Source organism: Sebastes umbrosus, chromosome 15 (genome assembly GCF_015220745.1).
Source record: "Sebastes umbrosus isolate fSebUmb1 chromosome 15, fSebUmb1.pri, whole genome shotgun sequence".
In the NCBI taxonomy this organism is placed as follows: Eukaryota; Metazoa; Chordata; class Actinopteri; order Perciformes; family Sebastidae; genus Sebastes; species Sebastes umbrosus.
The window spans coordinates 22,364,705-22,478,545 of NC_051283.1; the positions used below are offsets into that span (position 1 = coordinate 22,364,705).

Here is a 113,841-nt window from a genome sequence, read left to right on the forward strand (position 1 = left end):
GATAAAATAAAGTAAAATAAATATAAATAGGTAGATAGATAGAAGTAAAGGGAATGATGGCTAAAAGGATGGTGTTTAATAGGGTGATGGATAAAAAGATGATGTTTTAAAAGAGAATGATGGATAAAAAAGGATGATGTGGTATGTGGACTGTAACTGGTGTTAAATGTAATCATGGGTTTGTTCTCCACATTTTCATATATATATATATTTTTTCATTTTGCATGTGTTGTAGGGGGCGTGGCAGCAGCAGCAGAGAGAGATGGACATGTGAGCGCATCTCGGCCATCGGAGGGCGGGTTTGTAGCGTTGTGTGTCTGTGTGTGTGTGCGCAGCGTGCTGCTGCTGCTGCTGCTGCTGCTGATGAAGAGAGGAGAGGAGCGCACAACGTACACAAGCCTTTCCTTTCCACGGACATCCAGCGGCTCCAAAGCTGCTGTGCAAAGACCAATAAACACCGAGCTCAGCTGTCAGTAAGTGAACGTGGTAGCATTTGCCTCCTCATTACCTTCGTGTTGCTCTCCTCCCTCTCTCTCTTAATGAGAGCACACAACTGCCAAACAAAAGGAGTGAGGAGTGACTTGGAAAAAGTGCGCAGAGAAAAAAAACCGACAAGTCTAAATAGATTTTTTTTTTTTGCACAAGTGAAGATGTCCAAATGGCTCTCGTCGTCGCAATGGGATTTGAGTTGAAGAACCACTCAGAAGTCACCCTGACCTGATTCAACCCGTTTGTTAAGGTAACTTGATTTTTATTGTGGGGATGTTGTGAAGGACGCGTCGCCTGTTCTGGGACAGAAGGAAGGAAGGAAGGAAGGAAGGAAGAAAGAGAGGAAGAGGAAGGAACCAGGACGAGCACCGGAGAGGAGAGGAGGAGGATTATGGCTCTCGCAACGTTTTCTCTCAGCCTCATCACGCTGGCGCTTACAAACTTGCACCTGTCGAGAGCCAGCGACCGGCATGCGGTGTACTGGAACAGCTCCAACCTACAGTAAGTGTCCGTGAACGCAGCACTGCATTAACTTGTGTTCCTCTCTGATGCTGATGCTGATGCGCACCTGTGCTGCTGAGAACTTGTTTACAACGACAGTGACACTGGTCACATCCTCTGCAGCGACTTGATTCTTTTGTTTACAGCATTGAGACCTTGAAAACACTCCAGAAAGACATTAAATACCAATAATAAAGCCAAATATGTCCCCCAGTTTTAAGATAAGACAACTGTCTCATTAAATATTTGCTTATTTTAATCTCTAAAACAATTCCAAGCATCAAATTTCTCTTTCTTTTCCATTTAATCAGGGTACAGTAATGCATTGAGACCTTGAAAACACCACAGAAAGACATTAAATACCAATAATAAAGACAATTATTTCCCCCAGTTTTAATTTAATCAGGGTACAGTAATGCATCTCCACAGGGGAAAGTGTTCCTACAATGTACCTTCTCTCTGCTCCCTTGCATGCAGAGTGGTTACTGTATAAATATTTGATTCTTTATCTCACATTTAGTCCCATCTTCTGCCTCACAATAATGACTCATTTGAGCTGAGAACTTGTTTACAAGGACAGTGACAGTGGTCACATCCTCTGCATCCTCTCTATTGTTTACAGCATTGAGACCTTAAAAAACACCAACAGAAAGACATTAAATACCAATAATAAAGCCAAATATTTCCCCCAGTTTTAAGATAAGACAACTGTCTCATTATATATTTGCTTATTTGAATCTCTAAAACAATTCCAAGCCTCTTTCTTTTCCATTTAATCAGGGTACAGTAATGCATCTCCATAGGGGAAAGTGTTCCTACAATGTACCTTCTCTGCTCCCATGCATGCAGAGTGGTTACTGTATAAATATTTGATTCTTTATCTCACATTTAGTCCCATCTTCTTCTGCCTCACAATAATGACTCATTTAAGCTTCTTTTCATTCGCCCTGCTTTCACTTTTCTGTTGTCAAATACATAATTCACACACACGCAGCTGCTCAAACTTCCATGAATCTGCTCGAGTTTGTATAAATAAGTATTCTTGCCGCACAAACTGCACATTAATGTATTCACACACACACACACACATCTGAGCCTATATCCTTGGATTCCTCCGACAACAGTAAGGTTGCTTACCTCAGGTAAGCTCCCCCCGGCTCTCCTATCTCTCTCTCTCTCTCTCTCTCCCTCTCTACCTGCGAGCTATAAAGCCAGCTTGCTGTGGGGCAGAGATCGATGTGGATCCTACCGCCTTTGTCTTCTCATTAGCCAACAGTGAATCCATCTTTCTCACATTCTTTTATCTCCTCTCCTCACACAACCTCCCTCTTTGCCTCCCCCCCTCCTCCTCTATCTGTGTGTCCATTTGTATGCACCTCAGATGCGGGTCTCTCCTATCGCCTCTCTGTATCTCATACTTGGTTATTTTCTCCCCTCTCTTATTTTTCTGCTGTGTCTCACCAGCCGGCCTGTCCCCCTCAATTCCCCCTTTTTTCCTTCTCCCCTGCATCTCATTACCGCCCCCCCATCTGCTCCTGGTCCCTCATTCACCTCCCGGGCTCTCAGCCGAGAGCACACATATACAGTAGATGATTGGAATTAGAAATTGTATGAAAGTCATTTGAATGTGTGTGGACGTGGGGTAATTGAAATATTTCCTCAAGTCAAACAACGAGAAAACTGCTATAAAACCTCACGGAAACGGCTGCAGCACCGTCACTTCCTCGTTAATGTTAACGGCAGAGTCACATTCAGAACTATATTTTAGATTTATGACTGCAGCTAATCCCGTTAGACTGACGCGACGAGAGAAGTGGTACGTTAACTGATACTTGCTTTTAAGCTCCGTTAAAGTGCCCAGGTTTTTTGAGTGTCACAATCAGTATTAGTCCCATCTATCAATTTTAATTATTCTTTCGCTGTGTGCTCCGTCTAAAAATGGTTTTCACAGCGTGGGTAAGGTTGCTCATTCGTTACAGTGTTGGCACATTTTGTGCCTTTAAATTGACATTTATGTGTTAAAGTGACAAATATGTGCTGGTATTAATGAATTCAGAATACTGTTTGTGTGAGAGAGAGAGAAGGAGGTAGGGAGGGAGGCAAAGTGCAGGTGTGGGTCTACATGCCTGCGTGTGCAAAACCTTTCCTTTCTCCACGGTGCGATCTAAAACTCTAAAATAATGCAAAAATTGACCCAGTTTGCAGGTAGCAGACAAACCCTCAGAGGCTATGGCAGGAATACTGATGGCCGTCAAGATTTAAAAGGCCTCAGGCTCGGGGCCACTTCTCCACCACTCTGTCGACATACATAGAGAACCGGCTGAAGGCCTCGCTTGTTCAGCGATGCAGCTCCTTTCCCTCGTCCAGCTCCGGTTATTAGAGACCAACTCAGGAGGGGGCTGTAAGAAATGAAGGCTGTAGCGACAAGAGATCCAGAAACCAGAGGCCTTTAGGTCCAAACTCCGGTTGGGGGCCTTAATGTTTTACCCTGGAGCGCAGCATTCAGCGCAGATGGTTACGGCACAGCTGCAAGAAATGGGATCACTTGGAAGCCAAAGCCATGAAAATGGCTTTTTATGATGATGCGCTGCTAGAAATGTCTTGCTCTGGTGTATTGAAAGTCAAAAGGGGATTGTCAAATAGTACCCAGCAATGCTGTGCCGTTGGATTCTTTGAGGTAAACAACATCAGACGACTTACTAAAGCTTTTTTCCTCGGACAATTTGAAGCGAGATGTCTCGATTATCATAACCCAAAGAAATAGCTCAGAGCGCTTTGATTACCGCCCCAGTCACGTCACAATCGCACCACTAACCCCCCATTAGAAAGTGTTGCTCTCAGCTTCCGCTCTCAGCAGTGCGCCTGGCCAACTCGTTACAGATGTCCCTGCTAATGGCTGACTGAGGCAGGAAAAAAAAACACACGCACGCAGGCCATTAAATCATCTCGCATCTGAGGCCATCTGCCAATTAGAGGGGGGAGATGTGGAACATCTTGAGAGCGCGCGGGAGCAGCGGTGCACTGCGGTAAGCCTCGCCTGCCCACCAGCATTCGTCCCGTGCTCCTGCCACCTCCTCCCGTCAGGTGTTTGGCCTCGCTGGTTAGGCGGGCCGCGTCTCCGTAATTGGGAACCCCGTGTCAGCATGATCAAAACAACAGCGCATGCAGCTCTCGTTCACTCTCCCACTCCTTCCATAAGTCACGCAGTGTGTCCACTGATGCTCACAACGTAGCAGGACACCAGAGTAGAAAGCCTTTTGCACCGGCGTGGGAAGGAATGGGAAGTGAGTTTGAAAATGTGCCACACATCTCTTTGCTAAATCGCCATTCTCAGCAAGATGAAAGTCTTCTTTCGCCGTTTGTGGCTGATCCGCGGCGAGTTACTGATCTGTGTGTTCCATGCACATTACAACCCTGATTTGGACCTGAAATAGTGTCTGTCGGGCCCACATGAAGGAAAAACAACCCAATCCTCTGCACTCCATATCTGGTGCCACAAAATAAATTATCACCTTGACAAATAGCCTCCCTGAGAGTTGGAGGTACAGAGGCCCTGTGATCAATGTTGTGCCGAGGTGCCGTCTTACTCAACAGGCTCATTAACCGCCAGGTCGGACTGTGTGGGTGTGTGCAGACCCAGCCAGAGTCGGAGGTGGTTCCCCGCGGGGCAGAGGAGAACCCTGAGACCCTACAGGGAAAGCTTTTTAGATATTTAGTTGCAGTAAAATGGAATTGTTGCTGAGAAATGTAGAAAAGCGAGAGAGAGAGAGAGAGAGAGAGAGAGTGAGCGATGGAGAAGGTGATGGAGAAGGAGAAATCAGAAAGTACATGGAGGGGAAAGAGAAGGATGCAAAGTGTGAAGAATATTACTGCAGGGAAGAGGTGGGCGTAATGGAGAGATTGGAAGGAGAACACGCTGGAAAAAGGTGGAAAGTGGAGCAGCCTTTCAGAGGAAGAAGGCGAGGGAAAGATTGATTGAGTTGGCCAGAAGTCAGGAAGGGTGAAAGAGAGCGCGGGTTCTTACCGGATATGGAAGTCGGGTTATTTGGCCGAATGTGTTGCAGCTGCTGTTTTCTGACGAGATGATACCCGCGGGAGTTGATCCGTGCTAATGTGGACACAGGCTGGGTCATTCATGTGGACCGATGCTCAGAGACAATAGCGCCCGCCATTCACCTGCCCCTCTGCCCTCCTGCGCAACACGGCGCAGACGGAGCACACTGGAGACGAGCTGATTTGATACCCGATTACATGCACGTCCGTCTGCCCGCGGCCCCGTCTCTGGGCTGTCTCGGCGATTTTGCATACAAATGCTTCTCATTCACTGCCATTCAATTTATTCTCTCACATTCATCGCACCACAAAAACAGCGGTCGATAGTAGTCTTTTAGCTGGTCGCGGTTATGTTAAATGAGAATGTCTGAATACCGCTGATTGAAAAGTGCAAATTGACCTTATATCCGTTTTTTGAATTAAGCACGTCTCTCCAACCTGTGATGAAGTATTCCTCTCGCCAACTATTCAAGTTGTTTGTGAACATTTGAATGTTTTATATTCTCTATCAGGCTCAGACATCCAGAAGATTAGTTTGATGAACAGCGCTTTTAAATGGATAGTTAACTTGACATTATCACCCAGCTTCATTATGCTGTAGATCTGCAGCGGTGTCTCGGAGCTTATCGGTCTGCTAAGCGGCGCACTGGCCATTTTTAGCTCATAGGAGCCTGCCATGAGTCACATAAATGGATGGAGAAACACTGAAAGGATGTTTAATGGTTCATATGGATCCAAGAGTGGCTGAGGGGATCGATACATTTATATGGTATGGAGAGGTGAATGGACCCTGGCTGAGCAAAAACACTACAAGGTTGCTTTTCGAGCAGCAATCAATCAAACCGGGTGCATCAGGTGATCAATGTCCAAATGCATTTTTAATTGGATTTCACGGTGTCAGTAAATTTCCATGAAGTGTTCGGGGCTCAGCTCGGGAAGCGCAGATGAAGTATTGCCTTGGAACAGCATGCTTGAGAATTGATTATTACGGGCTTGTCACTCACTGCTCTGGGGTTCATGCTCCATGGAGGCCTTAACTAAGTCTACACTAAATAAGGTCTTGCTACAGCCCAGCGGCGGCTGCTTCAGAGAAGACAAAGGTTAAAACAAAAAAAGCATAAGGCTGAGCACAGATTAAAGAGAAAGCTGTTTTTTAATACGTCTGTGAGATTTAAACAAACTGTAAGTTATTCCTCCGCAAGATAAAAATAAAAGGATTTCATCTGCGCATACATTTAGATTCTGCCTGCTTCACAAATTCAAAGGTTAGGTGAGAAGAACTTCAGTATACACTGTATATATTTCTGCCGAATCTCTCGCTGCTCACCTGCTTAACACTTTAAAGCAAGCAAAGTAAAAATAAACACAGTGTGTCCCATCACTGAAGATTTGTTGTTAATATTTGAGGTGCATTGTTAAGAATTCTCTTCTACTTACAGTCAAGCTTATGTGAAAGTAATTGCAAAGACAAAAGAAAAGAGCACAGAGGTATTAATGTTCATTCAAAGGGCTGTTGCTCTCGGTAAACATTAATTTGACTCTACAGCGCGGTGAACGTGAATGAAATTAAAAGATGGGCGAGGATACAGATAAAACCTGAGGACGAGGCACTTAATCAACCTGGAATTTAATAGATGTGAACCGAAGGGAAATAAGGAAAACTTTGAATACTCAGTCACATTAAAACCTCCCATCTTGGTGTTTCCTAGGGCTGTCCTCGACCAAAGAAAATCTTAGTCGGCTAACACTTCGAATCGACTAGTTGATTTAATCGACAGATCTATGAAACTGAGTTTCTCCACAAAGAATCACACTAAAGCACCACTTTAAATCTTGTGTTTACCAGAGATGTGCTCATAAGCTTCTTGGAAATAAGTCATTCAGCATGAAAAAGCAAAAAAAGCCCAGACTCATCTACTAAAGAAATCTTATTTGACTAAGACCAAAACGACAGATTAGTTGACTAATCGACTAATCGGTCCGGTGACCCCCAGGGGTCCTTCAGGGAGTTCCAGGGGTCCCCAGAAACACGGGGAATAGTTTATTCTCACTGTTTAATTCACTATAGAAGTGAGTCCAATATGAGTAAGAGTCATAAAGGCCTTCACACACTTTGCACGTTTTTTTAATCCGTCATCCGTTAAAAATTGCTAAGGCACTGAAACCTGACACAGAGTCTGATGCGTTTTATTATTCGCTTCTTTGCAAAAATCCGCAATACATTAGCAAGAAGCTATCATTTAGCCACCTAGAGCACAATCACTATTATCCAATCTTTCAGACATTCTTTGTTGTGCGACCATCCCCGATTCCAAGCTGTTCTGCAATCACCTGCCACAATCTATCTTTAAATTCTGCATCTCCATATTCTTTATATTTCTTTATCGTAAAGTGCTTTGTGCTGGGAGATGATGATGTTTGCACGGATGGTGGCTCTGAATGGTCAAACAATCCTCTTTTGTCTGTGTGTAAATGTGATTAACATAACGTGAGGTCGCATTTATTTTTTAAACGTGCAACAATTTCAGCCGAAAATACAGACTTGGTGTGCAAAGGCCTTTAAGGGTGACTAATCTGATCATAGGTTTCACTTCCTCCACGGTTATCTCCTCAACTGTAGTTGACAACTACAGAATTCTGGTCTTAATCATATCTAACAACCAACAGATTTCCAGATGGAGGTCCTTGAAGCGAAATCTTATCAAATGGGGGTCCCTTAGTATCAATTTTGGGGTCCTTGACAGGAAAAAGGTTGAGAACCACGGGTCTAGAGGTCCAAGGCACCCCAAGCCTCATTATTATGAGGAATTGGCAGGTTTGGTGGACCATTGTAGCCTGTTCCTGGGCTCTGATGGAAAAGTGCCATCAGAGTTATTGTAGAGCCACCCCAGGTGAGGGGGTGGTGCTCCTTTCTTAGGAGGAGTCTAAAGAAAAACATAGTTAGGCTCTTCATATTGCCATCAAAAGCGATTAGCATTCCTTGCGCTCCAAGGTTATGAAAACTGCACTTAACTGGCAGAGGGAACCCACAGGAGATAGTCCTGATCCCAGCCAGGTAGAACCAATTTCAGACTCAATGATTTGAATGCAAATGCTTTCTACAAAGAGGGCTTTCCAACTTCCGAATGGGAGCTCCACAGTACATTACACTGGGAGTCTGCACCGCGGTGCCCGTTACCCACTGGGAAATTACATTGCTGCTATGATGGAAATGGCTGCCATGTAGGAAAAAGATCAAAGCTGTTGATAGGTGGATGGTCACTGGCTGGAGTTTGATTATTCGGGAAATGGGCCTTGTTACGCCACATGGCCTGGAAAATGATATGGCAGCCGCGGCAGTTGGTCAAAATAATTTGTTTTGTTATTGAAGCAGAAGGCCCCTTCTGAGGTACGGCAATTGAGGCGGTATTTTGCGCCGACCAGCGCCCTCAGAGTTATCAGTGTCCCTTCATAATAAAGGCAGCCGAGTGAGGACACAGGTTTGTGCTCTGTCATATCTTGTTCTCTGTTCATTCCCTTCAGGTCTTGAGCCGTGACAGGTCTTCCCTCTAATGCTCTTGGGTGCTTAACAACAGCGGCGTTACCAGAAGTGGAAACTGTCCTCGCGGCTTAGTGCATGATACGGCTCCAGTTTTCCTTTCATGCGAGGGCAATTTGGAATACGGGCAGCGTAATAATTAGGTATTCCGTTATAATTGAGATTTTTCCTTTTGAGGATATAATTATATGAAGGTCTGAGACCCTTTGGCAGGCGTCGTCTCTGTAATGAGAATATTTGAAGAAAATTGAAATCGCTCTCTAGTGCTCTGTGCATCTAGAATGACTAAAGGTAATTTGACCCTTCAGCAGCAGCGGCAGCAGCCGCCACCTCCAGTGGCTTAATATATCCCTCTTATATTGTTAGAGGGAACATTTAAATCAGTACATCTTCAAGCGAAACTGTTCCATTACAAATATGATAGCAAAGTCTTTAGAGCTTGAAAGTGTGATGTGAGTGGATTGGACGGGAGGCTTTACCTACTGGCAGAAAAATGAAAGTTATATTCTTGGTGAGGAAGCTGGAGGGCTGTGCAGCTCAAATTTTACATTTACAGACATTTAAATACTCCTGCCTGGTGAGGTAGCTACACAGAGTCATGAAATAAAATGCTTTTTTGGAGAGAGCATGTGCCTATTGTTGTAAACTGTTACAGTATGACCTGTACACACAAGCCATCATGCAGTGTTTGAGCCAGGATTGTCTGGGAAGGGGTCAAATTGGCCCAGTAGTAGAACTTTTCTAGGGGGTCACTGCTCCATTCAAGGGGGACAATAAACTGTGAGAGCAGTGCTACAAAATAATATTGAAATGATATTACACATATTATTGTCTTCAATTACCATGAAGAAATGAGAATTGAGAATTTAAAAAGTCATATGGATGGAAAATAACAAATAAATAAAAAAAAAAAAAAATAGACCAATTTACTATAGCTCACATTCAGCGATTATCAGTGTGATACCTAAAACTACCTTTTCCTTACACAAATCATTACATTGCTGGTAAGTCACGTCTGATTATTAAAACTGAATATATCAGATATCTAAATTCATCTTGTTGACAGCTAACCTTACGTTAAGTTAGCGTGTTACACTTAGCTGCTATGTTAGCACCACCGTAGCTGTTTGGCTAGAAAGACGCAACATCTAACCATAATATCTCTATAACAACATTTATGATCAAATTGACACTTGTTCTACACAGACTCGTGATGGTTATGGAAAGTTAAAGTTACATCTCCTCTCTCGAACAATTCCTGAACCTCCGGCTTGGCGACTACTCCACTCAGAGCAGCTGTCAATCACGCCTCTTTTTCTAGCATCAAATAACTAATTAGAACCAATCGAGATGTTTTGGCTTCACTTTTGGGGAGTTGTCACGTCGTCCATCTTTATATACAGTCTATGGTTGAACTTGGTTGGTACTAGTTTACGTAAGCACACATCATATTTTGTTTTACAGGAAGAAAAGATGATCGGATTTTGATTTAAAAATATGAGGAAATTTACTTTTTATGATTTTTTGTTGATTTAGTTTTTTTTGCATATACTGTTAAATAGGTGCACAACACATCACACATCACAGGGATGTGATCTAAAAGGTTTAACCTCTTAAAACGCACCTATAAAACTGACTATAAAACCTTTTACAATCATTCAAAGCATTGATCGTCGAGAACGTTGATCATCATGTAACCCTAACCCGCCGGTGGGCAGGCGGGTTTTAAGGGGTTAAAAAGGCATTTTTCATTTCATCTTGACATTAAAGTTTAACTGAGTGGTTCTGACTACTTTATGCTATCCGCTAGCTGTTAGTCGACTGCTGTGTAACTACAACGCTGGTTTATTGACTGACAGACTCACTCTGTTGGTCTTTGTGAGCAAAAAAACCCTCACTCCTAACTAGCTAACTTGTTGAATATCAAAACACTACAGTACAAGTGGCACTTTCACTCCCAATACTGGCACTGGATGCTTGTTTACCAGACTACAGCGAACAGGGTTCATTTTGAAGTTTGGCTAACTCACAAAATAAATGTTGATACAGCTTATAAACTCTAGAAATGGGAAGCCTGCGAACAGCTTTGATTCTGCCCTTGATTTTATGGGGGACAATTGGGTGCAGGAAAGTCGTAGCGGCGGGACATTTTATGTTTTAAAGGGAGTCATTGTCGCAATGGCACGCTCAAACTCTGAATATTTAATACAAAGTCAGCGGATCAGAGTACATCTCCGACAGCGGCGCCGCACTCCTTCCTCTCCGTCCATGTTTCCATATCTTCGACCTCATCATTTAATCAGGTCTCGTGTTGGTCTGCATCAAAAATCTATTTGGAATTCATTTGCTGCCTTGATGTGTAAATTCAACTATGGTTAATACATGAGCTACGGCACATGCATAATCATGTCTCTCTACTCACACACGTGCATCTTTCTTTTCCTTCCTGGTGTTCTAACCCATTGATTTATATGGACAATACGTGACTCATCTCTAACTACTGGCATCCTCCATCAACGGGGGGTTCCTTCCCCCTCCTTCCCCCTGCCTCCTCTCTCTGGATCAGTGTGTAATGTTGGTAAGAGAAACAGCCCACCAGGCAGTCTGTTGTTTGCATTTGTCACAGCCGAGGGGGGGTGATTTGAGGATCGAGGGACGAGAAGGGGCGGCGCCCTGCTTGTTATTACTAGGGTTGTGTATTGGCAAGAATCTGGCGAGGTGATACATATCATAATACAGGGGGTAACAATTCAATATATTGTGATATATTGCGATACTAAAAGCAAGGATATATATTGAGATTTTTTTTCAAAGCTAATTTTAGGAAAACTGTCACAGTATAAAGACACAACATCATCTGAATAAAAAGAAGTCACTATGTGAAATGGCTGTCATGGGGACTAACATCATTACACATGAATACAATTGAGCTCATTGGATGCACAAGAGTCTCAGCTTTCCAATTTATGCAATTCTAAGACTGTTTAGGGACCCTAGTATGCAGAAATATTCAAATACACCATTGTAGAATAGGTGAAAATAACACATTTGTACTGCATGCAAAAAACTGCATGTTTTTTTGCCCAAAACTGCATGAGATTATCTTAAAGTGGGCATGTCTGTAAAGGGGAGACTCGTGGGTACCCATAGAACCCATTTTCATTCACATATCTTGAGGTCAGAGGTCAAGGGACCCCTTTGAAAATGGCCATGCCAGTTTTTCCTTGCCAGAATTTATCGCAAGTTTGGAGCGTTATTCAACCTCTTTCACGACAAGCTAGTATGACATGGTTGGTACCAATGGGTCCCTTAGATTTTCTAGTTTCCTATGATACCAGTATCTTCACTCTAGCTTTAATACTGAGCCTGCTACAACTTCCCAAAACATCGATTGCGTTAAAGAAATTAGTTATCATCACGTTAACTAAGACAGCCCCAGTATCGATATTTTCTTACACCCCTAGTTATCACTACATTTATTAACGACTAGATTATAGAGGAGATGTATAGCAAAGCCAGTGGTCCTGCTCACCATACTCCCTTGTTACAACTGTGCAAATTCTCCTCTAGGCTATGTACCAATCTGCTGCAATGCTTTGTTTGTTAAGGTATTTATTTGGTTGGTTCAGCTGCTCCTCGGTTGCTCTGGGCTATGTACGTCTGTGTGTGCTGTTCTCACGGCCATGATAGCCACATTACTAACATGACGTCTTTGTGTGTACAGTATGTGTCAGGAAAATGGCTTACAACCTGTGTAATGCTTCATGGGACTGTGTCTCGATCAGTGCATAGTGTGTAAAACCGGGAGACACGCAGAGACGAGTCCAGATCCTCACCATGCTGTGTGTGGGTGTATAGAATATCAATGTCCTGCTGAGCTCTCTCACTGTGTGTGTGTGTGTGTGTGTGTGTGTGTGTGTGTGTCTGGCTGCTATGAGGTGGCTCTTAAGGTGTTTCCATGTCTGTCTGGATTATTTGTGTGCGTGCATACTGTGCATTGCTTGTTTGATTGATTGTGGGTGAAAGCAGAGTAATGACTGTGTCTCCTTGTCTCGGCCCTCTCTCCGTCTCTTATGGTCAGTCTCTGCTCCTTCACGCCTGTGTTTCCTTTTTTTGTGCGTTGCCTCGCAGAACGGCAGCCCCTCTCCGTCTTCCTGCCGTGTCGTTTGAAGTGTTTTTCGCTCAGCCTTCTGTTCCTGCTTCGTTCTCACCTTGTGTGGAGTCAATGGGAAGTCCCCGAAGACCGCTTCGCTCAACCGCATTGCCGTGCGTGGGAGGAGAGTGGGCACTACCGCCCATTTACCTCCCTTTTAATTTATTGCTCTATTGAGAGAGTGACTCACATATATTGTATCATTGTTTAGAAATCCGTTCGCTCACTACTCATGCACTTGCCTTTTTCTAGTGCAGTGTAGGCACACATGAGAGGAGCTGTGTTTCCCCTTTTCTCTGCAGTCTGTGTCTTTCAGTATAGCATAAAGTATACGTACAGTAAGAGATAGATGGTTATGATAAATAGATTTGCTTTTGCAGCACTTAAAGGGATTCTGTGCCACTTCCCTGGAGGAAGAGGAAGTGATAGAAAAAGTTACGACAAAAAGAAAATAACCAAAAGGAAGAGAAAGAAAGTAAGGTTGGGGGGAGGGGAGAGGCGTAAAAAAAAAAAGGTGATGGAGGAGGGAGATATAAGGCAGCGCAGAGATGTAAAGGCAGAGAGTGGAGGTGGGGATAAGGAAGGAGGAGGAGGAGGAGGGGGAGGGGGTATCCGCATGTAGAGGAGAGGAAGACTCTGTATGGAGAATATTAATGGCGTGTCAGGAAGTGGAGTATCTTTAAAGACCTCAACCTTTCTTCTGGTGCTCATGCGTATTGTATCGGAACAAGCAGCTTGGAGGCACGGCTGTATAAAGCCAGGAAAAAAGCGCAGAACTGCATCAATGGCAGAATTTTACCCACATGCATTCATTACCAGAGGTAGCATTCACAGGAAACAAATAGTAACGGCCACAACAACTGGAAAGGAAGCTTAACACCTACAATATCGCATTTGGTAGATTTTTTTTCTTTTTTTCTCTTTAGTCCAGCATGTGTTTGGCTCGATAAAACATGTTTATTAGAGGTGGCTTGTTTGTTTCTCTGTCATTGTCAAAATCAGTTTGCCTGGAGGTAGATTTCTGGCCCGCAACACCTGCTCCGCTTGCTGATTTAGATACAGCAAACATTTACTCTCTCTCTCACTCTATCTATCTATTAGGGGTGGGAAAAAATTGATTTACCTATGTACTGTATCTATGTAGCGTAAATAATTTTTTTTTATGCCAGAATCGATATCTTTGCTTCATTTGAGTCTATGCGGAGATAGAAGGTAGTTACCGCTTTTATTGTTGTAGTCTGAGTAACGGGACGTCATATCTTTTCCGTATCCGTCAACCAAAACAAACCACGGACGGCATTCAATCGGCCCCGATGGAGCTGACCGTGGATGTTTAGAGAGCACAAAGCTGACAGAAAGGTAGCGACAGACTTGGCGAAGTTAGCGGAAGTATACACATAAGATTATGGAAAGGAAATAAGATTGATTGGATTATATTTACCAGAAGTATAAAATATTAAACGTCCCTTATAAATAAGAAAGAAAATACCACTAATTTGTGAGGGTGTCTTTATTCTTTGATATTTGGGCTGCTGGAAAATATTCAATAAATAATGCCTGACAATGACTCCTATATTTGACTTCAGGCCATCTCTGAGTACAGACATGCTGAATATCAAACATTTTAATGTTTTAATTTAGATATTTTGCCTAGAAGTGTATGATTCAACGTTTTTCTCATGGTCTAGTGATTCAAAAGTTAACAAAAATTGCATTAAATCGTAATATCGAATCGCAATACTTGTAGAATTGCAATGCCCTACTCTCTATCTATCTATCTATCTATCTACCTCATTCACTCTATATCTCTTCCTTTCTGTATTATGCCCGCATACTCAAACACACTCACCAATTTTCGAGTTGCAGCTGTGTCAGGACTCTGAAATCCCTCCCAGCACCTGTCAACGGCGGCATCTACAGCGAGAGGGGAGCTGCAGGTGTGCGCGTATTGCGTGTGGGCACATGCGTTATAGGAAAGGAATCGAGAGAGAAGAAGAGGCGACGCTCATTTACCACATGATGCATGGAAGAAACACAGCGTCTCGCGTGGAAGCCGGTGTCACCTGTGACAGTCAATGACAGGGCCGGGAACGGGCCTCTCAGAGAGAGGCAGGAAGCACATGAATACGATATTCCTCATATAGCGTATTGACAGAGATGCAAAAGGCATACAGTATGGTGGCAGGGGCAGAATAACAGCTGAGCACATTGTTAAGAGTTAAATGATGTAGTGAGGAGAATAACATATACAGCCCGAGGTCGTTGTTTATGATGTGAAAAGCAAGTGTGACACGCGGCGACTGCGAAAGATGGATTCCTCCTGTGGAAATTGGTCTAATACCAGGAGGTTTATTCCCTGCGAGGCCCGGCTGCCGTTAAAAACATTGTGAGCCGTGATTGGAAAAAAAAATGTGAGACTGTAGATAATCAAATTCACGTCTCTGGCGGTTTATTTTTTCATTTGATCCGGAGTAATGTAAATTGGAACATCAAAGCTCTGTTGTTCTCGTTTCTGTCAACGTAAATCCTGTCTGCTGAAAGAAAGTTTACTCGTAGCATTGTCAGGATTTCCTAATGTCTCTAACAACTCCTGACTTGGCATTTGCAATTCATAAAACCGGTTGTAATCCCTAATTAGCAGGCTTTAATTTCCCTAACGGGAATGAACTTTTGGTCAAATTAGAGGTTCCATTAAGTTTGATTCTAACCTCCAGCGCCTGCGTTATAGGGGCAAATTAGTGCCAGGGAAACCATATCTCTAGCTAATGTGCGGTGCCAGGGAGATAACTGCAGTTTCAAAAATGCCAGGGACATTAGCATTCCTGCATCGTGCTGTGTGTGCGAGGTCTCAGTTTTTAAATCTATAAAAAAAATAAATTGATGTTCGTCAGCAAAAAAAGCCGGCTTCCCCTCCCCCTCTGCCTCCTCTTCATTAGACAGTTCATCAGCAATCTATCATCATATGTATTATTTATGAGCCCAGTTCATTCTAAACACACAGCACAGGTTTCTTTAGTTATTTAGGTTTCAGTTATATTTTCAAACTGGTGTCAGCCCTATTGTGTGTATATATATATATATATATATATATATATAGAGAGAGAGAGAGAGAGAGAGAGAGAGAGAGGGAGAAAGAGGGAGAAAGAGGGAAAAAGAGGGAGAGAGGATTCAGAAAATGATGCTTTTCTGCTTAATGAGGACTCCCAGCGTTGCCACCTCCACCCGAGTGGAGAGCCAGGGTTTGCTGCTCCGCCAGCCCCCTGCTCACTGCCTCGTATGCAAATACCCATTTTTCAATCAACCTTGTGGTTCATTCCGAGGCGTTCGATATATAGGTCTGGCCTTCTGCGAGGTAATTTACCCAGAATTCCTTTGACCTCCAGTGTCACCTGGTGGAATGACACCTTTAATCACTAACCCCCTACTCAGACGAGACGCACGAGGTCACCGAAAGTAAACTGACTGCGAGTTTGTCTTTAGAGAAGGTGATGGTGGCGTGTTAGCCCTGACTGAGTCGCGTTGGCACCACTGAATGCTGGGTAATAATGACACATTAGGTGCCAGAGTTTGGTGCCTAATGAATAGGTAATTCTGCATTATAATAACATAAGCCCTGACCTAAAGGTGGCTTCTTTCCCCAGTTGTCTTAGAAACAGTCTCAGGTCAGGCAACATTTCACTGTAATAAGAGCACACATTGTGATAGTTGTAGCAAGATACTGCACAGATTGGCAGCAGCTCTAATGAGGCAATTAAAAGTGAGCAGAACTTAAAGTAAATAATCTAACAAGACATGTTTTGTATTGTCAACATGAAGTTTAATATTGTCTTGACTCTTACATTTTAAAACTGTTTTGAACAAATATAAGAAATGTCAGCCAGTTCGCACAAAAAGGCAAATGAATGACACAATAATGTGCAATAAGAACGCCCTTCTTACTTTTGGCGTGTCATTTGTACGCCATGTAGACTGTACTGACTACTGACTGCAATGTAAACACATCAGTGTGAATATGCCACGCTCAGAGCTAGTGATGTACAGTAGAAAAATAAGTGAGAAAGACCACTTATGACGGACGGGAGGGGAGGTCAATGGATCCAACAAACACACAACTTTTAACCAGGAGACTGGTGTTTTCTTTTGTTTTGTAATTTACGTTGGTGACATTTGTCACATGTTTTTTATGATGTGTTTTCTGTACTTTCATTACGTTGTTTCCGTACGTATTTAATTTTTTTTATGTACTTATTTTAAGCCCAACCATGACGTTTTACGGACTAAGTCGTTTTGTTGCCTAAACCTAACTGCGGACGTTACCATGGTTTTGTTGCGTGGTGTATAAATGACACGCGAAAAGCCTAAAATGCGTCCTCATGACACGCAGAATGTCCTTGTAGTGTTTTGCTATTTATGCACCTTCTTTTTCTTTCTAAAAACGGCGACTCTCACATGACTTTCATGTGACCTTGACCAATCTCTCTCGACCTTTCATTCACACCATTTAGTCTCTGGTGTGAGACGAGGATGTGAATGACCCACTAAAGTGAAAATCCCTGAAACTCTTCCTGTCATTCAGTAGAACCAATGAAGCTTCTTGATGTACAGTCAACACATGAGCTGCTCGTTTTAAGTCTTTATAAAAAAACTAACTAGAAACGAAACTATAATTGTTTGAACTACTTACTGTAGCGCTACAAATGGTGTTTTGAAAAAAACAATTTTCACCTGGATTTTTGCGTTACTATCATTTTTTTTTCACTTTTAAAAAAACACCAATGTTTTTTGTTAAATAAGAACAGACAGATAAGAAAAAGTAATGAATTCAAGGTAATAAGATTGGTACAGGTGCAAAAAAGTTTTTACACAACACCCAACCTGTATTAGTAGGACATACTTGCTGGTGTTTGTGTCTCAATATCTCAATGTTTGCCTGAAAATTTAAGGAATTATGTCAATATTTGACCATTCCTCATCTCACGACTAACGTGCAATACCAGCGCTCAGTGCCAATGCAGGAAATAGTGTTCCCTCTATGTGGAGGTGGAGGATCAAATCCAAACATTAACATTTTGGTCAAACTATGTACAGTATGTTTTAGAGTCAAAATGCTATTTCCCCAAGCCCTTCTAAAAACCTTTTCCCACGTGACCTGACGTAGGTTTCTGCATGATGGCGCTGCAACATGTACAGTATATATACATCCTTATAGTCAGTGTATTACATACAGTAACTTAGATGGTGGTCAGCATGTTCCCAGTTTGGAGAAGCAGACAGGAGTACCAGCAGAGAAGCTAAGCAATGTACAGCTGTGGACACCACGTTAGTTCTGATCCGAAAGTCACACAATAACACAAACAAACTGACTGATCGATGCAGCGTTAGAGCAGCAACTCCAGTGTTCTGCAAGGTAAAATTACTGTTTTTGTTAATGGAGTCTGGTCTGCTATGAAGACCACGATATGATGGCTTCAGGTCCCCGTCGGAAATGACTGTCTGACGGCATTGGCACGGTAAAGCGGTAAAATTATACTAAATATACTGTACACTTAAACTGACATTGATTTTTTTAGGTGGCTAAATTACGTTTTTCTGCTGCTTCAGTCCACAGCTTCTTAACGTCATCGTCAGACGGCTCTTTCCAACGGGAACTGAAGCCATTGTATCGCTCTCTTCAAAGCCACCAGACTCCATTCACAAAAATAGTAATTTGACCTCGCAGAACACAGGAGTATACATAAAACCCCACTTAAAAAATCCGAACTAACCCTTTCAGTTATTTCCAAACTTTTCATAACTCTGACTCAGCTAGTGCTAGCTTTCGCATTATTCATAACAATATTAATTGGCTTCATAATTAGCTTACGTTGGTAACCTACGTCACTGCTTTTTACTAACAACTTTGAAAATTAACAAAACAGAACGCAGATGGTCCCGCCCTTTAACCGTACTTTATTTGCCATAACCACAATCTCTCCCAGACCTCAACAATCATGTACTTGCCACGTTCAGATATCTGTGAGCCCCTAAAAGAGAGACCCTCCACTCTCTTTCAACATTTACCGTCAAGGTGCCCTTGAGCAAGGAGATCAACTTTTAATTCCTCAAGTAAGGCGGTTTGATGGCGAGTGGTACAGGACTGGTTTTTACTGTGAGAGTAACCATCCTCCCCTGTGACTGTAAAAATGAGTTGCGGTCTGTGTAAACAACTAAAAAGTGTTTCACCCAGCACTCTGTATGATAGGTCTGAATCTGTAGGGAGGAATTACACCTGAATACACTCACTCTCTCTGAGATGCATCCCGTACATGTGCCCACCCACTTCAGCATCCAGTCACAGAAGACACCTCACACTTTAACTCACAATCCCAAATGCCAGATCTTGTGCTTTTCTTCCATAAGCCCTGCGATTTATACCGAGATACACTGCAAATCCACCTGAAGGTTCTTTACATCCTCCACGCACGCCAGCAGATACACACACACACACACACACACACACACACGCACACACAGTGTGATTCGACTCAGCAGAAGATTTGTAATCGAGGAATAATTGTAAAATTGTATTGACTATTGAGAAATTATGCAAATGCGCTCATTCCACCCTTTTTTTTCTCAAGATACATGTAGAGTAATCATGACGGACTGATTAAAGTTTTGATTGGGGTAGAGTTTTTGAATGCCGTCGAGTTATCAGTGATGTGCTTTTATAAAACAGCTAATCAACCGAAAAAGTCATTGTGTGACTTGAATAACATAGTGTCTGACTAATCAAGGAAGACGGGATTTCACACACACGCACACACACACACACGCAAAGCACAGACAGAAAAGCCGGTAACTCTGATTCCTCTCTGTAAAGCCCCGCAGGTGTGGTCTGCTCCTCCTGCGCTGGCTATTAGCACAGCCTATCATTGGTATTCATTTGACGCTCCTAATTCCCCCACAGTGTTTTTTTCCCCCTCTCACTTGACAGAGGACCGTGGGTTAAACGCCGGGGGGAGCGCTCCATCACGACTAGATCTGATCCAATTAAATACAGATTTAATCAGCCCCGCAGTCGGCGAGTGAATACGCAATGTGATCAGGCCGCTGGTAACCGGAGGCCCCGGCAGCGCGGTCGCTGGTTTCCATCCATTGGCGTAGCGGGTGAGGAGACACCGTGATCCTATCTGACCTGTCAACTGAGCACATATCTGCAGACGGGCATGTTGAAGCTGCTCCGCGCTTCTCTGCGGCGTCCGCAAACCTTTGCTCTGCTGACCCCGTAACCCGCTGATTTAGTGTGGTGAGAGAGATGCTGAGGAGATGGTCCTGTGGAGGATCTGTGAGATTTACTGTGGATGCAAACATGCAATTAATTAATGATTTAGGGACTGGATTGTATCTGTGGCAGGTGGAGGAGGTTAATCTTTCGTTTACTGGCAGAGAAGAGGGGTTACCAGTGGCCGCGGAGAAAGTGGTGGAGAAAGCGCCTCCCACCTGCCAGAGAGGGAAGATTTCCCCTCCTCGCTCCCAAATGGCTGCAGCTGCTGATTGTTGAAACCTTTTACTCTGCAGAGGAAGCAGTCCTGTGATATGAAGTACAGCTCCCCAGTGCCCCATCAAAGTCCACTGTAACTGCTGTGTCACCTTCAGAGTTCCAAGGGAGGATCGTACATGGGGAGCTGCCGCAGCGCCTACTAATGAGAAGTCATTGGGAAGTGGGTTGCTTTTTAACATAGCCCGATGTCCGGGGTCATTTCAGTCACGACCCGAGACTTAATTACAAACCCTGCTCTTTAGCGCATGCTGGTGCCGGTCTGCGACTAGATATTGTCGTGAAAAAATAGCCATTCTGGCCGTCACTCAAAAGCATGGCTGTAAATAAGTAATGCCTGCCTCAGTTAGCCGCGTCCCACACAATGCAAACATAACACGCCGTGGCGCTAAGTGCACTGTTTAGTGTCTGAACCGAATCCAACCTGGCACGTCGATCGCTGTGGCGCTGGCGAGCTTAACAAGCTGGGGGGGTTTGTTCCTCATCCAGCATGCCAGTCATTTATGTTAATGCAAACCTTCTCTGTCTCTTTAATGTTTACAGTGATGAATTATGTGCTATCAGATCGTAGCCTCGTATCCTGAGTGTCATTGGCATTCAAAGCATTCCTGCAACCTTTATTGAAAACCACAGAGGACAGATGCCTTGAATTTCTTTTTTTTATCATTATTCAGATAAGCTTATCTCATACTATTGTATGGAAAAACCTGCAATTAATACAAAAATGACTCTCATAGTGTTTCCCAATGAAGGGTCTAAAGAGGTATATTTGTTAATTACACTGTGAAATGATTCCAGCTTTTTTACTGTAAGAATTTTTCAGCCACTTTCTGCCCCTGGGATGGAGATCTTTCTCTCCTCAGATCAGTAGTCTGTAATTGCCTCTTGTGTTTGGAGGAAGACCCACCTCGCTTGTCATTTCCAGGTGTAAATGAGATGAGGAGAGAAAGGTTACTCTGAGCCCCACAAGACCGCGCAGTCCTTCAGGGTGGTCCCGGCTCACCCCTGCCGTAGTCTGATATCTCAAACAGAGCTGTGTTTGAAGTGCTTGGTTGGGTGCCTCCGCTTTCTGCACTCGGGCGAGAGTCGCGGTGCTTGTTCAACTCTGGCAGCCCCACTGTAAGTTCCTTCTTTTGTATTTGCATACCGAACAAACAGGAAATTGTGTTCATTTGTATGCAAATGTGTTTGTCCCCAAGGCTGGGATTTTGAATTAAAAGTTTTACCGTCCCATTAATTCCAAATTACACACAGGCACTGACATGGGCTCCTCCGCCCGGCAGGGGGGTATCCGACTTGCCATCCAAACGCATCTCCGTCAGTTTAGGCTGTTTAGTTTGCCATCTGCGAAACGGAGTCGGAATTTGGATTTAATCTGGTCCGCTGATTTGCAGATTGATCGTCTGCACCACGTTGCAATCTCCTCTTAATTATCTCACGGAAATATGCAGAGATTTGGGCGTGATTGATATTCGGGGATACTACGAGAGACAGACGCGGGGAGGCCTTGGAGTGGTTGACTGACAGGTTGCGAGGAACATGGTGAATGAGGGGGAGTGGTGAAGGCCGTCCACCGTGCCGATGTAGCACACCTCATCAGCCCCCGCTCATTAAAATACATGTACAACCTTATGAAAAATGCATGACCCCGTCAATGACGTGTGGCATGTATGGCCTGATGCTGACAGTCGAGGTAATATGAAAAATTAGCGCCTACACACAGGCTTCTGAAAAGGGGCTTTGCATAAAGGGCCTTGTCATAATGTTGCAGATCAAGCACTAACATTGTTTTAATTCAGCTGTTCAAAGTTTTCATTATAGGGATTGAATACTGGTTGTAGTATGGAATATTATATAGGTAGATAGATAGATTCTGCCTTTTTAAGTGTGTTTATTTAAAGGGGACATATCATGCTCATTTCCAGGTTCATTCTTGTATTCTGGATTTCTACTACAACATGTTTACATGCTTTAATACTGTCTGTCTGAATATACCTGTATTCACCCTCTGTCTGAAATGTTTTAGCGCCTGTCTCTTTAAGACCCCCTTGGGAAAAGCCCAGTCTGCTCTGATTGGCTTGTGAGAAAATATATAATGCACCTTTGCAAAGGTAATTCTGAAGCAGTGGGCGACCTCCGGGTCTGAAAAGTGAAGCCAATGTGGAAGTTCCTTAAACTTGCATTCTTTCTAATAGCCAGCAGGGGGCGACTCCTCTGGTTGCAAAAAGAAGTCTGATTGTATAGAAGTCTATGAGAAAATGACCCTACTTCTCACTTGATTTATTACCTCAGTAAACATTGTAAACATGAGTTTAAGGTCTCAATTGCTAGGTCCCATTTAGAGTCAAATAGACCATAAAGCAGGGTATGCCTTAGGGTGTGGCTACCTTGTGATTGACAGGTCGCTACCACGGCGTTGTCCGGTCTAGGTGTTGTCTGTATTTTCGTCGTACAACTTTCGTACAACTAAAAATGGTCAGTTGTACTTAACTCCACCCTCTCGTGTCACTTCTGGTTGCAAAAACACAAGATGTCGACGGCCAAAATGCTGAACTCGAGGCTTCAAAACCGTAGTCATGGTGACTACATCCCCTTCTAATATACAGTCTCAAGCTGTGGCTGATATATTCGAATGATTCTGCGTGTGACATAGGAAGGGAAACCAAATCTGAATGGCTTGTTGAATCACATGTTTTCTGATCTAGGCAGCCCACAAAAAAACTGACTGGGTTGTCTTATTTAACAGATTGTGGGTTGGTAGGCACTCCAGATACCCAAATGTATGTGCATAAGCACTGATAAAGTGAGTTTTTTATGATACAGTATGTCCCCTTTAAAAAGATACAATTTAAAAATAAAAGATTGCAGTTTACCGTTTACTCTGTATTTTTGCAATTTGAAACTACTCAAGGGTAGCCGAAGCAGCTAGTGGCACTCAAAATAATGAATGAGAAAAGTCTGCGTGCAAGAAAAGATTAATTAATGAGAGAAACCGATGGATCGATGGATGTTCTGATCTCTCTAGCCTTCCTGTTTTCACCAGTGCCAAGTTTGAGAGAGAAAAACCCCTCTATTGTAGCATCCAGCTTTTTATCAGGTTGTTTAATGTTTCGGCCTGGACCTATGGAAATAACAAGGAGGTGATAAAAACATTTTATTGGGTTGTTCCTACAGTATAAAGTGATAGGCCTTCTGTCACTAGTGGTAGTGTTCTTTTCTTCTTGTGTTCTTTAGTTTTACAGCAATGGTTATTAATTATTTATCATGATTTGTCCACATCTAGTTCAAGACTTGTACTTTTCATCAGTCGTACTCTGAATGCAATGACTAAATACAAATCAAACCAGCTTTCTACAAAGGTATTGCAGCTGCTGGATGATGAACATCACCATCTATGAATGTGTAAAACCGATTAATTTTTTTAGCACACAGAGAAACACTCACACACACATTCACACATTAATAATGCATGGAGCACATCGTGTACACATGCAGAGTTTTGGCAGACATCTGATGTCTCTGTGTGATGAGCCAAGGGGGACACATCATTTCTGACTCTCCAGTCAGAGAGTGATGGTGGCAGTGTGTGTGGATGCCAGGTTTGCTAATGAAAGGGGAAATTTGGCTATGTGTCTTCTCAAAGACTTTAAAAAGGGCTTATGTTCTTTGGAGGTGGTGCAGTACCTAACCTGGAAGGAGCCCATGCCTGACGGGCTAAAAGAATGACTCTGACAAAGAGACAGACTTAAAGCCGTTTCTCACCAGTGCAATGCGAAAATGTGGTGCAGGAATGCAGAAAATCCGCATTCAAATTTTCCGCCTTGACGACTATGCAACACGAATTATCCATGTTGTTGTGTTCCATTTTCGTCAATGAAGCCCAATGTGTTTCTTCCTAAATAGAGCCCGTCTCCACTTCACACAACAAAAACCTATCCAGAAAGAGAATGTCTGGGGCTAACCTTAACTACACAATACATAAGCAAATGTGATGCTAACTCTAGCTGACCAACATATAACGTTAGTATATCAGCTACCATCTTCGTCGTATCCTAGCAGCTGGTCAATCTGAAGCCATATTGACCTTTATTTAGTTGTTGAGGTAGTCGTCGTGGTGTTTGTCACACATGATTGGGTGTTGAGAAGGGGACGGCCTTGTTATTCCAAAACACCAATAGTCGGAAAAATGTCCCATTGGACCAAAATAAGCCGTTTGTCTGACAGTCCATTACCCCGAAAACAAACGCCCATTGTTCCTGAACCAGTCCTCCAAAAATACACACTATTGTTGCAACAAAAGAATGATGGAGATATGTTTTATGACATCAGTTGGAGGAAAGGATTTCATTGTTCAATCATATTTCTGCAGGCGCTGAAATTGAGGTCCGTCCGAATACTTTTCCCCCCACACGAATGTTCCACATGTTCCGGTTGTGCATTCATAAGAACCCACAAAATATATTTTTTTATAAATTACCCTGCAAATTTTTCGGACACAAATCCGTGCTTGGTATGAAATGGCCTTTAAGGCCTTTAAACACCGGGGGCGTGACAAATAAACGACACAAAAATGCGAAATATTCACCTGTGAATATTATATTTCTAGGGCTTTTATTGTGAAAGGTAAGAAAACAGAAAGAGTGGATCTGGTCTGCGCTGCCTTTGTCAAGGTTGAAAGAAGTGATACAATTTGCGGTCTTGGGTACGGAGCCTCTATGTTGTTGTTTCATAAAGGCGCAACTCAACCCGTTCTGCACAACGTGACTGGTTGATGCCTTTATTTGCGGTGCGAAAGCTCAGAAAATCGGCCTTGTTCCGAAAAAAGTACGTCCCTTTTTTGCTGCGTAATATTCACATTCTGTGTGAAAGTATTCAGGACAAAAACATCAGTTCAAACAATATATATTGACATGTGAATGAATTCAGTAATGTCAGTTCAAAAGGAAATTCTCAAGTTTGCTAGAAACACTCAGAAAATAAACACATTATGGCTTAGACCAGTGGTTCCCAAACTTTTTCACATCAAGGACCCCTAAACTGACATAGACTACTAAGAGTTTGTCCCAGGGTCAAGTGTATGACACCCATGACCAAAAAAGCCATACACTGTCATTGTGTTGCTTATGGATGGATTTATAGTGAAAATAGATTATTCCCCTTTTTGCTGGGGGTCCCCAGCTGGAACTCCTAGGGGTCCTTGTACCCCACTTTGAAAACCACTGGCTCAGACTACTGGGCTTAACAAACTCAAGCAACATTACTAGATTGGAAAATGTCGTATCTGTGATTTGCCTAAATCTATCTTACATTTGTTTATTCGCTCTTGTCTTGTTGAAGGTTAATTTTGTACAATAAACACATTCAAGTAAAAAAAAATACAGAGAAAGAATAAGTAACCTTTAAAAAAAGATCAAGAAAAGAGTCGTGCATTGAATGAAACACAATAGACATTCAACTTTCACACTGTGTATAACAATCTCCCTGTATTGATCCTGAGTGCTGCTAATACAAAATTTTAGTTATGTTGGCAATACTTTATCTCAATAATGAAACAATATTCAGAGCATCTATTCAGCGAGATTGGTTTGCACATTTCATGCAGTTGTTTATTATTTGTTACTGGAAAAATCAATGTTGAATTTATCAAGAAGAACAGATGGAATCAGGGCTGTTTTTGCACCTGAACAAAACCATTTCTCAACAGTCGGGAGAAAACGCCAGGCAGGTTTCTGTTTTCATTAGCAGAACTGGCAACCACACTCCCTGCTCGGCTCGGCTCACATCACTCTGATTGCAAAAAGGATGTAAAATCCCTCGTCGCCGTTTGTTGTGATGTCAGCCACCCTCCTGAATGCTGTACGTGTAAAAGATGCCACATGCAGAAATTAAATATAAACTGGGTTGCTGCTTTTTGTATATGTACAAAAACATTTTTAATTATTTTTTTATATGTGACTGAAAACACAGATGGGGTTTTGCTTTTACAAATATTTTACACACAACAAAAGTTGCAGAATAAAAAGGTCTTAAAACATTTGTGGAGGCATTATGATAAATATTTATGTCCACGTTCTAGTTGCTGTTCATTTTTGTAACAACTGCTGGTGTGGAATAGATATGCAGTACCGTGTGTGACAGAACGTATTGCTTCGTAATGAGAGCTGCTGATACGTTTCTGCACCAGTGCCACCGAGACAAATCAAAGTGTTTATTGTACTTAGTGGACAAGGTGAATCTGAGAGTGTGAGAGGGAAAAGTAGAGAAAATGGTGTTTCGGGATGAGTCTTACAGGCTATATGTACCAAACAGTGGAGCTATAATTATGAAGTTATAATGCAAAACAATGATGTACATGTTTTTTTGATGGAATACAGAATAGGGCTGTCGTAGTTAACAGGATAATAACGCCTTAACGCAAATTCGTTTTAACAGCACTGATATCTTTAACGCATTAACACAACTTGAGGTTTTTAGGTTGTAGCGGGCTCAGTTTTAAAGTTAGAGTGAAGATACTGGCATCATATGAGACTAGAAAACCGAGGAATCAATTGGTACCAACCATGTCATACTAGCTTGTCGGGAAGGAGGATAAATAATGCTCCAAACATGCGTTAAATTTTGGTGAGGAAAAACTGGCATAGCGATTTTCCAAGGGGTCCCTTGACCTCTGACCTCAAGATGCCCACTTTATGCTGATCACATGCAGTTTGGAGTAAGTCATAGTCAAGTCAGCACACTGACACACTGACAGCTCTTGTTGCCTGATTGCCATGTAATGATTTGAGCATATATTTTATGCTAAGTGCAGTGCCTGTGAGGGTTTCTGGACAATATCTGTCATTGTTTTGTGTTGTTAATTCATTTCCAATAATATATATACATATATATGCATACATTTGCATAAAGCAAGCATATTTGCCCACTCCCATGTTGATAAGAGCATTAAATACTTGACAAATCTCCCTTAAAGGTACATTTTGAACAGATAAAAATATGCGATCAATTGCGATTAAATATTTGAATCGATTGGCAGCCCTAATTCAGAATAAAGGGCCACTATTTCTAACATGAAATAAATGTATCCAGTATCCCTGCTTTTGGCAGTGGCTCACATTCAAGCAAATGCATGCATAAAGTAAAAAGCAGCTTTAATCAATCACAAGACAGAGCAAGTGACAGCTGATTAATATTCGTCAGAAGAAAATCCTCAACTATGCCTCAAAACCCGACGCAGAACAGCAAAATCCATCGGTGACTATTGAATCCGTTGACTGCTTGCGTGCCTCCCTGCTGTTACGGTTCCCTCACTATTGTTCTGTCCTCGAATGAACTGTCACAGAGAACAATAAAGTCGGTAGTGTACATTTCCTGAGACGAAGAAGGTTGTCACAATTGCCACAAGTCATTGGTACAGAGGCCTGGGCTGGAGGAAACCTGCGGCGTGTGGAGAGGCTGAAGGAAAATAGTTGGTAAAAGAGGACTCGAGGGTTAAGGGAGGTGGCAGAAGAGCGTGGCGCAAAATGTGCCGTCGCCATTATCACAGGCCCCAACTCGGACACCCTATCCACCTGTTATTAGCGCTGAATTGGGAGGATTGAATTAGGCTGCCTTGTCTTTAAGGGCTCCTAGAATCTAGCTGCCAAAGCCTTTCTGCCTTTTTGCCCGTAAGCCAGCGGGGGTCAGCGGGGGCGCGTGAGTGGGCAACGACCGCCAGTCACAGCCACTCAGAGACACCCTGGAGGGGGGGAGAGGAGAGAGCCGACCACAGCTTGGCAGCTCCACTGGAGTCTGATAAGCTTTAATGGCACCGCCACAATGATTCACACCATGCGAAACACACACACACACACACACACACACACACGCAGGCACGCACACACACCTCTAGCAGGCGTGTGAGGAATGATTTCTGGACCCTGGATAAATTTGCAGTAGCAGGGAGTCTCTATTTACCAGTAATTGCATTTCTCTGCCCTCTTTCAGCCCTGCCTTCAAAAATGTTCTCTGCCTCAGGAAGTTGAAGGTGGCTGGGGAAAAAGCAACAGAACATGTTGTCGGCCTCACGCGGCGCTCTGCCACAAGTTGACAGCTTATAGGCCAATCTGTACCATACATGAATACAAGCTGTGTACGGTACATAACCTGTCAGACAGACATGTTGCATCATCTGCGTCTCCCGTATGCCCGTTCAACCGAAACCAAACGCATTTAACCGCAGTGCATGTGTGTGTCTACTCGCCATACAATGACTTAATTGATCCGTTTACTCTCCATCAGTAGGACCACACTCCAGCAAACGAAGATGTTCAAACACAACATCTGTATTCACTGCAGCAGTCTGTCGGTGTAAATTATGATAAACGGTCTGGGGTATTTGGTTAATTTTTCATGGTGGAAGCGGCTCAGGCTTGCCCGTTGGCATCGCGGCAAACAGTTAAGGGAATGAAAATAATGGAGCCCAGTATCTCAGGGAATTGTGGTTATAATGGACAATTTTATTCAATTCATTAGTTTAGTTGACAGTGACGATACATGTAAGCATTGTTACATTTAGATAAAATGAAACCGATGCACTGTCTATAAGACTTCTAGCTGTAGTTAATGTGCAATCCTTGTTCCTTGTTAGGCTAAAACACATATACACTCACTATCATAAATAGGCAAACAACCAAATAAAACAACGATTAAGGACAACAAAGGAGAAAGAAAGTGTGTCTGCTCTGTAAACCCATGTGTTTCAGTGTTCACAGATTTGCTCTTTTTCAAGCCATAGTTTTACCTTTGTGTTGAAAGCTTTAAAATCAGTTAATGTTTTTATTTCTGATGTTGGGGTATTCAAAATCTGGCGGCCTTTAACTGGAAAAGAGGACTGACCGAATGCTGTTTGGCGTTTTGCCGGTTTACAGTCTCCACTTAATGCTCCTTTCGTAGTGACTCCTTTGCTGTTACTGTAGTGCCAGTGCAGAAAGGATGGATAAGAGACCAACAAAAGGGTGGTACTGTATGGGTGGATGGGTGTGTAGTGCCTCTAACTTTTATACTTTACATCCTGTCACAGACCGCAATTCATGTCTACGATCTTTCCCTAACCTTGAAAGGGTATTCCAGTGATATAGTAGTTGAGTTGGAAATCAAAGCTGCAGAGGTAAAAACACTGGATCCTACATGTTGGGCTTCCAGTAGACCCCCACTACGTTGTAAACAACACCCTTGTCTTTTAAGCTCTATGATAAAATGATATGCAATTTACAGAGTTTAAATGTCAGAAGAGTGTGATTTATAGGGCATCTACTGTGGTGCTAGTTTCCTACACAGAAATGCTGCCAAATTACTTCATGACAACATAGTTGTAGCTAAATTTGTTAGTATATGGATATACCCAATGTACTACCAAGACATCGTATCCTCATACAATGATTTGTATATCTTACAAAAAGTTATTCCTCATTTTACGTGCGTTTTCCTATGAATGTCCAGCAACACAATTTCCGCACATGCATACAGTCTTTTGAAAGCAAACTTCCGTTTTCACAGGAAACTACTTGGTTAGGTTTAGGAAAAGATCATGGTTTGGGTTAAAATAATTACGGAAGTGGTGTTTTTGTCACTCTTTATACTTCCTGGTTCACAATTACGTGGATTACATACGAATTGATTTTATGGGATATAAACAAATTACAGTGCATTACTTTTTGTAGGTATAGCCCGGAACGGTGTATGAGAACAGCCTGACCAAGATATTGTAACTCTTAATCTCCAAAACCACTGGAGCCTACATTTCCCATAATGCCGCTTGATAGCATCTTTCATTAGACAAACCTGGCAAACGTCCACATCTTTCAAAATCTCCCCATATAGTGTTTCTGTTGTAATTTGTCATCTTCAACCCCCGTCAGTAGCAACCTGGATTACATCGCTATGAGATCATCGAGGTTACTTGACAAACGTCCCCCGAAACTGCAGAAGACATTATACGTGTTATGTAACATTATATAATACCAACCATGACGAGTAAACTGAGCTTCACATGTAAGAATGGTGGAGTGTTCCTTTAACCGTACTGCGGTCGCCACGCACACACACACACCTCATTAGGTGGAAAACGGGCCTGGCCATTAATCATAAGGGTTGGCGGCTTGATCCCCAGCTCCTCCTGTCTATATGTTGGAGTGTCCTTGAGCAGGACACTGAACCCTCAAATTGCCTCTAATGTGTGTATGGAGGGGAAAAAAACGATCTTTTTATAAAAGCATTTGAATGAAGTGTAAAAAAAATCAATAATTTAATTATTTGACAGTGAATGCTATCTGGCATTCTGCAGAGTCGTCTTATTATTAATGTTTTGTCGGGGCAATACGGTTAAATAAAACAGCAACACAGAGAGAGAAATGCACCAGCTGCGACATACATATCCTTAGTGAGAGTCTCTTGACTGATGAAAAGGGGTTGTATATGGAAACTATAGGGTGCGTGAATGGTTGGATATATACATTTGTGCTGGAGAGGAAGCAAGTGAGTGATGGAGTGGAGTTCCAGCAGCACAAAGTAGTAGTGCCTCCACTTAATCGACACACGGCTAAGTTGGAGACACGCAGGGAAACACCACATGAATGGAAAAAAAAAAATCAATAGTCTGAAACAGTTACTTGAATAAAATACCCGACTCTGCCCGGCTCACTGTAGTTTTTTGAAGCTTCACCCTCCTTAACACTAAGAAAAGATCTGCTCCTTGTTAGCAGGAAGTCACTACAATGCAATAATGTACTTAGCAGCTTTGTCTGTGGAGAGTGATTGCTGGGCAGACTGCTAGCAAGTGGAACAGATTGCAGTATTGCATATGACTCAAAATGTCCATCTGCCCCCATTATGTGTGCAGTGTCTCTTTTTTTCCCCCTCATTTTTTTTTGCTGCTTTCAGCATTATGCTGTAAGTGTGCTCACACATCTCTCTGCTGCTGGGAGGTTTTATTTTTATTTTTTTATACATCCAAGGGGGAGGTACTTAAACACACACACACACACGCAGGCAGCCTCGGTACAACAGGTAATTATTTGCAAAGAATGGAGCAAGTGCGTGGGGGGCAAATTGCATCGTGGGATGGCTCTGCGGGACTGAAAGATGTCAATTGAAGAGGCTGCCATTTTTTATGCACACCTCATCCATTGTTCTCCGTGTTGAATTGCAGGGGAGGGGGGGGGGGCAGAGGCCCTGCATTCACATGTACCCTCTCAGAACGTGGGTGTATTTGTTTGTCTCTGTCAGAGAGGATGATTTGCCCCTCGCCGGAGAACACTTGCTGTGCACCAAGCAGCCGGTAAATGGGAACATGAGTTTAGCAATAATTTTGAACCCCTCTCGAGAGCGACGCCGAAGTGTGCGGCGAGCCTGTCGCCACCTGTCATAACCCTCAAAACAGCAGGTAGGGCAGAAGAAAAACCACCTGCCTGTCAGGAACTCTCTTCTCTCTAATTGTTCGATGCACATTCACAGGAATACCAGATTAATTTTGCTTTATAATCACCGTTCATTGTTCCCACTTATTGTTTCCTTGCTCAATTTGTTTGTTTGTGTTCACACTTTGGCAACACAAATGTTCTTTTGTCATGCCAACCAAGCGGTTTGCGTGCGAGGCAAATGAATTTAATTTAAGGGGAGAATAGAGGAAGAGCAGGAGAAAGGGATGGGGGAATGAAAGAGGCACCTGCAGACGTGCAGGAAAACAGGTAAAGCAAAGTAGGAGATGCAAAATGAAGACTGTTTAAGTCATTCTTTCAGTCTACATGGACACTGTTTTAACCAACATACCCAGGGCTCCAGATTATGGGACCAAAAATCTGTTAAGTGCAACTAAATATTTTCATTGGTCTCACCGGTGCACCTGACATTTAGCAGGTCTGTCTCTGTGTGTGCAATGTTATGTTTAAAATCGTACCCTGTACTCCTCCTCAAGAAACATCACAACCATAAAACATACAGGTAATTCAAAATGAAGAGAACTATTGATTGTTTTTACATCAAAAAAATGCTGCGGTGCTCGTTACACCTGTCCCCGACACTGAACGGCCCAGCCCAGACCCGACATCATCGGTGGCGGTAACTGCTCCACCACCTGTCTCCCCAGTAAGATGCCTAATCCTGAACACGTCACCAGGTTCATTTCACAAGTGGGGAGAGGAAAAGTGTGTGTGTGTGTGTGTGTGTGTATGACACTGACTGTACATTTAATAACACAAGACAACTTTACCGCTAATTCCTTCTCTGCTCAGACGATGGCCAAAAAGCTGAAGCTGCTCTGAGCTCATCTCTCTCTCTGTCACTCACCCACTATGCACACATTACATTACGCTGCTCTTATATCAGCGTAATATGTAAACACGTGGATACGGTACAGTAGGTAGACTGTTTGAGACGCAGTAAACTCACTATCGATAATGCTACACTGTAAACTACAAATCCGTATTGAAATCGGCAGGACGAGAGCCAGTTAAAGCTGAAGTAGGTGAGACTGGAGCATAAAACAGTCACTATATCCTGACAGTAGTGCATAAAACAGGTAACCTGAAAAAAAATCATCAGCCTCTTTGTCCTCCGATGTCCTCTGGTGCTCTTAACGGCATCTGCAAGATTTCACAGACTGGAGGAAAACAAGCAGTCAGAACTGATCTGAGGTCTGCTGTCCATCTGCTGTCTATGAAAGCCGGCTGTCAATCACTCGCAAACTCCGACCAAACGGTCAAACGAGGCAGCGCTGATCAAATATGAATCAATATTCTGTTACTGTAGTGCCTATTTCTCGCCTCAAATATTTTCAGAATCATCTTGTAGTGCACGGTTTAGCAGTAAAATGGGAAAGTTTGTGACCCGGCAGCCATTGTGAAATCTCTTGAAGGAATGCCAAGTTCCGGTCACATGACCTGAGCACAGCCAATAGGAACACTCTCTCAATGAAATGACCTGTGATTGGTCAAAGTCTGCCGTCACGGGCTAGATTTTTTAAAGCCTGAACACAGAGCCATGAGGAGATGCAGAAGTCTAGTTATCTCTCAGAACACTTGAATTACAATGTGCTGAAAGGTTATTATGGAATTTTTGACCAATGATGCCAAAAAATATACTGCCTAATGCCACTTTAACAGGAGGTGCCACTGATTAACATTATGGTGCATTCAGACTCTATTCAGTAACGAGTATTGGGTGTAGGTAAATTCTAACATGATGTGTTCAAATGTAATCTTGTAAAATGTAGTGTTTTGCTAGAAACCTGAAAATATATACAGCTGTTTGAAGGAGATGTTTTCAAAGCAATATAAAATAGATAACAGAGAGGGAATTATGACAAAAACATAACAAAAACAAGTTTGCAAACGGTAATAAAGGAGAGGATGTTGAAGTACATGGTATTTATTGTTTTACTTTTGTTTTTTACTGTGGTATCGAATTGGTATCGAGAATCGTAGAGTTTCGCTGGTATTGGTATCGACTACTAAATTCCTGGTATTGTGACATCCCTAGCGTAGGCCTATTGGAACTGACAAAACACTTAAAAAGTATTATTACAGTGCCAAAAGGCTCGATGAAAGTGCACCAGTGCAACCAATGTAAAAAGTTCGTCTGGAGCCCTGCAACATACCTGACAGCTAATGATGGATTATTCATTTAAAAGGACACAATTACCATATTAAGGTCGGTTTTTAATTCATGAATCAGGCTGCTGTACTGTAACTGTGGTGCCTATTCGTCTGGAGATACAGCGCTGTAAGAACAAAGCAGCCCCATCACGTCCGGCTGGCCGTGCTCCCGCTCTGAGAGATGTGTTTGATAATCGGAGGTCGATACCATACTCTTATCTATTGAGATTAAGCTTCCAGTAATCCCCGATAGGATCTCCTATTCATTACAGCTACTACGCCCAAGATTATGTTACAGCATTTTCCACTTCCAAACAGAAGATGTATTACTTATTTTGCCAGCCAAAACCATTTAATTACTTGATATATTACAGTGGAAGAAACTGAATTTGCAACTGCAGGATTAATAAAATATATAATGCCACTAAGTTTGTGATAAAAGGATACGACTGCCGCTGTAGTGATAAAAGAATATCACTACTGTTAGAGCTATTACTGCTGCTAGAAGTATATATGATAAAGAATAACAAACAGTATAGTTTAATTCCCAACAATCCAGTATTCACAGTGCACGTTATCACCTGCTGTTTGTCCGGGTTAGTAGAGACCGCTGCCTGTTTTGTGAAGTGTGACGTTCTACCGACTGGAACGTGTCCAGCTCGCTCTCAGCTGTGGAGTTGGGTGGTTCAAAGCCCTTTGCCCAGCACGTAGCTGTGCCCAGGGACAGCAAGAGAGGAGACTGATCGAATTGATTTTACACCGGGGTTGTCAGAGATCTCCTAACTTCCTCACAAATCAATACGGGTCTTAAACTGCAGCCAACCGGCTGAAACCGGCCGCTATTTACTCCAAACTCTGAGGCTCTGTCCGCGTTCCTCATCAGTAATGACTGAGCAGTTTGAATTGAGCCAAACGCCCCTGTGGGCCAGGGAACACTGAGTCATGTTGTTCGCACACATTAATAATGCATTATAGCATGTAACACTGGATAATTAACTCTGCTGCTAAATACAAGCTCAGTCCAAAGTGCCATTCTGCCAGGATGCAGTTTGCCCAGAGTGAGAAAGCGTAGGGTGATGACTAAGCCTTCCGTCTTTGTTGTGAATGATTATAGGCTTTACACTCCTTCTTTTTTTGTTTGCTTTGCATTTTGTTTCATCATTGTGTCAACAAGAAGTACTACAATTAGATGGATATTAATCAGCCGGCTCAGTTCTGAGCCAGACAGAACTTTCTTTATTTCTTCAATCCAACAATATTCAGTCTGAGTGCTAAATTACAATGTGTGTGCGTTATTACAGCTCCTCCTCTATACAGGGATGGGTATAATTAGATTTTTTTTAGCTATAGGTGCCAATATTATAACCGAGTTTGAAAGAAGAGCTGAAACAATTTGCTCATTAGTCAATTGACAGAAAAGTAATCAGGATTTATTTTAATATTTATTGATTAATCATTTTCTAATCAAAAATTCCAAATATTCTCTGTTTCCAACTCCTCAAATGCTGCTTTTCTTTATCTTATGTGATAGTAAACTGAATATCTTTGGGTTTTAGACTGTTGGTTAGACAAAACAAGCAATGTGAAGATGTTACCGTTGGTTTCTGGCATAATATGATACATTGTATCACTATTTTATGATGTTTGATAGACCAATCGATTAATAAAACGAATAATCAAAACATGAATCGATGATACAAGCATCCTGATTTGAAAGTTTATCTTATACCTTTGAATCTGCCCACTCCACCGAGCTGACTGCTTCATCTGGCATCATGACGCCAGGGCCACACTACCTGCATAACAGCTGCGTCTCTTCTACAGATTCAAGGTCTCGCCTATTTTTTCCGTGTGCTGTGCGTGATTCACAGCAAAAATAGACTGTGAAAGTGATCTTTTGATATCAGTATATTAACACCATACCAGCAACATTACTACAGTTTCAAGGTCTATATCTGTAGAATATGTCACAGACATGAAAAAAAGTAAAGATTCATTTCAACACTTCATGTTTCCGTTTCAAAATTAAAGCCCTCTAGCGTTTATCTGTGGACAGAATCCCTTCATTTGTTAACACAAGGCTTTTACTCTGAAAAATTTGCAGGACAGTGTTGTGGAAATTGCAGTGACTTGCACAGCTCCATACATGAATAGAGTAGTGGCTTTTAATTGTGGATTATAATTATTATTTACAAATGAGGACACACTTCTTAACCTTTTTCCTGTCTAAAATAAATATAAATAATATTTATAATGAAATGAAAGTAGAAAGAAAGTAGCAGCAACGCTGTCTGTGTGGACGCCACATGCATGCAAGCCGCAGCAGTCCAGCGAGGTAGCCGTCATGCGCTGCTCACACGGCAGCGTGGCCCAGGCGTGTCATGAAACAGCGGTTTCTCGAATGAAAAAGCAATCGATCCAATGAGCTCCGCAGGAGGACTAACGATTAGCCAATCGGCGCCACGGGTGGGACTAACGCTGTTGTCAAGTGTTGTCAAGCTGTGTGCCAATTGGGCTGCTGAAGAATATTCTTTAAATTGGTATGACCCCTTGATAAACAAATTTACTTTACAAAGACAGCATGTCTTCTGAATATCGCCCAACATTGTAGTCTGTTTTTACTTCGCTCAGCTCCCCTCTTGAAATCTTGGCAAAAACAGTTCGTTGGCATAGCTACGCATGAATGTCGACTTAAAATGCTGTTGGATTCAGGCGGATACGTTGGTCGTAGTGATTGGTTTGGAAAAATCGACAGTCCTTCCAAAACCCCATCTGCAGAGGAAGACTGTGAGATGTGGTTGAAAGCTCTGGGAAATGCTAGGAAGTGGACCTTTGCTTTTTTTATTATCTTAATTTGAAAGTTCTACTTAAATAAATGTACAAATATGCTAAATTTCTCAAATGCATCAGTTTAATGTTATAATAAATCAGCCGTCCAGGAACTTTGGCTGAATTAAATACAAAGTAAAATAATGAAATGTCTGGTCAAACTATAAATAAGACTCATTTGACGCTAACTTCCATTACTTGACAGTTTTTTTTATTTTGCTACAAGCACATTTCATTCGACACTTAAAAAGATTTGGGTTTGACACACAGCAGCACTACCTCTATACACATAGTGTGCCTTTTCCCCAGCACACAGAATGACTCAGTCTGTTGATGTGTTTGTACTTCACAGCTCTTTTAGTGTTGTTTCCTTGTACTGAATGTGAAATCCTGTCTCTTTCACTATCTCCTCCTGCTGCTGCCTTTAAGTTAACACCATCCCCGCGTTACATTGGCTGCACATTACAAATAGACTGATTCTGATTGTGAGTTTCATTCTGCCAACCTTAATCTAACCAGTGTAACAATCTAATTGATCACTTAAGTGTAATTGGAATCATTTGAAGCTTCATGCTCCGATCCATGTTAGCCATGCTTCAGTCCCCTCTAACAGTGCCTCGAACACTGCTTTTTTTTCTTCTCCTTCTCTTCCCTCTCGCTCTCCGTCTCTATCCCAGTGGTTCTGGTCCGCTGCTCTCCCTCCATCTCCCTTGCTTTATCTTTATTGACTGTAGAGTGTAAGGCGGTGTTAAACCAGCATCGATGTAATAGTGGGTATTACCCCTTTGAACTGCCCTTAATTTGACTGTAATAAACTCACATTTATTTTGGTGGCTGAGGCTTTTCTCCCCCTCACACACACATAAATATATGTAGAGAGATATCTAAAGTGTGTGAGGGAGAAAGCTGCATTAATGGCCATTGTTATGGGGATAGCATACCCAGTGCATAGCCTGTCAAAAGCCATTCTGCGGCGCGGTGCACTAGAGCCGTGCTTGAGACTCGTCTTTAATTGGAATGTAATTGGAGAAGCACCATTGATCATGAATCACATTCAGCTCCGTCTCCCTCCTCCCCGAACTATAAGGGTTGCTCCGTTTTCCACTGACTGACTCCCACTCCTTCTCTCTCTCTCTCTCTTTCTATCCCTCCTCCTGTATACCACCTCCTCCCGTAAGGAGAACGTCAGTCATGTGCAGTGGAGCGACGGAGAGGAACAAGGCCCCCTACCGGGCCCAGAGCGTGTGGGTCAATGTGTGTCTGGGGCACAAACCACAAGAAACAGGGGGTAAAAAACAAAACGAGGAGGAAAGAGAGGGAGGGAAATAGAGGAGAGAAGAGAGGAGATTAAGAGGAAAAAGAGGGCGGGAGCGACGAGATGGAGCGCACAAGTGGAATCATTTGTAATAGCCTGCGCGCTCTATTGCGCCATTTCATCCAGCATTTAGTTAAGCGAGATTTGTTTTGTTTTGCCTTTGTTGTCGGGGAATGCTCGGAGAAGTCAATTTGTTGGCTCATTTGTCAAACGCTGGACTGCGTCAGTGGCATCTCAGCGGTGTCGTGGAGCGGAGAAAAGCTCTCTCACTCAGTAGATGGGAATCAGGCCGGTGGAGATTGCCTGTGTACCATTTTAAATGTGGACTGGAAAACAATGGAAGCTAAGGGCACCGGCAGAGCACCTCTGTCCCAAATTGATTCTTAAGTGGAATAGGGCAGCGTGAGCGAGGAGGTGGGAGGGAGGTAAAGAGAGAAAAAGATTGCGAGATACTGTAGTTAGGGAGCAGAGCTGCACCGGTAATAGTTTTTAAAGTGCAATTTGAGGGAGTTTTTTGAAATTTAAATTATAACCTCACATTAATAACAGTGTCTTAACAAGCTGTAGGAAGGGAAAGATTTACCTGGCAACCATTAATCCCCCAAACTATAATGACAACTGTTGATGGCGAATTTACTCAGCTGTAGCTGACGTTGCTTCTGTGGGCTGACCAAACCAACTAATGCGCACACACACTACACGAGAATTGAGCTGATTTTGTCACGATTCCCTCCTCCCGACAATCATCAGCAAAGCCCCGATTTTTTGATGGTTGTAAAGATTGTCTTTTCAGATGTTCCTGTGGTGTGAGGTATGTTAAGAGTGTTTTTTACATCCCCCGATCGGCTCTGAAGTTCATCCTGACCGCACCGATTTCAAATCGTAAATTAAACATGTTCAGTATTTACGATCAGATATCCTGTTATGTGCGGGGAACCCCGAGTACAACCGATGACACAGCCACATTGGAAAGAACGATAGCCAACTGAGAACCAAGCTGACTGAAGCGAAAGGACAACCGCCGCCATCATAGCGGCTGCGGCTAATGCATGAGCTAATACAAATCGCGAAGCATAAAGTAGTAGTAGTAAGGTGGACCTCGCAAATGGAGGACCAACTTGTTGATTAGTGGCAACAACACAAGTGTTTATTTAACGTGTATGCATGATTTCATCCATCCATCCTTTTGGGAATATTCAGTACCAAGTATAGTGCAAAAACTAACATCGCTAATTTTTGATGATTTTCCTTTTTTTTTAGTCGTTACTCTTGTTGTTCATGAATGAATCTGTTAGTGTGTGGTTTGCTGTTTTGGCCAAATCATTGCTCTCCACACACTATAGAAACAAAACTGTTGAATTTAACATAACGTGTCATTATGTGTGGGGGCTCTGGGCTGTTGTCTGGTTTTTATGCTCCATACATGCTGGTGAAAGATGGTTTTGTCAAGGAAAACACACCGCTCTGTTTCATTTTGATGTCGGAAAAAATAAAGAGTAGGCTGCAACTTGCTCTCGATAAACAATTCTACCGATCAGCCCGGTGTCAGTTTGAGACAGGAAGCTAGCAGTGAGCTCGTTAGTATAAGTGATGGACAGTTGGTGGACAGAGTTGTGGAATCTCACAGGTTTCTTTTGCCGTAAATCTATTTATAGACCTTTTTTGTTTTTACTGAAGACATTTGGACAGTAAAACAAGCACAGATGTAAATAATCCAATGAATGATGGGTGCTGGTGTTGTGCGTGCTGGTTTACTGTTGTAGCTTATTGGGACACCTGAATACAGTGGAGCCATCGTTAATGTCATTAGTAACACCTGGGCTTTTCCTACGATGGAATTTAAAAGGTATTTGTAAGTTCTATCTAATATGTTGAATTCAATTAGTCTATACAATGTGGACTTTAAGGTTTGTGCTTGATCCGAAAGGTTACTGGAATCTTAGCAACGGTTTACATTCAGATCATTTATGTTTGACACAGGTATTTAGGGTCTCTGCTATTGTTGTTGGAGGTGCAAACACTGGAGGCGGAGGTGCAAATATGCATCGTAGCGGATGCCGTCGTGGGTAGAGCGTGTGTGTAAAAGAATAAGAGGTTTTTCCACAATCAAAGCATCGTTTTAAGAGAAGCAGCTCATGCTCTCAGTGTCTGAAGATAACATTAACATTAACAGAGCTGTCAAATGTACCATTACGGGTTGTCAGTCAGATATCTAAACATTATCAGACACAACTTAGGAGCAGCTCGTCATCATCACCATTACTGGCCAACTTTGTATCCATTCATTGTGTATGTGTGAATGTCATGATTGACAGGATGTCAGGTATGATGGAATATCTTAATAAATGTGGGCTGAATTGATCATTTTTAAACTTGTCAAGTTTATGGTTTATGCTCGACCAATATATGTGATATATGTTTTGCGATGCTGTATAGATTTTTAATTAACCATTTAAAAATCCGATGACCCACCGGTGGACCCGGCCGCTATTCTGTCTTTCGGAGGTTGTAGCGGGCTCAATTTTAAAGCTAGAGTGAAGATGGTATTATATTAAACTACAAAACTTAGGGAATCCTTTGATATCAACCATGTCATACTAGCTTGTCGCGAAGGAGGATAAATAACGCTACAAACCTAAGCTACATGGACATTTTCAAAGGGGTCCCTTGACCTCTGACCTCAAGGTATGTGAATGAAAATGGGTTCTATGGTTAATCACGAGTCTCCCCTTTACAGACATGCCCACTTTATGATAACCCCATGCAGTTTGGGGCAAAAAACATGTAGAACTGTACATGCAGTACAAATGTGTTATTTTTTACCTATTGTACAATGGTGTATTTGAATATTTCTGCATACTGGGGTCCCTAAACAGTCTTGGAATTGCATAAATTGTGTATTACTGTAAAGCTGAGACTCTTGTAGATCCAATGAGTGTATATATATGTATGTATTCATGTTTAATGATTTTAGTCCCCATAGTAACCATTTCACATAGCAGCTTTTTTACTCAGATTTTATACATATAGTGGTGTGTCTTTATACTATGACAGTTTTCCTAAATCACAATATATCGCCTTGCTTACAGTATCGCAATATATTGAACCGTTACCCGAGTCTTGCCAATACACAGCCTTAGAAAATAAAGGATGACATCATCCAGCAACAGCAACTACATTATTTTTCCTGATTCTATTCATATGTTTGATATTACATACAAGATCCAGTATGTTTTGTGATTATGCTTGATACATCTTGTTTATTCTACGTGGGTACAGGCTCGGAGTGAAACATAATCTTAATTTAAATTGATAGACTGCTCCTGTTTGCCTTGCAGGTAGATATTTTCTTCAGCTCCACAAGGAGCGACGAAGGAAAAGGAACGAGGAGAAGAGAGAAGCCGATTGTGCGAGAAACTAGAGCAGGGTCAGAGATCCTTCTTTGGTATTTATGAGACATAAAGAGTGACATGAAAATGTGATCAAATGGATGAGACACAGGGAGAGATGAATGTTTGATAGAGCAACGGTTACTGATGAGGGGCTGGGAACCGATGTCGGGTTGCAGTATTAGAGAGAACAAGAGCAAACAACAAACAATCAAACAGACAAACAAAAAAGGGCCACAAATAAGGAGCGGCAAATGGAAATGAATGGGAAATGAGGAAATGAAGAGGGGGTTGTGAGATGTGAAAAGACTGGGAGAGGAAGAGGCCACAGGGAGGTTGAGAGTCAGGGTGAAAAGAGATGGAGGGAAGGATGGAGAGCGAGAGAGGAAAGAGAGCAAGCAGAGAGGGGGAGGTTGTTGTTTTAAGATCAGTACGGATGAGTGCGTCTCCCCTCTCTGGGGAGGGGGGACCATCGGCTCTCTATGTCTGTCACTCCACTCGTTTATGCCTCGCTCCGAGGGAGAGGTAAAGGGCGCTTAGTGGTTGGTGTGTGTGTGTGTGTGTGTGTGTGTGTGTGTGTGTGTGTGTGTGTGTGTGTGTTTGAGGTGCCTCGTGTGAGAATGGGGGCAATTTGGAAAAAAGGACTGTAATGCTCTTTTCATCACTGAATGAGTCACCCCTCCTTTCATTAGCTTGTTTTTCTTCCCTGCACCACCACCACCCTTTTTTCTCTTCCCCGTCTCTTCTCTCCTGCCTTGTTCTTGCCTTACAAATACAGGCTGTACCGTTCTTCGTCCTATTGAGTAGCTGCTTATTATCTTGTTTTCTTGAGAGAACATGCAGTATACTTTCATATCCTGTTGTGTGGTGACGCAGGTTTTTTGAGGTTTGGATGACCTCTGGTTTGCATTATTTTAATGATCTATTAATCTAATCTAATTTCTATAAAAGATCAGAAATTGTGACAAAATGCCCGTTAAAGTGATAGTTTGGGTGTTTTGAAGATGACGGTCGGCGTGCCCCCACCTTGGAGAAGCAGACAGGATTACCGACACCAGAGCAAAGCAATACAGTGCTGTAGACAGGTAGAAAAACGTATTTTAGCCATAAAAAAAGGCTCCCCTAAAAAAAACCTGTTTAATTATACGCTTTATTTAGAATATTTTCACCGCTCTGTCTTGCCGTCAGACAGCCCTTTCCTTCTCCTTTCCGACGGGGAACTGAACTGGAAGTGAAACTTATCTATGCTCTCTCCAAAGCCAGCAGGCTCTGATGACAAAAACAGTATAGATACACTTCACTTTCAGTTCAGTTCGCCATCCGAAAATATTCTAAATATAGCGTACACTTAAACGGATATCATTTTTTTTTTATGTGAGCCTTTCTTTTAGGTGGCTAAAATAAGTTTTTCTGCCGTCCCCGTCCACAGCAGTACATTGCTTTGCTCCTGTGTCGGTGCTCCTGTCTGTTTCTCCAAGCTGGGGGCGTCATCTACTGTAAATAAGATACCTACTCTGGATAAGCACCTCATACAACCCCACTTCAAAACATTGTAACTATCCCTTTTAAGTCTTCCAATAGCTTTTTTGGCCAAACAACAACAATCCAAAACCCCCAAATATTCAATTTACAAAGATATGAAACAGGTAAAAGCAGCAGAGAAGCTGGAAACAGTAAAACACTCACTGGTTCCAGCTCCTCAGGCTTTTTGCTTGATAAATGACTTTTATTATCACAATTGTTTTCAATTAATTTTCTGTAAACTAATCAATTAGCCAACGTTTGTTTCGACACTAGTTTGGTTGCACAGGGTAAATAAAAAGCTCAGATGGTATTTAATGATGTGAATGTCATTGCACTTGTATTATGTTCAATTAAAAAGTAGTTCATAGAATTGAACTAATTAGGAGTTAAGAAGACTAAAATCATCATTTTAATTTAACCTGTTGATAGTCAATATTTTGTGTGGAAATTATATCATTCATTGATTCATTAATTCATCGATTGATTGATTGATTGATTGATTGATTCATTCATTTCAATTCATGCTGTTTCAGTGATTTAAGGCCTTTACACACCGTGGGCGTGACGAATAAACGACACGAAAATGCGAAATACCTGCAAATATCCTATGTGTAGGGCTTTTATTTTGAAAGGTAAGAACGGAAGGAGTGGATCTGGTGTGCGTTGCCTTTGTCAAGGTTGAAAGGAGTAATAAAGTTTGCCGTTTAGTTCGAACTATGGAACCTCCATGTTGTTGTTTCATAAATATGAGAGCAACTCAACCCGTTCTGCACAACGTGATTGGTTGATGCTTTTATTTGTGGTGCAAAAGTTCAGAAAATCTACCTTGTTTCAAAAAAAGAAATTACGTTGCTTTTTCGCCGTATAATATTGACATTCTGTATGAAAGTATTCATGACAAAAACAACCGTTAAAAAAAATATATTGACATGCAAATTAATCACACAAAAAAAGTGTGTTAATACCTTTAGACCATCATATGCTTATTTAACTCCCCAATGAACAGGGATGGAAAGACTACAAAAAGCTTTCACTCAAGTGAAGGTCAAATTATTGTTTTCTAAAAAGTGTGCAAAAAGTGAATTTGTTCCAGCAATGATGGTAATTGCAATTAGTCACTTTCCACCCCTGCTGCTCATTTAAAATAACCGACTAATGGAATAGAATTGGCAGAAACTCCGGATGTTCATTTAAAAAGCATGGGAAAAGTCTAGAGCACATTACTGCTTTTAAACAGAGAACGAATTCACAAAAATATATTTAACCACCACATGAAGAAATAAAAAATGAAAATAAAATAAATGTCATTGCCGGTTTTACGGCCTGTTTTTTAGTGTCCGCGGAGGGACCAAACGCCATTATTTTATTTTACAACACAGTCGGGCTGACATCTGATATTTAATTAAAGGCCAGTTTCAGTCAAAATATATTAGAAAGCCGATTCATCCGTCTAACCCGAGCAATAAGTAATATCCGCCTTGTCGTAAAAATTAACACTAAAATACGTCTCTGTTTCAGTGTGATAACGCTCATTTGGCTTAAATTACAACGTGTCAAACGTTCCATTTTTGGCGCTAATAACTGTATCAGTATTGAGACTGGCTGGCAGCGGCCTCTGAAGCCCCCACAGACAAAGTTATCATTGTTTTTGCAGGTAGGCAGACCTGTCACCCTGAGTGTGTGTTTAGCCCAGTTGCCATGAAGGTTATCAGGCCAGCGCACAAACTAGACTAGAGGTGGAGGGGAGGAGGTGGGGGGGGGGGGCTCCCCACAGGTTAGGAGGCATAAGTATGCAGCACCAGTTAGCTGCTTATTTTACCTGTGTATGTGTATGTGTGTGTGTGTGTTTACAGAGCTGTCTGTCCATGTGTCTGTTTATCCGCCTGCCTCTTTTGTGTGCGCTCACGTATTTGAGTGTGTGTGTGTGTGTGTGCGCGCAGAACCTCCCAGCAGGAGCAGCCAAAGTGCGTTCCTCTAATGTCATCCTGTGGCCGTCCTCCAGCTAAAAGCCAGCGGCTTGCTCTCCTCCCCCAATGTCACCTTTCCTCCCTCCACTTTTTACTTTCTCCTCCTCTGACGCCTCCTCCCTCCTCTTCCTCATCTCTCTCTCTTTCTCTCTCTCTCTCTCTCTCTCTCTCTGTTTGTCATTTTTCATCATCTGTCCGTGTTTGCTAATCTCCGTCCTTTCTCTGCTCTCCGTCTCAATTCATCATCTCTACTTGGGTCCTGTGCTGAAGGTTACCGAGTCGCTGATGGAGAGAAGACGCCGAATAGACGATCATAAAGACTGACAGGGAGGGAGGGAGGGAGGGGTTATCCTCTTATCGCTCTCTCTTTTTTCTCCTCTCTTTCTTTCTCTTGTTTTCTTCTGCGTCCCTTACTCTCTCTCTCTCTTTTCTCTTTCTTTCACTCCATCCCTATCTGTCCCCTCCTCTCCTGATCTCTGCCCCCTCCATCTGCTCCTTCCTGTCATTTCTACCCCGACATCGCTCACCTCTCTCTCTCTATCTCCTCCCCCCCAGCTGATCCCCGCATACTGACAGCCGTCAACTTCTGACGGACGGACACACTCCACGGAAGCAGCATGTGAAGTGTGTGTGTCTATTTGCGCTTAATATGATGTGAAGCCTGTTAGCGTGACCCGTGCGCCAGGTCGACCCCGTGTTTGCTTTGCCGCTCTGAAGCGGGCACGTGTTTACAGTTTGATTCCTGCACGTTAAATGCGGTCAGATGGCCTCGCTCTGTCATGCTTCAGCACATACAGTATGAATGCAAAGCTAAACACACACACACACACAAACACACACACACACACACACACAGCTCAGTACATTAGAGTATTCTATCTTTACGCACATAAGGTCACATTCAGAGCTCCTGTATGCCTCGCTACACAGGCCGGCAGCATTAGGCCCGGGAATCATGGCGAAGCGGCCTGCCCGTCTCTATCTGAAATTCTAATCACCGCTCACAGGACATTACTATTCAGCCTGTGCTCCCGCCGGCTGCCTGCACTAAGCTTTGCACTAAAGTTTTGGTTAAACCGTGAAGGCCGAAGCCCATTTCATAACACCCACATTTGTATTACATATTGATAAACACAATCTGTGTGTTACTTCCTGCCCCCAATCTGCCGCCTCCTCCTCCCCGCCGCCGCTCTCCCTTCACCTTGGCCGCCAACTTCAAAACAATGTTTTTCCCCCCACATTCAGCGGATCCATTCCCTTTGTCACGACTTATTTATGCATTACACATCTTTTCTTAATAATCTCTCCTCTCATCTTTCAATTTTCCCTCCTTTGCCACCCTCCGTCTCTGCATCCCTTTCTTCTGCCTCGCTTAAAGCGTTTCACCTCTCCACTATCTCCACGCCTGGGCACACTTTTCCCCCCTCACTCGACTCAATTCTTATCTTCACCTCTATATTCCTTCATCTCTTCTTTTTCCTATCCTCCTTCTCTATCTTTCTGCCCAGCTACCTCTCGCATCCTTCCCTCCCTGTGCCCTCTATCCCCTCTCTCTCCGTCACCCCCACCCCCCCCCAGCTGAAATGAAACCCCGTCGGCGCGAGCCTGGCCCGACCACGTCCCCCCACCGAGGCTCAGCCGCACGGACCCAAAGAAACAGACCTTGAAAAACAAGATAAAGTACATCAAAACTGCAATGGGTTCAGCGCTCAACGGGCGGGCAGTGTATATTTTTGGATACCATTTCCCATTTTTACACTCGACTCCCCGCCCTGCTCCACCCAGTCTGTCTGCGTTTCTCTCCCTCCGCCTGCTTCGCTCCGTCCCTCTTTCCCTTCCCTATCCTCCTCAGACAGACGTTGTCGCAGTCTTGACAGTGAGGCGAGTCTGCAGTGATTAACATTGATTAAAGTGGCTAACGAGTCTCCTTTTCATTCTGCTGGTGTGAGGCTGTGTGTGTGTGTGTTTGTGTGTGTGTGTGGTGATGTGGGAGTGTGCCTTTAATGTGTGCGCTTTTCTGTGAGTGTGTTTTCGTGTTCAGAACGTGTCCATAAAGCTGTCACTCATCTGGGCTGGGTGTGTGAGGAAAGAAAAGCCCAGCTGTGAGTGCTTAACAGTTGAGGTGTCTGTGGGTTTAATGGGATTGTACACAGGCAGACATGTGTGTGTTCGTCTGTGTGTGTGTGTGTGTGTGTGTGATTGTGTGTTTATAGTATACAGCGCACATGAAACACACTAATTCAGCTGCCTGTTTAGCAGAGACGCTCGTCCTTTGTTTTCCTGCCACATGGACCATTTTGCCCACAGATCCGCACAGCGAGAACTAAACACTCTGCAGCTTAATTCAGCTTCCAATCAAGTGACCAATCAAATGTGTCATTTTACCTCTAGAGCACATTGAGTGTGTCGTGGCGTTTCATTATATGAGAATGTGTACATATTTTTTCATGTGCATGAATGGTGCATACATGCGTACAGCTTTTTTTTCTTGTGCTAACTTCAGATAATATTTTAAATTTCTGTTAATGTTTGGTTTAGATGGCATTATGGATGTCTCGATACCAGCAATTTAGTAGTCGATACCAATACCAGTGAAACGACACAATTCTCTATACCAATTCGATACCACGGTAAAAAAGAAAAGTAAAACAATAAATCCCATGTACTTCAACATACACTCCTTTTTTTGTTAGGAAGTTAAACATGTCATAATTCCTTCTCTTTTATCAATTTTATATTGCTGTGAAAAAATCTCTTTCAAACAACTGGATTTATTCAAGTTTCTCACCAAAGATGACATTTTACAAGATTACATTTGAACAATGACGCTAGAATTTACCTTTGCCCAATTCTCATTTTTACTCCTACATCATACGTAGAGCCTGAACACATCATAATGTAGATCAATGGCACCTACCATGTTGAAAGGACGAGAGCTAGTTAACGTTAACTAGCTCTCGTCCTGAAGATTTCAACACGGATTTGTTGTTCACAATGTAGCATTATCTATAAAAATATGGTGTGTCCCCTGGACGCGTTGATAGTGAGTTGTGACGTCCCAAACACATTCTCTGTCATCCCCGGGACGATGGTAGTCTTGAGCCCTGACGGTACCTATGGTATTGTAGAAAAACCGAGTACCGTCCCGTTTTTATAATTTTGGCATTGACTTGGTACCGAAGTATCGATTCTTGTGACATTCGTAGACAGCATTGATTTGGTACAGATTAAAAACAGGTATTGTTAGATAAGTTGTTGGCAATATGGTTTAAATCAATATTGGGATATTTAAAGTTGATCTTATCAATATATTATGTTACAGTGGATAATGTCACATAATGTCGCTCCTATGAACCCACAGATATTATCACCTGACCCCGCAGTCCCCCTCAGTTCTACGGAGCATTTTAGCATCATTGTTTTGATTTTACGACTCGCACATTTAATGTTCCGTTCACTCTCGCCAGTCACATTAGTATTATTTCCACACCAGCAGCAGGCGGCTGGCTCTAACAAACCTACTGTACACTACCTTCCTAGGAACTAATGGTTGACAAAATGAGCGACTAGCTGGTGAACATAGTGGAACATTTAACAACTAAAGAAAGAGCCAGGCAGATATTTCACCCAGGAGATGGAGGGGACCAAAACAGAGCAAAAAGAGAGTAAATATTGAATTGCCAACGTTGCTCTGTATCTGCTCATTAAGCCACTTTTTGCAAACACATTCGCCTAATCGGTGATAATGTAAATGATGTGTTTACAGCATGTTACACTGTCCACAGGTGGCAAAAAAAAACATTATTGTGGGTTTATGGATATTTAGCAATCAAAATATTGAGGTTCATATGTGTAAAATAATTTATATTACTTATATTAACTAATATTATTTGTTTTGAATTACAACCTGCTCAGAATCAACAAAAATATGGTGATACTATAAATGACAATGTGGAATTTTTGCACAGCCCTACTGTGAGCTGCACAAAAGGAGGCGTAGTCTGTGAAGGTTTAAACAAAAGCAGAGAATTTGCATGTGCTATATGACCCAAGTGTGATTGAGCGTGTTGATTTAATGCTGTATGGTACCTGAGCACAAAGCAGCTCGAGCGGTAACCCTCCCGGCTGAGGCGGGGTGAGGCTGAGTGAGCCTTTGAGGCACACAGATTCACATCCGACATGGCTGCCTGAGCCATAAGAACAACTCCATGAATTATGAAAGGGCACAAGCCCATCGCTGGGGCTGCTCCGAAAGGGGAAGAGATGGAGGGAGAGATAACTACACATTGTAGATAGATGGAAAGATAGTGTAGAGTGAAGCAAAGTGGAAACAGAAAAGGAAGGGAGAGAACGATGCACTGGCACAATAAGAGAGGCAGATAAAGCAGGCATGTGTAGTGGAGTGAGAGGGTGTTTGTTTTGGAGTGAGGAGGGAAGTGTGTGTGCTCGTCTTTGTGTGAAATTTTCTGTGTATGTCAGTAAGAGCGACGCTGCATTGTTCCCAAATCTAACCAGCTGCGTAACTATGCCGTTGGATTTGGGCTCATCACTGGGTCCACAAAGGCAACATTTTCACACAGACATAACATACACCACGCAGGCTTTGTTCCAGCCTCTTCAAACAGTTTTCACTGCGGAGGTGTGACAGCACGCCAGGCGGGGATCTGCTGCCCACCGTTTCCAAACCTCGGCAGAAAACAGAGGAGAGACGGAGACGGGGGATTTTTTTTTTTTTTTTTTACACCAATTATCTAATGTGTGATCTGGGGGCCTCGCTGCCTGTCACGCGCAGCCTCTGGTTTATTCTGTCTTTTAATCTTTCTAGTAATCTTTTCGCCACTGCTGAGCCGGTGTCACAGCAGTGAACTCCAAGACAAGGCAATTCCATTAGGAGATGGCATGAGGCGGCATTCATTAACGGCCCTCGGCCAGATGCTGCGCCGCATATCGAACAGAGGAGGGATAATGTATTGTGCCTCATCACAAAGTAGTTCCAGAAAGGGGGTTTCCATATTCAGGGTGAGGCATTGTGGCCACGGAGAGAGCAGGTGGATTTCTTCGAGTATCATTGTGCGGCGTAACAACCTCCCTCCCATCCCTCGCCATCCCTCGCCATCCTTCATTCTGTTCCAGGGCTGTCTCATCAGAGCCTGCTCAGTATTCAACGCTCTCAACTGTCCACTCAAATCTCTCAATCTGTCGGAAGCGTTTCAACAGAAAACAGTACAAACATTTCATCCTCCCATCACCCAGTCCTCCCAGTTCTCCCAGCTGCGGTGTTTGTCCTGAGGAAGTAAACATGCAGAGAGATGCCTCGCCTCTGCAAAAGGATGTCGAACGTTTTCAGAACTCTTTATCTCCTCGGTTACATAAGTGCCTATATGTACCGGCAACCTTCACAATTCATAGCCTTGGGGAGACGGGGAGTGACAGAAGGGAGAGGAAAGATATAGCGGGAGGCGAGGAAAGTATGAAAGAAAACACAAAGAGAGAGATGGGAAGTAAAGGAGGGTGGGGGGATAAGAACAATAGGAGGAGAGGAGCTCCGCAGGTGACGCAGAGGAGATAGAGCGAGCAAAAACGTGGGCCGCGGTCAGTCAATTATTCAGGTCCGCCGTACCTCGGGAGCTGCTTTGAACACGCCGGCCCGGCATCACCTGCTAATGGGCCACAGATTGACATGCTACCTGAGCAGACTCCCCTCTTTCTCTCGTCCTATACGGGCTCTTATCAGTGCTCTCTGGTGGTACGTGTAAATAATTACTCCGTGACCACTCTGCTGTGCGAGCTGGAGGGTTTGTTTGCACAAAGAAAAGAGGATATATTTTAAAAGGGCGGTGGGTTATTTTAAGAAAGTGGGTGAATTATTTATGGAGGCCTGCTCGGAAGTGTTAGTGCTCCTGTATGTTCGGGGATATCACAAGCTGAGAATGACGTAATGCGAGGGTGTTTATTCGTTAAACGCCGTGTGTAAGTTGCATTTAGCCTCAGTCATCAGGGAGTTTGTTCATTTCGCTTTGACGTTTTCTTTTATACTTTTGAAAGTGCATGAGCGTGTGTTGTGTTTCGGGGGGCTGCGTACCATACACGAAACCCTGCAGTTGCCATGGCTTGGAGATAAAAGACCAGATTATTCTACTTGGCATCCATTAGGTTGGCACTGGTTGAATATCGTCCAGTCTAAATCTGACCCAGAACTACTTTCCTTCATCTTTCTTTCTTTCTTTTCCCACCTCTCCCCCTCTCCCTCTCTCCTGTCTTTGTTCTCTTTCCTCTCTTCCGTTCTGGCTGAGAGAGGGATGTGTGTGCCAGCCCAGAGTTGGGGCTTAAAGACTGAGTTTTTTTTTTTGTTGAAAGTGAACACCCCACTGTGGTCGACTTCCTGCGACAGCAGCCGAGCCCCTCGCACGCTGAACTTCAAAGCTTGCATACCGCGCTTTATAAAAATAATACAAGTGGCTGAGTTGTCTCATGGTGCTCAAGCATCTCTGTGGATTTGTGTTATATTTTACTTTTCTCTTATGTTGTGGTTATTTTGTGTTCAGTTTTACACTGATTTAGGTTAGGACTGTCAATCGATTCAAATACCTAATCATGATTAATCACATTTTGTATGTGTTCAGAATGTACCTTAAAGGGAGATTTCTCAAGTATTTAATACTCTTATCAACAAGCTTTATGCAAATGTATGTATATATTTATTATTGGAAATCAATTAACAACACAAAACAATGACAAATATTGTCCGGAAACCCTCACAGGTACTGCATATAGCATAAAAATATGGTCAAATCATAACATGGTAAACTGCAGCCCAACAGGCAACAACAGCTGTCAGTGTGTCAGTGTGCTGACTTGACTATGACTTGCCCCAAACTGCATGTGATTATCATAAAGTGGGCATGTCTGTAAAGGGGAGACTCGTGGGTACCCTTAGAACCCATTTTCATTCACATATCTTAAGGTCAGAGGTCAAGGGACCCCTTTGAAAATGGCCATGACAGTTTTTCTTCACCAAGCTAGTATGACATGGTTGGTACAGATGGATTCCTCTGGTTTTCTAGCTTTAAAATTGAACCCTCTACAACCTTCAGAAGATCGATTGTGTTAATGTGTTAAATAAATTAGTGGCGTTAAAACAAATTTGCGTTAACAAGTTATCACGTTAACCTTGACAGCCCTAGTTTAGATGCTTAACTTGTCCGTTTTTTTCTCTAGATCCATGAATGAATACTAAGCCGATGTGTGTTTGTGAACCCTCGTAGTCTTTTTCTTAAGTGTGTCCTCTGCTCCGTCAGTGGCCAGACAGTTGGAGATTGGCGAGATAAGCGCTTTGTTTTTGGACATGGCCACGGCGGGCTAGCGGGAGCTGCCTGGCACCCTCGCTGAGGGCGTGTGCTGTGTAGAATTCATCTTGACGAGAGCTTCTTTTGTGTGTCACAGCCCCTCTGCTATCTCGCTTTCTGTCTCTGTGCCTCTGTGTCTGACACGCTCGCTCTGTCTCTAAGGCCAGCACCCTTTACGTTTAAGTGGCAGCACAAAATAGAAATTGGTGTGTTCTCTCAGGTAATATGTCCGGTCGGTGACAAAAAAGGGGCTGCTTTTGGCTCTGATTGCGTCCACACCTCCGGTCAGAATCAATTCAGAGTGAAAAGATATTGATTGGTAATGTCGATTGTGCAGCTTCAGAGTCATTTCAGCTACTTCAAAACATATTATAGCAGATTCATTAGAAAATGTGTGAGACAAAGCAGGCTGTGCCCTTGATTAAGGTTGTGTAGATTTTCTTTACACATTTTAAATGTTCATTTTTTGCCAATTTTACACTATTTTATTGTCCTAATTTACACATGACTCGTCGTTTTCCTCTCAAAAAAGGCAGCATTATAATTATGGACATGAGGTCCATTAGGTGAAGGCACTTAACAGATGTTTAGCAGAATAGCAAACAGAAATATATACGTACAGAATGTATCAAATATTGTGTTGGAATTACTTTTGTTTTGAAAGACATTATACTGATTAGATTTTTTTTAAATGATCAGTGCTTTGTCAAGGTGATGGATTTCATTTAAAAAAAAGTGTTTTATTTAACGAAAAGTGATGAAAAGCATGGACAATATTTGCTGAAAAAGAGTAATATCTCAATGCTGTTCGATTCAGGATGCCACCTTAACAACCTGAGAACAAATTAGCGCTGCACAATCAATTGAATATTATTTACGATCACGATATTGGCAATTAAATTAACATGATCAACTGCGATATTGATGTTTAAAATGTGTGCTGCGGTGCAAATAGAATCAATCGCTTCCGAAACTAACATCCAGCCACCAGGGGACGATCCAGATGTTTCGGCTTCGTTTGGGGAGCTGCCATGCCTCTGCGCGGGCACCCCACCAGGGTAGCCTGTGAAATACTTTCCTGACTGTTGCGTCTGCAGTCCAGAGTAGAAGAGTTATATGTTACTCGTTTTAACAGAAAGCAGACGGGCAAAACAAAAAATGCACTAAATTCAGGAGAAGAAGAACCTTATTGTAAGTCTTATCTTCATACCAAGATTTATTAATTAGCAGGACAAGCTGAAAGCACAAAGTGAAAGTGAAAGCAGCGCTCTGTGGATTTAATTTTGGGTAAATAGTTTTGGAACAATTTTATTTTGCTTTCTAGGAGATGCACTCTGAATAAGGACCAGTCTTATTTTGAAGCAAAGATTTGCACATTAGCAGGAATGTAGCACAACATGGAAGTGAAAGCAGCGCTCTGTTTATTTAAATGTGAAAGTGCAATAAAAATATGTTGTCCCTAAAATCAATGAATAATCGTGATCTCAATATTGATCAAAATAATCGTGATTATCATTTTGGTCATAATCGTGCAGCCCTACGTCAAATTCAATCATGTTTGGAGTATACTGCGCCTGTACGTATATAATACGTGTGTTGCATCAAGGAGAGAGGAGAATGCGTGAGACAGCAAATGAGAAGTGAGCTCGCGGAGAGAACAGATGTGGGCGATGGAGCCTTTAATAGTGAGGTACAATTAGAGCCTCACCTTGAGAGAGGTGGACCCTTGTTATCGCGGCTTGTCGCAGGATATAGCCCCTAATCGCACCACAAACGCAGCAGGACGGATGGCTTTTCAAGACTGTATCGTGACCGCGGTCTGACATCGCCTCGTGCTACCTCTGAAGATTTTCGGCCATTAGGAGAAAAGGCGTTCCCATTATCTGTTCCCATTTATTCTCTTTTGTGTGTGTGTGTGTGTCATCCATTCTGTTTTTATAATTCAAATTTCAACATGACCAGATTTTTGGACTGTAGCGCATCTATTTTAGCCACTCAAAATCCCAGTTGCATTAACTAAACCACGGACATTAAAATATGGAATTTAATTGCTGGATTTGAGTGCTCACTAAAGTGTAAGCCGTATTGCTGCCAGTCTGAGTTGCCACACCAATGCAAAGCCCAAAGCACAGGGGCCGACTCCAGCCAGAAAAACATTCCCAAGTGGTCCTTGGAAACATTTCACTGTAATAAAAGGGGGAAAAAAGGAACACGCCTAGTGGCCTCGATTACATTTATTTTATGCAAAGAGTCTAGTTGGAGGAGAGCCACGGTTTAATATTCAACTGTGTCATCCATATTTCTGTTTGATATTTAAACTTCCTCTGTGGATGTCTAGAAAGTAAAGAGCAGTTTAAGCCACATAGATTAATCAATGGAATTCATGCCTGATCATATTTCCTCTGAACGAGCTGGCAGCAGCCCATAATGTTTTGCAAGTGATTTAATCAGAGGTTGGCGCCGTGGCAATGGTGTGATTATGTTGATCATGATCAGTTTTGTTTCCCTCTCTGCAACAATTCAAATACGGGTGCCCATTGAGCACACTAGCAAATACAACGTGCCCTTTGCGTTGTGTTTTCCCAGCCTTTTACCCGCGACCCCGTTTGAAACTTTGCATATGTGAGCAATTCAACCACAGTTCTTGTATTGTTTTCTTTGAATACATTTTTAAAAGCTTGAAGAGGTCAAACTATCAAGTGTTCCTAGAGAAAAATGCCGAAAGAGGCTTGAAGAGGTAAAACTATCCAGTATTTCACAAGAAAAATGCTGAAAGACACATTTCAGCATTTCAGCAATTAACAAATAGAACTTTGTTTATCACACAATAGAGAAACAATTAGTCAATAAATGGACAAGTTGGAGGATTTGCTGTTTTTTATCATTGTTTATTGCATATATTTGGGTTTTGGACTGCTGGTCCGACAAAGCAAGCAATTTGAAAAGTGAAAAATTGTGATCGGGACTTCTCAAAATGTTGTCATGTTTTATAGACAAAAGGATACATTAATTAATTAAAAAAGAAAACAGATTGGGAACTTTGTGTGTATTTATGTATATATGTTGTTTAACCATCATCTGAGGCTAGAGTCTAGACACTTCTCTGCATCGTCTCCTCCGCCAGCTTGGACTATAAATCCTGGGGTGCTGCCAGAAATTCTGTGTTCCTTAATATGTGACACCGCATGCCCCTCTCATACATTAAGTTGGCTAATACTTTACATTTCTGAAGGGGTCCCTCAAGCTCCTTCTCCACCCACTTTACTAAAAGCGTGGCCAGAGCGAGGCCGGGGGAGACGGAGACACCAAGCAGCTGAACTGCAGGGTGGAATATAGTGAGCAGATAGTCCGTCCTTTCACTGAAACATCCATTTCTCAGCTCCTGTGTCGGCAAGAATCGGCCCCGCAAGCTGCTGCCGGATGTTGTTCTTTAGCTGAGGCTGCACTGTGGCCTCCCACCGAGTGAGGAAAGCAAAAAGATTTCGCTCATAGGAGATCAATGGAATATCACTTTAAAGCTGAAATCCATAACTTTCGGCATATTTGAACTACAGCAGCAATTGAGCATTTAACGCTGCATTTATGAAGTTGTTTCACCTCGTTGTCGTTGCCGCGCAGTGTAAATGTCACGACATCAACACAAATGTATTAATCACTGAAGTGATTAATTCATTTGAAAGCGTTGGCATTTCAGCATTTCTCAGTAACAGAGAGAACGGATATTCATTTTCATTTTTCAAATCACAGTTTTTAACTTTTAAGATTTTATCTGCTGTTAAGGTAATCTGCTTTAAAAGGCAATTGCTGTCAAGGTGTCCTTGAGCAAGATTTGTAATTTTCAGCAGCAGGACTATATGCTGTAGGTGATGTAGCTGTGCAGGGTAGCTCCCAGGTGCGGGTGTCTGTAAATGTTAAAAAAACATTATTGCAAAGCTTCCCTGAATTAGATGAAGGCCAGGAAAGAAATGCGGCAGAGCATCTGAAATGAGGGAAGCAAAGGTGGAAGGCCGAGGAATAAGCCGTGGGGAGGTTTATACAGGAATGGGTAAATATGAAAAGGTAATGTTCCTCAATTTCTCTGAGGCCGGAGTGGACAGAGGTTGTGAAGAAAACTGGTGGATGACTCCCAGTGGTCTAATAGTAAAAGAAGAGAGTTGCAGCGTTTGCCTCTTCCCACAAACTGGCTCAGCACTTGTTTCTCCCTCAATCCTCCATTTCGGATCGAAACATTGTAAACCGGGCCGTTAATTGCGGCGTTAACTCAATCAGTGACGACTCACAGGAGATATTGTGTGTGTGTGTGTGTGTGTGTGTGAGCTCGTATGCGTGTCTGATGGTGTCTTTTGTGCGCATGTGTGCGTGCACAAGTAATGAGTTTAGGTGCTGAGGTACAGAGAAAAACAGCAGAGCCCAGCTCGTCCCTGCCAGGGGACTCGATCGGAGGAGTCTTGTCGGTGGTAAACAGGCGATTGGTGAATGGCTTTTTAAGTCACGCCATTTCGCGCATCGGTAGTTTATCCTCCTGATGAGGCCGATGTTGATTACCCCAGAGAGTGTGTGTTTTAAGGTCATCAATGACGATGCCACGCTGACCTCATCTTTATCTGAGAGAAGCTTCTACAACTCTTTGAGAAACACAGCTAGACAGTGACGCTGCGGAGGTACACAGCAAGTACAAGATTTTACATAATTGCTTTAATAAAAAGTTTAATGAAGTCATTTTTCATGGCATACATCTTGGAACGCAGTAATGACAAACAATGCAGACACCGAAAAAACACCTTGTACTGTTAATTAGATATCAATTACTTACCGTCGGTGCAGTGGGTGTGATAGTCTGTCGGGCGACAAGAGCATTTATGCAAAAGTCGATTCTTTAAATTGAATCATTCTGACTCCATGGTGCTGTCTTTGACGCAGAAAATCTCTGTTCATAATAGCTTTGTAGAACACATAAAGCAAGCTGGAGGACAAATCTTAGATATCTTTGCCAGAGAAACTGAAGTGAAAGAAAATCTAGCCCAATAAAGTAAGGTTTTGAAAAGTTGTACAAGTACAAGAAGTAATAAAAACGTTTTACAATAGTTATTTGGCTTTCATATGACATTTTCATTCTCCAGTGTGCACCTATGATGTTATTCAATAAAAGGGAGTCTCTTAACAGTTGCTGATATGTGTGTTTGCAAAGGAAAAATACCTGTGTCATTGTATTCTTTACAGTGCATGTCAGCATTGCAGGAATACTTCACCAACAAAATGACCCTTTGTATATCAGTTCTTCACCCCGTGTTACCTTGAATTCTTGAAGAAAACCTTGTTTTTCTTGCATGCCTCCACAGCGAACGGAGAATACAAAAATGGAGTCGTATGCTCACTACTTCCCAAACCCATCACCCAATTCAACTGTTATCAGGCCATTAAATGTGCGTTATCGCTCGCTATAAGCACCATAGATGTGGGTCAGTAGGGGCCTACTACACCTACTACGTTGTAAAAGTGAAGGCGAAACTTAAAACCAACAACCACTAATGTTGTAAAACTAAATGAAACGTTACGTTTTGAACACAAACGAAACAGCTTTTTTAGGTTTAGGTAACAAAACCACTTGAAATAACTATGTTTCAAAAGTGAAAGTAAAACTTAATGCTTGTGAACACACAGACAACTCCACGTTGTTGGTTTCACATGGGAGTTTCACGCTGTCTATACTACAGCGCCTCGCTTCCGCTTTTGTTCCTGTCGCTAGAGGTCGCTGTCGTCTACTTTTATTCCTTCTTTCGGTGATCAATCATGTGAATAAATGACAAAACCTACTATGGGGTGTAGGAGGGCCCTACTGACTAGGGTTGTAACAGTACACAAAATGCACGGTTTGGTATGTACCTCGGTTTTGGGGTCACAATTCGGTACGTTTTTGGTACAATAGGGAAAACAAAGATGCAGAAAATAACTTTATTTTTTTATTTTGAAAATATTAACATTCTACTGTTGCTCATTTAATTTACGATCGAGTGTGGTCACATTTGCATGGATAAACACCAGTCTGTTTTTGTTTCACTCTCCTAATCGACACATTCATGTGATGCCTTTGTACATTAAATGTTTGAAGTGTATCCACAGATATAGGACAACCCGACTTCGGTTTAACAGTGTCGGCATACAGTTTGACACAAATCGTTGTCCATAGAGCTTGATTAACCCGGCAAACTAACGTTACAGCACTGCTGCAGCTGATAGAGAACAACTGATGCGCTGCCAGAACTTTCCGGGTTAAACTAACGGGAGTAGGTAGTAGTAGACATAAGCCGCTGTTTGGGTCACAGTGCATACCGAAAGGATGTTGCGGAACCAAACCGAACGTCTTGTAGCGAATGGTTCAATACAATTACACCCCTACTATTGACCCACATCTATGAGGCTTATAACCACGGATAACTCCCCATTTAATGACCTGACCAGTCTAATCAGCTGAACACATGCATCTTCGCTAAAACCTTACTATTTATAACACTTATGCATAAACAGTCAGACTCTTACGGATGAGTAGCGCACCTGCCTGTTTAGTAGTGAGCATTCGACTGGATAAATTAGATTATACTGCATGAGTGGTGTGAGAGTTTATTAACGGATGTTTTGACATAGTTTTGCTGTTGTTAAACGCGGCCCCTCGTTCACTTCAGTTCATCAAGACTTTTTTGATTCTTCACCGTGGAAGCGTGCGAGAAAAACAAAAGTAACACGGGGTGAGCAATTGATACACAAATGATCATTTTGAGGGTGAAGTACTTCTCTAATACCTGAAGAGTTGAAACCCACAAGTGTTTTTTTTCTTCTCCAGTCAGAAGCTATTACTGTCTTTTTTTTTTACTGCAAGGTCGGACTATGTTTGTCAAAAGCAACAACTTGTCTCTTCCAGCTGTTTTTAATGGATTTTTGAAAACAGTCGGAGCCGCTGGCAGTAATGTAGGGCGAACCTGCAGCAGAACAAACAGCGCTAACTTCACACTGTGAAGAATACCTCGGTGGGTTTAGACTTCTCATATCCATTCATGTCAGTGGGAATAAAAAAAACAAATACAATTGTGCTGGTATTATTTTCCTTGAAAGTCAGCAACGCTCAAGCTCCTGCTTCTGCTTTGATGCTATCTGGCAAAAATTATTATACAGAAAAATGACATGGATTTGTTTTAGTATTAAGCTCAATGGAGGAAAACAAAAAAATGATTGACATCACTCGCGTGGAAAGTGAGGGAAATCTCTCCTGATAAAGCCTCATTTTTGTTACTCACAAATGATTCTTCATGGTGTTTGAGTGTTTTTTACTACAGGAAAAAAAACAGATTTTCTGTGGCTCCGTTAGATGCTCTGTTTCTGTCCACTGTATGTTTTTAAGTGTCTTTAGCTGTAGCGCTACCTCACCGTTGTTATTTATTGATACCGGCGGTATTCTCCAAAGACTCTTTTTAGCGCAGATGTGAAAGGTGCAGTGGTGCTATCTTTGTCTTCCTCGCTTGCCCCCCCTACCTCCTCCTCTCTCTCTCCGACTATCTGCCTCCCCTGGCAGTCTTCACCAGCTTTACTAACTAGCTGCGCACTCCCACTCATAGGAAAATGATGATGAGACAGCAAAACCAGCACAGAGACATCGCACAGCAGAAAGAGAGGAAGAGAGAGTTGGAGAGAGGGAGCCGGCTGCAGGAAAAGAGAGACAACGAGAGAATGAGAGCCATCAGTCTTTTTTATCCACTTTTACCACATATATGTTCATCCCCGGGGAGCACTATGTCTCTGTCTCGGCCTCTGCCTCCCTCTCTGTGCCTTTCTCTTTGTTGTCATCATTCAATGCGTTTTCCTTCCTCACCCTCCCCCCTCCCCTCCCTACCGTAAGTTATTAAATCTCCTCTCACCCCCTTCTTCTGTTTCTCCTCCCTCCGTTCCTCTCTGCCCTGCAACCTTTCTGTCTTGTGCCACTAAGTGGACTGCTTATATAACAGCGTACACCTAGAGGGACTCCTCTCACCCAGCCAGCCTGTTCTTCTCACTCCACCCTTTTAAGTCTGCTGTTTTTTGTTTTTTTTCTCCTCCTCTTCTGCAGCACCTTACCTTCTCTTCCTCCTCCAGAGTCATTTTTCCTCCTGCTCTTCCTTTCTTCCCCCGGCTTTTTCTTCTATCGCTATGACTTTACGATTGGAACAAATGACCCTCCCTCCTGCTGTGTAGCTGCGTCTACTGGGGCTAAGTGATAACCAAAACAGTAAAGTCTTATGTTCATCTAAGGCAAAAACGATTAGTCGAACAAAAGAAAATTAATCAACAACAATTTTAATATATTAATTATATTTTAATAATCAATAACTGGAAATTATTTAAGTTTTTTACCAAGAGAAAATGATAAGAAATTCCCAAATGTGCTGCTCAAATGTCTTTTTTCCATCTTATATCACTGTAAATAGATTGCTGCTGGAGTGAGTCCTAAAACCTGGAAATGATTGAGCATTTTAGCACTTCAGGTTCCCTCGTCTTAAACTCAGTGGGCTTTTTGAATGGGTTTTTAGTTAAATGCCTGAAATAAGGTCTGTGGTTAACATAAGCTGAAGAGATTTTTTTTGTTCTACAACATAAAATACGTCAATAAATAACCCACTCGTGACTTTCGAAGCCTTTACGTGTCTTAAAAAAGGCGGTTGCTAACAAGTGGTTAAATGAGACTACTAAACATCTTCACGCCGAACACTAGTCCGCCTTTAGCTTAGTGGTGGCGGTGGGAAGTCATGCGACCGTGGTGTAGTTTGTTTATAGCTTAACGTTAGCTTTTTACTTCTGGCGATTTCATTCACGCTTCAAAAATCATAAAAGTGTTGTTCATTTGTGCAGATTATCTTGCTGAACAGAACGTGATCGTATCATAAACGTTTGTTTGCCACAGAGCTTATTTTCTACAATAATCCAAAAAGCCAATGGAAAATTCCCATTAGCTTTTTGTCGAGGGAACCCAGGGCGATGCTAACTTCCTGGTTGGCCTATAAAAATATGTCAACCCTGCGTCACTCTATTTAATATCTTTGGGTTTTGGACTGTGGATTGGACAAAGAAGACGTCACCATTAGCTCTGTGAGATTGTAATGATCATTTTTTTCCTACTTCCTGTGATTTTATAGACTCAATCAATAGATTCATCAAAAAATAATTATTGATAATGAAACTAATCATTGCCGCTCTAGATTCATCCCCGTCTTGTACACTCAGCACATGAATGCACCAAATTAGTTATTATTGTCTATTTCAGTAGCCTCTCATGTACACGTATCACACATCTCTCCAGCCGCTTAAATCTTAAAACAATAAGAACAAATGCATGTCTGGTGAGTTCGCTGCATTTGTCTCAGTAACACCCAGCGGCGTTTTTTCCATAAATACTATTGAGTGCTCAAACACAGACATACACTCTTGCTTCCTCGCATTCAGCTCCTCCCGCACGCCGCCGTCCTCTCACCTATTTCTCAATGACTGCATCACTCTCCGACTTTTTGCACGCCGCTCGCATCCAGGATTCTCCTCATGGCATGTTTTCATATTCAACGCAGCCCCTCGTTCTCCCTACTTTCATCTTAGGTCTGTCTGCTTACCATTCTCTCTCTACCCCACACACCCATTGTACCGCTTTATCTATCTCCCCCCCCCATCTCAAACTTCCTCCTCCTCCACCACCAGCACCACCACCACCACCAACCCCCCTCTCTAAATATAGTCCCTTTGAAGCATAGCTGTGTTGTCTCTTCCCCGCAACACTGCAAGACAAAAGTCTGTCATCTCACATCTGAGCAGCGGGGATAGAAAGCACAGATAAGATTGATGGCCCCAAAAAGAACACTGGTTAAGAGAATTGATATTCATCTGCCTGTGTAAACGAAGAAGGAGGAGGAGGAGGATGGGAGTGGAGGTGAGGAGAGGATCCAGAGAAAAAGGAACAGTTGTAACGCCACAGCGAGACAGATGGCGAGACGGAAAGAGAGAGCGAGAGAGAGTAAGAGAGAGGAGAGAGGTGTTGTGACATTTCTGATCCACATTTTGTAATTGAATAATAATCTCTCTGGAGGCCTGACCTAGTAACGTATGCATGTGTGCGCATGTGAGCAGCTATGTGTGTGTGTAGGCACTATGCAAACACAGTGAGGGAGGTGTGTGCTCCTTTGTGTGTGTGTGTGTAGCAGAAAATGTGTAAGAAAGAGTAGACAACCAGGAGAGGAAAAAAAAATGAGTGCAGAGGAGAAAGAGTGGATTTAAACATGAGACGGCGCAATACCTCCACCTAGTGGTGCAAAGGAGTCATTACAGCTGTAGTTGGTGCATGTCACACATCACTGCAGCCAAGGACTATTCCCATCTCATCACCTGCAGGAGCCCTTCTAATGGCTCCTACTTTGTCTAATTACAGATTGTGTAATTTACATAATAAGTATACTTAGTAATATAAACAGTGAAGAGCACAGCGTGCAGCCGAATGCAAAATCATATCACATCATCGCCTCAGTTGTTCAGTGAGGAGTCAGAGTTACTGTATGTACGTCACACACATATACACACACACACACACACGCTCAACCTTAGAGTGGCCTTCCTTACCTGCTAACACTACTCGTCCATCAGCGGCGGTTGCCAGGGGAGCTGGGCCATCATATGTACCGTACCGCGTGCAGGCCGGTTGGTTTCCCCCCGCGGCCAGAGCATACATCGCCACTGACAGGATCTCCTTCCGCTTCAGTGACCCGGCCTGTAGCTGGCTCAGGGGGAAAGACAGGAGTGCAGATTATCATACTCAGCAGCAGCGTTTCTCAGCACTCGCCACGAGGCATATAGCGAGGAAAATGTGTTTTTATATGCAGAGGGGTGGAGGGGGGAGAAAGGTGTAATAGTTTCTCTCTTGAAGAGAAGAGGGCGTTAATGTGCGCCGAGGGAAAAGTCTGTGGCTGTTTGGCCTCTTTGTGTTGCTTTTACGTCGAGTATTTGCTGCTTTTCTTTCTTTGCTTCATTGTAAATTAAATGTCTTTTGGATGTTTGAAGACATCGCCTACGGCTCTGGAAACTTGTGATTAGAGATGTTCCAATACTATTTTTTCCTTCCCGATACCAATTCCGATACCTGAACTTGCAGTATATGCAGATACCAAGTACCGATCCAGCGTGATAAAAAGAAAAGTAGTTAATATTATTATTTAACAGCTGTTTACTGCTGACCATGTATAGATGTGATGTGATTACTATCTTTGTTGTATGGCCTGGCTCGGGGTTAAAGCGTTTTGTAAAACATGAACAAATACATACAGAGAATGAACGCAATAGAATTTTATTTTATTATTCAATTTGTCAGTTACAAAGAACATAAATTAATAATATAAAAAAAGATATAATAATCAAGTTAAACAAGTTGATTAATTCCTGGGTTAATAAATGATGGTATTGGATTGGTGCATAGACAGGCGTACTCGCCGATATCCTATCCCAAAGTTTAAGCAGTATCGGACACACACATGATACCGGTATTGGTATCGGAACAACTCTACTTGTGATGGGAATTATTCATTATTTTCTGATATTTTATGGACTAAAGAATTGTTTAATTGTAAAGATAATTGAGAGGTTATAGGAATAGTTCAACATTTTGGAGAGAGAGTTGGATGAGAACATCAACATCACTTTCATATCTGTCAGGAGACAGTTAGCTTAGCATAAAGACTGGAAACAGGGGGAAATAGCTAGCCTAGCTCTGTCCAAAGGTACACAAATCTATGAGCACCTCTAAAGCTCACTAACAACATGTTGCCGTTTTATGAGGTGTTATGTCCGGCACTCTTTCTTGCCTCGGAGAATGGTTTTCTGGTTGCCTGGCAACCTCAAGCTGACGACAAAGCTCCAAATGTCAAACTAATCCTTTAACAGAACAAAACAATTACATTATTTGCAGCCCTAGGTACTTATCCACATTTCTGTCTGTCTTTCCTTCTTTTTATTTTTTTAAATCCACTTATGTTTCCCCACTTAAATCTGTCTGTATTTTTCCCTTCAGGCTACGGAGGGAGGGATACACGGTGCAGGTCAGCGTCAACGACTACCTGGACATCTACTGCCCGCACTACAACACCAGCCAGCGGGGGACGTTGGAGCGCACCGTGGCCGAGCAGTACATCCTCTACATGGTCAGCTACCACGGCTACCGCACCTGCGACCCCCAGCTGGGCTTCAAGCGCTGGGAGTGCAACCGGCCCCACGCGCCCCACGCTCCCATCAAGTTCTCGGAGAAGTTCCAGCGCTACAGCGCCTTCTCGCTGGGCTACGAGTTCAACGTGGGCCAGGAGTACTACTATATCTGTGAGTAGACAGACACTGGTTTATTGTGATGGATAGGAAAAGCCTGAGAGGGCTGAACATCCAATATTTTAACATCTTCTCTCCGGCTGCTGTCACCCACATGTATTGATCGCATGCCTAATAGATTGTGGAAGTTCAGCTGAGGACAGACAGTTGCTCAGGTTGCAGAGCTTGCTGATTGTTGAGGGCGGTGTGGCCTGCAGAGGGCACAAGGTTGACATGTTTGCTCTCCGTTTCAGCCACGCCCACCCACCACCACGGCCACAGCTGCCTGAGACTGAGGGTCTACGTCTGCTGCTCCACCGGTGAGACCCTCGTTTTCATACCGTTTCCTCTCCTCCTGTGTCACTTCATCTCCACTTTCTTCTCCCCCCTCCCTATCTCTTTGTCATCCCCCCAAACACACAGAGACAAAGAGGCAGACAGAAAAACTAAGATCTGACAGTCTTGTCTCGGAGAGAGGCTTTTTCTGCGGCGCGCGCTGTCTTGGCGAGGTTTTGATGATGGCGTCTTTTCCCTCGAAGCAGCGCTTTGAGAGTGATGGCTTAATGTTATTCTCTGTCTCAGTGCTATTACAGTAATGCTCCATCTCTCTCTCAGTGAATGACATGCTCTCATGAAGCCGTACAAAAGATGTAGAAGAAAAAAAAATTTCAGCTGCAAGATTCGTCTCTCTCTACCCTCCTTCTCTCTCTCTCCGTCCCTCCCTCCCCTCGCTCTCTTGACCACCTCCCCCCCCCCTACTGTCTATCTCTTCTTCTTTTCTCTCTCTGGCTCTCTGATGCTTGCTGCCATGTATAGTGTGTGTGTGTGTTATTTTTACCCTGGTAGCCTGCTCTCTCCCCTGCAGGCCTTTGATCAGGAAGCCCAGCGCTGAAAGCCTCCCCCTCTCCTCTAACCTTGTCAGCACTAATACATCCCACACTCAGGCCAGTGTCAGCCCCTGTGTACACATCACCTTAACACCCCCCCAACCCACCCCATCCCAGTGTCACGGCTAATCTATTGACGTGTCTACCACGCCTCCATTGGCTTCCGTGCGTTTGCGCGTGCACCGCCGTGTGTGTCCGAGGTGTAGGAGTTTGCGTGTGTGTTCCTGCACATGGTAGTTTTGTTCGGCCGTAAATCTTTTTAGTGCGTGCGTGTGTGTGTGAATGGCCATGTGTGCATTGGTGCATTTAGTGCAGTTTTACAATCCACAACCTTTACTCAGCCAAGGTCATTTTAACAGCTTGCTATCAGAAAAGCTGTTGATTTCAGCAGCCTCCAGACCGGTTTCATTTTCTCTGCGTGTCTCCCACCTTAACGCCTTTACAAGACTTTAAGATAAGACAGAGATGTGAATATTCATGACATATGCTTTACATCTGCGAAAGAGCTGTGACTTGATTGCTACCAGTCCCTATGTAAATTATGCTATTGCATTCTCCAAACAGGCTCACACAAACACATATATTTAGTTTAAAAAAAGCAGAAAATACACAAACGTATATACGGGAACACATCGACAAACCCACACATCATTCATTCATGGATAATTTGGCAGACTGAACGTAATTCTATGTCTAGACGAACAGCAAATGTAAAAATGATTTCTGTCCACCGTTTCCGAATGCTTTTAATCTTCAGAGTCTGGATTCCCAGGATTTCTTCAGGGGCACACACCAACTGCTCCATGCTCTGCTATAACTATATCTGTGTACAATTTAGCGGTGCCCAAAAATGCACATTTTACCCAGTCTTGTCATTTTAATGACGTGTTTTCTCTCCATCATTTCTCTCTTTTCTGTCTTTGTGTGTGTATACGTGGTGTGTTTCTCAGTTTCCCAGGCAGATGACGACTCCAGTCAGACCTCTCCCGACTACACAGTCAGGCCAAACATCAAAATACACAACATCGGTGAGTGAGTTGCTAAAAAAAGGAAGAGCGGCCAATTGCCAGATGCTGGTCAATATTTGGCTGTAGCTGCAAAAGCTTGATTTGTGTCCCAATCATTGTGGAAAGGCACCAACCATTTGTTAGTTTTTTTTTATATTCTGTGGTTGGCAAATGAAAATCCACTGGTCATAGCTGGTTGATGAGTAAAACGTTTTTTTTTCTGCTCTTGAGGATTTGGCAATCTGAGTAAGACAATGAACAATGGAACTTTAGTGATTCAGCAGTAGTGGCATTTATACTTTCTTATGTACATATTGTATTTACGGGCATCTGGGAAAGAACACAAATATAATATGGAAACAAATGAACCCACTTAAAGGTACAGTGTGTAGGATTTGGTGGCATCTAGCAGTGTGGTTGCAGATTGCAACCAACTAAGTACCTATTACTTTATGCTATTACCGAGTAATAGCATAAAAAATAATTCATAAATTAATTAATTCATCAAAAATAAATTGTGAAAGTGTATAAGGGTTTAGATCATGATGATAGAAGAATATGACGGCACATTCCCATGCTCTATTATGTCTCATAAATTGTTGCAGCAATTTGATACCATTTGTTACACAGATTTGGTGCTAAATTTAACCATTTTTACCACTCGAGAATTGATAAAAAATTATCAATAATCCCTCCAAAATACCACATTAAGACACCAAGACCTTGAGGAACACCATAAAAATAGTCATGCTGTGTTTTGGTTTAAAAACCTTTTCTGCTAGAATTGCCTTTTTTCGGTGATTGGATGGCGAGGACTTCCGTTTTGGAAACTTCTCAGAAACCCCCTTCTTGTCAATCTACCTAGGAATCATTCCATCCCCTGAATGCTCTAGGTCTCTAGTTTGTGGCTGTAAAGTTTCATGAGGCTGTGATTATTCTAGAGGTCACCACAGGTCATTTTATACAGTGAGCTCAAGTTTCAAAAATGGTCTCACTGGGTACCCATAGAACCCATTTTCATTCACATATCTTGAGGTCAGAGGTCAAGGGACCCCTTTGAAAATCGCCATGCCAGTTTTTCCTCGCCAGAATTTAGCGTTCTTCCCAACAAGCTAGCATGATTAATACCAATAAATTCCTTAGATTTTCTAGTTTCATATGATACCAATGATGAACTGATCCCGGTACAGCCTCCGGACAGAGTGTTAAGGGGTTAAACAATTAATTAGTCAGTGTCATTATAAAATTCAGCATTTCCATAGTTACATTAATTCAGTCATGACATGACGCTAACTCAGTTGTTAGTGCCACAGCAGTCCCCGGCCTCACGTTGCCCTACATAAAACAATATTTTAATGAGTTGCACACAGTGAGGTATACAGATTACACTAGTAAATACGAGCATGAGAGAGTATTGGATTGATTCGATACTCAATTATCACAATGGGCGATATTAAACCAGAACTGCAAGCAAAAACCAAACCCTTTATCTCCTACAATGCACCGCACTGAGGTGAAACCTCCACAAGGTCAGTGGAGGTCTTGTAAGGAATAAAAGGCCCGTGTTTACCTAAAGAGAAAACATGTCAGCGGGCAAGTCAATTGTGCAGCTGAGCGGTTACATAAACCCTCTATTTTTCTTTCTCACAAAAGCCTCTTGCCGGGAATCATTTAGTGCGCTTGTTTCTGGGAGCTGTGGGCAGTCTGTGACGAGGGCTAAGAGAGTGTGACCTGCCTGGGATGGGAACTGAGACCAGCAGAGACGGAACGAGGAGAGCTCTCGAGCCATCGGCAATGAGTACCATCAGAGAGAGAGAGGGGGCAGAAAAGAGAGAGGGAGAGAGGGAGAGAGGGAGAGACACGGTGAGACAGAGAGATAAAAGACAGGAAGGAGGCAGTGAAAGAGAAATGCAGCAGGAGAAAGCCTGGCAGAAAGAGGGATAGATAAGGCAGAGAGAGATAAAACCAGAGTGGGGGTAGAGAACCGGGGGGTGCAGAGAGAAGGGGCAGAGGAAGAAAGAAGAGCTCAGTGGTGGGCGAATTGCTCAGCGGTAACTCCGGCTCGAGCTTACGTAGAATTTAATATAAAAAAAACACACACACTGGCAGGGAATCATAAAAAAGCATAGCCTCTAGCATTGTGATGCATTTTGCTGAATACATTTGGAGGAATAACAAAATCAGGACACACAGATTTGTGCGCACACACACTCATACTTAGAAACAACTCGTACCCCTGATGGCTCTGCTGACCGCTGGACACCCACTCTCTGACTCACCCTCAGGACCAGACCAGCCCACAGACTGGCTTAGCATCAACAAATCTCTGCCTCTCTCTCCACATATGTTTGGACTCGCTGTCGTCCTCGTTACTTTATTATTAGCTTTGCTTCTACGTCACATTTTCCTTATTTAACAGGGTGTCTTGAGGAGAATTCTGGTCTATTACAACTTGTTTTTTATAGTTTTGGACATCATATCTACCGGTAATAATAATAAGGCTGTTAAAGTTACTGTGAGGTATTTTTAACTGGTTATGGAACAGTCTCAATTTAATACTGATGCCTCTATTATATGACTTGCATAAGTAAACGAGACTATCAGCGAGAAGATTGGCTATTTCTATGTAGTTATTCTTAATGCTTGTCATCGGTGCGAAATCAGACAAAATCATGCAGGTTCACCAGAAACTCCTTCAGCTCAGACTCCAGCAGGGCCCGCCGCGGACAGACCCAGATCCGGCTTTGCTGCTGCCAAAGAACTTATATTGATAAGAAGTGAAAGCAACATCAGCGCCCAGCAACAGAGCTACACTTAGAAGCTCCGGCGAGAGGTGGAGAGCTCCGCGTCCCCGCAGCAGCGGCTCCTCCTCCGGCTAGGAGCAGAGCTTCGCCTCGCTGCTCCGCCGGTCCCCGCTGGGGGCCAACACAGATACCATGCTGCTGGAGGCCCAGGCCGTATTGCTGGGCCCGCTGGAGGGAAGGGAGGCACGGGAGAACCAGAACCAGGACGGCACGGGGCAGACTGTCAGATCCTGCTGCAGTAAAATGAGAGGTTTTCTAAAGGGACTCTGGTTCCTCGTAGCGGCTTGAAGTTAGTTGCTGAGATATGGAAACATGGTGACATTGCTAAAGTCAGACGGGGCAAGAAACATGAGCAGTTAGATGATTTAAACTAATCCTCAGGTCAGCCAAACGTACTTGGAAGAGAAAATGAAGGGCCAACCATAAAAATATTACTCAAAGCTGTCTGCTGTAATCATCTCAGTTTATCATTTGTGAAACGAGACCCCGCCACCATTTGCAATCTGTGTGCAGGCAGTGCTTGTGAGTCATTTCTATGAAATGGGACGCTGTTGGCTTGTTTACAACCTGCCTGATCGTCTGACTCGCTCGTCTTTGTTGCCCCATTAGAAAGTGTTTCCATATCTCAGCAATTACTTTGCTGAGCCCAATATGCAACATAAACTACAAAAACAAGACCCGCGTTGTAATAGACCAGAATCATCCTTTAAATATGAATTGACTTGATTTATCTTTTTTATGATTTTAATTTTCTAAACACACATCTGTTCTGCATAGCAGCGATTCGTTACGGTAGAGCGTCTTACAACGAACGGCTTGTTTCTGCAAATGTGCTACAAGAAGGATCAGTCTTGCTGCTTGAATTAATCATAACCTTATAGTTTCCTGCGGCAAAGCTTAGTATACACTGTGCATTCTTCCATCTGTGACTTGCCCTTAAACACTGTCCTCCTATATTGAGCGTCTGCAGCAGTAGTAGGAGGGCTGCAATATAAATAACGTGATGGACCAGACAATGCAACCGTAAACAGATAGTATTAAGATGCATCAATAGGCACCGGCGCCCAGGATTCATCTGTCCTGAGTGGCTTGTTTTGTGCAGATTTTCTCAAAATCAGTCATAAGATATAGTTGTAATGCACCGGGCAAACCAAATCACTTCATCCAATATGTGCAGTCTGTATACAAATTCACAAAGAATGGATTGTGGCTGCTGATAGCACCATGAATTACACATCACTTGCAACCGCTATCTGCCCCGACTCAAGGTCCGATTCACAAAGGATAGTACGCAAATGATATAACAGCACAAACACGTCCATAAAGTTATCCATGTTGCAAAGTATAAAAGAACACAGTAGGCAGAACGATGGCAGAGAGAAAAACACAAATCAAATATTGAAACCGCGAGCTAAAGGTCCTGACCGACGAGGTGCAGAGGCATTCCTCAAAACTTCAGGCAAGGAATTTAAATGTGACAGAGAAAAAAAACATATTTAATATTCCAGTCTGTCAGTGCTGACACCCGTAATGAAGGCGCTTCAGTTACCACCAACTCTCTGAAGATGCTAATAATTTCACTACTACAGTGTGTGGCTATTAGCGCTGATCTTTATGAATTGGATTGTTTTTGATGAGGGCTCATTTGCATAGAAAGAGGCCAATTTTGTGCCAAATATTCGCACATTACATAATTTAAATCCACGCAAATAGCACAGGCGCACCGAGACGCCATTTGCTTGGCAGCGCTATAAGGGATGCATTTCACCCTTTGCTGGTGCTTTAAGAATTTAGAATTACACGGTTTGTTTTTGTCATATTTTTGCGAGTTTAACGCCCGCCCACAGCCGCGCAATCCTTTTGTGAATTTGCCCCTCTGTGACCAAAAGCATTGAAACACTGATTCAAAAACATGTCAAACCACCTATGGTGCAGATAGCTGCTGCCATGCTTTAGTAGCACCTTTAAAGAGGACCTATCATGCTCATTTTCAGGTGCATCATTTTGGGTTTGAGGTTTCTAAAAACATTTTTAAATGATTTCATGTTAAAAAAATGCTTTATTTTTCTCATACCGGCTGTGCTGCAGCACCTCTTTTCACCCTCTGTCTGAAAAGCCCGGTCTGCTCTGATTGGTCAGCTGGCCCAACGTTGTGGTAGGTCGTCAACCGAACCAAACTCTTCGGACTCCGCTTCAGCTCCGCTCTAACTAGCTTTGTTTGAGGGCGTGCCAAACTAGCCGCTAGGCAGGTATTATGCAAATGTGTTACTTGGTGACATCACCACGTCACGGAAGAAAAGGCGGGACTTCAAGGCGTTTCAGGCAGTTCAGGAGCAATGTTTCTGTGGAGGAGAATAACTGCCTTTTGTTTGACTTTAGGCTTTGTAACTTTGCAGACCTTTTACATGCACAAAAAAATTATATTTCACACTAAAGGAAAGGCAAAAAAAAGCACAAAAAAAACACAATAGGTCCTCTTTAACAAAGGACATGCAGACTGTCATGTTATTTTGTTATGTTTTGTTCTAACCGATCAGTAGTGAGTGATGTATCCATCACAGTATAGAGCTACGATTGTGGTTACTAGGAGCAATTAAGTTTAGGATTTTCACAACCTTCAAAGTCATCTTCATATTAAAGAGTATTTGTTGCCATGTTTCTGTTGCTCTTTTTCATGGAGGAGTGAAGGAAGATGGCATTAAGGGCATTGAGTGTAAGCCAGTCGAGTTCCCTCCACACTATTACACCTCCCCCCACTGACCTGTAGAGCTGTAACCACACATGATGGCTCCATCGCCTCACGTTGTTTACGCATCACTGCAGGTCTGCCATCGTCGTGGCGTAGCTGGCAGGAGGATTTATCAGACCAGACAGCCTTCCTCCACTCATCGACAGTCTGAGCTGATGTTTCTTATCTCACTGTAAACGCCTCGGGCGGTTTTTCGGCGGACAGGAGAGCTACCCCGCGTGTTGTTACACCCCATACAGACGAGACCGCACCGGATTGTGCGTGCGCTCGGAAAATTGATTGCTGTATCCCACAATTGCGCTGTGATGTTAAGGTGTCATACTGCGGACCTTTGATAACTTGTTTTGGCCCGAGGCGCCAGACGTCCCCCACATTCATCTTCCAAGGACGGCCTCCATAAATAGCAAGGGTTTTGAAGAGGTGCATATTGTGCAGCTTTGTGATTGTCAAAGCTCTCGGCGCCCACAAATAAAGTGCAACATCACACGAATCAGTTCACAACAACTCGAAGAAAATGGAGTTGTGTCTCCGTGTACTTGTTTATGTAAAAGTAAGTGAGAGCTCGCTCCTTCTGCAGGAACAGGCCGTCTCTTCTTCTGGTCACTGAGTGTACATTTTATTCCTTATGAAACCCTTTTTGGCGAGACAAACTGGATGGTGTGAAGTGACCTCTGGGCCGTTCACCTGAGGCAATATTCTCCCCCCTGCCTCGACTGAGTGTGCTCTGTGTGAGTTCATGCCGGTGCACTGCGGTGTGAATGTCAGGGCTGTGTGTCACCGCCACAGACACAGATGCCTCGTGTTCCTTAAGAACAACAGTGACGTGGGCAACAGTCACACACAACCAGGACAAACCAGAGTGGTCGGATGTTTTTTTTCCCCTCAGACAGAGACAGACGGCAACAACAAAATTCCGCACATTCATCAAACGTCAACTGACATGCGACTGTTGTCTCTATCTGTTATCTCTCTGTTATCACATCTCTTGTTTTTTGACTTGTAGCCAATTACTGTCCCGTACACATTTAGCGAACCCCAGGTAAGGCTTTAACGTCACACTGAAACAGCAACTTGCCTCCTCAGTGTGATGTATTTCCTGTTGAAAACCAGTTTGAATTGATGGAGGACGATACGCCGGCTGGAATTTTAACGCACCGGGACATTACAGTGACAACGTAATAAAGTGAAAGTAATGGGATTTTGATAGACAAACACAAAATCGTTGTAACTTTTTTGGGCACAATTTGTCAAATAGATACATCAAAACAAGTATTTTTCATCTTTTCCAGCGCAATTTGAAGCTGTTAAACCCAAATAATGCCCTAATGATACGATATAACATCAGTGTGACACATCTCAAGGCTTTAAACTCCCCCTCCTTCACCTACGTCTCTCTCTTTTATGTCTGATGTGGGCTAATGTGACTGACGTCAGGAAGAAATTGCAGCTTTCTTCTGCACTTAGTTGGATTACTTCACGTCTCAATGCAGCCAGCACAGGTTGTTCTCATAGTTATGCAGGCAACAGAGCTCTTTTGCTTCATTTTGCCGTGTAATAACCCTCCAGATATAATGGGAAGCATTATGTCGAGACAGAGCATAATGACTCAGTTTAATCCACTTTTTACAGAGTATTACAAAATGTGTTCTCCCAGCTCTTTCTCCTGTTTTTCCCCCTCCAGCTAATGTTCTGTTGTGTCTAATCAATGGCAAGGCCATAGTAATTTGGTTTGATTGAAATCCCTCTAGGATAAAAACATCATTAGTGTGAAAAGAGGAATACGTGAAAAAAGAAAAACACACATCAGAAATAAAAGTGTTTTTAATTCTCCATCCCACAGGGGGGAAATGGCCATATGTAGCAGTGCTGATGATAATTGGTGTGGTTTGTTAATTGCATCATGTCTTTTTCTCTGCATATGTTAAAAGCACAATTAGCATGCATCACACGCCGCCTTTAGATTGATGAATTAATAATGCAGTAATGGTTCGTTTCCTTCTGTCTGGCGCGCACACACTCGCTCTTTCACAATCACGTTCTTCTCTTTTCCCACTTTCTTATTTCCTCTCTCTTTTTCTCTGTGACTTTTCTCTCCAGATGAATTTAACCCCGAAGTTCCCAAACTGGAGAAAAGCGTGAGCGGCAGCAGCCCATCGCGCGACCGCCTTCTTCTCACCGTGGCCATGCTGCTCGTGTCTACCGGGCTTTTGTCCTAGCGACTCGTCGCCCGCGAGCGACGCTCCGTGCTTAGCTGGGACCGCCTTCTCCAAAGGGCTTCGTATGCACCGAGTTGTCGTCGTGAAAGTTGGCAGAAACACAGTCGAGGTGCAATAGAACCACAATCAAACGGTCACGGAAAGAAAATCCTTGAACTTCACTTAACTTTTTCAAAAGGAGAGGCCTTTTTTGCTGTCATATTTACACACACTCCATGTTGTTGTTGGACATCATTACAACATTTCATGCAGGTGTGTTTGCCACAACATGGAGACCACAACCATGATTCAGAATCTGTGCTGCTGTCATGCCAACAAGTGGACTTGTAATGAGTTGGATGTAGACTACACACTCTTATTGTAGCATGGATATAAAAATCACCTGAGGATTTCAAGCTGCACTGTCTGTTGGATTTTTAGGCCTTGGATCACGGACCAAGTATGCCGATGGATCAAACTCAACTTAGATGTAGTAAAGAGCGAGCTTGACTCTGGAACTGTACTGATTTTACCTGGGCTATACAGGATATTCATATAATCGGTCAGTGATGAGAACTGCTGCCGTTATCCCGGACACTGAAGAATGTTTTCACACCGGTGTGAGGGGAGCTGCTGGTTGATAAGAGGCCAAGGTGTTTCTTAAGAAAAGGGAAAGACTTTGTGAGGATATATCCACGGGCCTTTCAAGAATCCATTTTCACCAGACATCAAAAAATACCCCTGGCTTTGTGATATACAGACGCAAAGCCCGCGTTTCTTAGAAGATAGCGAGTGCCCTCTCAGAACTAGTCCTTTGTCTGCATTTCCTGCCTTCACACTGTTAACAACCCGAGAAAAGTACAGACCCCGGACTAGTAATTTGACGGCACTTTAGACGCGGGTAGACGTGTGTTTTGTTCCGACGCATTTACCTTCAGCACTCGGCGTAGTATTTTTCCGGATGTCAGACCTTTCTCCTCGCAGCAATCAGCAGAGTCATTCAGAATACCGCTAATTTACAATTCTTAAAAAAAAAAAAAACTCTCTGCGGCAAGTTTCCCTTTTAATCCCAGACAACCCCATCCATTTCCCCTTTTTCCACTCCAGTGGTTCCCGGCCAATCAGTGCCGACGGCCATTACAGCAGTCACGGTCACCATGGAAACGACCCCATACAGTCGCCAGAGTGCGGCAGGTGCCTGAGGAGAAATTGTGCTTTGAATCTCAAAGTAACGCTGCCGCCATTTTGTTAAAAAAAACAAAAAAACAACAAGTGTGAATGTGCAAATAAAGATCACTTTTTTTATATTGTAATACAGGACAACGTAGGCTGGCATTAATCAGATTACAATGTTGTGCTTTTATAATTTATTTACTTTCCAAATGTATTTATTTTAACATTAAAGTATATTATTTATCTACCTAATTTATTAATGTGCATTTGTAGGCCTTTGCTCAATAAGCTATTGTGCCATTTTTTTATTATTTTTCTTAAACAGTGGAATTTTTACTGCAGCATTTTTGCTTGTGTAGATAAATAGGCAGATGTAATTGAGCCTGACGAAAAGAGAGTGGGTTATTGGTTCGGACTAGTCAGTGGGGATGTACACTCAGTAATCCTGCTCTCATTAGTAACAGATACCGATAACCAGGTTATGTTGCTGAAGAAGCGCATGTCATAAAACCAAGAGTTGATGGACGGGCGGCATTCCTCCAGCGCTGCAAAAACAAAGGAGTCTGCATTGTAATGTATATTTATAATACATGCCGGTTATGGAATGTGTGTGCACAAGCGTGTATGAGCGTGTGTGGCTTTATCTGCCTTGCTTTCCTGTGTGTGTGTGTGTGGGAGTGTGCAAGAGAAAAAAACATATGTGTGCACATATGTGTGCCGAATGTGTTCGTCCGCGCTTCTCCAGTATGTTGCATTTAGAAATTCCGTACCCGTCAAGGAGTCGTCTGTAGGAATCTGAATATGCAAGTGTGTGTGAGAGAACGTGCTCTTCTGTAATGTTAGTTTACGTTACGGGGTTTTTGGGAAAAGCATTTAAAAGCGGTGTTGAAGACAACCACGAGAAATGTGTTTACCTTTGACAAGAATGAATAAAAAAAAACAAGCTGTAAATTGATCCAAGAATGATTAAAACAATGCCTATTAAAATCTTTTTGCAAATTTACATCTGTGTGTTTATTTATGAATTGTTTCTTTTACGCCTCCTTGCCCTTTTCTTTATCTCCACAGTGACTCCTTCACCTTCACTCCGCACTGTTTGTTTTCCTTGAGCACTACTTGAAAGCTCTCCCTCTTTCTCTCACACTCCACTTTTAGATATGTCGGTCGTGAGCGGACAGCAACTCTCGCTGCACGTACTCTCGGTGTAAAACTATCACCCTTCCTTACAGCACCCAGTTTTGCAAACACTTCTTCTTGCCATAAAACATAATGACAGCGTAGGGGAGGAGGGAGGAGAAGTCACGGCTCCACATCTCCCACTCTATCCATCTCCCTCTCTCTCAAAAAAAAAAACACCTGCAAGCCATTCATGTCTCCACAAATCTGTCTCCCTCCGTCTCTCCTTTCCCTTCACCCCTGTCAGCTTCTTTCTAATCTTTGTGCGCGGAACAGAAAGAAGCCGACAACGGGGAGGGACACATGTCTCAGATGCACTAATGTCCACGTCAGAAGAGGACAGAGGGGGGCAGATAAGATTTTTGTCTTTGATGCAGGCCTCTCACATTAGAGAGAAAGAGAGCAGATTCTGCTCTCGGCTGTCGACTTATCTCACTTCCAGACCTGGGTCAAAGAGTGTTCCCAAGGGTGTGTGTGTATGTCTGTAGAAGGCTAGTGCCAAGAAACTCTCAAAGTTCATTTAATATAATGACTGACAATTCACTTGACAAAACGTGAATCACATTTAACTGAGCAGGTTACAACGAATCACGTCTATTAATATCCGTTTCCCAGCTGTTTGGTTCTCATGTGAGGGAGCAGCTTCTGATTCTGTCTGACATTCTGTGCATTTAGCTGACAGACTGATAATTGTTGAATATTACAGTGGGCTCATTGTCTCTTGCCCACTTATAGGTTTAGACTTGCACATAAATGTTTCAGCGTTTTGACGCTGGGAGAACGGGAGAAGGGTTTTAGCTTCTCCTCCGGGGCCTGGGTTGACAACTTGAAGCATAATCTTGCAGGAAAATCAGGCCCCGCTTTGAGGCTGTGTCTGGTTAGTTATGTCACGGTCATATTTACACCTTATATTCCTGTCTGGGAAAAGCCTATGTTTTGCTTGTGCCTAATTTAAACATTAATTGATGCACTTACTGTTGAAACGAGAGGATCAGGAGTGGATTATAAAGGCCCACCTTGAGCCTTCGCCGTGAAACAGATACCCAACAAGTGCTCCGTCCAGACTCTAACTACCAAAGACATTCCATTAGCAAGAGGAGATGACCTCCTCTCCGTTTGGAGGCATATTATCGTTTTCTGAATCATTTACTGTGAGATAAGCCATCTGTAGCACGGGCAGGCCCCGCGCCGTCGAGAAGAATTCCCCTGACGAGCCGCACCGTCTGGCCCAAACAATGAAACAGATGCCTCCTCCTCAGAGAACTTGTTATAGCTCAGGACATCAATGAGACGATCACGAAGGCCGGTGCTGCCTTCAAGTGCACTTTGGAAAACGCCTGTTTCAAGGTTGGGAGTTGTAAAAATGAATTGTGTTGCCTCTGGCCAGAAAAATGATGTAATTCACATAATCAGGGTTTTTATTTTTGAAATCATGCAGCACAAGAAAGAAATTTGGCAGATGATTTTTGTCCAACTCTACAATTTATGACCAACCTGAGCAACCTCCAGGAAATAACGCACGAAATGTATAACGCATGTAGGCATAATGATCACTTTTTTGCCAATTTTTTTTTTCACATGCACTGCAACTACACATTAAACAGAACATGAAACATGAAAACGCATGTCAATGCCAAGCTATTTACACGGAATGCTACTCACTTCACAGTCTACTTTCTTTGGTGCTCAGCTTGTATTTGTGATATTGACTTCAAAAATGGAAATGTTTTGCAATCCGGAGTAGCTGCCAAGCCTCTTTCTGTGATCTTTATGCCATTCAGTGCCCATATGCCTGTGCACATATTTAATATATTAAATATGTTCTGCATTCAGACACCTTTGGGAAACCTTTTTTCATGTTTTGTGGATTCCTGATGGTTATTCTTGACAGCACTTTGAGGTTCCATAATAGGCACAGTATGCTGTATATGCATTTATTATGTGTAACATGTAAGGTCTCAGTTTCAGATGCATTCACAGGTTTTCCCTACTACACTTCCAATATGATGCCATGGAAAGCATCTCTACTCTAGCAGGTATGTTGTTACTAGACAGCAGATATTATGAGAATATTCTACACAGAGTATCCAGCTAGTCTATTTTCCACCTATAGGTGTCTCTAAAGCTCTCTTTCATTGTGAGTCTCTGCTGCAGGGGGAAGCTGCCAGTGAGATATGGCTACAGGGCATCTGAAAAACATTATGCAACAGATTTACTGTAAGTATGTTTGCCCATAGGATAAAGAATTTGTTTAGACAAACAATGAGTTGGTGTATGTATTATGTGGCCTGTGTACCCTGAATATTTTTATTTATCTAAGCTGGTCTGAATACATGTTAAGCTGCTGAAGTTCAGTGGGACTAAAATAATAATCTCCCCAAACTTCAGCGAGTGCGCCATCGTCAATGTTGATTGATTCATGTTTAATAGTGCTGGTGATGCTGCTCTGGGACATCCAGTGTTAACTACATGATGAATCAGTGAAGAAAGGCCACCAAAGGCAACATCGGATAAAATGTAGAATATATAAGGGAGACAGGGAGATGCAAGACCGCTTTGCATCAGGGTCCTGCATCGCCCCGTCAAGGTTTATTTCACAACGACCAGCCCGCTGTACATTATCCCTTACTTATCTGTTGAAAAGATGAGCTGACCTACTGTACAAATCATTTCTTTCAACTTTTCAGGATTATATTAGTTCAGGGGTGATTCATCACAGATTAAGATAAGAATAAATTTAGATGTAAAACATAAATAGTTGACAGTATGTCAGTCTTAATCAGTGCATACTGAGGTCAGGTTTGTTGGTTGTCATCTGGTACATAATCCCCCAGTAAAACAGCAACTCGTTGTCTTTACACTTTGTCTTTTTGTAAAGGTTAAAAATGCTAAATTCAATATCCAGAGCATTAATATAGCATCAAACAACGATTAGCTATGTAAAGATACAGAGAAGTAACGTCTACCTGAGCAGAGAATGAAGTCGCATTCCCTCTGTGTGTGTTGTAGTCCAAGCTTCTCCACGCTTTGTTGCCATAGCGTGCTTTTAGTGCATGTTTGTGCATGTGAGCGTGCCCCATAGGATAGCTCATAGCTGCCGCTCTGCACTGCTCTCATATGTGCAGTTACAGCTGATAATGCCGTCCCAACTGTCAGCGCGGGAGTGTAGCACCCACCCTCCAGTTCCCCCTCAGGTTAACACTGTTAGCTCTGTCTGCACTTTTGCTGTTGTTTGCATTGTTAGCGTTGTTAGCTGCGAGCTACCAGGACCCTGTCGCCATGTTGAGAGCTGTTAAGAGGCAATAGAAATGCTCCATCCTGTGTTTAGCACCTTTAAAGAAACACAATATAACGTGGAAATTAGTGAGCTTTAGAGGTGTTAGATTATTTTACGCATGTCTTAAAACCCCGAACTACTCCTTTAAGTACATTCTAGTTATAGCACTGCACTATTTACCTGTTCACCTGGTCACAGGTGGTTTCTCAGATGTGTGTCCGCTGGTATCCATATGGGACCTCTTCAAAATCTTTCCAGGATTTGGGATTCGTCTCGACACTCCTCCAGTTTCAGATCACCGTGAGTCAACTCTCCTCCTCTGCAGATGGAAACAAACCCAGCTGGGGGTTTTTGAGCTGAGCTGAGATGAGGTGAGGAGACGTTTTGGGATCCAAAATGACATCATTTAGTCCCGTGGGAAATATGATGCCAGCTCCTGCGACGAAGACACATGGCAGGAGGACAGGGAGGATGACGTGACGGGTCCACTGGTGACGTCAGCAAGCTTTCAAAGCAGGTAAGAAGAGTGATATGTCAGCGTGTTATTATAGCTGCTAATCAGATACATGCAGCACTCGGGATGAGAGGGATCTGTTTGGTCGGCATTCAGTCTCACTAATAGACCCTTTTTGAGCTTATAATTGGCCCTCAGAGGAGCAAGAGTCGTGTTAAAATCAAATCTGAAGGCAAGAACAACTCAGCTTCCTTGAAATAGGCAAAGACTTGCATTTATTGAATAGTCATAATGGGCCTAAATTAAATGAAAACGTCCAATTTTACAATGACAGCCCACTAATTTGGGGTTTTATGAGGCCCTCTTTTCTTGGACATGTTGTGAAGAGAGGCAGGAAAATGTGAATGTGCATCTTAATTAGAGCGGCGTTAAGCTTCCTAGAGGGCTTTGCTTTTGCGCACATTAATTTGGGCTCTTGCCAATCCTCTCCAGATCAGTTGACTAATGTGTTGACAAGTGGAGGAAAGTTATCGCAGAATATCAAACAGGCCACATTCGCCGTCTGCAGCAGCAGCCTCTAGTACTCGCTGCAACAGCGTGTGTGTGAAAATGTTGTGAATATTAAACAGGGCAGGATTTGACTGTAACCCTGGGCGAGAAGAAACAGAGTTAGATATCAGACTGGAAAAAAGATTGTATTCCCTTAGTTGAGATCACTATGTATTTACATCTATAAACATATCGGTGAAGTCAGACACCTTCTTTTTTTCTGATGTAACCCGTTATCTGTTTATCCGTTTAAGGAGCTAAAGCGTCTTATGAATTATGGAAAACACATTTGAACTCTGCTGAAAGCTGCACTCTTCCTTTCGCAGAAACTCTGTTATCAAAAACATCCCGACGTCTCCCATGTGTGAGTACATTAATGGATGTGAGATTTAAGATGCTTTAACTGCAGAGTCTTCTCGCCTGCATTAACGCAGCCCTCTCTGCAGATTGTGGAGGAAGTCGAAGAAATCAATGAATTTGTAATCAAATGAAGGGGAAAAAAATGGACTGTGCTACAGCTTTACAAATCCCCCCCATGGAATAGTTTTAGTCTTTTTTCATCCCTCCGGCTTTCGCTTGTGAAGAAATCTGCCTCTCATCTCTTCTTCCTTCCTGTTTTTCTTTTTCTTTCTCACAATTTCTCTCATTTTTGCTACTGCACATCTCTCGTCCTGCGCTCCGCCTGTGGCCTCTTATCGTTTCTGTCTAATCTTTCTACCATCTTTTAGCCCCTCTTAACCTTTGTCTTCATTTTAGACTGTCATACCTTCCCTCCAGTCTCCACATTGTTCCCTAATCACCCACACCCTCCTCCTCCTCCTCCTCCTCCTCCTCCTCCTCTCCCCCACCAGATTTAGCTGTAATCCCTCATTTCTGGTTACTACATCTGCACAGCACTTAACAGCTGGGGACCTACTCCATAGACCTTGTGCAGTGTGTGTGTGTGTGTGTGTGTGTGTCTGTGTGCAGATATGTACATGTGCCCACACTTTGGGCATCTGGTCAAAACTTAAGCCCAGGAATAGCTAATGCTTGTCTCCCAAAAAAAGATGTTGTGACAGAATATTTGTGTCAGGCTGAACGATCCAGGATGTTGCAGACTGACACAAATAAGTATCAAAGGAAATAGATGATACCCTTTAAAATGGACAGAAAGCTGCAAAGGGAGTACATCTAGTCTGGTTTGTCAACAAATCTTCGATCTAAAGATGACATGTTTAATTACCAGAAATCTGGATTTCTCACTTATTGAACTGATCACTTCACAGACAATGAGAGACGTTCTTTATAGTTTAAATGCAAGTTGCTGACTGGTTTGATGTTGACATATTGATATAAATGCTGACAGTTACTTTCCAGATTAATGCAAGAATTAAAGAAATAGCAAGACTAAGACTTAAGACAACGACAGTGCTAACATGCTGATGTTTAGCGGGTATAAAGTTTACCATGTTCACCTTCTTAGTTTAGCGTGTTAGCATCAGTGGTCAACCTCCAGGTCTGAGAAGTGAAGCCAATGCAGAAGTACCTTAAACTTGCATTCTTTCTAATAGCCAGCAGGGGCAGACTCCTCTGATTGATTGTATAGAAGTCTATGAGAAAATGAGCCTACTTCTCATTTGATTTATTACCTCAGTAAACATTGTAAACATGAGTTTATGGTCTCAATCGCTAGTTTCAAGTCTTCTTCAATACAGCATGATGTTCATTCAGTAAATTATGGTCCCATTTAGATTCAAATAGACCATAAAGCAGGCGATGCTTTAGGGCGTGGCTACCTTGTGATTGACAGGTCCACAGCGTTGTACTTTGTTGTTATTAACTGCAACCTCTCGTGTCACTTCTGGTTGCAAAAAAACAAGATGGCAACTGCCAAAATGCCAAACTCGAGGCTTCAAAACTGTATTCCACAAACCAATGGGTGACGTCACAGTGACTACGTCCACTTCTTACTATATACAGTCTATGGTTAGCATGCTAACATTTGCTAATTAGCACTAAAACCAAAGTACAGTTGATGGAAATGTGGAAATATGTGTTTTGCCGATATTGAACAAAGAGTGTTGAATAAATTAGAAATTCTACCAGATGCTAGTGATAGATGAAAAATCATTGGATTACCAAAGTCAGTAGGCTTCATCCTCTTGAAACCATGAAGGTATGAACAAAATTTCATGACAATCCATCCAACAGCTGAGATATTTCAGTGTAGACCAGCGGTGGCCAACCAAGATAGAGTCGTGCGGTTCATCCTCTGGGGACCATGAATGTCTGTATAAATATAGTACAATTGTTGTTGAGATAATTAATTCTGGACCAAAGCAATGGAACCAACGTGTACAAGTGTACAAATATGAATTAAATTGCATTAGATCATGTTGCATGGATTTTTCCTGGGGGATTTTTGGTTGAATGACACATTGGTTTTGTCAACACCAATTTTGATCATTTCGACTGCTAAACTCCTCAGTCTGATGACAAATCACTGATTTGAAGGGGCATTTTATTAATAAGGTAGAGCGTCTTGTACTTCATAACTCTATTTTGTACCTTGTGCGAGCATGTGTCAAATCTACTTACGTCAACTGACAGCTTCAGATGTCACAAGGTATCTTGACTCACTCCCCTCGGGGAACATTTCCCCAAAATGTCATATTGACAAACTCATTTTGCAAACGCCTTTCAGTTTCAATTTTTTCTTTCTTGTTTTTGCAGCGTTTGATCCAAACTAAGACCGACATGCTGTGAGATTTAAAAATATGCATTCAAAAAAGAAACAGAAATATGGAAACCAATCTCATGAAAAACATTAGTGATTTCACAAACAATCTGTGTTTATAAGTTGTCATTGTTTTCATCGTGTTTCATTGACAGCTATGCATCGGCTTCAACAGTGAACTGTTTCTTATTCTGAAGCATAAATAATCTTTGAGGCTGAAGCCAAATACCCGTTCGCAGGACACATAAGACTCGTGTAAGCGCCACATTGCACCAGCGCGTTGCAAGGTGTTAATGGCCATAATGATAGATGAGATGTTAACACAGACGGGTGAAGCATTCAAATGAAGTGAAAGAACACTGTGACATCTCATTGCTAGAACTTGAAAGTGTTGGAAATGCACACATTGAGAGTTATTTTTAATAATCAGCCATATAATCAAAAAATAACTTTTCATAAGTAGAGTTAATTGTTTTTTACAGTAGTTATAACAAGTTTTGTAAAGTTGGACAACATCTGTAGAAGTGGTGTTTGCAGAGATTGCATGTGCTACTTGCAATTTTTTCCCAGCTGGCAGCGTATATTTACGGGAAACCCAGCATCACATGAACGCAGCATGAGTGTTGGTTGGAAGCCAGCAGAGGTCCGGCCTTTAACAAGCCGCACCTGTGCCCAATCAAACCCTTGCCTTTATATCCGTGAGTGTCAGTAAACACAGAGGGAGGCTGGGACTAAAATGAAGAACGACTTTTACTTTAAACACGCTACATGCAAAACTGTGGCACATGTGGTATGTTTCACATGGTTCCACCCCTCCAAACTCAGCCACAGTGTACTGTTCAGTACCTGGAGGCTTTATGGAAAACAATTAACCAATAAAATCAAAGCAAACATTTAACAATCACGCTCCCGCGAACCAGCTACTTAACCGATACCCCGCTGATTTACACTTTTGAAAGATGGATTCAATATAACACTTCTGTCAGCAGGAAATTTAACAAATTAAAGAAGATTTAGAAGAAACGGTTGGTGTGTTGAATCAGCACTTTCGCACAAAATTGCTTGTGAATGCCAAGATAATTTGCAAGGCGAGCAATAAAAACGCTGTTCTTGCTTTTGTAGTCTGTACTAACTGCAATGTAAACGCATCCACGTAAATATGCTACGCTATGAGCTAGTGACGTAGACTAAAAAGTGAGAAAGACTGCTTATAGTAGTTGGGAGATGAGGTGGATGGGTCCAACAAACACAACAAACCAGGAGAACGGTGTTTTGTTTTGTTAGTTACATTAGTGACGTTTGTCACATGTTTTTTAGCGATGTTTGTGACGTGTTTTCTATACTTATATAACACTGTTTCCATACATATTTTACTTAGTTTACGTACTTAATTCAAGCCCAACCATGATGTTTTTCCTAAACCTAACTAAATGGTTTTGTTGCCTAAACCTAAATGCGGACGTTACAGTAGTTTTGTTGCGTTGCGTACAAATGACACGCGAAAAGCCTAAACTGCGTGCTTGTGACACGCGGAATGTCCTTGTAATCTCATGGCATTCATACGACTTTCCATGTGATCGAGTTGGTTGAATGGCGCATCAGTAATGGCAAACGTTCAAAGTTTGTCCAGTCAGGGTTAATGTGGGTGGGAGGGTCATCCTCTAAGCTACTAATCCCTTCTACGACCATTCATCTTAAATGTAATTTAATTGTGAATGGAAACAAAGATACAACTGAACAGCAATTGAAAGGCTGCTAAATTTACAGTTATCTTGATGCTAGTTTTACTTGTTTTTGGTAAAGTTTGCAGTAAATGTGTTATACTTTGGCACATTAAACGCTCCGCACACCAATCAAAAAGCTTATCAGTAAAACCATCAGGAGAGTAAAAAGAGTATAAAACCAGACTGTGGCTATCCCAGCCTGGCTTGCTTCACTGCAGGGTCGGAGGTCACAGCATGATTTAGTGTCATATCCATATTAATAACCACTAAAACGGGTTGTAATCCCAATCCCTCCCCCATGGAGCATTGATGGAGCTATATCCGATTTTTTTTCTCTTCTGATCTGCTTTTACTTTTATTTCTCTTAACTTTATTTTGTTTAACTGTATAAAGTAAAGTAGTAGGCAAGTGTTTCTCTCATTTTCACTTAAAACGGCTCAATGTTCGCCAAAATGTAAAAGCTGTCAAGTTAATTCTAACACCTTTATATAATTAAACAAATATGATCATGGAAGAGATGATTAACAGCCTGTAATTTACACTAAATTAAGGCAAAACATAACAAACACCTTTGTTTCCCGTCACAAAGGATGTTGCTACTTGTGCATGTGTGTGTGTTTTCGTTCCCTTTCACTTCCCTGAAGACAATGAGACTTTAGAGCACTTTATTTCCCCTCCACCATTTTCACTTGTTCCACCGGCAGCAGCCGTTGTGAGAAACTCTGAAATCGTTAACAACTTTCATGCTGGGAAAAAAATGTGATTTTGAAAAAGTAATCTTAAAGATTAATTGATGTTAAAATGCTAGTTTGCACTTCTGGCAATCTCTAATGGCCATCTTATTTCACTTTCATGAAGGATGATAATGATTTTCAAGTATTTCTTATCCATTACATTTCTGTGTGATTTAAATAAAAGAGACTGTTAACAGAGAGCATGGGTTCCTGGATCATTTCCCCTTAAATGACCCAGAACCAACTTCACTCCCACTGTGGCACCGAGGTCCCAGAATGGCCACAAGAGTCAAGTACTCAGTTTAATGCTGCTCTCCCCAACGACTCCCTATTAACACGAGTTCAAGAGCAGGTTTTTATTTGAATGGAAACCTAGATGTAAAGAGAGAGCGAGAGATTAAAATGCTTTTTAACCATTACCAACCAGCCTGTATGAGGGAAGACTCAGTTGTGACCTCTGCCCAGACATGCATGGGGCTAAGCCCTCTTAGGCCATCAGGATGTGTTATTATGAAACACCATTGATTTCACTGAGTGGGATCAAATGGAGGTAAAACGTACGCACACATCTGCGGCGTTTGTATTTAAATCTATAAATGGATATTGAAAAAGCAAATGAAGTAGATGCAGGATGAGTTAAAAAAAAAAGGAAAAAAGAGTGACGTGTGAGACGCGTGTCTGTGTCAGCGGGGGCTCGTTTGAGTGAGTTGAGTGCAAACGTGGATGTGCATGTGGATACATGCTCAAGGCCGTACTTAATTCAACAGAATGAAAACAAGTCAGAACACGGTTCCATGGTTCACCTGTCCTCGCGGAGCTGTTACACAATCCCTGTTCAGTTAAAAACACATCACGGTGAAGCAGAATGAAAATGACATTGGCTTTCTGCTGATGTTTTCTATACGTTACTGGTCTTACTCACATTATATAATTCTCATTTGAGTCACCATTGGCACCTGTAAATTGAAATGTCGTGTTAGTTTTACGTCAAAAAAATCTCTGTCATAGATTATTTGTCTTTTTGAGGTTAATTTGTCATACATTACCCCCGCCCACAGTGGGAGCAGATGATGCCTTCAAGTGTGTTTATTGTTTTAATACGATGTCTTACCTACATTTACTGTAAACGCCTCACTGACGTGGCGTTCACAATTACTTAAGTGGAAATTTTCTGATAGCTCCAAGTTGTGACACACACTAGTGTCAGAGCCAATGGAAATTTTTTAAATCCTCTTTTTTGTGATTTACTTGTTATTCCTAAACGTAATGGTAAAAAGAAAAGAACACTAAATCATATACTTCTTCTTTTTTTAAATTCTCCTACAGTTCCAGCTACAGTGTTTCCCAGAATGCCAAGAAAAAATGTGAACTTGACCTCCCTTGTCAAATGTGAGCCACAACTTCATTTTGAAGGCAGCAAGCAGTATACATACTGTATACAGATTTAGCTACAAAACAGCATTCCCAACAACCGGTAGTAGTTCAATGTCTTGCAAAAATGCATTTTAGCGGCGGGAGACTTGCTGTGACTGTTGCTTTAACCCATATGCTGTGGTTCAGTGTCCTTAAAGTTTGTTCATTCCAACATATATCATACTAGCTGTTACCTACAGTTTCCAGTTGTGATGCTTAGCTAAGTTAACCGGTTAACGGGCTGGCAGTAGCTTCATAATCAGCAAGAGAGCGAAAGTATATTTCTCCAAAATGTTGAACTACTCCTTTATAGGTGCTTTATATGATATTCAGAGCATTAATAAAACAGCGAACACCTATTTGCTATGTAAAATTATAGAGGAGCAATGTCTACCTGAGCAGAGGTAGAAGTTGCTCTCCTTCTGTCTGTGTCGTAATCTGAGTTTCTCCGTGCTTTGTTGACATCATAGACTGTATGTAAGAAGTGAACGTTGGTTTGTGCACTGCCGTTTTGAAGCCTGGAGTTCGGCATTTTGTCTGTCACCATCTTGGTTTCTTGTGACACAAGAGGGTGGAGCTAAGCACAACTGAATGCTGAATAAGATGTTTTCAGGCCACCAAAGAGGTTATAATTAACTCACATGAACTGAAAACACACCATGAAAGGGTTAAAGTTGTAAGACGAAAACACGAACAACTCCCAGACTGGACAACGCCGTGGTAGCAACAAGGTAGCCACGCCCTAAGGCATACCCTGTTTTATGGTCTATTTGACTCTATATGGGACCATGATTTACTAAATGAACAGCATGCTGTATCGAAGAAGACGTGAAACGATTGATTGAGACCATAAACTCATGTTTACAATGTTTACTGAGGTAATAAATCATCCTCCTGATGGGGCAACAAGTAACAAGTAGTTACTACATCACCAAGCCTCCGGCACCACATATTTCATGAGCACACCTGATTTCATTTTGCAGTGCCACTTTCAGATGTTACTTGGCATGTTACTCCACTCTCCACACGCCTGTACCCTGCTGCACCAGACAACAGACTCTGCTGCAGCGAGATCATCAAGCCATTTATAGCAGATCTCCAGCAAGGAAGGTCCATCAAAGCTCCATACTACCCACTACCCCTATGGCCAACATGAACACACTCCAATTAATCCGTCACTAATACGATTTTTCGCTGGAACAGTGAATTTTGCCAATAGCAATGGTACGATTTAGGGCACCCGACTGGGCTGAGCCCCTCATATATCTCCTGAGATGAACATGGCTTACTGTGCATGCACTAATGCCGCCTCGAAGCCCATTGGTGGAAATCCAAATGAGGGCACATCACCCCAGATCGTATCCATATGTATCAGCCGACCAAGAGGTCCAGGGGAGGCTGCGAACAGACCATCCAGCTGTTGTGCCAGTTGTGTGGTAAACACAGCGAGGATTAGCCCCTGCTCTTAAGCTCGGAGATAATGATTCGAAATGGCCCGTGGTCAAAGGTCGATTGCATGTGTCCTGTTCTGGGGGCGGCATAATATGCTCCCTGTATCCTGTCTGCATTCAGAAATAGAAAGACCTCTGGTCCGGATCGTCGCCTGAGTATCCGCCGTCATAACACAAAGTTCATCGATGGACATTTTTGGAAACACAGAAATGATAAACTAATACGTACGGTGAAGACAAACAAGCCGACACACACACAAACTCACATTTATTCAATATACGGAACATAATTTGTACCTTTCTCCCTCTTTTGATGAGCGGGAAAGGCAGAGTGTCCTTACAGGCACTCTGAACCTCTGGATAAAGTGTATAATTTGCACCAGGTCATAAGAGGTCTTCACTGGCATAATGGACGTTAATGAGTTTTCTAATGTATGAGTGCAGCTCAGTCCATTAAGGTCAACTGATGAATATGACCTTAACTCCCCTTAAATATTAAATACTATTGCACAATATCAACAGACCGGAAAGAATAATCTCTCTCGTAGCAGCAGCTGTAATTATTTGATGTATTCATAGTAAAATTCCTCTGGTCCAGAGCTCAGGGAATCCACACAGGGCTATAATGTACCTGTGAAAGCTGTGAAAGGCTACAGCGATTGTTGATGGTGGAAAGAATAAGACATGTCCTGCTTCAATGGCACACCTTCTTTCATTATATCAGTTGTGCATGAAATGATCATTGTTAACTGACCACATCTTGATAGTATATCTGCAGTTAGGGGTTATAAATAGAGCTGCACTAACTATATCACATTAACACTGACACAATTCATCCAATCTATCCTCTGCTTTGGCTCAGCAACCACCTTTGATTGTTTCTGTGATTTTGACATCTTGTCATTTTCCTCGCCGGTGAGGTGCTTCAGTGCAGAAAGCTACTGATTCGGTATACTCTGTGATTGGTTTGTTTATGTTCTGAACACCTCTAGAATGCTAAGAAGGGTCAATTTTTCTCTTACCGAAACTAAAGCAATCCCAGCTCAAGGTCCTCTTACTAGCTTTTTCCTTTCGTGGATGGGAGTGTCCCTGGTTGTTATGGAGATGGATCTGTTCACATGTTAGCTTGGCAGTTGTTATGAATACTTGGATATCACTTTATCTGTGTTGGCTTAGAAGTCAAATATCAAAGTTAATTTTTTTACCTTGGGAACAGTAGTTTGACAAACATCCACCCATCATCCAGATCCATCTCCATGACAACTGAACAAACACCCGATGAGGATCAAACTCTGGAGAAAAAAAAAACTAGAAGCCTACTAATAGCCTACTTTTGATGTTTACAGTTTATGACCTATACCTGAAAAACTAATAAGAGGAGATTAAAGGGGACATATCATGCTCATTTTCAGGTTCATACTTGTATTTTGGGTTTCTACCAGTTCACATGCACATGTCTATTTCACAGTTTGTGAATTGGTAGGAATTTTAGATTCCCAAATGTTTGTGCACAAGCACTGAAAAAGTCAGTTTTTCATGATGTGTTGCCTTTAACATCAGCATATCAGCATCTTACTACCATGTTAGCATACTGACATTAGCCTTTAGCTCAAAGCACTGTTATGCATCAGTGCAGCCTCACAAAACCACTAGCAAGGCTGTAGATTCTTAGGGTGCTTTCACAAGCCAACATTTAGTCTGCTTTATTGAGCTCTGGTGCGGTTCGTTTAGGCAGTTGTGAACGCAGTAATCAAACTCTGGTGAGGACCAAAACAACCAGTCCAAGAACACTTGCGAGAGGTGGTGTCGGACCGTTTCCAATTTGTTGAGATGGACACAGGTAAACGATAGGTTAACATGAGTGGGAGAGGACTGACCTGGACCTGGACTGATGTTTGATTGACATCTGGGCCAAAGAGAACACACAGAATATGCTAAATAAAGTCTAAACAGTGACGTTTATAAAGTCATAAACTGAAGGAGAAGGGATTCGTGCGCAGTTGATCAATGCCGAGTCAAAGTGAAACAACTTTGACAGCATCAAAATCCGTGATTCCCTGCAGAGAAGTGGCAGCTCTCAAGATAAATTCATTCCGTACATGCCCCTAAGCAACTTTTTTGTTTTTCATTTGGTCTGCTTTGATTTGTGAAACCAAACCAGACTAAATAGAAAATAAAACAATTTAACTCTGATTTGGACTAGCCAAACAGACTATGGCTTGTGAAAGCGCCTTTAGTCTTGTTCAATCATTTTTGTCTGTCTGTTACTGTGTATTTGCTACATTTATATCCTACATTTATGGACCTCAGGAAGAAAATAACAAGTGAATGCACGGAATTGAATATTAATCCTATAAACAACACAAGAGTTATGAGATGATCAAATTCAGGTCATGTTTATTTTCAAAAGGAGCACAGCACATGGGAGTACACCTCCTCGACAGCGATGATGAATGGAGAAACAGACGAGCTCTTTGTCAACTCTGTCATGTCCAGTCACTTTCTACTGAGAAACCTGTTTGACAGACAGGACTCGTCTCGCGCTGCGCTCACACAAACAGCTTTCCCTGCACAAACATGTTTCTTTTTTAAAGAGTCTCCTGCTCCCCTGAGGAGACGGTGAACGAGCATGCATATTCATGACGGGAGCATGCATTGTCATGTTACAGCTAAAAAACAGGAGAGCCTTCTAACCCCTTCCTCCGGTGGATCGCTATAAGGGCTTCTACACGCTAACATACACAAAGTGCACGATGCACAGGAGGCCATGCAGGAAGATAGATTTCGACCATAATGGATGACGTGTTGTGCCAGCGGGAGAATGCAGCCTGTTTAAGAATGATAGCTGAAAGCCAAGCCATTTTAGGGGGGGCAGATCCATAATGCAGAAATCCCAAGAGGCAGCACCTGCCTCCTTATACAGGCAAGAACACACACGTTTCTTTCCCAAGCACACACACACACACAGCATGCAGGGCCAGCGGAGGCTGTTGCTGCGCTGGTGTGAGGTGCAGAGTGGGGCCCCTCTTGGGCAGAGGGTCTTTGTTCCTCTTTCATGGGCTCTGCTTCCCTCTGATGATGGGCCCATTGTCCGCGCTTCCAGTGGACCTGCACCATTCAGGCCTGCTGATAAAGCCCCCTTTCACAAAAAGCGAAGCAGGGGAACAAGGAGGGAAAGAGGGAGAAAGGGGGAGAGAAAGGCAGTGATGGAAGTGTGGAAAGGCAAAGGAGATGGGAAGGAGAAAAATGCAGTGAAGAAGCAGAGAGGGGTTAAAGGCAGGAAAGAAAGGGTTGTGATGGAAGAGAGAGTGAGCAAGACTGGTGAGATTTTTAGAAGCTGGACTTAAAAAAAACTATCAGAAAAAGAGAAGAATAACTGGTTGAAGGTGGATGAAAACTGGCTCCATCGTCTGCTGATCTGAGATTAGCCATCAGGCGAAACAGAAGCTCTCGTCTCTCTAGTTGTTTCCAGCCCGTTGGATCACACACTGAGCAGTCAAAAACCAGCACATATCCAGCGTGCATTGCATGACCCTGAATGTTTTTCCATCGCTGTTTTTTTCTTTTCTGAACTTTGAGGAGAGCTTTGTACCACCCCTAATGAGAGCCAACATCAGCGCTTGACTCGCAATACTCTTGGCTGCCGTTCAGCAAAACACCGATTACGTAATTATGCAGATTTATTTATTTATTGTGTGTAACCATGCAACGGAACCAAACATGAGCTTTTTTTTTTTTTTTTTTTATGCTCGGAAAAAAGCGGGCGAAGGAGGAGAAGGAAGAGGAGGCGGAAAAGTGACCGCTGTCATGCGGAGCCGAAGGGGATGCTGCTGAGAATGTCACAGAGCGTTCGGTCATACCAGCAGGGCTCGGCCTTGAGGCGGCCTCTCCCCTTTCTCCTCCGCAGGATTAGAGGGGTGAGTGGTGAGCACTCATCGTGGTCGTGCGTTTTTTCACCAGCTTGCAAGCGCGCACGGGGGGAAAACGTGCACGCAGAAGTAGTAAACAGTAGCCAAGTGCCACAGGAGGACATGGATTGGGGCTATAGAAGGACAAGTAAAGAGCGAGGCAGCTGGTCACTTCAGATGGTTAATGATCCAGTCGCCTCTCACTCTGACTCAAGAGATATTAAAGCAGATTTGCCCCAAAGATTTAATGAGATCTTTTACCCATCCAGATTCTTCTACCATGAAGTCCATTAATCTGCCCTGACTAAATATAGTCGCCCTGACGATGAGGACGTGTCTAACAGATTCTGTGTACTATATTTGGTTAAATCCTCGTGACGCGATGCATCGAAGCGGAGGTGGTCATCATAACATAATCTGTTCTGAGCCCATCCACATCGCTCCATTTCAAAGTGCAGTAGCTCGAGCCGAGGCGTCACGCATTGATGCTCATATCCAGCCATATATACACGCGCTCTTTCGTAGAAGAGGAGGAATCCTCTGAGAGCAAACTGCTCTGTGTCAACACACAAGATGAAGATCCAGATACAGAAGAAAGAAATAAATCAAAGCTGGTGAGTCAGTTTGACAAGTCGAGCACTCTCATTTGGACTTTTTTTAAAGCTCCAACGTTCACCCACATCTGTGAGAGAAAACTAACAAATTGCTTTGCCTATCCTCATCAGAGCGAGTTCAAAGCAAACCCGGTACGTCATGGCGTTTAAGGGCAAAAATAAGAACTTTCTTAAAAATATTCGGTGATGATTACAAAGGGCTGCCAAAAAAGCCTCAGAGGGCGCATTAGTGTGCCGAAGCAACGAGCCATTTCAGAGGTGCAGCGTCCGTAGAGTTTGTTTTCATCCTGTCATTTTAATCCAGCGGCTGCACCGTGTCTGATATCTCACAGGCTCACATGTGTGTGCAGGGGTCATTCAGGGGGCTAGAATAGATTTAACAGGTATCAGGAATAGAGCCGAGCAATTATGTCAGCAAAGAGACCCACTAAATGAGCATTTGCATAAATCCTTTACATAAATAGACTGAAAAAAACGAAGAAAAAAAATGGCTGTCGCTCAGACTGGGATAAAAATAGCCGTTTTGTGAATGGAGAGGGGGGTTGCAGATCCATAGGTTACGATGGTAATTACAGGCGGTTTAGAGGGGGGAGACAGGAAGCGCCGAAACTGAGCTGCGAGTAAAGCCGCAGGGAGGATATGTTTTTAGAGGAGACGTGGTGGATGTGTTCTGGACTTGCATTCGCACAGCAACAGGCACCGGGACAAATCAACAAGAGGAGAAAACAAGAAATGCGGAGGGAGAGGAGAGGAAAAAAAGATGAGGAGATAGAAGAACTTATGACTTCAACATGTCATCCTGACAGTCGCGGTGCCGTGTGCCACTTGGATTGAAATGAAATCATATTCAACAAATAGGAGTCGTTCAAAGTAAATTCAATTAGCAAAAAGTGGAGAGACAGAGAGATTGATGTAATTTGAGCGAGGGAGGTATGGCAAGATGGGGGAAGTTTTTAAGGAAGGCGGAGGGAGAGGGACGGAGCAGGAGGGGTAGGTTAAGTACAAATTTGGAACCACACAAGCCAACCACACGCTGAAAGACTGTAATTTGGATTTTCCCAGAATAGCCAGTAAACGAGGGAGAGAGGAGGGACGGAATAACATAAACTCTTTAGCAGCACGCAACACGCACAACAACAACACACTCCCAAGGACAGCCATCATATCCAACACACACACACTCATGTATTGTATAGAGGCATACATATAGGCAACAACGCATACATCACTGTACTTATCTACTGCACCTAAGGATTACACAGTTACATGTACATGCGCAGAAACAAAACAGTGTATGTGTAGATAGTGAAACCCTCTTCTCTCCTTTTGTTTTCTTGTCGAGAGTTAGATGAGAAGATTGATACCTCTCATGTACAAGCCCAAAATGTCAAACTATTCCTTTAATCTTTTTTTGTAACTCCAATGTAATCTCTTTAAATAGATTCTGCATTCACGTGTAGAATCTGTATGCAACAGGACAAGATTTTGGCATCAGAAGCGTTCTGGTTTTTGTTTGTAGTCCGAGTAGTTTTGACCAATCACGTTGGAGCAGGCTTTGGTTGAATGCAGGTAAATAGTCCGTGTGGAGAGCAAACGAGGCAGAATGCAATCTGGGAACCAACCAGCTATCGTCTGACGATGATTTAGCTTTTTATTGGTTTATAATTAGCTTGTAAACTGGCTACTTGTGAAACAATCCATTGTCTCTCAACTCCAACTCAAGTCTCGCGTCTCAAGTTGCTAATCAACTGTAAACAGTGAGCAGAGCAGAGAAAAGGAAGTCTTGGCCTGGGTATCTGCTTACTACACCAGAACCCCAAAAATATATAGCCCATTGCCCTCAGAGGTTTATCTGTCGTCACACCGATAACCAATTGGTTTTGATATTGACTCCAATGTGACTTTTAACTGGAGATTTTGAGTATAAATATTCTGTTACATTAGCCTTATGTCAACAGAATTTCTCTACACTCAGCCCCGAAAAAAGAAGTGATGTCACATTTCCAACGTAGGTGATAAATTATTTAGCAAAGCGATCACAAACTGTGTATGAGACCAATCATGCAGTTTGTAGTCTGGTAGTGTAATATAGTACAAAACAAGGTGATGATGCATCCGTAAAATAATTGGTTTTAACACGGATTAAAGGTACAGTGTGTAGGATTTGGTGGCCTCTAGTGGTGTGGTTGCAGATTGCAACCAACTGAATACCCCTCCGCTCACTCCTCCCTTTTCAAGGCTGCGATAATGTGAGCCACCGAGTGCAAAACTGTGGTAACGCCATTCGCCTCTCTCAGAGGCCATCATTACCATCAAATAACACTATTTTAGGAGCAACGGAAGTCAGACGGCAGCTGGAGGTACCACGGTTTTGCACTCTGCGGCTCACATTACCGCAGTTTCACAAGCGTGCCGGAGAACTATGGTGGCCTTCAGGTAAAGTAAAAACGTGAAAGGCTCTGTCAAGAGCCAGTGTTTGGTTTGTCCGTTCTGGTCTACTGTAGAAACATGGCGGATTCTGTGAAGAGCTGTAGATATGAAGGGCTCATTCTAAGGTAACGAAAACACAACAATTCGTAGTTTCAGGTGATTATACACTAATGAAAACATAGTTATGAATATTATATTCCATTTCTGCTGAAATGTTAAACACTGCTCCTTTAAACAAATGAGATAAACCTTGTTAATTGATGAGCTTTAGAGTTGCTGGTAGGCACTTTTTGTTACTTTTGGACAGAACCAGGCTAGCTGTTTCTCCATTTCCAGTCTTTATGCTAAGCTAAGCTAACTGCCTACTGGGTTGGCTGTGACTTTCTAGTTAGTGTGCAGACATGAGTGGTATCAATCTTCTCATCTAACTCTTGCCACGAGAGCGAATATGGTTATTTCCCAAAATGTGAAACTATTCCTTTAATGTTTAGGCGTTTTCTCTTTTCTGTTTCGAATTCCCATAAGGAGATGGATCAACAAAAATAATACGCTTGATCCTCAGGTCTGCACAACGTCTGGAGATTTGGGAGGTGTATGTGTCGGCTCCTCCAATATAATTCCAGCCTTTTTAGACTTTCCAATGGCGGTTGCTGTGAAGCTGACAACACAATTGATTTATTATTTTCTCCGTTTTCTCTGTTTTTCTTGCTGTGGTCACTGTTGTTCTTTACTGACACAAACGTCTCTGTAACCGATCACGCCACTTCTACAAGTAATTAATACTTCTGCTGCGTTCTCAAACAGCTGAAAGCAATAATGTCATCAGCAGCACTAGTGTCATGGTTGATTTATGGCTTAGCGTTTAACACTTTCTACACAGGCCTGCAAAGTGCCGCACACAGTGAACTCCAGATATATATCTCTGAGGAGGTCATGTCCTCGTCGAGACCCTTTCAGCTGCACGTCACTTGTGCAGACAATGCACAGACATGCGTGGCTTCCAGCAGCTGTCTATCAAACTCGGCCGATAGTTTTAAATACACATGCATTCAGTTTAACTGGACACAGCTGTTGTGAAAAACACTCTGCAGGATCTGACAGGCTGTCCAAAACACTAACGGCATGGATTGCAGAGAAGTATAAACAGAGTGTCATTCACCACACAGCGCTGAAATAAGCTGAAAAATCAGCTCTAATATGTCAAGCCTTTCCATATCGGTTTTACACGCAGCTTTATTTCATTATCATGCAAGGAGTGGATGCTATAATAGCACGATTCTGACTGGAAGATAGCTGGTTTCAATTCTGGTCCTGCTGGGAAAATCTTAATGGGGAAGAGTCAAAACCGGTAACAACTGCTCACTTTAATTTCAGTAAGTGCTGCTGAAGTTCCCTTGAGCAATGTATTAACAGCGGTATGTTGCGGGTGAATGAGGCAGCTGTAAGCAAGATAGTGAAATATAGCGAGCTTTGCACTCACTTATAAAAGAGTAAAGGAGAAGACTGCTTTGGTTTTTCACTCAGCAGTGTGAATACTTTTTTTTTCTTCATTCCACGATGACCCCTCGAGGTTGCACATGAACTTAGTTACATAAAAAACAAAAGTATCAGAATTAAAGTAGTAAAGGGACACTTGTTGCCCAGTAATGCAATGAAGAAAAGAACGATTAGTAAATAAATAGTTGAATAATTTTCAAATGAATAGTCCTATAGGGTAGTATCGTTCGAAGAAGCTCAAAGAGACAGTTTGAGCTCTTGAGCTCCGAGAGGCACTATAGAGTTCCTCTAAAAAATATATTTAAGAAGTCCATAATCCCAAGCGCGTTAGTTGAAAAGTTAACAAATACAATTGCTGAATGTTCTGACTGAGAACATTGGGTCAAATTGGTCATTATTACCAAAGATATATAGGTAATAACAGGCTAACATTAAATGAAAAAAGTTTATCTACAGGAGAATAAATATTTGAAAGCAACACAGAATGACTGAGAGCCTTAGGCTACTGCATTATATGCCATCATATTTTGAATTGCCACCTAGCACATGAATTTTGTTTTCCTTTACATAAATAAAGACATTTCCACTATAACTTGATGCAGAAAAGGCAGAAATTGGTCCATAAAAATTCCCCAGAATGCAGGAAATGAAGTGTTTGATGCTCAAAATGTGTGAAAAGAGAAGTTTCAGTTAGTTGCAATCTCCAGGCCGCCAGATCCTACACACTGTACCTTTAATCCACAGACATTGACGTGAACTGTTTTAATGTGTAATATGACCTTGTCTGTGTTTTACAAACTGCTTGTCTTCTTTTTATGTTGTCGTTTCTTGGGTTTGGCGAGCCGAAGACAAATTTCAAACTAATATACAGTAATACGCGTAATCTTGATCTCTTGTCAAACATTTAATACATTTCGTTGGAACATAGTCACGTCAATATGTCTTTGAAATTGTCAGATTGTGGCTACACATCTAGGTTTAAACTGATTAGTTCTCTATACAGCGCTAAAGAAAATCAGTCTTAAACAATCTATAGTCATTATAACTGTTACTATAAATCTCATCATGCCATTCCTGGAGATCCATATCTTGAGCCTAAGGTTAACCTGAAATTTAATGTATTCTTGATTGATATCTCCACGTTCGTGCCATAAATGTGATTCATTAAGATGCAGCTCGCTTATCTATTTTCAATGTATGCGTTGGCTTCTCATACCGGCGGAAATATTTCACCGCTGTGCTCTCTCTCTCTCTGAAGTACAACCCTTTTATTTATTTTCACCTTGTCTGACTTACTGTGTGTCTACATCTGCTCACTAGTTTGGACAGAAGATGAAAACGGCGAACAAAGCTCTGGAAGACTGCGGGCGATGCCGTCAGCCCTCCGCACCACGTTCTGTTGCAGCAGGTCAAGCGGAAGAAGTAGGTCAGCTGTTGATTGTAACTGGGTCAGGTTGGCCTATTGCTGATGGCCCTTGGGCCAGCCAACGTGGGTATTAAGTATACGCTGCCCTCATTAACAAACAATAATGTTCACTGCAGGATTATCACCCTGTGATCCTACTTGATGACTTAACCTACGTGTCAGTTTGACTGTTAAAACTAGAGACTCTCTCGAGGATGGAGAGAGATTAAGTTTCATTTGGATTTTTTTAGATTTTAGGCATTTAGCAGAAGCTCTAAAGTGCTTCACTAGAATAAGCTTTGATTCTTAAATCAGCAAAATTACATGCAGCAAATAGTATTTCCTCATAATAGTCTTGTATGACGTGGCTGGGTCGTGCTGAGGATCATATGAATGAACAACTCTTTAATCTGCATCCAAACAGTTTTAGTGAATTTACATCTTGCCTGACGAAGTATCTTATCTGGTCCTGAAAATAGGTTTTTGAGAGAGTTAGATGTTTGTACATAAATGTGAAACTACAGCCAGCAATCGGTTAGCTTAGCTTACTGTAGCACAAAAACTGGAAATAGGGGGAAACGGCTAGCATGGCTCTGTCCACAGCTAGCAACAATGGTTTTGTACAGACTAAACAGAGTATAACCAGTGGGCTACCTCCAGGTCTGAAAAGTGAAGCCAATGCTGAAGTGCCTTAAAATTGCATTCTTTCTAATACCCAGCAGGGGGCGACTCCTCTGGTTGCAAAAAGAAGTCTGATTGTATAGAAGTCTATGAGAAAATGAGCCTACTTCTCACTTGATTTATTACCTCAGTAAACATTGTAAACATGAGTTTATGGTCTCAATCGCTAGTTTCAAATCTTCTCCAATACAGCATGATGTTCATTTAGTAAATTATGGTCCCATTTAGAGTCAAATAGACCATTAAGCAGGGGATGCTTTAGGGCGTGGTTAGCTTGTGATTGAAAGGCCGCTACCACGGAGTTCGTGTTTTCGTCTCAGAACTTTAACCCTTTCACAGTGTGTTTTCAGTTCATAAAAGTTAATTGTAACATTTTGGTCACCTAAAATTGTCTCCACCCTCTCATGTCACTTCTGGTTGCAAATACCAAGATGGCAGCAGCCAAAAACCAAGACGGCGATGGCCTTAATTCCGAACTCAAGGCTTCAAAACAGCAGTCCACAAACCAATGGGTGACGTCAATGTGACTACGTCCACCTCTTGTATACAGTCTGTGGATATAACGTGCTGGTGAGCTTTAGAAGTGCTGGTAGGCTGATTCTGTAACATTTGGACAGAGCCAGGTTAACTGTTTCCAGTCTTTATGCTAAGCTAAGCTAACAGGCTGCTGTCAGTAGCTTCATATTTGCTGTACAGACATGAGATTGGCATCAATCTTCTCATCTGACTCTCAGCAAATAAGCTTATTCCTCTAATACTTTCCTTATCTTTTAAATGACTATCTGGACAGTGAGCTCTGATTACTGAAGACACAGTTGAGTAATTTCTGTGCAGTTCAGGTTGCCGTTCAGATGTCCTACTTCATTAGTGAGTTCAACCGCTGAGGAAAGCCTTCCTTCCTGTGGGATAGTATTCACTTGCTTAAACACATTTGTGATTTTATTGGCTCGGAGTGTGTGTTATTACCGCAGTGTTCTACTTCTCTATGGTTTCTGAAAAAGCAGCCCGGAGTGCTATAGTCACTGCTGAGATGAGTCAGCCCATCAGAGAAAACCAGTATCACCACCAGCCATTTGTCATTATGTATTCCCTGAACATAGCTCTACAGCTGTCCTTCGTGGTATTTCCAGATTTTGAAAGACATTCAACACATCTGTGATTTCCATCCTCCATTAGGTAAAGCCAATAACGCAGAGCACCAGAGCTAAACCACAAAAGTACGGCTGCACTCGTTTGGTTTGATTTGAGGCGAGATTAGGTTTCTCACCAGCAGTAAATAAGCTGGAGGGCATACTTGACATCAGGGGGAAAATAAAAACCCTTGTTTGTCACAACAAGTTATGGAGATGGACTTGATGGCATTGTTTTGTAAATCGCTTCTTTCTTCGGTTTGGTTTGGTTCTGCATTTCTACCATGATTGCTGTTTGGCTGTGCTGCCAAAATCAGTGAGGGGGTATAAGCTCCATCATATTGGCTTTCTGTTTTAAGCACCATTGTGCATTTAATAGGGGTGACACACACCCTAATTGTTGTTGAGGACACTTTGTTTTCATGCGGGACATCATTCTCATGTAAATTTGACCGCATCATTTTGCCGTCTGCGAATGCTGTGACATTTTGTACCCCAGCTAATAGTACAAGCACCCCATACACGACCAATTATTCCAGTTCCCAAGGTCATTTCATTCTTCAATCCAGAAATGAAGACATTTTTTGGCAAGCCCTGAGCCACGCTTGGATGTGAATAAATCATTCTAATAGTGCACTCTGACAGTTGGGATCTTTTTGTGGCTTTCATGCAGCTTTGAGCCAAATGTCCAGAGTAATTATATTTGATCCGAGGGATCTCCTCATCACACGTTTCCCTGCTCTTTTAAAACACAAATAGTGAATAGGGCTTGATGAAAGATTGTTATCACCAAGCTGAATGTGCTCAGGTGTGTTTGCTTTTCATGCAAAAGTGCCACAGGCCATTAACACGCCCATCGAACGTGCACGCAAAGCAACATTTAATCACACGGGATGCACGCATGTTCATGCACATGCCTGTACGCGCCGCGCACTTTGTCTACAGTACACGGAGGCACGTGATTTATTATCAACGCTCATGGTTATGTCAATAAATCAAACTTTCGGTTTCAAATATATCTTTTGCCTCAAACTGTTAAGCTGAAAAAAAAGATGATTATTCTTGGCAAATTAACAAAATTTCCCTCATTTTTTTCCACAAAACACATACTGACGCATCACGTCCCAAACTGTGCTTAAAGGTCATGCCAGTTGCTTGTGTCTGGTCCAGTTTGCTGCGTGTAAATGTTGGCTACAGTCAACACTCAGGCCTGGCTTAAGGCATAGGCCATATAGGCGGTCGCCTAGGGGCGCCACCTTCCAAGGGCGCTGGTCGCCCTCTAAAAAAAAAATTATATATTTTTTTTAAATGCTGTTGGGCGCCCTTCCTCATTTTTCTGCATTGTGGTAACAAATCAACAAATAAGTAAAGAAAAACACATTTCACCCCTGTAACTCTCTTTCTCATACATCACCAGGCCAGAGCCGGCCCTGTCAACACTCTCACAAAATCAAAATCAACAGATTAATTGAACCGGTACGCATTTCCATCCGTTTTACTTCTGTCGCCACCGGCGCTGCTGAGCACTTTTAATTTGATTAGTATATTATCCGTCATGTCAATAAAGTTTTTATAGGGTTTTTATAGGGTTTACAGAATAAATCACATCCTGGCCTGCATGCCTGGGGGATCCTCTGCGCCAAAACAACAAGAGATTCAAGGGGAAAGTCTTTTAACTGACGCCTCATCCATAAAATATTTCTCTTTGGGCTGTTGTTCGTCTAAAAGCGTACTGACCTGTTTTCCAAAAAGACCGAACATGGACTCCCCACTGATGTTCCAGGAGTTTGTGTTACGTCTCCTAGTGACACCCCCGTGTCTTTGTTGTTGAAGATGAATGGAGTCATTTTGTCCTGACCCGTGACTGTATTTAGATAGGTTGGTTTTCAGTGTTTTGTGGTCTTTTGTGTTATGTTGTATTACACAGTGAGTGTTATGTTTGAACATTTGTAATGTGGTCAGCGCTCACACGAGAGACACGTCCGGTAGAGGGGTGGATGGGGAATATTTTCGAGCGTGTGAACTGAGTTGGCTACTACTAAACAACTGACTTTAAATATCTGCATTGTCGTGTTTAAAATGTACATGTCTCTACATTTCTAAATGCATGTGTCTCTGCTGTTCTAGGAACTACTTTCTTTCTCTCTTTTTCTTTCTCTAAAATTTCCATCTGCATGTGTTTGTATATTTGCATTGGGGAGAAAACCTGGGAAGGGCGAGCGTCTGGACAAACCGGGCAGACAGACGGATGAACATGCCAAAATGTGACCGAGAGAGAGGAAGGCGATGTTAAAAACAAGGGAGGACAAGAGGAAGAAAAGGCAGAGAGAGGACTTGGACAGTGGAGAAAGTGGAGAGAGACGGGGCCCCTGACCTGACCACACTGACACACTCGGGTCTCTCTCTCCCTGCCAGCTGTGCATTGTGGTCGATCCGGAGAGGACACACTCGCACACACATATACTTATCTACGCATGCTGGCGATGAGGACATACTTGGCCTGAGTGCATGTGTGTGCTTGAGTGTGCGTTTTGGATGTGACAGCCTATCCATGCATGCTAAAGAGGAGTGTGGACGCTACCAAAAAATCCAACCGTCTGTGTTTGTTTTCCTTGCAGCCTTTGTGCTCACATCCCTGAACCTGTATGCACATCTGTGCGTGTATAATATTTACACGTCTGCTGGAGTGTGCCGGTGCTCATTTCCATCTGTTTTTCTTGCCCTGGCAGCCTGAGCGGGCAGGATATTGGTGCGTGGAGTGTCCCCGCGTACCACTCCATCATCTCAGCCTCTTCGCCGCGTCTCTACATGTGTGTCGCGTCTGCGAACCATTAGCGACGTTGAGCACAAACGGAGTAATTAGGAATAAGTGCTCAAAGGTGCAACAGTTAGACACCCCCCCCCCCCCTCTCCAAAAGATCCCTTCCATTCCCACAATCCATTGCCGCATTCGCAGGCCGCTTTTCCCACCACCACTGGAGCCTGACTGTTACCCAACGCGCACGTCTCTGCAAATAGAAACGGTGCTGCTAACAGGCGATGTGGGCACCCTGTGTTTTCGGAGCGGGCCCCAGCGAGTGCTGACTGGCCCTCGAAGGGGTTATTTTTACTGCGCGTGAAGTTCTGCTGGACTGGCAGCAAAGAGAGAGAGAGAGGTGCAGGAAATGCAGCATGGTCAAAGAGTCGAGGAGGGGAAAGTTCCCTCTTAACGCAGCACTTTATCATGTCTGTGTGTAGTGCACATGGTTGTGTTTACGTGCATCTGTGGCTGAGTGTGTGTACGTTACACTGTAACCAAATGCGGGTGGGCTTTTACAGTATGTGCGCTTGTGTTTAGGCAAGGAGAGCTGCCCGTGTGTTTGTTTGTACGAGTGTTGTGCGCTCCCCATTTCTAGGAAACAGGCTTTCCTTGGCATAAGCCAGCAAAATCTGCTGCAACCTCTGTAACCTCCACCCACCACAACCATCACCGCCACCACCTCCACCCTTCCTCAACCCTCCAGGAGAGAGGCTGGGAATCGATACTAGGCAATCTGAGGGAGCCGAGCGTGCCAGCATCCGTACGCTGAGGTTTTGGGCGATGGAATATCATGATCATGAGCATGAGCATCCAAACAATTACACGTAAACACACACACACACACACACACACACATGTTGATGCTTGCGCGGACATGGGGACTTCCCACACGAGCTCATCATGACATCTTAATTCAGGAGCGCCCGAGTGAAAAGCGGTACGCATGCGGAGGGGGGAACCGGAATGGAAAAACTGCGCCGCTCCAGCTGAGGTCAGTTTTTGGAGACGAACCCCTTGATGAGTGAGCAAAGTAAAAACCTGAAATATGCGCCTTAATCGCTGTCCTCGCTCTGCCCTCCAGCGCTACGTGCTCCCGCTCGAGTCAAACGAAGGACGAAGAGGGGAAATCAGCACAAACACATTTGCATACGCTCACAGTTTACTCTCAGTGCAAATGTTGGGTGGAAAATGGATCCAAAAAGGTGCAGTCTAATTAAGATAACGCTCTTTTTTTTCCATTGGTTCTGAACAGTTGCACACACAAACAAATGTGCCTGCTATGCATAGATTTTATGGATAAACACACCTACTCTTACACACACACACACACACACAAACACACTGAGGCCACCGTAAATTACAGTCGTCCCATCTGGGAGCATTAAGAAGCTGTTAATGAATAGGGTGCTGGAGCAGCAGCCACAAGTGGAGCAAGAGGCAGCTGGAGGAGGAGGAGGAGGAGGAGGAGGAGGGAGGTGTGGTGGTGGTGGTGGAGGCAGGGAGGATGGGGGGGCTGGGTAGCATCTGGGCAGCAGATATGTGTGTAGTCATGTAAAAAAGGGCTTGCGGTAACAGTGCACGTCTTGGTGGGGGAGAGGAGAGGAATCAAAAGATGTGTTTTTGAAGCCAGTGCTCTCTGTGACCTGCCTGGTAGAAAAATGCGCTCTGTGAGTGTAGCGAATGCAAATAATACCCATAATCACAATAATGTTTCTTTGTGAAAATAAATTCTGGGGAAGGTCGAACGTGAGTGCTCACATTTTAAGCTGAACGTTTGTATTAACAAGATCAGAAAGCCAGATAAACTCCCTGCACACTGAAGTGGGGCTGCAGGGGGAAAGGGTTCAGCTCAGCCTCCAGACTAATGACTTCACCTTATCTATGGGAGGTGTCGGAGGAGGTGTGGCAACAGAAGGGCCAGTTATCTTAAGTGACCTTTTAATACCCCGAGCCCTTTCACAATACCTCCACTGGCGGGCGTTCAAAGTGGACACATGGGCAATACACAGAGAGCAGAAGTGTGCCTCAGAAGGAGACAAAAGACGCCACCTGTATGCTAATGCATTGTGAGGCTTTCAGAGAGGGCAGCGCTGCAGAAGCAGGAGGATGAAGTGTGCCGTTCCTTTGGAGAAAGGCCCGGGGCTGTAAAACGGCCCAAAAATTGATTTTGGACCTTCTTTTTTTTAAAGAAAAATCTAAAGTGTGCCACTTTGTGGGGGAGAGGGGGCTGTAAAATTGATTTTCTCCTTCTTTAAGGCTCCAAAGAAGAGAGACAATAAAGGCAACGTGGATGAGCCACTATAGGACGGTGCTGAGGAGAGAAGAAAAGGGCACAGGCAGTAAAATTCATTTCCAATCTTTGTGTTAAGTAATGAGAAAGAGGGAGAGTGTGCCACTTCAGGGGGAGGTGTCTGAGGAGACAGATAGGACCAAAGGCTGTAAAATTCATTTTCCCTTCCTCTCTTTAAGTAATGGGAGAGCAGAAGTCGCCGAGGGTGAGTGTGCCGCCTTTGTCAATAAGCGGAGGGAGGGGAATGGGGCAATAAAATTCATTTCCTCGCTCCTTATTCCGTATTTTCTTAAGAAAGAGAGAGGCTTGACTAGCGGAGTGTGCCACGGCTGTTCATATGGAAAAAAGGAAGCGAGGTCAGAGGCTGTAAAAGTCACTTGTTTCCTCGAGTAATAAGGCAGAGTGGTAGCATGTGCCAGTCTGAATGGAGGGTGGAGTAATTGCCATTAAGCAGATTTTTTTTTTTTAGCATGGCACAGGCTTGAAACTTGAATTGGTCTTGCAAAGCTTGTGAGCATCTGTGCTTTTTAGTTGATAAAAGTATACTTTGTTTACTTTAACTTATAGTACTTAGCCAATGATTCATGTATTACAGAAAGAGACTTGCTACTTTTGCTGTTCGACTTGTTGATTAGTGATGAGATTTAAAAAATATATTAAATGTGTTGTTTTTGCATGCTTCTACGGTGAACAGATAATCCAAAAACTTCATAAATTGAAGTAAATGCATATCAAAACATCCTTTTACAAACTCTCACACACTGTAATAGGCTACTCTATCAAAAAGTAAGCACAACTACAAGCCAAGTATCCTTTTCTGTAGGCCTACAAGACAAGAATACTTAATTATACTTTTCTTAAGTATATCTTGATCAAAAGATTAAGTAAGTAGGTCTATAAGCCAAATATACTTAGACTTTTCTGTATACTTGTCAGTATGAGCCAAATATACTTAGACTTTTCTGTATACTTGTCAGTAGAAGCCAAGTATACTTAGACGTTTAAGTATACTTGTCAGTATGAGCCAAATATACTTAGACTTTTAAGTATACTTTTGTTAAGTATATATCTGATAAGTACATAAAAAGTAAACTGAAGGTATACTAATATTTTAAGTTCAAAAGAAGTATACTAATAGCATACTTGAATAAACTTCACTCGACAATCCCTCCCTTTGGAGCCCTATAGACCACATGTGCATGCTCTTCTTCATGCTCATTCATAAACAGCCTTATGTAAACACATCTTCAGCATGCACATGGGCGCTTCATTCGTGTCGGTGGGATTTAACGCTATCTCTCCAGACTTCGGAGCAGCAGCTTTTTTTCTCCTCCACACTATCTTGTTTCAGCTGAAAAGCCCTGAGCCATCTCTTTACCACACTGTCTCTCAGTGTGTGTACATCCAGACCTCTTCGCTGCATATTTTTTTCCACAACATCTACTGCTACGTTTCAGCTGCAGAGCCCCGAACCATCTTCATTATATAACGCTCTATCAATACATGATTCTTTTTCTCTCGCTTTCACACTATCAGCAAAACGAGTTGCAAAGGGCAACCACAGAAAGTTGCATGAATACTACTTCCCCATCTGTCAGCAGCAATGCCACCGCGGCCGTCGAGCGAACGTGCATGTAGAGTATAACCTCTTGTTAGCGATGGTGTCACTTGCTGTTGCCGTCAGTGTGACAGTCAGGATGGCACTATTCTGGGCAACTGCCAATGTCTCCTGTCTCCCTCCAGGGCCTCTCAGTTCTGGGAAGGTCTGGGCACTTTGGACAGATCGTTGCTCTTCGGGGGGAAGGCAGAGCATGTCACTTTCATTTCAACATATTTCAGGGGGTAATGAGCAAACGTGGACGTGCTCCGGCGTCCTTGGGATCGACGACGTGAGAGCACATGCTGTTCCCTCTCAAATCTGTTGACTCTTCTCTGGGATCAGGTGCACCTAGCCTACAGCTTCTTCCAAAAAAAACAAACCTTGTCATCACTATTCAGTTTCCCTTCCATCTATTTCCTCTGGAGGAAGGTGCTCAGCTGGCCCCTGTGAGATTGTTTGAGCTTTCTGTTTAAAAAACCTCCATAATGTGGTGCTGGATTGTTTACCGAGCGATATGATTTTTCCCTTTCACTCTAGCCTTGCATATGTTGTAATGATGTAATTGTGCTTTGGTGTGCCGTTGCCTCCTATACACCGCCGGGCTGTTGTGTTGTTGTGGGATGGTAAACAGAGCCTCTGGGTGGTCCCCTTTCTCTGGACACACTGTAAAAAGTCTGCTGACAGGAGAAGAGCTCTTTCTTTTCAACAGAAACCTGCGTCGCTGCTCTCCTCTCCTCTCTCCTTTCTGTTCCGTCGCTTGTTTGTGGCAGCCTGGTCGGAGTCTATGGAAGTGCCCTCATACATATTGAAGGGGCTTTTGAGGAATCCACCAGTGTGCGGCTTTTTCATCCGGCCTACCCTCCTCTCCCCCTATTTTACATTTGAGTGTCAATCTCTCCTCCTTTTTTTCCTCTCTCTCTGTACGCGTCTGTCTGTATCTCTCTAAAAAAGTACTTTTGCATTCCGCTATTCAATTTCTGTTTTTCTCACTCTCTTCCACCTGCCCACTTCGATGCGAGAGCCCCCTCCCGTTCTCACACCACTTGGCTCCAAATTTCTCTCTGCCTAAATGTTTTTTGGCTTTTGTTTTGTAGATGAAAACTCTTGTGTGCGTCTTTCAAAGCCTCCCTACCTTAACTCACACTCCTCTTCATCTTGTTTTCCTCTAAATGTCTCTCCCCACTACACTTCAGTCGTCTTTCGCGCTGTCTCCCTAAGAATCTTACTTGAAAACTAGACCTGTTATGCATCTGTCAAACCCTTTCTTTCTGATCTCTCGGTCTGTCTCTCCCCTGCTCCAAATGTCCTCCCATAAATACAGTAATAATCTATTTCTGCTAGGGCTGTTAATCGATTAAACGATTTAATCACGATGAATTGCAAATTAATCGCACATTTTTTATCTGTTCCAAATGGAGATTTGTCAAGTATTTAATACTCTTATCAACATGGGAGTGTCAAGTCAAGTAAATTTTATTTTTATAGCCCAAAATCACAAATTTGCCTCAGTGGGCATTATTACTATTGGAAATCAATCAACAACACAAAACAATGACAAAAATTGTCCAGAAACCCTCACAGGTCCTGCTCAATGCTCAAATCATAACATGGCAAACTGCAGCCCAACATGCAACAACAGCTGTCAGTGTGTCAGTGTGTTGACCTGACTATGACTTGCCCCAAACTGCATGTGATTATCATAAAGTGGGCATGTCTGTAAAGGGGAGACTCGTGGGTACCCATAGAACCCATTTTCATTCACATATCTTGAGGTCAGAGGTCAAGGGGACCCCTTTGAAAATGGCCATGCCAGTTTTTCCTCGCCAAAATGTAGAGCAAGTTTGGAGCCTTATTTAACCTCCTTTGTGACAAGCAAGTATGACACGGTTGGTACCAATGGTTTCCATAGGTTCCATACGATGCACCATATGATGGTGTATCTTCACTCTAGCTTTAAAACTTAGCCCGCTACAACCTCTGAAAGATAGATTGCGTTAATGCGTTAAAGAAATTAGTGGCGTTATCACGTTAACTTTGACAGCCCTTCTGCTTTTCTAAGTGATACTTCCCCTCACTTCCTCTCTACTATCTTGTTCCATCTCTCCAGCCTCACTCTGCTCCGCTATCTTAGTATTTGTATGCTACTCCTCATCTGAACATCTTATTACATCTTGTGCCTCTCCTCTCTCCCCCTCTGTCCTTCTTGTTTGTTTCCTGTCTATTTCTATCTTCCTCACTCTCTCGCCGGCCCCCTCTTATTCATTGGCACCCGTCCCTGCTTCCGCTTCTCCTCTGCACTCCCCTTCGCCTCGAATATATTTATGTTTACACATTAAGTCTCTTTTCACCTTCATTTTAAACCTTCCTCCTTCTTATCTCCTCCGCGTTATTAAACTTCCTGTCTGTCCCACGTGTAGAATTTTTTAGTTTTCTTGAAACTGCATTTGTTGCCGCTATCTGGCCTTTTCCAAATGACTCTGCATTTCCCAAGAGAAGGCACCGCATCGCTCATTTGTTTGTCTGTGAGTCACCTGCAATATCTCAGACACCACTTACTAGAGTTTGACAGTCTAAGGGAAATGAAGCATCGCACCTCTAAATTTTCAATTTGCCCGAGGGAAGGAGCCATAATTACAGGTCAGCAAAGGTAACATGCTCGCTAATTACTGGCCCAAAGGTTTCCCCGCATCATTTATAGGTGAAAACATGCTTATTGTCGCCTTATGGTATATCCCTCCTTCGCTCTCTTCCTCCTGCATCTTTTTCATTTTACATATTGTCCTTCTTAAGTGCATCTTTTTTTAAGCTCCTCACTCTCATCTCGCACGCCTCCTCACTTCTTGCTTTCATTCTTGGTCTTACGCTCTCGTTATCTAACATTGTGTTTGCATTTTCTCCTCAATCCTCCTCCTCCTCATCCGCCTCCTTCTCAGCTGCTCTTTGTCTCTCGGTTTGGCTCGTATGGAGGGTATGCAGGCGTACGTATTTGTGTGTCTGTGTGTGTGGGTGCGTCTGAGTGCGTGTGTTTCCTGAATGTCTAAGCACAGCGACGGCCTTGCCACTCTCTAGGATGTCTTTACCTGAACTCCAATCTCTCAGCCGGCACTGATTATTAGATACGGCTACGCATAATCAACCACCTCTTTGTTTACCGCTGATAATTAACTGCAGCTAATTAAGAGCTGGCACTTACCACTTCATCTCTTTGCTGTAACGCTAAGGTTACTCACTGATTAACTTTGTTTTGCTTTAAAATTGCTCCACCTAATCATTAACTTTGCCTCTATCGCCTCAGGAAAGCCGACAGAAAGTCAACATTTGTGCCAGAGCGAGCAAAAACAAGACCATGAACTAACTTGTTGTTCACCGGCAAAACATTGTGGGATAGATGGTTATGCTATCTTTACAGCATCCGTATTTCATGAGACCTGCGCGATGCTAATTACAGGAAACACTTCACTTCCATTGTTTGCAAAGAAAAGAGCTCCCAGGTTCAGGAACAACTCCTGCAGAGGAGCTGCATTGACTAACAATGGCGGTCACAAACCAATGAAGGCCGATGAAGTGAGGCACATACTGACTGGACCGAGCAATGTTCACACCAACACGGCTCTCTTATGTAAATAGATGGTGGGGTGTTGTTTGGGGATGGGAACATGATGATAGTCTATCATTAAACCTAACATTTGTATTCAGAGCGAAGCGGCCAAACACTTCTCCTTTAATGGCCATGCTGGAGAGCATGAAGGAGGAAAGAGGCAACAAGCTGCAGCAGAGGACAAGAAGACGAGTCTCTGCACATCAGACAAGGCCTGTGAACATGCAGAGTGCAGGTTTCCGCCAGATGTGTCTCACAAAATCAGGGATTTATTCATCTCGTATCATGCCTATCGTACCTACTTTAGTAGGTCATAACATATCAGGTATGGAATTAATCTGCAGATGATACGGTTCAAAATTAGGCCAATCTTTTCTATGGATGCCAGTTTTTGAGCTACGACAAAGGCCAAAAATGTGACCTGCAAGCAAGCAGCAACCTACGGTGCTGAGAAATGAAGCCAACGTGGAAGTGTCAAAAACTGCAGTTCTTCAATTTGCCACTTAAGGCTCCAAAAGTGCGTCAATCCCCATAAGCCCCCATGTTAAAATGTCCAACTTTACAGCAGAAATAAACATGTTTACAGCCTGGTACAAAAAACGGTTTTGTTTTTTTTGAGTCAGCAGTCAATGACGGTATAAAACAGTCAATAAAATAGTTTTCACCGCAACCATGAGAGGTCCTTGAGCATACAGTCATAAATGAGAAAAGAAAATATCAGGCTGATGGGTCCAGTAGTATGCAAGATTAGCCTCGGACAGACAGACAGACAGATGCACACACAGACACGACTGAGCGCATGATCTCCCCACAGGCCTGGTAGAGATAACAATTAAAATCTTGCAGCGGGTCTTAAAAAACTCCCCCAAACATGGCATGTGGGTTGTTCCCGTGCAGAGGTAGATATTCTTTCTAACTGTCAGAGTTTTTAGAGGAAAAGAATCCTCCGTGTTTTGATTCCTCTTTTCAGGATCACAGAAAGTGCAACAATGACATCATGTAATTACTCTGGTTGAAAAAAACAAATTATGGACAGTCAAGTTCCCATGCCTACATGAAACGCTTTTCCCTATCATTTGCCTATATCTTATTTTCATGCCGCAGAACAGGCTCAGTGCAAATTCTGTCAGGATTTGAGGTGGATAGGGTTGTGTTTATGTGTGTACTTGCGACTGCGTTTGTGTCTGCGTGGACGTGCAAGCCTGCAGACATTCATGCGTGTTTGTGTGTCTGTCTGTGTGTCTGTCTGCCGTAGAAAATACATATATCAGGGCTGAGCTGCAGTTTTGTCCCACTTCTTCTCTCTGTTTACTCATTCAGTACTTCAGGTTGGTTTGAAATTAAAGGTCCACTCATTTGGCTCCTGATAGAGTTTTGACATAAATGTCTGCGGCGTGGCGAAAGCTTTTCCACAACCATTTTCGATTGCGATGCAAATGACAATTATGTCGGCAGTCCCTCTCACCCTTTTTATCTTCCCGCCGAGGCAGAAAAAACAATTGGACTCTAAAAAATTGATCCGCCGGGATGAGCGCTCTTCATGAATACAAAACACATTATTTGGGACGACCTGCTTGACACTGAATCGCACACAATTACCATATATATGTGCCTCTCTGCGTTTGTGCTGTTAGATCTGAAATGGTTCCTCAGTTTGGACTGAATTTCTAAATGCAGATTGCCTCAACTGTGAATACTCAGAACCCCTGGACATAGAATATAATGTCTGTAATATACAAAGTCCGCTTGAGTCTGCATAATATGAATGCTGAAAATAAAAGCTTTATGTAAAATGCTTGATGAACTAGTGTGGGTGTCTCGTAGATAAGGAAATCACAGCACAGAGTGACAGGAGATATAAACAGGTATTAGTAGTTGCTTTAATATGCTTGGAACACCACATGAGTGGGATGTAATTGCACTGTGACAATTAAACTGTCAGATAAACTGTTGATTTGCAATCAGCAGTCTACCTTCGTCTTGCGAAACTGTCGGGCCTTTTGTAACAGCTCCAACCTTCACTGTCTCCTGCGGCCAAACTGATCTGATCTGAGATGACTTGAAGCAAAAACATCTAAAAGGCTTTATCTCAGGGCTGCACAGAGCCTCATATACTGTAAGAATAACCCCATTCCAGTTTAAGTGTTACATTGTGGTTACATCAGGAGTGTAGGCTATACCGCACTCCTTCACTGCTTTCTTAAATATGGACCAAATCCCTGCAGAGTTTATCTGATCTTAATCCCTGAATCTTATCTATCCTGAAATGGTGTCAATGCTCCAACTGTGTGCAATTAGCTGGTTGAAATTTATTATCCACAATGGTTGCCCCTCTTTTTTTTTAACTTACTTTTTTGTTATTTGAAAGCTGTTGTGCTGCTAAGCAGGCATAGCAAATAAAGTGCCATGTCAAGCAGAAGCAGGCCTGAAAACCCCCTCTGGCGTTATGGCTCGCTAGGCTGAACAAGCAGCTCGCGGTCCAGATTATCCATGTCAATGGCACAGAAAATGAGAATCGGGATTTGCAATGGATCTGACAGTTTGGAGGTTATGTGCTTCCAGCTGAAGGGTACGGTCTCTGTAGTGTTTGACTGTCTAGGTTTTTATGTTTCATACAGTTATAGTTTCAAAGGCTCCAAAACGCATCATATTCAAAGTTATAAGGTGGATTTTACTTCCATGTTAGTATTATAAATGAACACCCTCACATAGTGAAAAAGAGTTGTGTAAGATAAAACCAAAACAACTTCACTTCAAGAAATCACTGTGCAAACACAGCAGATGTTGCTCAACCAGTACTCAAGCAAGGGTGGTGCACTTCACTGACTGATAAGAGCTCAGGAGAAAAACTTAACAGGGTGAATGCACTCGACATTGGACAAAATAACAGAAACAACTGTACAACGTAATGCAATAGCTTTGCAACAAATGCAATAAAATTATGTTTGGCAGC

General features: G+C 42.8%; 1 protein-coding gene and 1 long non-coding RNA gene across 2 annotated transcripts; both read left to right on the forward strand.

Annotated features, from left to right (window-relative positions):
• The first annotated feature begins 278 nt into the window (after window positions 1–278).
• On the forward strand, window positions 279–76,441 carry efna3a (ephrin-A3a). The gene is made up of 5 exons (XM_037795387.1): window positions 279–990; window positions 64,337–64,638; window positions 64,878–64,943; window positions 66,461–66,538; window positions 74,168–76,441. The coding sequence occupies exons 1-5, from the start codon at window positions 881–883 to the stop codon at window positions 74,284–74,286; spliced, it is 675 nt and encodes a 224-aa protein (XP_037651315.1). The 5' UTR covers window positions 279–880; the 3' UTR covers window positions 74,287–76,441.
• LOC119503544 lies at window positions 22,629–41,042 on the forward strand. The gene is made up of 3 exons (XR_005210337.1): window positions 22,629–22,723; window positions 23,558–23,567; window positions 41,030–41,042. It is a non-coding gene; the product is annotated as an uncharacterized LOC119503544 (long non-coding RNA).
• Window positions 76,442–113,841: the final 37,400 nt, after the last annotated feature.

What these genes read in the sequence shown, in the direction of transcription:
- efna3a (XM_037795387.1), top strand. Translation starts at nt 881, where the DNA reads ATGGCTCTCGCAACGTTTTCTCTCAGCCTCATCACGCTGGCGCTTACA. An exon ending in CCAGGAGTACTACTATATCT is followed by an intron (nt 64,639 to 64,877) that starts GTGAGTAGACAG and finishes TCTCCGTTTCAG; the next exon opens with CCACGCCCACCCACCACCAC. An exon ending in CTACGTCTGCTGCTCCACCG is followed by an intron (nt 64,944 to 66,460) that starts GTGAGACCCTCG and finishes TGTGTTTCTCAG; the next exon opens with TTTCCCAGGCAGATGACGAC.